The 144,179-nt window shown below is 35.6% G+C and overlaps 2 protein-coding genes across 3 annotated transcripts; both read left to right on the top strand.

The window, feature by feature from the left end:
* Positions 1–275: 275 nt before the first annotated feature.
* Positions 276–89,818, top strand: LOC149800845 (dual specificity mitogen-activated protein kinase kinase 1-like). Of its 2 annotated transcripts, none has more exons than XM_089954859.1 (11): positions 276–549; positions 17,646–17,865; positions 23,771–23,917; positions 34,544–34,621; positions 37,052–37,103; positions 41,261–41,385; positions 41,853–42,042; positions 47,615–47,700; positions 63,674–63,735; positions 68,363–68,408; positions 81,181–89,818. In XM_089954859.1, exons 1-11 carry the CDS (start codon positions 467–469, stop codon positions 81,271–81,273), a joined length of 1,182 nt encoding a protein of 393 aa, XP_089810985.1. In that variant the 5' UTR covers positions 276–466; the 3' UTR covers positions 81,274–89,818. The 2 variants fall into 2 exon arrangements, with proteins under 2 accessions (XP_089810985.1, XP_089810984.1); XM_089954858.1 differs by lacking the exon at positions 47,615–47,700 and adding an exon at positions 54,441–54,538.
* A 26,038-nt stretch (positions 89,819–115,856) lies between these two features.
* Positions 115,857–121,975, top strand: LOC149800846 (zinc transporter ZIP1-like). Its single transcript, XM_089954860.1, has one exon. It carries the CDS (start codon positions 116,225–116,227, stop codon positions 117,326–117,328), a length of 1,104 nt encoding a protein of 367 aa, XP_089810986.1. The 5' UTR covers positions 115,857–116,224; the 3' UTR covers positions 117,329–121,975.
* The last annotated feature ends 22,204 nt before the right edge of the window (positions 121,976–144,179 follow it).

The following is a 144,179-nucleotide window of genomic DNA, read 5'->3' on the forward strand; positions in this document are numbered from 1 at the left end:
TTGAATCAAGTATGATAATCTTTATTTTGAGGATTTGTCACTATCCGCACAGTACCTTTGGTGACATAATACTACTACTACTACTACTAATAATAATAATAATAATAATGATAATAATAATAATAACAATTTCACTAGAATTAGTATTTCTATTATCATGGTCGTTATCTTGTTATGGTTCTTGTTATGTTGGTTCTTTTAATGAACTATTGTCTTCAATTTGCCATATTTATGGTGTCAGTTTATTACAATTTATTGTTGTTTCTTCTCATGAATATGTAAGAGCAGGTGCTCGTTCGTAATTTCCTACTATTATGGGATGTGTGGGGAAAATTGGCATAGAAAGTAAATAGTGTGAATAAAACACCAGGGTGATTCACAATCGTTGACAAATTCTTTGCACGGAACCACTAACTCCTACGCAACACGTTGTCCGCATGTGTAACTATTGAGCAGCGCCTGGTAAATGAACCCAATGAAGAAAAACAAGCTGAATCTGACGCTGCCGAGCGGGGTAGTGCCAGGGGCAGACGGACACGAAGGCTCAGAGTAAGTCCTGTTTATGTTGTTTTGATCGCTGTCATGTCCTTATTTTTTCAGCACACAACAAGTCACGATAAGAGCATGCAAGCTGTCCTACATTTTTCGCATTCCTGAGATGACTTGCATACCTCAGCAGTGTAGACCATCGTGCAGGCGGAAATTCATTTTATAAACGTAATAAATAATATTGTAAAGTAATCGAGTCATGGTTTTTAAAACTTTTTGTTTTCTTTTGATTCTAGTTAGAATGCAGATATAATTAGAAGAGCGAAATCAGATAAGCACATGTATATAGAAAGGAAACAGGATAGGTGGAAACGGATTTTGAAATCATTGGGTTTCAAAATAAAATAATGAGAGATGGACTGTTTGAAATTATTTATACAATGCTGTTGGGCATTTCTGCGCACCTAAGGTTTCCGTCTCCAATACTGAAGCAAAATGCTTACCGAATTCGACTGATTGACGAAAATAAAATACTGCATTACTTACCATTTTAAAAGTGGCAATTGTCACCAGAATATTCTGTTCAGAATAGTATTAATTTTGGACAAACGGGATGCCACCCTCGTGTATTCATGACTCGCGGTATGTTGGCCTTAGGCTGATAAGTCAGCCCTTCACCCATGATGATATTGATTTTCGGGTGAGGGGATGATATCACCTATTCATTAAAAGCTTCAGTATATCTGCAGCCAAAGTTGGCTGCACACGTCGATGTATATTTTATACGCTTACCGGTATTTCTCGAGTCTGTGCAGCTACCATTGGCTGAAGGGTTCTTTTGATGACATGTAGATTATATTTCCTGAGCAAATCATATGTTTGATGACTTGCAAATCCACCTGGAATAACACAACCATCTGTCCTTTGGCCATTTTGAATTTTGTGCTTGATATGGCTGAAACCAATTACTGGTATGTGTCCAAAGTCTATGTTCCAGAATGATTTGCATGCAGCTAAATTGCATAATTTAATGAACAGGTGACATCAGACCCACAACATCGTCCGTCAGTATCAACACAGATTTGTGGGGTTGATTTATCAGACTGTCAGCCTGTTCTGTGCACAGCTTTGAAAAGATGTAATGTTTATCCATCTGACTATAGAATGAAATGCATTACTTTGGACTGTTTCTGTCAGCAGTTCAATCGAGTATTTATGTCAGGTTTATAGCTAGTTTTACAAAATTCAACATAACAGTGCCAATAAATGGCAAGAGATATTAAGCAAACTTGATCGATCTTGTACAAAAATAGTAAAGTTCAACATTTTAAAAAAGAAAAAACTATTATGTGGAAGAGAAACAATGAATAGGATGTAATGTGTTTACAACATCTTGTTTATGGGGAAGAATTACTAAAGAATTTTGGGACCTGAGTGGCCTATTGGTCTAAACCGCTCTCCATTATGGATCACTGACATCTCACCTCTGTCTGCGTGGGTTCGAGTCTTGGATTCAGCCATTGTGGGTATGAGAAAGCTTGCCAGTAGCTTCTCATGGGTCGGTGGTTGTTTCTGGGGTTTTCCCGGGTTCTTCCGCCACCATTAATACTGGCCACCATGTATAGCCTATCGTGTGCTGAAAAATGGCATTAAACCCCACAACAATAACAACAACTAAAGAATTTAGAAACAGACTATGCCGGGGAATTTCTTGAGAATGCCGTTTTAGCAGCAAGTTGACACAATGGGTAGCCGATGATGTTGTACATGTGTGACAACTTGCAAAATTGGAAACTTGGATTAAGATGCAGAATTTTGTAAGGTATACATTTCCATCTTTTATATAGTGTATTTATCTGTATGATTCTAAAAGATACATAGTAAATAGGATTTTCTGGGTTGCAGGTTTAAAAAGGGCATGGAGTGGGTCTTTATGTTGATGTTTAGAATTCATATTTTCATATGCTTTTCGAGTCGAAAAGTGGGATATTTGTGTACATTTTATGAATATAACTTTAATTAAAGTACAGTCATTCTTTCTTGATACAATTTGGATTTTTGACCCAAAAGAGCACATCATTCAATGTTTACAGAATTACATATTGTTGTGCAGAATTACCTGATGCACAGAATTTGCCAACATGGTGGTACTTGCAGCTTAAGGATTTGTGAATACTTCTTTGTCCATTTACTTAATAATTATCATTTAGTCACCAAGAAAATTGGCGACATGCATTAAAATATTAGACAATATGACTTTTCAAAATAATTTGAGAACACCTATTTTTGTTATGTTAAACTGTTTGCAAAGCAGTAAGCATGTATCATCTCCTGTAATTATCATATAATCAACAGATCATAACTTCAGCTTGCTTATGGGTGTAACATATATCATCAGTCATGTTTTGATTGAAATCATTAATTGTTAGAGATGAGTACATTTTATTTTGAAATACACCTGTTAGTGAAATCTCAAAAGTTATATTTTTAACAATTAACACCTTCTTACCATAGTATAGTGACATGTATTAAAAGAACCTTTTTTCATATTTTTGTAGTTGGCAATCTGACAAACTACCAGTCTAAATTAGGATCTGAAAGTTGCCAAGTCCCAGATATGTAAAACTATTATGATTACAGTGTAAATGATAAGTTAAAATGTATACTTATTCTTCATTTATAAAAGTTTCCTTAAATAGCTGATATCAACATTATTACCTCTGCTTCTGAAAAAGCGAGACTGACCTTGACATTGACTACAGGTTGGAGATGACATAAGATAGATGAAAGAAACTGGCCAGTTATGTTATTTATATAATGCTTAATAAAAGTGCTGATTTACAGAGGCAAGATTGCAGCCAACAAAACTTATGGAACATAAAGTTTTAGAACTGAACATTGCGCCTTGTCAGTCAAATAGCACAGAGCCAGCATTTTATCCAGATTACTGATATTAAATAAAAATTGTTGTATCTGATATCCATCTCTCAATTTTTTTAACTTGCCTACTGGCAACTGCGTTGTAAAACTAGAGCTTGCCAAAATTGAGCTGGTCCCTGGAGTTGAGCAAGTGGATTTGTGAATCCCTGACTTGTGTAATAAAGTGGATTTGTGAATCCCTGACTTGTGTAATAAAGTGGATTTGTGAATCTCTGATTTGTGTAATAAAGTGGACTTGTGTAATATTAATTTTGTAGATTTCTATAAAATTAATGATGAAATCGGGAATGTAAATACATTTTTAAAGTACATATCAGATGTTGAAAAACACAGATATAGACAGATTTTATTTGGAGTTGGTTACCATTCACATAAGGCCAAACAAAAAGGTATGAGTGGTTATGGTTATCTGACTGACCCTGTTTTTTTTCTTCAGCCAACCCTACATTTTAGAAAAAAGAAAGAGAAAAATTTAGGGAGAAATAAATGATTCAAAGTATGTAACTATGATAGTTGTTGTTGTTATGGTGTTTGATGCCATTTTATAGCTCACGATAGGCTATACATGATGACCAGTGTGACTGGAGGAGGAAGAACGTAGGGAAAATTGGGGAAGAACCACTGACCCACTAGAAGCTGGCAAGTTTTAAACTTTGAAGTTAAATTCGGGTTGTGACGGATGCTATTTTCTAGTTTAAGCTTAATTTAAATCCATTCAGACCAATAAAGAAAAAAAGTTAAAATTTGTCAAACATTGGATCATTGGTGTTGTTCTACCTTCTGTCCATCTGTCCATCCATCCATGTATCTTGTTTTTATGCTAATAATGCTGCACTCTTAAAAAAGTTTTTAACAAGGGGCCCTGAGTGGCCGAGTGGTCTAAAGCGTTCTCCGTTATGGATCACTGCCATCTCACGTCAGTCTGCGTGGGTTCGAGTCTCGGATTCGGCTAATGTGGGTATGTGAGAAAGCTTGCCAGTAGCTTCTCGAGGGCCAGTGGTTCTTTCCGGGGATTTCCAGGGTTCTTCCTCCACCATTAATACTGGCTGCCATGTATAGTCTATCTTGTGTAGAAAAATGCCGATAAACCCTACAACAACTACAACAACAAGTTTTTAACATATTCTGTTTAAAGATGCAGTGCAGAAAATTATGTGCAACACTGAACAAATACATGTGCAATAAAGATATTACAAGCTACATGGGTCATATCAGCTCATTTACTGGTTTTCTTGACTGCATCATTATTAGGCACTTGAAACGTTGGTTTACTTGACTGCAACAATATGTAGCACTGGGGAGATTAGTTTACTTGACTGCATCAATATTAGGCACTGGGGACTTTGGTTTACTTGACTGCATCAATATTAGGCACTGGGGACTTTGGTTTACTTGACTGCATCAATATTAGGTACTGGGAACATTGGTTTACTTGACTGCATCAGTATTAGGCACTGGGGACTTTGGTTTACTTGACTGCATCAATATTAGGTACTGGGAACATTGGTTTACTTGACTGCATCAATATTTGGCACTGGAGATTAGTTTACTTGACTGCGTCAGTATTAGGCACTGGGGACTTTGGTTTACTTGACTGCATCAATATTAGGTACTGGGAACATTGGTTTACTTGACTGCATCAGTATTAGGCACTTGGGAAGATTGGTTTACTTAACTGCGTCAGTATTAGGCACTGGGAACATTGCTTTGCTGACTGAGTCAATATTAGACACTGGGAACATTGTTTTTCTTGACTGAATCAGTATTAGGCCCTGGTGACTTTGGTTTATTTGACTGCATCAATATTAGGCTTTTGGAACATTGGTTTACTTGACTGAATCAATATTTGGCACCCGGGAGATTGGTTTACTTGACTGCGTCAGTATTAGGCACTGGGAAAATTGCTCTGCTGACTGAGTCAATATTAGGCACTGGGAACATAGCTTTTCTTGACTGAATCAGTATTAGGCCCTGGTGACTTTGGTTTATTTGACTGCATCAATATTAGGCTTTTGGAACATTGGTTGATTTGACTACATAAAATATTAGACATTGGTGAGATTAATGTACTTGACTGCATCAATATTAGGCCCTAGGGTGATTGGTTTACTTGACTACATCAATAATAGGCACTGGGGACTTTTTTTATACTTAACTACATCAATATTAGCCCCTGGGGTGATTGGTTTACTTGATTGCATCAATATTAGGCACTGGGGAGATTTGTTTACTTGACTGCATCAATGTTAGGCGCAAAATATAGAGCGTGATTTCATAGATACAGACCACTGTAGGCAAGTGAGTTTGAGAGAATTCCTGAACTGGCACTTAGAGATATCCTTAAAGATGATAAGAAGTTTCATTATTACTTCCAGTGAAATCACAACATCAATATTGTACTATTTGAACAATACAAGAATTGAGTTTTGACGTAGACGATTGTCTCATGAAATAATTGTTGCATGTTTTTGAAGAAAAGTAATCTTGTTTGGTGGTGTATCAACAGTTAATCTGGTTCCCTGCTCTGTGGACTCCCGATATGGCAGGATAATATTAAACACCACTACGGGAACCAGACTCATCAAGGAAACAAAGAGCAGTGATGTAATACACAGATTTTTTTAACATATACGTGATGGTTGTTGAAACCAATTGGAACGATCTTTCATATGTTGGCCATTTTGAAAATAAATGTTATTTAAACAATGTAATGAACAAATTCATTAGAAAAAGCGCATTATTAAAAATTATTATCAACATGATTGTAAAATGAGGATTCAGTCAATAAACAGCCCATTTATAGTGTGGTCTATGTTTGTGGACCCTGTTGTGTGTGAGTTATCGAGGGAGAGGTGTAGTTACATATACATTAATGTTTTAAAAATCAGTATTTGTTCCTGGAATTCAGTTATTTTGTCAGAAGCAGTCTAGTTTTTTTTTTTTTGTACTCTGGGGTTGACAGCTGTGTAATATTCCAATATATCAACATTTTCAACAAATTTTCTGTATTATGTTTTGTTTATTTGTATAATACTTTTTAAATCTGCCTGTTTGGCCTTGGGACATCAAGTGCACAAAGTTACATTAGCAAAGTTTGAAACCACCATATTTATAGTTCATGCAACATAACATCATCAGTTTCAACATATTCTCCATTGTATGCAAAGAAATACAAATTTTATGCAGGAAAAAGTTTTATCTGAATTTTATGGTTAAGTACAAGAGGGTACACTTGATTCTGTCTCGAGCATTTTACTCTTTGCATTTCTCTCTAATTCAGTCAGTTTATGCCTATCCTTATAGATATAACAGTTGGATATAGGTACAATGCCGATCAGATCTCCATCAAAACATTCCCTGTTGCAAGATAGCATCTTTTGTTTTGTTTACTAGATGATACTTTTGAACAAGCTTTAGAGGGAAGATATAAAGTTCTTAGTCTTAATACCAGAAATTTGAATATAGACCTATCTGATACAATAAGCATATATAAACCTGTCTGTTACAGTAAAGCACATATAAACCTGTCTGTTACAGTAAAGCACATATAAACCTGTCTGATACAGTAAAACATATAAACCTGTCTGATACAGTAAGGCACATACAAACCTGTTTGATACACTGATACATTAAGGCACACATAAACCCATCTGATACAATAAGGCAGATATAAGCCTGTCTGATACAGTAAGGCACATAAACCTGTCACATACACTGAGGCACATATAAACCTGTCTGATACAATAAGGCACATATAAACCTGTCTGTTAAAATATGGCAGAGCCATTATAAACATTGATCTGGTAATAAAACATGCAATGTTAGAAAGCTTAGACCAATAACTGTTGATTTTGTTATTTAGACAGATACACCCAAAGATAGTGGTGAGTCCTTTCAGCAGACTGATATCAACATATCTGTGGCCATTGGCCAGCTGAAGAAACCAAATTATACATTAATTACATTGAATTTCTTGCCAGCTTTCCTACATTGCAATCTTCTACCTCCACCAGATATAAGAACTTCCATGTATCTTGTGCTGAAAAATGGTGTTTAACCCACATTAACCACACCTACCTTCAGTCTCTCTCTTGTTTGGTTCAGGATAAACCTATTGGTACTCTAGCATGGCAATACATGTACATTCTCCTAAATTGGTTATGTCACTCTGTCCAGGGAAATGAATGCTCTTTCTAAATATACTTGGTAGTGGTTACTATCTTGAATAAGATGTATGCATTTCAACTACCTATTTACACGAGTTGATATCTCTTTTACTGGTTTTTACTATCGGAATTTTACAAATAAATGGAGTGCATGTTAAATAGATAAATTTTGTTTCTAAATTTTTAAATTAATAAATTTGCTTCACAGTATAGGGAATATGGATTGTTATTATGATTACACATCAAGCAAAGCATGCTTGTCCTTGATGTGTTGGATATGTGGTTAAATTTTAATTGGCTTTTTCTTGAGATATTGGACATATGGTTAAGTTTTAATTTGATTTTACTTGGGATGGTGGATGTCAGTTTAAGTTTTAATTTGTTTTTACTTGCGATATTGGACCTGTTTTATTTTTGTTTCTTCTACAAAATGTAGAGTGTAACATGCTATCAGTGAAAACAATGACTACTGTAGTAATCTGCAACAGCAAGACCACAAACACTGATTTATATGAATTGACCACAAACACTGATTTATATGAATTGACCACAAACACTGATTTATATGAATTGACCACAAGCACTGATTTATATGAATTGACCACAAACATTGATTTATATGAATTGACCACAAACATTGATTTATATGACTTGACCACAAACACTGATTTATATGAATTGACCACAAACATTGATTTATATGAATTGACCACATACACTGATTTATATGAATTGACCACAAACATTGATTTATATGAATTGACCACACACACTGATTTATATGAATTGACCACAAACATTGATTTATATGAATTGACCACATATACTGATTTATATGAATTGACCACAAACATTGATTTATGTGAATTGACCACAAACACTGATTTATATGAATTGACCACAAACATTGATTTATATGAATTGACCACAAACATTGATTTATATGAATTGACCACAAACATTGATTTGCATGAATTGACCACAAACATTGATTTATATGAATTGACCACAAACTCTGATTTATATGAATTGACCACAAACATTGATTTATATGAATTGACCACAAACACTGATTTATATGAATTGACCACAAACACTGATTTATATGAATTGACCACAAACACTGATTTATATGAATTGACCACAACCATTGATTTATATGAATTGACCACAAACATTGATTTGCATGAATTGACCACAAACATTGATTTATATGAATTGACCACAAACACTGATTTATATGAATTGACCACAAACATTGATTTATATGAATTGACCACAAACATTGATTTATATGAATTGACCACAAACACTGATTTATATGAATTGACTACAAACACTGATTTATATGAATGGACCACACACACTGATTTATATGAATTGACCACACACACTGATTTATATGAATTGACCACAAACATTGATTTATATGAATTGACCACAAACACTGATTTATATGAATTGACCACAAACACTGATTTATATGAATTGACCACACACACTGATTTATATGAATTGACCACAAACATTGATTTATATGAATTGACCACAAACATTGATTTATATGAATTGACCACAAACACTGATTTATATGAATTGACCACATACTGATTTATATGAATTGACCACAAACATTGATTTATATGAATTGACCACACACACTGATTTATATGAATTGACCACAAACACTGATTTATATGAATTGACCACAAACATTGATTTATATGAAGTTCACAAACACTGATTTATATGAATTGACCACAAACATTGATTTATATGAATTGACCACAAACACTGATTTATATGAATTGACCACAAACATTGATTTATATGAATTGACCACATACATTGATTTATATGAATTGACCACAAACATTGATTTATATGAATTGACCACAAACATTGATTTATATGAATTGACCACAAACATTGATTTATATGAATTGACCACAAACACTGATTTATATGAATTGGCCACAAACATTGATTTATATGAATTGACCACAAACATTGATTTATATGAATTGACCACAAACATTGATTTATATGAATTGACCACAAACACTGATTTATATGAATTGACCACAAACATTGATTTATATGAATTGACCACAAACACTGATTTATATGAATTGACCACAAACATTGATTTATATGAATTGACCACAAACACTGATTTATATGAATGGACCACACACACTGATTTATATGAATTGACCACACACACTGATTTATATGAATTGACCACAAACATTGATTTATATGAATTGACCACAAACATTGATTTGCATGAATTGACCACAAACATTGATTTATATGAATTGACCACAAACATTGATTTATATGAATTGACCACAAACATTGATTTATATGAATTGACCACACACACTGATTTATATGAATTGACCACAACCATTGATTTATATGAATTGACCACAAACATTGATTTGCATGAATTGACCACAAACATTGATTTATATGAATTGACCACAAACACTGATTTATATGAATTGACCACATACTGATTTATATGAATTGACCACAAACATTGATTTATATGAATTGACCACAAACACTTATTTATATGAATTGACCACAAACATTGATTTATATGAATTGACCACAAACATTGATTTATATGAATTGACCACAAACATTGATTTATATGAATTGACCACAGACACTGATTTATATGAATGGACCACACACACTGATTTATATGAATTGACCACACACACTGATTTATATGAATTGACCACACACACTGATTTATATGAATTGACCACAAACATTGATTTATATGAATTGACCACAAACATTGATTTGCATGAATTGACCACAAACATTGATTTATATGAATTGACCACAAACACTGATTTATATGAATTGACCACAAGCACTGATTTATATGAATTGACCACAAACATTGATTTATATGAATTGACCACAAACATTGATTTATATGACTTGACCACAAACACTGATTTATATGAATTGACCACAAACATTGATTTATATGAATTGACCACATACACTGATTTATATGAATTGACCACAAACATTGATTTATATGAATTGACCACACACACTGATTTATATGAATTGACCACAAACATTGATTTATATGAATTGACCACATATACTGATTTATATGAATTGACCACAAACATTGATTTATGTGAATTGACCACAAACACTGATTTATATGAATTGACCACAAACATTGATTTATATGAATTGACCACAAACATTGATTTATATGAATTGACCACAAACATTGATTTGCATGAATTGACCACAAACATTGATTTATATGAATTGACCACAAACTCTGATTTATATGAATTGACCACAAACATTGATTTATATGAATTGACCACAAACACTGATTTATATGAATTGACCACAAACACTGATTTATATGAATTGACCACAAACATTGATTTATATGAATTGACCACAAACATTGATTTATATGAAGTTCACAAACACTGATTGATATGAATTGACCACAAACATTGATTTATATGAATTGACCACAAACACTGATTTATATGAATTGACCACAAACATTGATTTATATGAATTGACCACATACATTGATTTATATGAATTGACCACAAACATTGATTGATATGAATTGACCACAAACATTTATATGAATTGACCACAAACATTGATTTATATGAATTGACCACAAACACTGATTTATATGAATTGACCACATACTGATTTATATGAATTGACCACAAACATTGATTTATATGAATTGACCACACACACTGATTTATATGAATTGACCACAAACACTGATTTATATGAATTGACCACAAACATTGATTTATATGAATTGACCACAAAGACTGATTTATATGAATATTCATAATATGCAGATACTGGTGTTTATTTTACAACGTGACTCAAAAGTTGCAGGCAATCGAAGAGGTATTGTTTGAAAATCCATCTTTATTCAGAGGAAAGACTTTGTCTTCAGCACTCTTTTACAGTATCTTCTTAGACACATTTTTACATTATTGCTTTCTTACATAGTTTTACATTATGATTATATCTTGGGGCCCCGAGTGGTCTAAAGCGCTTTCTGTTATGGATCACTGCCATCTCACCTCTCTCTGCTTGGGTTCAAGTCTCGGATTCTGCCAATGTGGGTATGTGAGAAAGCTTGACAGTAGCTTCTCGTGGGTTGGTGGTTCTTTCCAGGGTTTTCCTGGGTTTTTCCTCCACCATTAATACTGGCCACCATGTATAGCCTATCATGTGCTGAAAAATGGCGTTAAACCCTACAACAACAACAACATTATATCTTTATTACACCGACTGTTACATTAGGCCAAAACAATATGGTTCAGGTTATCCTACCAACCATATTGGTTTAGCCTCTGACCCCACCATTTTTTCGTTAAGAAAAAATTTCAGTCATCAACCCCATCTGTGAATATGACAATTTTTACTAAATCAGGCCTTACCAAAGTAGCAATCAGAATATTTGGCTTAATTCACTTGTTTGCTCATGAAACAGATGTGCAGTGGTGAACAATAAACAACATGGTTTGTAGAAAAGCGTACCTTCTATTTCACTCGATTTGAATAACTGCTATCACAGCAATGGTGGCAGTTACTTATTTTCATTGAATCATAATTGGATCTGATTAATTCTTCAGCCCAACACAAGACTGGATGCTCTGTTCGGGTTTGCCACCAGCTGTTAGGATAATGTGACTGAGTGAGATATGATGCTACATGCTATTCTGCATGATGCCCCAGTGCTACACATTACTAAAAACTGCAGACGTTGCAGGCATCACAGTTATTTGATGGCAAAATTGTTAAAGCTACGTTAAAAATCCAAATCACATGCACAGACACACATAGTGCAATAGGAAACATATTTGTTTACTTACTTCCTAGCTTGCTTATTTATTGAACTTATTTACTTACCCACCGACCCACCCCATTGGCTGGTAAAGCAGAAACGAAGCTCTTTCACTTCTGTCTGTCTTTGGCCATTTTCTCACGTGTGTCCTAGCTGTGGTCTTCATCTCAGCCTTAATAGTACAACGCTATGTTGTCATAGACCTTCCACACTTCCGTTGTCCCTCGGGTGTTCAATGTAGAACTGTCCTTAAAATGGCTTCTGCCTCCTTTCTCATCACAGGCCTGATTCATTTCCAGCCTTAATAGTACAATGCTGTGTTGTCATAGGCCTTCCACACTTCCGTTATCCCTCAGGTGTTCAATGTAGAGCTGTCCTTAAAATGGCTTCTGCCTCCTTTCTCATCACAGGCCTGATTCATTTCCAGCCTCTTATCATGATGACAGTTACCATGGTTTCTTGGTGGCATTGCACAAGCAGGTCATGGTTGGAAATGTTTCTTGACCAAAGGATGTAAAGTATCCTGTGGAGGCTTGTGATATGGAAGGACAAGAGCTTGGCAAGATTATACTTGCATACTCAAGCGATCCGAATCATACAGTAGTGTTAATAAGATGCAGATTTGGTAGAACTTAAGTTTGTTGTGGATACCATACTTTATCACATAGTCGGTACACTTTGCCCAAAGTGTTTGCAGTTTCATATTTTTGATATTATACATGTAAACATAATCACTTTATGTGATTCTGATTGGTCCAGATAAGCCCATGAAATTATTTTGCAGTATTCTCTTTACTGTTTGGCTGCAATCATGAGAAAACTTTTTTAATCCCACCTTCTGGAATTTATTGTTTTGATTGAACATTTTTTGCAGCCAGTTTTTGAATCGACTCACAAAAGGGAATTGGAAAAATAATGGTAAAAACCCCAAGACAAGAACAATAACAACAAGTAGAACTACAGGTATTGCTTAGATGATAGCGAGGATGGGGTGGGGATTGATGGGCAGTATGTCTGTAGCATGGAATCCCCCCCATATACAAGCTTGGTTTAAACCTGAACTTACTGAAGTAGATAAAACTCACCTTTGTTCACAGAAGAATGTAGATATAAACTGGTCTCCCCAACTGACAGAACTTTATCCAACCACAGGATATTTACATGGTAAATATGTGATGATAATTGCATGATAACAAGTCTGTGACATACTGTACATTGTGTTGTCCATGCTAGAATTTTCCAGTTTTCCAGACCACCCTGGACATAGCCTGGAATATTAGTCCAAATACTCCAGCATTTTCCATGCTAGAATTTTCCAGCATTTTCCATGCTAGAATTGTTCAGTGTTTTCCAGCCTACCCTGGACAGAGGCTGGAATATTAGTCCAAATACTCCAGCATTTTCCATGCTAGAAATTTTCCATCGTTTTCCATCATTTTTCATGGAATATGATGGAAAATCTACAGTCCCACTCAGAGATTCGTTTATGTCTTCTGTACAATCTAAATCAAATACTGTAAATATGTGGTCACAAATACATTACAGTAAATATGTGTATTTCTGCATCCAGTAATCTTCTTTTAACAAAAGTATCACAGCAATGTAAGGTTTAGTTGTGGAATTTCAACGTAAACACTGTCACTGTGTTGTGCTGGCCAACTCATACCAGTACTGAGCACCATGTCAAACAATGTGACATAACACATTTTGGACATTTTGTGTTTTGTCTTTTGTAAAATGTTCTGTTTATTTGGATGGACACTTATTTTTTTATTTATAGTTATCAAAAATGTATAATATACTTTTACTATTTCAACTTTGTTTGTGACTGTTTTTTTTTATGCACAATAAATGAAAGGTACAGCGTCTGTCAGAATGAATGAAATTATTCATTCTTTTTTCTATATAAATAATTCCTGCTGAAATAAAACTATGTGATTAAAAGGATCTCATTTGGGTATTGATTTAGTATTATATTTATGAAACTTGTTAAATAATGTCAAGCTTTTGTGAGCCTTAACAATCAAAAGCTGGTATTATTTAACGAGTTTCATAAATTCAGTATTAAATTGTTTCCCATTTGAGATCTTCTATGTGTTAATCTCTATACAAGTTCATATTTTGGTATACATCTCTGGCCTTGCTTAACCTGCTCAGGAGGGGCCCCTAGTGGCCTAGTGGTCTAAAGCACTCACCACTATGGATTACTGCCATCTCACCTGTCTGCATGGGTTTGAATCTTGGACTTGGCCAATGTGGGTATGTGAGAAAGCTTGCCAGTAGGTTCTTGTGGGTTGGTGGTTCTTTCCAGGGTTTTCCTGGGTTCTGCCTCCAATATTTATACTGGCTGCCATGTATAGCCCATCCTGTACTGAAAAATGGCGTTAAACTCTATAACAACAACAACAACCTGCTCATGATGTCATTCTTGGTGTCCAGATATGTAAAGCTGTCTATACAGGGTAAACCTTCATTATCTATCCAGATTGGTTTTTGGTGAGTCTATTTTGTGATACATAAACTTTGTTTTCTATTGGCTTACTCTCAGTCCTACATGGAGCGCAGAGGTGCAGAGGTATAGCCTTTTCTTGCATTTGCTTTTGGTTATGTGAAAGCAGTGTGGGATCATCTGCAAAATTCAGTTCTTCCAGTTGGAAAACTGTCCATCTGATTCCCCTTTATGCATTTTCTGTTGTTCGCATGACCCAGTTGATTTATAAGTTGAAGAGTTGTGTTGACATGACACATCCCTGTCTGACCCCATTTGTAACTTTGAAGTACAAGCCACAGACTTATGCTGCAAGTGAAGTTGGTGTAAAAACTCTTGATGAGCTGGACCATTTGTAGGGGGATTCTGTAAGTTCTCAGAATATTCTAAAAGCTTTCTCTGTGGATGCTGTCAAAAGCCTTTTCGAATCAACAAAGTTAATGTACATCTGTGTCTGCCACTTTACACTGTTCTGTGATGTTTCTCAGGGTAAAAGTTTGATCTGTACAGCCCACTCCAGCCAGTTCTTTCCTCAGAAATTTGTCAGCAGCATCTGATATCCACTTTATGATAACCATGGCAATGATCTTACTGGGTATGGATAGTAGAGTGATGAAACACCAATGGCACAGTTGCTGAGTGCTCCTTTCTTTGGAATCTTGATGATAACTCCTTTAGTTCAGTCCTTTCCAAAGTGCTGTTGTAAACAGTGGATGGAGAATGGAGGCTGTAAGTTCTGGGTCTGTTTTGAATATTTCTGTGTTGGTTATTATATCCTGGAGCTTTGCCGTTTCTGAGAGATCTAATAGTTGCAATGATTTGTTCTTTCTCCTCAGAATAATCTACTTTGAAAGTTTGTCTGTTCTTACTAGCTTCATCACTCTCCAGTCTGCCTCTCTGTATTGCTGTTTGCATCTCTCTTGAAGTCTGGCTGATTTGGCATTTGCCAGTCTTTCTTTTTTGTTGTCAGGTCTCTCGTCAATGATTTTCCATGTGTCATGCCCGCAGCCCTCCCCCACCCCCACTCTTTATACTTCCTTCTCTTAAGCTTATTGCTTTTATTAGTAATTTTAGTAATTGGTAATTTTAGTTTGTATATTATTTTAATAATATCGATTTTGTTCATTTTCGTATTATTCTCTCACCTGGCAATTTCTTTACCACTATGATTATTTTGTTAACACTTAAAAAAAGTTTTTTTTAAATCAGAGAATAGATATGCATTTTATTAAAAAGAATAGGAACATATCATATTGATTAGCCCTACTTGTTATAGACCAAAATACATTACACAGCAATCCCAGGGTTTATTTGGTCCAAAATGAAAATGCTGCTGATCTGACATCCAACAAGATCACGATGCAAGGCAGTATGAAAATCTTCGAAATGGATGGACATTTGAACATGTTTTTTTTTAAAAACTAAAACATTTAATGATGTCTGGTTGATTCTAAATGAAAATGGTGCAGATCTCATGTTAAGTATGGCTTTCATGGGCACCATCTTGAAACTCTTCTTATTGTTTTTTCTGAATGGAAAGTCAGATGGGTGTGGGTTTTTCACCAGAACACTTATGATGTCTGGTTGGTCCTAAATGAAAATTGTACCACCCAGACATACCATATTGTCACCCAGCAGCCATTTTGAAAATATCCACTTAAATGGATGGTCATATCAAAAGTGGGGTTTTCACTAAAAGACTTTCAATGATGTCTTTGTTGGTCTGAAATGAAACTGATATTAATCTGAAATCAAATATGGCAACCACACCAGCCATCTTCACAATATTATTATTGCTACTCCTTGTGAATTAAAAGTCATATCAGCATGGACTTTTCACTGGAAGACTTGTGGCATCTAGCTTGTGATAAATAAAAATTGTGATGATTTGATATCCAATATGGCCATCAGAATTGCCATCTTGAAAATCTTACCGCTACTTCTTCTAGATGGAAAGTCATGTCAGCATTAGGTTTTCACCAGAAGATTGGCTATGATATCTAGTTGGTACTTAATGAAACTGGTGGCAGTCTATTCCCTATGACCACCATAGCAGCCATCTTGAAAATTTTGTTATTGCTACTATGGATAGACTGTAAGACTAGTTATGATATACAGTTGGTCCTGTTTCATTGTAAGACTAATTATCATATACAGTTGGTCCTGTTAAAAATGTTACTGATCTGACCACAGATATTTCTGCCACAATGATCATATTGAAAATCTTGTCACTAATTTTCCAGAATGGATGGTCGGTATGGGATTTGTATCCACTATCTTCCAATGATGTCATTTGTCCTAAATGAAAGTGCTGCCAATCTTATATCCAATATGGCTACCAGTGGCTAATTTGAATATCTTGTCACACAAGAATATCAGATATGGCTTAAACCTGGTCGAAATAAATGGTCTTATTTTAAATTCCTGGCATTTTTGTTTTTACAGTATAACATCAGTCCCATCGGAGACATTATTTTCTACATGTACTATTCAGACTTCTTCAATTCCCAAGGGCTCATTGATCCATTTTGTACTACATCAGTGCACAAAGAATAGAGTGACAACTCTCTGCTGATGAAGATGCTTTATAGAGAGATTATTGATATATAAGGTTGATCTCATTGCAGAAAGCCAAACCCTAATATAGAGAGATTATTGATATATATTGCAGAAAGCCAAACCCTAATATAGAGTCACTGACCAAGAAACTGAAGGAACTTGACATTGATGACCAACAGAGAGAGAGGCTGGAGCAGTTCCTAACACAGAAACAGAAAGTTGGCGAGCTCACCGCTGATGACTGTGAGAAAATGGGGGAGCTGGGAGCAGGGAATGGGGGTGTGGTTCTCAAAGTCTTACACAAACCATCAAGCCTTGTGATGGCAAGAAAGGTGGGTTATAGTCAATTTTTATGATGATCTTTTTTCAGATATTAAATGTGCTAGTTGGAAATTGTGAAGATGCCAAGAATTTAAAGAAGTAAAAATATAATAATTCTGCTTTTTTTTGTCATCTTTGTTATTTACTTTGTCTTGTGAGTTTGTGTGACAACCCAGCAACAGTGTTTGTGGATAATTCTGTTTTAATAAGGGCAATAAATATTTTTTATAAATTCTCTAGTCATGGATGGTCTTTCCAAAGAGGCTGAAAGTTTTCATGAATGTATTAAAATTTATATAACCCGTAACATTTGGAATCTGAGGGGGGTCCTGGACAATAAAATAAATGTATTAATATTCATATAACCTGTAACATTGGGATTCTTAGGGTGATTGTGGACAACAAAATAAATATATTAATTGTTATATAACTTGTAACATTGGGATTTTGAGGGGATTCTGGACAACACAATAAATGTATTCATATTTATTTAACCTGCAACATTGGGAATATGAGAGGGGGTCCTGGACAACAAAATAAATCTATTAATATTTATATAATCTGTAACATTGGGATTCTGAGGGTGGGTGGGTTTCTGGACAACAACAAAAATGCAGCCCTGCTATTTCTTTCCACATGTTTATTCAACCTGATAATGTCAAAAGAGTAAATTCTGTATTACATGTTTATTCAACCTGATAATGTCAAAAGAGTAAATTCTGTATTACTTGTGTCAAGGAGTAGTAATGACAGATTTGATTGCTTTTCTACAAGAAGTGTTTACATTAAGGAGTACAGATTCTTTGTCTGTCATACCCTATGTCATATTTTACATGCCACAATATGAGAGCCCTACAGAGTCCAGCATTCTTTTCAGGACTGCTCAGGAATGTCATCTTTGTTAGTGCAAATGGCAAAGTGCCCATTTTGAGTGGACTCAGCCACTGTCCAGAGTGAGTGCACAAGACAGTACAATGGTGACTGCATCAGTATTAATCACTGGGGATATTGGTTTACTTAACTGCATAAATATTAGGCAGTGGTGACATTGGTTCACTTGACTGCATCAGTATTAGCACTGGGGACTTTGGTTTGCTTGATTGCATCAATATTAGGCACTTAGGAGACTGGTTTACTTGACTGCATCAATATTAGGCACTGGGAACATTGGGTTACTTGGCTGCATCAGTTTTAGGCACTGGGAACCTTGGTTTAATTGACTTCATCAATATTAGGCACTGGGAACATTGGTTTACTTGACTGCATCAATATTAGTCTTTTCGAACATTGGTTTACTGGACTAAAATATTAGAACTGGGGACATTGGTTTACTTGACCTGATTAATCGTAGGCACTGTGGAGATTGGTTCACTGGACTGCATCAATATTAGACACTGGGGAGATTGGTTTACATGACTGCATCAATATTAGGCACTGGGGAGATTGGTTTACATGACTGCATCAATATTAGGCATTGGAGATTGGTTTTCTTGACTGCATCAGTATTAGGCCCTGGGGTGATTGGTTTACATGACTGCATCAATATTTGGCACTGCAGAGATTGGTTTACTTAATTGCATCAATGTTAGGCGCTGTGGAGATTGGTTCACTTGACTGCATCATTATTAGGTTTTTGAAATATTGGTTCACTTGACTACATCAGTATTAGGCACTGGGAACATTGGTTTGCTGACTGCATTAATATTAGGCACTGGGGAGATTAGTTTACTGGACTGTATCAGTATTAGGCATTCGGGACTTTGGTTTACTTGACTGCATCAGTACACCACTCCCTCGATAACACGCACCCTGATAACTCGCGAACCTGCTTATAAATACAAATGAAATAAATTTTTTATCAATTGAAATTTGTGTTCTGGTTCTATCTTTTAGTTCCTTTTAAGTGTAATCATCATAAATGCAATGTGTCCTCTTGTAATTAAATGTAAAATGTGTCAGCCTACAGTAACAGCTATGTCTACGAGCGTTTCTCGGAGAACCCAATTAAGTGCCGACCATGTTTTGATAACTGACTTCTGGAAGTATTTGTTGTATTGTTGCACTGAATTAAAGCTTACCTCCTTTTTATTATCACGTTATTTATGTCTTTTGAATCGAATAAAGGAGGTGGAATAAAAGAAATGTTAACAGGCACGAAATTCCTACAAACTTAAAATCTAGCAGCCCCGTCGTATGTCAGGTGAACTCACTTCATTTAATCAATTGAACACTTATAAATGTTATTGTGTATGTAACATAAACTACCTTAAATTAACCAACTCTTTCATAACTGATCAAAGAAAACATGGCAGCCAAGCGAAATGAATACTAAATAAAGAACTTGATTTCACGGATACAGACCATTGTGGGCAAGCAAGTTTTAGAAAATTCTTGAACTGGCACTTAGAGATATCCTCAAGGATGATAGGAAGTTTCATTATTAATTCCAATTAATTAATTTACATCAATATTGTACTAATTGAGCAATACAAAAATTGAGTTTCAGCATAGACAATTCTCTCACGAAATAAATGTCGCATGCTCTTTAAGAAAAGGAACCTTGTTTGGTGGTATATCAACAGTTAGTCTAGTTCCCTGCTCTATGGACTCTCGATTAGGCAAGATAATATTAAACACCACTACAGGAACCAGACTCATGAAGAAAACAAAAGCAGTGACATAATACACATATTTTTTCGCATACTCGTGATGGTTGTTGAAACCAGTTGGAATGATCTTTCATACATTGGACATTTTGAAAATAAATGTTATTTAAACAGAATAACCAACAACTTCTTTAAGAAAAAGTGCGTTATTTAAAATTATCATCGTTAAGACTGTAAAATGAGGATTCAGTCTGTAAGCAGTCCATTTCCCTAATGTCACTTCCCCAACTGTTTTCGTGATCTGAAAGCAATTTTCTTTCTTCAGTTTTTGGAGGTCCCTCGGTAACTCACGCCTCACTTATAGTGCGGTCTATGTTTGTGGACCCCGTTGTGTGCGAGTTATCGAGGGAGATGTGTATTAGGCTTTTGGAACATTGACTTACTTGACTACATCAATATTAGGCACTGGAGATTGGTGTACTTCACTGCATCAATTTTAGGCATTGGGGAGATTGTGTTAACACGACTGCATCAATATTAGGTACCTGGGAGATTGGTTTACGTGACTGCATCAATATTAGACCCTGGGGAGATTGGTTTACTTGACACCACCAGTACTAGACACTGGGAACAATGGTTTACTTGACTGCATCAATAGCAGGCACTGGGGAGATTGGTTTACTTGACTGCATCAATATTAGGCACATGGGACTTCGCTATACTTGACTGCATCAATATGAGACCCTTGGAGATTAGTTTACTTGACTGCATTAACACTAGACACTTGGAACTTTGCTTTACTTGACTGAATCAATATTAGGCACTGGGGAGATTGGTTTACTTGACTGCATCAATATTAGGCACTGGGGACATTGCTTTGCTGACTGCATCAATATTAGGCCCTGGGGGAGATTGGATTACTTGACTGCATCAATACTAGGCACTGGGGACTTTGGTTTACTTGACTGCATCAATATCAGGCTGTTGGGAGATTGCTTAACTTGACTGCATTAGTATTAGGCAGTGGGTTACATTGGTTTACAGCACTCATATTCCACAAGACTTGGCTACAGTCAAATGCCTCTGTTTCAGGATGGATGGTAATGCTTTATCCTCAAAAATCAACTGCGGAAAGAACGAGTGTGTGCTTATTATTGTAAGCCAATCAGTCTTTTTTTGATGGCTACAAATCATACAGAAAAGCGTAGGTCAGTTAACTGATCAAAATGTTTGATTCATTGCATCAAATATGTTACATCCAGCTGGTCTCCTATTTCAGCAGAGAAGGTACAAACAGAAAAAATGTATGTCGATATGTTGTTTGCCATATTTGTCAAGAATTAGATCACCCCCATGTCAGGGGTTTTGGGAGTAAAAATCCTGTTTTCAGCATGACACACCATGTTAGGGCATTTCAACATCTTGAAAATAAATTTATGCTTTTCATCAGTGCGATCAAAGGTTTCTCAGGTACATCAGATTTTTTTCTGCAAGTCTGATGGTCTGTCTCTTCAAGTAGAATACCGGAGGGGCCCAATGTGAAATTGAGGCCCTGGGCATTGGGCTATCAGATTTTGTTTAGCACTGATATGTATTTACTCTGGAATTCAGTGTACTGTGTATTAGGCAAACCATGGAATGTATTTACTGTGGTATTCAGTGTACTGTGTACTAGGCAAACCATTGAATGTATTTACTCTGGAATTCAGTAAATTATTTACTAGGTCAACCATTGTATGTATTTACTCTGGTATTGAGTATATTGTGTATTTGGTATACCATTATAGGTATTTACTCTAGTATTCAGTATACTGTGTACTAGGTATACCATTATAGGTATTTACTCCTGTATTCAATATACATATACTGTGTTCTAGGTATACCATTATAGGTATTTACTCCTGTATTCAGTATACAGTGTACATATACTGTGTTCTAGGTATACCATTATAGGTATTTAGTCCTGTATTCAATATACATATACTGTGTTCTAGGTATACCATTACAGGTATTTACTCCTGTATTCAATATACTGTGTACTAGGTATACCATTATAGGTATTTACTCTAGTATTCAGTATACTGTGTACTAGGTATACCATTGTATGTATTTACTCCGATATTCAGTATATTTTATACTATGTATACTATTGCAGGTATTTACTCTGATATTCAGTATATTGTGTACTAAGTTTACCATTGCATATATTTACTTTGGTATTCAGTATACTGTGTACTTGGTGAATCATTTGAGTGCTCTTGTATTCAGTATACTGTGGGGTGGGTGGGCATGTGATGGCTGAGTAGTCTAAAGTGCTAGCCGTTAACAATCTTGGCCAGTGTGGGTATGTGAGAAAGCTTGCCAGTAGCTTTCTTTTGTTTTGTGGTTCTTACTGCAGTATTCCTGGGTTAAATTCACCACCAGTTAAACTGAACACTATGTATAGCCTATCTTGGATGAGAAATTAATTTAAACCCAGAAGAGTAACAAAAGCAGCAGTATACTGTGTACTTGTTGAGTCATTGTGGTTGCTTTATGATTCAATATACTGTGCACAAGGTCAGTCATTGTAGTTGCTCCAGTATTCAGTATTCTGTGTACTTGGTGAACCACTGTCCTTGCTCTATATACAGTACTGTGTATAAGGTGAGCTGTTGTGGTTGCTGTAGTATTCAGTATATTGTTTACTTAGTGAGCCACATTGTTTGCTATAGTATTTCAAATTCTGTGCACTAAGTGATTTGTTGTAATTGCTCTAGTATTCAGTATACATTGTATTTTGTGTCTCTAGTATTCAGTATACATTGTACTTTGTGACTCATGTATTTAGTATACATTGTACTTTGTGACTCTAGTATTCAGTATACATTGTACTTTGTGACTCTGGTATTCAGTATACATTGAACTTTGTGACTAGTATTCAGTATACGTTGTACTTTGTGACTAATATTCAGTATACATTGTACTTTGTGACTGGTATTCATTATACATTGTACTTTGTGACTCTAGTATTAAGTATACATTGTACTCTGTGAGCAATAGTAGTTACTGATGTAGTCAGTATGTTGTGTACTAGATTGAATAAATGGTAATGGAGGCAGTGTCAACCAAAAAAAGAAAAGTAATATACAAATTGTCATTGGCTTTTTATTTATAGCTTTTTACTTTTATAAATACATTATAATAATGAAAGATATCTTGAAAGTTTTTTTGTTATAAAATCTTAAATAAACCAATAGTCTCTCAGATACATTGTAATTACTGAGCAGAAATCCTTTAACTTAAGTAATAGTATTTATTTCTCTTTCAGTTGATTCATTTAGAGATCAAACCAGCTGTACGCAACCAGATCATTCGGGAGCTTAAGGTGCTGCACGAGTGTAACTCTCCATATATTGTTGGTTTCTATGGGGCATTTTACAGTGATGGCGAGATCAGCATATGCATGGAATACATGGTCAGTAGGTGTTAACATGTTTTAGCAAGCTTAAAGCTTAAAACTTTTTTAATAATTTGCCAAGAGTGCAAATAGTGTTGCGTATATAGCATACCTTGGACAAGCTTCTACAGTTAGGCTGAGGAACTGCAGGGCAATATAACTTCATGTGTGGATGCCTCTTAATGAGTGAATATACTCTAAGAAAAGTGGGTCAGTGCGACCTTGATTCCATGCCTTAGTGATTTTAAATTTTGCGTTCAGTCAGCTTAAGGTGTAAGGTCATGCAATTTTGTATGTGGATACCTCTTTCTGAGTACAATATCCCTGTTGTAATAGTAGGTAAGTGACTTGAATTCCATACCGATTTTGACTTCAAGTTTGCATTTAGGTCATTTCTCATTCTAGGCCGGTTTCATGTAAAGTTAGGTCATTTTCTTATGTGTTTAGGTCGGTTTCTTGTGGATTTAGGTCAGTTTCTCGTGGATTTAGGTCAGTTTCTTATGGATTTAGGTCAATTTCTTATGGATTTAGGTCAGTTTCTTGTGGATTTAGGTCAATTTCTTATGGATTTAGGTCAGTTTCTTGTGGATTTAAGTCAGTTTAATGCATTTAGGTCAGTTCTCATTCTAGGTCAGTTTCATTTGAATTTAGATCAGTTTCTTGTGCATTTAGGTCAATTTCATTCATTTGGGTCAGTTTCTCATTCTAGGTCAGTTTCTTGTGGATTTAGGTCCATTTCTTGTGCATTTAGGTCAGTTTCTTGTGTATTTATGTCAGTTTCTTTGCATTTAAGTTAGTTTCTTGTGCATTTAAGTCAGTTTCTTGTGGAATTAGGTCAGTTTCTTGTGGATTTAGGTCAGTTTCTTGTGCATTTAGGTCAGTTTCTTGTGCATTTAGGTCAGTTTCTTGTACATTTAAGTCAGTTTCTTGTGTATTTATGTCAATTTCTTTTGAATTTAGGTCAGTTTCTTGTGTATTTAGGTCAGTTTCTTGTGTATTAGGTCAGTTTCTTGTGCATTTAGGTCAGTTTCTTGTGAATTTAGGTTTCTTGTGCATTTAAGTCAGTTTCTTGTGCATTTAAGTCAGTTTCTTGTGTATTTAAGTTAGTTTCTTGTGCATTTAGGTCAGTTTCTTGTGTATTTAGGTCAGTTTCTTGTGCATTTAAGTCAGTTTCTTGTGTATTTAAGTTAGTTTCTTGTGCATTTAGGTCAGTTTCTTGTGTATTTAGGTCAGTTTCTTGTGCATTTAAGTCAGTTTCTTGTACATTTAAGTCAGTTTCTCGTGTATTTATGTCAGTTTCTTTTGAATTTAGGTCAGTTTCTTGTGCATTTAAGTCAGTTTATTGTGCATTAAGTCAGTTTCTTTGCATTTAAGTCAGTTTATTGTGTATTTAGGTCAGTTTCTTGTGTATATAGGTCAGTTTCTTGTGTATTTAAGTTTCTTGTGTATTTAGGTCAGTTTCTTGTGTAATTGAGTCAGTTTCTTGTGTATTTAGGTCAGTTGTACATTTAAGTCAGTTTCTTGTTAATTTAGGTCAGTTTCTTGTGTATTTAGCTCAGTTTCTTATGCATTTAAGTCACGTTTCTTGTGTATTTATGACAGTTCCTTTTGAATTTAGGTCAGTTTCTTGTGCATTTAAGTCAGTTTCTTGTACATTTAAGTCTGTTTCTTGTGTATTTAGGTCAGTTTCTTGTGTAATTTAGTTTCTTGTGAATTTAGGTCATTTGTGTATCTAAGTCAGTTTCTAGTGCATTTAAGTCAGTTTCTTTGCATTTAAGTCAGTTTCTTGTGTATTTAGGTCAGTTATGTAATTAAGTCAGTTTCTTGTGTCTTTAGGTCAGTTTCTTGTGCATTTATGTCAGTTTCTTGTGTAATTAAGTTAGTTTCTTGTGAATTTAGGTCATTTGTGCATTTAAGTCAGTTTCTTGTGTATTTAAGTCAGTTTCTTGTGTATTTAAGTCAGCTTTTTGTGTATTTAGGTCAGTTTCTTGTGCATTTAGGTCAGTTTCTTGTGTATTTAAGTCAGTTTCTTGTGTATTTAGTTCAGTTTCTTGTGCATTTAAGTCAGTTTCTTGTGTATTTAGGTCAGTTTCTTGTGCATTTAAGTCTGTTTCTTGTGTAATTAAGTCAGTTTCTTAAGTATTTAGGTCAGTTTCTTGTGTATTTAGGTCAGTTTCTTATGCATTTAAGTCTGTTTCTTGTGTAATTAAGTCAGTTTCTTATGCATTTAGGCCAGTTTCTTGTGTATTTAGGTCAGTTTCTTGTGCATTTAGATCAGTTTCTTGTGTATTTAAGTCAGTTTCTTGTGTATTTAAGTCAGTTTCTTGTGCATTTAAGTCAGTTTCTTGTGAATTTAGGTCAGTTTCTTGTTCATTTAAGTCAGTTTCTTGTGCATTTAAGTCAGTTTCTTGTGCATTAAGTCAGTTTCTTTGCATTTAAGTCAGTTTCTTATGTCTTTATGTCAGTTTCTTGTGCATTTAGGTCAGTTTTTTGTGTAATTAAGTCAGTTTCTTGTGAATTTAGGTAATTTGTGCATTTAAGTCAGTTTATTATGCATTTAAGTCAGTTTCTTGTGCATTTAGGTCAGTTTCTTGTGTATTTAAGTCAGTTTCTTGTGCATTTAAGTCAGTTTCTTGTGTATTTAGGTCAGTTTCTTGTGCATTTAAGTCTGTTTCTTGTGTAATTGAGTCAGTTTCTTGTGCATTTAGGTCAGTTTCTTGTGTATTTAAGTCAGTTTCTTATGCATTTAAGTCAGTTACTTGTGTATTTAGGTCAGTTTCTTGTGTATATAAGTCAGTTTCTTGTGTATTTAGGTCAGTTTCTTGTGTATTTAGGTCAGTTTCTTGTGCAATTCAGTTTATTATGCATTTAGGTCAGTTTCTTGTGTATTTAGGTCAATTTCTTGTGAATTTGGGTCAGTTTCATTCATATGGGTCAGTTTGTTTTGCATTTGTGTATGCAGGATCATGCAATAGATGTGATTACCTCTTGATTAGTGAGATAACATTTCACAAAAGTTACTGTCACCTGTATTTCATACTTTGGTGACTTTGCTTATGTTTTATAAAGGCAGCTGTGTTCTGTAAATAAATTTCTAATGTCTTTTATGCCTCAAACCAGTAGACATCTGTCATGTTAATTCATCTCTTGTCTGTGATGAATTTGGCTTTTGCACAATACAGACATGATTTTTCTCCATTTTAAAGCGGAATTCCTCTTTTCTCCTGACGAATCAGATTTTTCTAGATATAGTCCGTTTTTGTATCATCTCTGATCCAGGTTTTAAAAACAGTCTTTCCAGCCCCATTCTGCAACAACCCTTGTAAATTATTTGTTCCATATATTAGTTAGCACACGATTCTCATAAAGAGTATTCTGATTGGTCAAAGGTTTAAATTCATCCAGTAAATCTTCTTGTAATGATAACTGATGGCAGTGGAAAGAAGCATGCTTGCAAAACATGGCATCCCGAGTTGTTGAGAGGGACCATGACATGAAAAGTTTACAGAAAGGTTTTAAAAATGTATGGAAATGGGAATGGCTGGAGCGAAAAGTTGATGGAAATTTAGTTGGTCAGTTTGTTAGAAAACTGAATGCTAGAGGACTGGCATTTTGTGAAAGATCTGAATTACTGTAGTCATGGTTGGAAGAGTTTGGAACAGCACTTACAAAAGAATCTGTATATGGAAAAATTGAAGCTCAGAAGGCATTTGGAAAAAGTTTTACTTCTTACTTAACTGACAGAGTCAAAAGGTATCTCTAAATAGTCACCATTTGAACATACCAGTAGACACATTAATTGTGGAATTTCACAGGCTTGTGTTATGCACAATATATACACAGACCTGCCAGCGCTTACAGTTTTGCCATGTCTTACAAAAATTACCTTAATTCTACACTAAGAATTTTATCATGAGAGGTCACATTAAAGTTAAGGTTATCAAATAGAACTTGAGTTTGTCACTATCTAGCCTTGCTCTTTATTGTTTTGTTGTAACTAATAGGGCTTTTTTCTGTATTTATAATTTTTCTGTTTTCCTTGCACTTCATGTCTTTTAAGAGTATTTAAAGTTCAGTTGAATTTTTCATTGTAGCAAAAACATCATTAATAAATAGAAAGAATAAAAGAAGTCAGGGCATAGAGCCTGTGAAATTCCACAATTAATATGTCTACTGGTATGTTCAAATGGTGACTATTTAGAGATACCTTTTGACTCTGTCAGTTAAGTAAGAAGTAAAACCAGTCTGTGTAGTTTTCATTACATTCAATATTTTTAGTTTTTCAAGCAAACTTTCCTGGTCTGCATGATCAAAACTTGATGTAAATCAACCGTAATAGTGCTAACCATTTCTCCTTTGCCTCATGCATTTAGCCATTAGTCAATCTTAGATATATTTGCAGTTTCAACTGAGTGATTCTATCCAATGCCAGAATTATCATGAATACAATCAAAAGTGTTCAAATATTAAATAAAAGAACCATGTACGTGCTTTTCTAGTAATTTGGAAAGACAAGGAAGGATTGGTTTTTAGTTATTTTGTCATCTTTTGTTCAGGCATTATACATTAAAGTTACATTGGCAGTCTGCTGTGGAAATTTATTAGATCTTATACTTCTCAGAACAAAACTTTGAGTTCCAGATGATCCTGGGAAATGTTAGGTTCTTGAAGTGCAATCAAAGAGTCATTACAAATGTTTAAGATGTCACTTGGATTATCAGTATAAATGCCCTCATGATTAAGGGATGAAATTTCAGTTTTACTCTTAAAGTTCCCTGCAACCAAACTTAATTAAAACTCTTTAGATACTTTTATGGTTATTTCTGTTTTCATCCACCAATTAGAAACCTAATTCAAAAATTAGGTATGAGGTTTTAATGTTCACCCACTTCTCCCTCGATAGCTTGCACACAGCAGGTATAAAACATAGTCTGCAGCGTAAGGTAGGGTATGAGTTATTTAAGGGACCTATGAAGAATTTAGAAAGGAATGATTGATAGAGAGAAGGGGAGGGTTGTTAAAAGCAGAATAATCATTTTACATGTATAATCATGTGGAATTGTGCCAATGCAGGGTTTTTAAGTTCACTATAAAGTTTGAAAGTTGCTTATATGAACTGTATCTTTCAATCTAAGCTTTTCATGCACAGAGTATGCCTTTTGCTTGGTTCCTTTAATGAACCACTGATTAATGTTTGGTACTTTAATTATGTTATATGATAATATTTCAAACATTGTTTGATCGGTTAGTTTAAATGAGCTGCCACATCACCATGACCGCTAGTTCTTATACAGATTGGATTTGTATGTTGAATACAAGAAGGCATATTGCATTTATAATGACTAAATTGAAACCCTATTTAAAGATACAACTGAAACACGAATTTACTTTGACAAGACTTATTTAATTGATATTTATTTCTTATGGCGGTGTCACCAGCAGGCATGACAAAAATTTCAGTTGATCGATATTTCATCATATATTGTTATTTTACCTTGTAAAGAGAATTAAATTTTGCAAGAAAATGACAGATTATGGGTCTTCATATTAAGCGTTGCAAATTTCAAAATTTTGGTTCACGTTTCTGGGCAGCAACCACCAACATTTTCAACAAGCAAGATATCAATGTGTGCTAAAATTAGGTAGCATTGTACCAGGATTTAAATCCTTACGGTCAAACAGCATGTTGTCTTAAGTTCAGTTTTATGATTAATTTTTTTTGTCTGCTAGCACATGCCTACATGTATGTTTGACACTGGAGTTGAATTCTAGTCATCATGCCAAATTTTTAGTCATCATATCAAATTCTAATCATCATACCAAATTTTAGACATCATACCGAATTCTAGTTTTTACACAGATTCTAGTCATCATACCGAATTTTAGTCCTCAATACCAATTTCTAGTCATCAATCTGAATTTTAGTAATTACAATGCAACATCAGTATAAATAATGCAGTGGAGCATTAAAGAATTTTTCAGTAAAATCGGCAGAACAAAGGTTGCAATCAGCAGAGTCAGATGTAACTGATGATTGGAGTAAAGCAGCAACAACAATTAGTGAGAACAGGTATTGATGAAAAGAATGAATGTCACTGAAAATGGTAGTGATACAGAGATTGACTTTGTTACTGATACTGGTAGCAATACAGAGAATGACTAAGCTTGTCATAGAATAGGGTTGTGATACGGAGAATGGCTTTATCACTGAAGTTGGTAATGATGGAGATAAGACTGTCACTGAATATGGTAATAATGGAGATAAGACTCACTGAAGATGGTAAAAATGGAGAAAATGACTGTCACTGAAGAGGGTAAAAATGGAGAAAATGACTCACTGAAGAGGGTAAAAATAGAGAAAATGACTGTCACTGAAGAGGGTAATGATACAAAGAATTGCTGTCACTGAAGAGGGTAAAAATGGAGAAAATGACTGTCACTGAAGAGGGTAAAAATAGAGAAAATGACTGTCACTGAAGAGGGTAATGATACAAAGAATTGCTGTCACTGAAGAGGGTAAAAATGGAGAAAATGACTGTCACTGAAGAGGGTAAAAATAGAGAAAATGACTGTCACTGAAGATTTTAATAATGGAGAAAATGACTGTCACTAAAGAGGGTAAAAATGGAGAAAATGACTGTCACTGAAGATGGTAATAATACAAAGAATGAATGTTTGCCATCAGAGCCTGTCTGAAAGGGATGAAGCCATGAGTGGGCCAAGAAAAGGAAAAATAGTGAGGAGATAGATCCAGTGATAGTGATTTTGACTTGGTATCAGACATAGCAATGGTTGATTCAGATGACACAGAAATAAGTCACTTTCTGATAGACTGTGAATGTGAATTCTGAAGTAAAAGGTTGTTGGTGTGAAAGAAGAAACAACACAATAAGAAACTAGTTTAATCTTCTATTTTAATTAACACTTTAACAGCATAATTGCTTTGCAAGTGCTTTTGGAGTTTGTCAACTAGTTTCCAAGATATTTATTCAAGTTCTTTCAAAAATAAAAATCAAACCCTGTCAGAGGGGAAAACTGCAGAGTTATTTTCTTGTCTTGAAAGCCAGGCAATTTTAAATTAGAAGAGAAGTGGTCGTAAAATCCAGTGGATTACATTTCTCCTTCAGACATGTTCCCTGATCATATTAATGTTAGGGATGTATGCTTACTACCTCCCGAATGCAGTCCAATTGAACAGGTGAAAAATTTGTTCTTTTTCTTCAATCTCATAGAGGGCAATAACTCTTACCCAATACCTTACCTAGCCACCACCAGGTGTCACTATTTCTTTTAGCTTCACTTCCATACTGTCAACTTCATCAATGATACCTCCCAACATTGCACGCCATTGTCATTGTCAAAAGTAACCTACCAGGAATTTGGATTTATTGTGTGAAATAAACATTCTAGTACAGGTTGCATAAATCGACTAAGTTTTGTTTCCAGTTTAGGTGAATTTTTCACATTCTCAGACTTTGTCTATTTCAACCACTTGTAGAACAGACTATAGTTCAACACAAATTGTCATTCATGGTTTAGTTGTTGTTGTTGTTGTTGTTGTTGTGGGGTTTAACGCCATTTTTCAGCACACGATAGGCCATATATGGCGGCCAGTATTAATGGTGGAGGAAGAAACCGGGAAAACCCCGGAAAGAACCACCGACCCACGAGAAGCTACTGGCATGCTTTCTCACATATCCACATTGGCTGATCATGGTTTAGTACAGTACTGCCTATTTTCACTTATTCTGTTGGTATCTAATTTTGTATTGGCAACTTCTTAACACAGTAAATTGTTCATTTATGCTGGGGTTTTTTTCGTGGGTTGTTTCAGTAAAACATGATGACCAAGTGCTATAAATGCAAGAAATATTATGGCAAGGGAAGAGACATATTAGTCTTGTTTAGTTTGTGCCAAATATACTTAATCTCTTCCCTGCAGTGTGTGCACTGTGTGGTCAGACGATGTCTGGACTGTAGCTTTGCAGAAAGCTGAAGGAAAAGGCAAAAGAAACAAGTCCTGCACACATACTATCCTTAGCATTCATCCCAAGTCAGCATCTGGGGCGGGGGATGTTGCTCTGTCCCCCCCCCCCCCCCAGCAAAGTACATTTATATGCTTCAGCTACAGATACTTCATTGAAGTTGAGATGGAAGAATAAAATGAAGACATCTTGCAATCTGCTGCTTTTGAACAGATGCATCATCTTGTTCAGGAGTCAACAATGCAATTTTTATTAAATTAAGGCCAGATTTTACCCATGCTTCTGAATCTTGCTTCAGCAGGTTTTCTGACTCATTGGGGGAGTATTTCTTCAGTGGGTTTAAATACCCACACATATCCAGGCATGGCCTTAAGGCAAGTAAGCTTGGGCAGATGGGTTTTTTGCCACTTCCATTTGATTCATCTTTCAGTATGAGTTTGCCATCCAGAGCCATACTAGTCATCCTAGCTTTGAGACTTTATTGATAGATCTGTCTATCCGGTCAGCCATGATTAGGGCTCCATACGACAGGGGGAATCTTAGTGACAGATCCATCTGTCTCTCCATGCCTTTGGTGACATAACCATATTATGAAGAGGATTTTAGTGAAAACTCTGTCTGTCCAGCCATGCCCTTGGTGTGGCCAGTTCCAGTGATGGCCACACCACCTTCTGCATTACCAACAACCTTGCTGATCATACTACCGGCAAACCAGTCATCTGTTCCAGCTTACACCTTGTTCACAGGAGAAGGTTCTTTACTAATAAAGAGAAGACAGCATTGCATTATGGGTATGGTTTCTCCAGATATGCAAACCGAACCAGAACAGGATGATACACACAGTGAGTGTGACAAGACTCCTACCAGAGAGCCTTACATCCAACCATGGAGCTGACTGAGTTCATTTTGAAGGTCACTCTTGAAATATGCAGGGTTTTATCTGCTTCAGAATGCCCTTCACCAATTACCATCATGCATGACTAGAAAGTTAATCATTCATAGATCTTGAGAAGGAGGAAGAGACTCTGTCTTTCATCTGCTTGCCCATTCAGCCAGAGTTAGGGAAATTAATGTCCATCTGTGATCAGGTAAATGCAATGGCTCTTTTCTGAAAGTCAAGCACCATCAACGCTCTCATCTTACTGGTATAAGCCAGCTCTGATGCCTTCCATTGTGACCTTCCAGCTCTGGATAAAAACCTATCAGTGGATCATATCTTTCCCACTATTTTATAAAGTGGACAAGAATGTATTCCTTGCTGCTGGTTTGAAACATTGCCAAGTCTTCGATGCTAGATTTTGGTTCTTGGTGATTTTCCAACTCTATGGAAAATCTGGCAATGGACACACCTGGGAGGCAAGATTTCAGTAATCATCCTCTTAACCAGATATAGCAGTCATGGATCACATGACTGTAGGCTGTGTTGCTTATCAGAATTGGAGAATGGGTTATTGTTCGCAGGGCGAATCCAGCCATTATTCCCCAAGAGGAGGCTTGAGGTATAGGTCATTTGCTCAGCATTCCCTAAAATATATCTATATCTATATATATATATATATATATATATATATATATATATATATATATATATATGACCTTAATAGAAATTTACAAATCACCATGGCAAAAATATCTTGGCAAAATTATTTCATTCTTAGCTGAATTTTATGAAAGGTAATGTTTCTGTTTGAAGTTGACATTAAAGGTTGCTCTGTGCAGACAGCAGGTTAAAGGTTTTTGTTTTTAGATTTTGCATATGGCGTGTAGGACATACCTATTAAATTTCACTTGTGCAGGTTTTTTTCTTCTCAAGGCTGTGCCCTTGCATCTTTTTTCACAGTTCTGGGAGTGATAGTTTGCATGATCAAGCAAGTATATCATGTCACAGGATGTCCAGCAAAGCAGGCTTATTGATTTGGGTCAGGAGGTTAAATAGCTGTCAGGAATGTTAGAACAGAGGGATATTTTTGAATTTTAAAACATGATTAATCAGAACAAAAGACAAATCAGGAGTCCTTCAATACATTTCTCAAGTATAGGACATCACCATGCTTGTTGCCAGACGTGTGGTATTAACATTACTATCGTTTTGCAATGGAAATATAGTCATGTAGACTAAGTTTCTGTTGTATATAGACTGTGTCTGTTGTATATAGACTACTTTTGTTTAAAGACTGTTGCATAAAGAATGGCTGTTGTATTCAGATTGTGTTTGTTGTACAGTATATTAAAGACTGTGCCTGTTGTGTCATACTATATGTGATGTATATATACTGTGTCAGTACATTTTGTTTGAATTCTTGTACTAATCCACATGGGTTATGCCCAATTTGTGACACAAATCAGTTGCAGATCCAGGCTATTACAAAACTAAAATGCACATTTTTCACATAGCTAATTGTAATTATGTCATTAAATTTGTAGATTACACTTTATATGCTCAGTCCACTTAGATAACACTTGTACCTCTCTAGTAACTTGCAGTTATGTACGAAGACAGGATTCGTTTCAAGTTCCAGATATGATCTTTAGTGACAAAGGATTTGTTTCCATAAGATATGTGTCCAGTCTCAATAAGTAGTTCCTGAATATAGTATAAGTGTCAGTTGATTGTAGTGATGTGCCATTGTTCTAAAATATGGCTTTTTTTTTGTTACAGGATGGTGGGTCATTAGATCTAATCCTGAAAAAGGCAGGCCGGATACCTGAACCTATTCTAGGCAAAATTACAGTAGCTGTAAGTTGAGAGCTTGATAATAGACACACTTAATCATAACACTGTTCTAGGCAAAATTACCGTAGCTGTAAGTGACAGCTTGATAATACGTACCTTTTTAATCATAACACTATTCTAGGCAAAATTACCGTAACTGTAAGTAACAGCTTGATAATAGACACACTTAATCATAACAATCATGCATACATACATGCAGTCTTTTACCCTCTTTTGTCGCCACTTTTATAATTAAACATGGTGTCTGTTTGGTATCCCCTACACATGTATGTATGCATTAGTGCTGGTGTGTATATTGTTCAGCTCTCTTATTCCACCTAAGATAAAGAAGTTAAACGGTGGATTATTTTTTGTTCGTCTGAACAGTTGTCCTAAAATTTGGAGTTGCCTCTATGGGAAGATGGAGTCATTGGGGAGTTAAGTGAAAGGGTAGGTGGATCATATTTGGGGAATCATTAACTGACAATGATAATGCAACTTTATGTTATGTCCTGGTTATTCCTGTGGTTTGGAGGGAGATAAAGTAATATGTTCTTTGTACCTTTCCATCCATCTGATTGACTCTTTTCAATCACTGTGTGGAAATTCACCAAAATTTGTAAAGAGGTTGCCCACATAATCTCCATGTGTGAGATTGTACAGTTTTGGGGTTTGACCCCTTGGGTACCAAGAGGTCAGAGAGGGTACAGTTTTGGGGTTTGACCCCTTGGGTAACAAGAGGTCAGACAGGGTACAGTTTTGAGGTTTGTCTCCTTGGGTACCTGTAAGGGGTCCGAGAGGTTATATTTTTCAGGCTCAACCCCTTGTGCACCTAAAAAGGGTTATAGCCCAAATATAAAAAAAATCAGTTATAGTGAGTGTTAAAGTTTATACAAATGATGCTGATCCATGATCAGATATGGCAGCTGTTACTAAAAATAGAAAAGGCACTGTTCATAAAAATTGAAAAACCATTAATGATGACTTTTTTCCAAAATTATGAAACAGAATTAGAACAAACTTGGCAGAAAGCATACTGGAATAAAGACCTTTCAGATTTGTTACAAAAGATTCCACTCTGCCATCAAATATAGTCACCCTTACTGTAATCGGATCAACCTTTACACGACATCTAAAAACAATTGACAGCATAGAGGGTTTTCAGATTTTGACATCTAGTGCTGATCTGCTGTCAGATATGTCTCCCATTGCTAAAAATAGAAAAAATTTTAAACAGCTTCTCTAAAACAGCTGAACAGAATTTGATTATATTTGACAGTAAACATACTGGCATGAAAACATTCAAATCAGTGCAGATGATGCTGATTATATTTGACATAATACATCCTGGCATGAAAACATTCAAATCAGTGCAAATGATGCTGAATAGAAAAAATCTTTAATTGACTTGCTCTCAAAACTCTCTCAGCAGAATGTGACCATAATGGGAAGAAAGCAGTTTTGTACAACTAATTTTGATTTGCCATTTCAGAAGGTAGAACCCTTTTAAATGATGACTTCTCCAAAACATCTGAAAAGAATTTGATGATATATTTGAAAGGAAGCCCCTGGTAAGAAGACCATATTGTGCAAATATTGCGAGTTGTCAGATGTGACCACCTTTAGTAAAAACAGAGAAGCAGGCAGAGAAAGCTTTCAAGTTCATACAGTTCATGCTGATCTAGCATTAAATAGGCCACTATCACAATAATAGAAAAACCTATAAGCAACAATTTCTCCAAAACTGCAAAGCAGAATTTTATCATATTTGCCAGAAACCATTCTGGCAAGAAGACTTTTCAAAATTTGTTGAAATGATGCCAATCCATCTAGAAAAGAAAGAAATAATTACACAGCTTTATCTGTTAAAAAAAACTGCTGAACAGAATCTGACCAATGTTGACATAAATTATACTAGAATAGGGGTCTTTCAGTATTGGATAAATAATGCTAATATGCTGTCAGATTTGGATGAAGATAGAAAACTTAGGGAAGCCTTGAAACATTTGTATAATGAAATGTAAAGACAATGCATCCTACTGACCCAAATTTCTAGGCCAACTGCTCCTGCATTTGACTGTTAAGCAGATGTCAGTCAAATGAGCAGTCTAATTTAAATCTGAATGAAGGGCTTTATGGAGAGATAGCTGTTGCAAGAGGGCCAGCATTATCCTGAGGGGTCTTATAGAGAGGAGCAACTCGTACAAGAAGGTCAGTGTTATCCTGAGGGGTTTTATAGAGAGGAATAATTATAAATGAGGAAAAAAAAGCAAACATGAGTATTTACAGTTTATTTATACACTTTATGTTATGAGACAAGATCACTGTAATAGTGACGTGTCTACAAGGTTTCTACAGCTTCATAGCAGTATAGTAATTAACATACTCAGGCTTTATAAATCATGCCTCAAATCATAAATGTTATCATTCTTTACACAATGTTTCTTTTTTCAGGTATTAAAAGGTTTAATCTATTTAAGAGAAAAACATTCAATTATGCACCGAGGTGAGTAAGGAAATCTTTTTTATTATTTCTTTATTTTCACACAAATGGATCAGTTTCTCTATCTTGCCCTTGGTTTTAGTTGTGCATGTCTTCAGATTTAAAAATGGAATTAGTGAAAACAGTATGTCATGATTGAGACCTAATTAGTCAATAAAAATGATCATGATTGAGACCTTATTAGTCAAAACAATTCGTCATGATTCAGACCTAATTAGTCACATCAATACATCACATCATGATTGAGACCTAATTGGTCAAAACAGTACATCATGATTGTGACCTAATTAGTCAAAACAATACGTCATGATTGAGACCTAATCAGTCAAAACAATACACCATGATTGAGACCTAATTAGTCAAAATAATATGTCATGATTTAGACCTAATTAGTCAAAACAGTACATCATGACTGAGACCTAATTAGTCAAAACAATACATCATGATTGAGACTTGATTTTTCAAAACAATTCATCATGGTTTAGACCTTTACAAATGACATTTCCAAGCATAGAATGAGATAATACAGCTAACTTTGCTTATAAAAATATGTTTATTCTTGTCTTCATTCTAGCCTCATCATTTATGTATTTTGTCATAGTTTGTATGTACACACACAGGTCTACACAACCATGTTAAAATAGATGATTTCAGAATTACTCCCTTTGGACAGCTCTCTGGTGACCTCAAAGTCTTTTCTTGGGCAGTAATGAAAAATTTATTGTGCCACTGGTATTACATAGAAAAATCACACATGGCACTTTTCTGTTAGCTCTGTTAAATCTGAGGTTTTGATCATGGAGGGTCATTGTCATTAAATGTCAATTAGCACTGTTGAGTAGTGGTTAGGGATGGTCATTGTCTGTGAATGTCAGTTAGCACTGTTGAATAGTGTTTAGGGATGGTCATTGTCAATGAGTGTTAATTAGCACTGTTGAGCAGTGGTTAGGGATGGTCATTGTCAATGAATATCAATTTGTACTGTTGAATAGTGGTTAGGGAGGGTCATTGTCAATGAATGTCAATTAGCACTGTTGAGTAGTGGTTAGGAAGGGTCATTGTCAATGAATGTCAATTAGCACTGTTGAATAGTGGTTAGGGAGGGTCATTGTCATTGAATGTCAGTTAGCACTGTTGAATAGTGGTTAGGGAGGGTCATTGTCAATGAATGTCAGTTAGCACTGTTGAATAGTGGTTAAGGAGGGTCATTGTCATTGAATGTCAGTTAGCACTGTTGAATAGTGGTTAGGGAGGGTCATTGTCAATGAATGTCAGTTAGCACTGTTGAATAGTGGTTAAGGAGGGTCATTGTCATTGAATGTCAGTTAGCACTGTTGAATAGTGGTTAGGGAGGGTCATTGTCAATGAATGTCAATTAGCACTGTTGAATAGTGGTTAGGGAGGGTCATTGTCAATGAATGTCAATTAGCACTGTTGAATAGTGGTTAGGGAGGGTCATTGTCAATGAATGTCAGTTATCACTGTTGAGTAGTGGTTAGGAAGGGTCAATGTCAATGAATGTCAATTAGCACTGTTGAATAGTGGTTAAGGAGGGTCATTGTCATTGAATGTCAGTTAGCACTGTTGAGTAGTGGTTAGGAAGGGTCAATGTCAATGAATGTCAATTAGCACTGTTGAATAGTGTCTGTGAATGTCAATTAGCACTGTTGAATAGTGGTTAGGGATGGTCATTGTCAGTGAATGTCAATTAGCACCATTGAATAGTGGTTAGGGATGGTAATTGTCTGTGAATGTTTGTCATCACTTTATATTTTCAGACGAATTAATTCTATCTGCATTGTTTTCAAAAGTTATGAGTAATATTGTCATTGAGAAATCCTCGATAAACAGTAGTATGGGTTACCTGCCCTTGTCATCCTTACACAATGTTATGGGTTACCTGCCTGTAAGATCAGAAAGCAGCTGGAAGTGTAGGAGACTTAGGGGCATTCTGTCCTTGTCATCCTTACACAATGTTATGGGTTACCTGCCTGTAAGATCAGAAAGCAGCTGGAAGTGTAGGAGACTTAGGGGCATTCTGTCCTTGTCATCCTTACACAATGTTATGGGTTACCTCCCATTAAGGGGAAAAACAGAAGTGGTGGAGAGAGCTTTGAATCATTCAACCCTTCTGTAGTAAACAAAAAGCATAACAAAACTTGACTTCCTAAAATAAATGTCATTGTAATGTTAGATCATTTCTTAATTATCTAGTGTCAGTTCTTAAATGCTTGGTTGTGGGATTGGTGCTAAGTTTTAAATAGTTTCCAGACTTTGTGTGTGGCTTGCACTTTTGGCGTGGAAGAAGCCTATTGATTTTGAAGTCAAAAGGTTAACAGGTTAAAGTCACTATAACTGAAAGAAGAAAATTGGCTGCTGCACAGTATCCACAATCTACAACAATCTTATGGATTGATTGCACTTTGGGTAAGGGAGAAGCCTACCAATTTTGGGTTCAAAAGGTCAAAATCATTTTCAGACAGTTGTTGTTGTTGTTGTAGGGTTTAAAGCCATTTTTCAGCACAAGATAGGCTATATATGGCAGCCAGTATAATTGGTAGAGGAAGAACCCTGGAAGACCCCGGGAAGAACCACGAGAAGCTACTGGCAGGCTTTCTCATGTATCAACGTTAGCCGAGCCTGAAACTCGAACTCACGCAGTCAAAAGTCAAAAGGTTAACAGGTTAAAGTCACTATAACTGAAAGAAGAAAATTGGCTGCTGCACAGTATCCACAATCTACAACAATCTTATGGATTGCTAGCACTTTGGGTTAGGGAAAAGCCTACCAATTTTGAACCGTTCAAAAGGTCAAAATCATTTTCAGACAGTTGTTGTAGGGTTTAACACCATTTTTCAGCACAAGATAGGCTATACATGGCGGCCAGTATAATTGGTGGAGGAAGAACCCTGGAAAACCCTGAGAAGAACCACGAGAAGCTACTTTCAGGCTTTCTCACGTATCAATATTAGCTGAGCCTGAGATTCGAACTCACGCAGACAGAGGTGAGATGGCAGTGATCCATAACGGTGAGCGCTTTAGACCACTCGGCCACTCAGGGCCCCTTTTCAGACAGTAACGTGAATTCTCCAACATTTTAATTTTCCAAATTTTGTGAATTTCTTGCACTTAAGATAAGAATGGATCCTATCAGTTTTGGGGTTAAAAGGTCAAACATGAAGGTTACAGAAAGAAGAAAATGGTTTCCACACTATATCATAAGTCAAACATCATCAGACCTGGACAAAACTTTGCGGATGGCTTGCATTCAGGGTAAGCAAGAAACATATTAATTTGGTTGTTATAACGCCAGTGTCACTGTGACTGGAAAGAGAATAATGGTTTCCTGCACAGTAAAATTAGTTCTGCAGGACAGTTCTTGACAACACTTTGCAGATGGCTTGCACTTGGGGTCTAACAGTTCAAGGTCAAGGATTTTTCCCCCCAAATAAATATGATTTTGGTGAATAACTTTTGTTTAGAGTAAGTTCCGCTGACCAGACTTTGCCAATGGCTTGTACTTTAGGTAATAAAGAAACATTTAGAATCTGCAGTGTAAAAGTTAGAGATCATGGTCATGACAGGTCTGATAAGAAAATAATTGTTTCTAAACATCAAGTTTAGTGTGTTGAGTGCTACACAGGAATTAAAAACATGTACCAAGTGTATAATTTGGCATTCTTGATGCTTGTGTTTATGAATGGGGATGTGTTCACAACTTCCCCTTCTAAATTTTCAGTTTCAGAGAAAGCTTCATTATCGTAGGAGATAGGTGAAAATGCATGTATACTCAGTTGGCTCTCAGATCAGACAAAAAAAACTACAAACATCACTGAACATAACTTACTTGATTAATTGGGTGTTCATATGGATGTCACTTGAAGAGTGGTCCATACAAAGTTCAGGTTAGCTATCTGTAACCAATGAAACAGAATGGTCAGGTAGATGAGGAACTCTTTCCATTTTGGGAATTGTTATATAGAATGCCATTTTGGGAATTGTTATATAGAATGGCCTCATTTTCCTATGCTTTTTGAAAATATGTTTGCCCATGTTCATTCCAATTCACAATGTCAATAAGTTTTATGTATTCTGTATACTATCTTTATCTACTTAATGGATAAATAGAGGAAATGATGAATTGCTATTCTTTTTTTCAGATGTCAAACCATCTAATATTTTAGTAAATTCACGGGGAGAAATCAAAATCTGTGATTTTGGTGTGAGTGGACAGTTGATAGATTCCATGGCTAATTCTTTTGTTGGTACAAGATCATACATGTCGGTAAGTGTTCACATATGTTGGTAATTGTTCCATCTATTCATTTTAAATGTCAGCAATTTACATGGATTTTCATATAACCTTTCTGTTGTAAGAGGACTCGGAATACAACTTTGGATTCTGGTAAAATGGAAATGAAAGCATTCCAGTTAGATTAATTATTTGGGAAGTCTTTACCAATGCATTGATTCTGGTAAAATGGAAATGAAAGCATTCCAGTTAGATTAATTATTTGGGAAGTCTTTACCAATGCATTGATTCTGGTAAAATGGAAATGAAAGCATTCCAGTTACATTAATTATTTGGGAAGTCTTTACCAATGCATTGATTCTGTAGTTCTGATTAGGATCTCCATAATGTAATTTTAGCATGTAACTTAATTTTTTTGAAACTAAAACTCGTGATGTCATAGAACGACTCTCCACTACAATAAACCAGATATGACATCTTTCTTAACTATTATTTTGCAGCCTGAGCGGTTACAGGGCACACACTACTCAGTCCAGTCTGACATCTGGAGTATGGGGCTTTCATTAGTAGAGATGGCTATTGGCCGGTACCCCATCCCACCCCCAGACCCTAAAGATCTAGCCAGTATTTTTGGAGAGTCTGTGATTGAGGAACACTTAGAGGCTTCAAAGACAGGAAAAACTCTTAAAGGTCATAATTTTTGTCTTCCCTATAAAGGGTTGTCCCCCTTATAAATAGATATAGGTTTATCATTTTTTTTTGCTGGTATCTTCAGCATTTGTTCTATGTTAAAGTTTTTGAAAGTCGCATCTTTTACATCAGTTGTTTTATTCAGCTACAGGTTCCATATACTGTTACTATATACCCAAAGTTTTACCCTTATATGCCAGGATTGCCAGATGTCTTTCCTGTGTTGTCATAATGCTCGTTCTAGGTGAGGTGCAGCATTCTGCTCAGTATATGTTATAAGTCTTAATGTTTTAAGGCTTTTAGAAAATATGGTGATCAGAGTTGGATGTTGTCTTAAGATAATTCTTATCCATATATAGTGAAATTACTTGTCCCTTTTGGCATCTATGTGATGAAATTCATTTGTCATAAAATAGTTCGCACTTGAAAAAAGAATAAACGCTAATAGCATTTTCTTTTATATGCAACTGGATGTGATTATAAATTGATAAATTTCTATCATTTCTAATAGTAGTCATTAAAATATAAAATACTGAAGACATATATATATATATATATATATATATATATATATATATATATATATATATATATATATATGATATAAAATACTGCTGAAATATATATATATATATATATAGTTGAGTCATTCAAGTCACTTGCCTGATTGCACAATTGAGATCTAAATTTTACTTGTCCTATTTCAAGTTTAACTTGTCCTGGGAAGTCTAACAACATGTAATGTCCAACTTTGATCTCACTTACAAGTATGAGATGCAGAAATTTCAACAGTTTATCTCACATGCATTAATCATCAGATTGCTATTTACATTTTTGAAAGATTTGCTTAAGAATTACTATGGCAGTGGTTGTATAATGAAACCAGCTGTTTAGGAAGTTTCAAAATGAAGAGACATATGAAGCTGATAATGGATGCAGTAGTTCTATCAGATATGTTATATAACTTATAATTCTGGCTGTCTGACATTTTCTTAGAAAACCTTTTTCTTCAGCAAGGCTTTTTTATTAGTCTGTCAAACACTTTTCAGTCTCAACAATATTAGGTAATGCTATAAAAAATGTCAGTACTTTCAATAATTTGATGAATGTTGTTGAGAAATAAAGATTTTAGATACTTGTTCTCAACATAGTGTTAGCAAAATGTGGTGTATTAAAAAACTTTAGATCTACATTGTATTTCATACAAATTCAGTTCTTGTTGAAAGAAAGGATGTATAACCAGTCTGCAGTTATGAAGGTTATATTCTAGGAAAGAAAGTCCTTTCCAAAACGTACTAAGTTTAGGTTTACATTGTGTTCCATACAAATTCCATTCTTGTGACAAGGAAGGATGTATAACCAGTCTGTAGTTATCAGCATTGAAAGCAGCCATTGTAAAAAGGAAGGATGTTGAACCAGTGTGTAGTTAAAAGTATGGTAAGCCGTTCTTGTATATTTTAGGAAGACAAGTCCATTCCAAAACATACTAGGCACTGGGATTCCATTACCTCCAAATTGCTTCATTATCTAGAATGTTTTAAATTTGCAAAACGTTTGTCTTGAAAACTATTTGAGAAGTCTTTTTACATGACAGATACATTGTAAGACACAAGATAATAAATTAAATGACGATTGCATTGTAACAACAATAGGTAATGAATGGCATGATGATTACATTGTAAGAACAGTAGGTAATGAATGACATGATTACATTGTAAAAACAATAGGTAATGAATTACATGATGATTACTTTGTAATAACAATAGGGGCCCCGAGTGGCCGAGTGGTCTAAAGCGCTCTTCGTTACGGATCACTGCCATCTCACCTCTGTCTGCGGCGGTTCGAGTCTAAGATTCAGCCAATGTGGGCATGTGAGAAAGCTTGCCAGTAGCTTCTCGTGGGTCGGTGGTTCTTTCTGGGGTTTTCCGGGTTCTTCCTCCACCATTAATACTGGCCGCCATGTATAGCCCATCATGCTGAAAAATGGCGTTAAACCCCACAACAACAACAATTGTAATAACAATAGGTAATGAATGACATGATTACATTGTAAAAACAATAGGTAATGAATTACATGATGATTACATTGTAAGAACAGTAGGTAATGAATGGCATGATGATTACATTGTAAGAACAGTAGGTAATGAATGACATGATGATTACTTTGTAATAACAATAGGTAATGAATGACATGATTACATTGTAAAAACAATAGGTAATGAATTACATGATGATTACTTTGTAATAACAATAGGTAATGAATGACATGATGATTACATTGTAAAAACAATAGGTAATGAATGGCATGATGATTACATTGTAAGAACAGTAGGTAATGAATGACATGATTACATTGTAAAAACAATAGGTAATGAATTACATGATGATTACTTTGTAATAACAATAGGTAATGAATGACATGATTACATTGTAAAAACAACAGGTAATGAATTACATGATGACTACATTTTAATAGCAGTAGGTAATGAATGACATGATTACATTGTAAAAACAATAGGTAATGAATGACATGATTACATTATAAAAACAGTAGGTAATGAATGACATGATTACATTGTAATAGGTAATGAATGACATGATTACATTGTAATAGGTAATGAATGACATGATTACATTGTAAAAACAGTCGGTAATGAATGACATGATTACATTGTAATAGGTAATGAATGACATGATTACATTGTAATAGGTAATGAATGACATGAGTACATTGTAAAAACAGTAGGTAATGAGTGACATGATTACATTGTAATAGGTAATGAATGACATGATTACATTGTAATAGGTAATGAATGACATGATTACATTGTAAAAACAGTAGGTAATGAATGACATGATTACATTGTAATAGGTAATGAATGACATGATTACATTGTAATAGGTAATGAATGACATGATTACATTGTAAAAACAGTAGGTAATGAATGACATGATTACATTGTAATAGGTAATGAATGACATGATTACATTGTAATAGGTAATGAATGACATGATTACATTGTAAAAACAGTAGGTAATGAGTGACATGATTACATTGTAATAGGTAATGAATGACATGATTACGTTGTAATAGGTAATGAATGACATGATTACATTGTAATAGGTAATGAATGACATGATTACATTGTAATAGGTAATGAATGACATGATTACATTGTAATAGGTAATGAATAACATGATGATTACATTGTAATAGGTAATGAATGACATGATTACATTGTAATAGGTAATGAATGACATGATTACATTGTAAGAGCAATAGGTAGTGAATGACATGATGATTGAATTTTAAAACACTTGATAATGAATTACATGATTACATTTTAAGACACTTGATAATGAATTACATGATTACATTTTAAGACACTTGATAATGAATTACATGATGATTGCATTTTAAGACACTTGATATTGAATTACATGATTGCATTTTAAGACAGTAAATCATGAATTACATGGTGATCACATTGTAAAACACTAGATAATGAATTACATAATTGCATTTTAAGACACTTGATAATGAATTTCATAATTGTGTTTTAAGTCACTAGATAATGAATTACATGATTACATTTCAAGTCACTAGATAATGAATTACATGATTACATTTTAAGACACTTGATAATGAATTACATGATTACATTTTAAGTCACTAGATAATGAATTACATGATTGCATTTTAAGACACTTGATAATGAATTATATAATTGCATTTTAAGTCACTAGATAATGAATTACATGGTGATCACATTGTGAAACACTAGATAATGAATTACATGGTGATCACATTGTAAAACACTAGATAATGAATTACATGGTTGTCACATTGTAAAACACTAGATAATGAATTACATGGTGATCACATTGTAAAACACTAGATAAAGAATTACAATGTGATTACATTGTAAAACACTAGATAATAATTTCCATGGTTATTGCATTACACAAGGTCATGATTTACATGATGATTGCATTGTAAGACATTAGGTCACGAATTACATGATAATTGCATTGTAAGACATTAGGTCATGATTTACATGATAATTGCATTGTAAGACATTAGGTCATGATTTACATGATAATTGCATTGTAAGACATTAGGTCATGATTTACATGATGATTGCATTGTAAGACATTAGGTCACGAATTACATGATAATTGCATTGTAAGGCATTAGGTCATGATTTACATGATGATTGCATTGTAAGACATTAGGTCATGATTTACATGATGATTGCATTGTAAGACATTAGGTCATGATTTACATGATAATTGCATTGTAAGACATTAGGTCATGATTTACATGATGATTGCATTGTAAGACATTAGGTCACGAATTACATGATAATTGCATTGTAAGGCATTAGGTCATGATTTACATGATGATTGCATTGTAAGACATTAGCTCATGAATTGCATGATAATTGCATTGTAAGACATTAGCTCACGAATTACATGATAATTGCATTGTAAGACATTAGGTCACGAATTACATGATAATTGCATTGTAAGACATTAGGTCATGATTTACATGATGATTGCATTGTAAGACATTAGCTCATGAATTGCATGATAATTGCATTGTAAGACATTAGGTCACAAATTACATGATAATTGCATTATAAAACACTTGATAATGAATTACATGACATTTGCATTGTAAGACATTAGGTCATGAAGTACATTGTAATTGCATTATAAGACATTAGGTCATGAATTACATTGTAATTGCATTATAAGACACTAGAGAATGAATTGCATGATGATTATACTAAGACGTTATATTGTGAAATACATGACAATTGCACTATAAGAGATTAGTAAATGAGTTAATCTCAGTTATGGTTTTATTATTTTAAGGTATTTATATTCATTTGTTTAAAAACATTGAATATCTAGTGGTGCATGTTGTCAACATCGTTGCAACTTACAATATATGGCTTTGTATGAAAACGTTGAGCCACATGAGATGGATTAATAATGCCTAGAATAGCTGGCGTTTTTATCTAACAAAGTACTGAATTTAATCCAAAGATTAGATAATCTGGGTCATTCTTCCTTTGTTGAAGAGAGTTTTTACAAACCAATTTTGCTAATTTTTCTGGGATATGTTTTAATAGTTTCCATTTACTCTGTTTTAGAATCATTTGGAACTTATTTGAAGCTACTATTACTAATTGTCATTTGCTTTATAAGTCATAGAATATTGTTTAATTCTCAAAATTTAAAGTAACAGTTATGACTTACAGTTGAACTGAGATTATTGTACGTCATGTTTTTTCATTGCACATGTGTTTTACAAATAAGAAATTTGTTTAAAAAGGAAAAGATTGCTAGTTACCTGAAGGAAATGAATTAGTTACAGTATCAGTTAATTTGGCATTCATTTTTTTGGTACTGAATATCCCACAATCTGACAATGAAGATGTGTGTGTGTGTGTGTGTGTGTGCATGCATGTGTGTGTATGGATGTTTACATATATTAACACTAATAGTCATGCTCCCTTGCATTACCCAAAGATTATACTATGGCAAGTTTTCATATTTCCAGGATGCTCAGGCGATTTTCAAGTGATTACAGGGGATGGGCCATTACCTATGGCTATTTTTGAACTACTAGAATACATTGTAAATGAGGTAACATGCAGTTTCAGGTTCAACTCCATATAAATATTTTTTCATCTTTATTGAGTTATCTCCCCGAGTCATGGGCCACCACAATACTATTAGAAATGTACAAATTGTTTTTTCTTTTTCTTCTACATCTAAAAATGTAATTATATTAGAATACTTTAAAACAAATACATGCTACATCTAAAACTATTGTGATTATGATTAATTTCAAAGAGACCATCTTTAGATATTCCTAGTAACCTTGAATTTACAAAATGGTAGCAAGCGGAAAATAGATTTATGAAGAAAACTTTTTAATCGTGACTTATTTTTAAGCATATGATGCACGATAGTTTTTACAGTATACAAATAGGTCTGTACTGATTGCTTCATAATTGTTACCTTTAGCTATATGCATTATACAAGTAGAAGGTCTGTACTCATTGCTGTACACTACATGCATTATACAGGTAGAAGACCTGTACTCATTGCTGTACACTACATGCATTATACAAATAGAAGGGCTGTACTCATTGCTGTACACTACATGCATTATACAAATAGAAGGTCTGTACTCATTGCTGTACACTACATGCATTATACAGGTAGAAGACCTGTACTCATTGCTGTACACTACATGCATTATACAAGTAGAAGGTCTGTACTCGTTGCTGTACACTACATGCATTATACAAATAGAAGGTCTGTACTCGTTGCTGTACACTACATGCATTATACAAGGAGAAGGTCTGTACTCGTTGCTGTACACTACATGCATTATACAAGGAGAAGGTCTGTACTCGTTGCTGTACACTACATGCATTATACAAGTAGAAGGTCTGTACTCATTGCTGTACAGTACATGCATTATACAAATAGAAGGTCTGTACTCATTGCTGTACACTACATGCATTATACAGGTAGAAGACCTGTACTCATTGCTGTACACTACATGCATTATACAAATAGAAGGCCTGTACTCATTGCTGTACACTACATGCATTATACAAATAGAAGGTCTGTACTCATTGCTGTACACTACATGCATTATACAAATAGAAGGTCTGTACTCATTGCTGTACACTACATGCATTATACAAGTAGAAGGTCTGTACTCATTGCTGTACACTACATGCATTATACAGGTAGAAGACCTGTACTCATTGCTGTACACTACATGCATTATACAAATAGAAGGCCTGTACTCATTGCTGTACACTACATGCATTATACAAATAGAAGGTCTGTACTCATTGCTGTACACTACATGCATTATACAAATAGAAGGTCTGTACTCATTGCTGTACACTACATGCATTATACAGGCAGAAGACCTGTACTCATTGCTGTACACTACATGTATTATACAAATAGAAGGTCTGTACTCATTGCTGTACACTACATGCATTATACAAATAGAAGGTCTGTACTCATTGCTGTACACTACATGCATTATACAAATAGAAGGTCTGTACTCATTGCTGTACACTGCATGCATTATACAAATAGAAGGTCTGTACTCATTGCTGTACACTACATGCATTATACAAATAGAAGGTCTGTACTCATTGCTGTACACTACATGCATTATACAGGTAGAAGACCTGTACTCATTGCTGTACACTACATGCATTATACAAATAGAAGGTCTGTACTCATTGCTGTACACTACATGCATTATACAAATAGAAGGTCTGTACTCATTACTGTACACTACATGCATTATACAAATAGAAGGTCTATACTCATTGCTGTACACTACATGCATTATACAGGTAGAAGACCTGTACTCATGGCTGTACACTACATGCATTATACAAATAGAAGGTCTGTACTTATTGCTGTACACTACATGCATTATACAAATAGAAGGCCTGTACTCATTGCTGTACACTACATGCGTTATACAAATAGAAGGCCTGTACTCATTGCTGTAAACTACATGCGTTATACAAATAGAAGTTCTGTACTCATTGCTGCATGATTGTTACCTTTAGTGGTCAGCACTCACTGTTGCATGGCTTTTACCTTTGACTATATGTAGTTTACTGATAGGTCTGTACTCATTGCTGCACACTATATGCAGTGTAGAAATAGAGTGTCGGTACTTATTGTTGCATTATTATTACTTTTGAGTATAGGCAGTGTACAAATAGAAGGTCTGTACTCATTGTGTATGGTTGTTACTTTGGCCATATGCAGTATACAGATAGAAAGTCTGAACTCATTGCTACATGATTGTTTCTTTTGATTACATGCAGTATACAAATTGAAGGTCTGTACTAATTGCTGCATGATTGTTTCTTTTGATTACAAGCAGTATACAAGTTGAAGGTCTGTACTAATTGCTGCATGATTATATGCAGTATACAAATTGAAGGAAGGTCTGTACTGATTGCTGCACACTGTGCAGTGTACAGATAGAATGTCTATAATCATTGCTGTATAATTGTTACTTTTCACTATATGCATTGTATAGATAGAAGGTCTGTACTCATTGTTGCATGATTGTTACTTTTCACTAGATGTAGTGTACAGATAGGTCTGTACTCATTGTTGCATGATTGTTACTTTTCACTATATGCAGTGTACATATAGAAGGTCTGTATTTATTGTTGCTTTATGGTTGCTTTTGACTACATGCAGTATTATTGCAGTGGCAGAATTTACCTAAGCTTTAGTGGTATTGTTTCCTCAGCTGGTTAAAAAAGCATAGTCGGGAATAAGTAGTACGCTGGTGGCAACCTGCTTGGAGCTGTAGCTTGTGCAGATCCTTTCTATGTTGCTAGTAGGTAATTTTTTAAAAATAACCTGAATTTAACAGGATGTACCTCAGTGCTGATGGGTTTTCTGTTTGTAATGTTCACAGTGGATGGTGTAGCATGTAATGTAGGGTATGACAGTAATGAGAACATATATGGTAATTAGGCCATTGTTTGACTTTACTGGATATATTTATTTTTGAGAAGATAATCATTCAAATTTTTCAAATTTATTTTCTTGCCAAACAACAAGTATTTAAATTAAACTTGATATGCTGTTACAGATGTAAACTGCTATCATGACAATATGGTGTTGGCATTAAGTATTATTTAAAGGTAGATTGACACTATGGTGTTGGCATTAAGAATTATTAAAGGTAGATTACAAAGCAGGCCCTATAAAACTCTTGCCTTTGTCTCAATAAAGCCTTCAGGGTACAATCAGGCCTTCCTCTATTTAAGCCTTTAGTGTACAATCAGCTAATTATGTAAATTTTGAAGGCCTTTAATCAGTTCAGTAGATCAAGTGGCAATATTGAAGGGGAGGTAACTCTTTTTTGATCATTTTATAATTCCAGAAATAGTTATTTCTTTCTGTTCTCTTAAAAGTACAGTGTCTGATGGATTAACAAGAACACTGAAGCATACATTTTGACTTTGTACTGTTGATAATTAGTCTGAAATTATTAACCTTCAGGATCTATAAGTTATAGCATTCACCAAAATCAGTACCTTAGCTATTTTACATCAGACATACAGGTAACCTGTACCTTAGCTTTGTTACATCAGACATACAGGTAACCTGTACCTTAGCTATGTTACATCAGACATACAGGTAACCTGTACCTTAGCTATGTTACATCAGACATACAGGTAACCTGTTCTTTTGTGATTTGATGCACTCACTTGAATTGTTTTAGCAATGTTTACCTTGATGAAAATTGTTTTTAGAAGACTTCAGACAATAAAGACATGTGATAATTTGATTCACGTTCTGAACCCATAGCAAAATTATTTAAGATTGATGGATATTGGTAAAAGAGCTAATTACAATAAAGCTGTTTTTCTATAAAAAGCTCTGATTGGAACTGCGCCACAGCATTTGTAAGACATTTTTAGACAGATATAATCTAGTTCTGTACAACACTGTAGAAGCTGTCAATTTCTTGGTACAAAAACTTAAAATAAAGCAATATAAGAGAGCTTTACATTCTCAATGCTTCTTGCCTAGAAGAGCTTGTCTTTTAGTGTTAAAATGAGTACTTTTAAAAACAAATGCTTCAGCTACATATTGAATAAGAAATAAATTTCAGATTGTGTTAAATAAGAAATAAAATTTAATTTCAGGTTGTGTTAAATAAGAAATAAAATTCCATTTCAGATTGTCTTAAATAATAAATAAAATTCCATTTTAAATTGTGTTAAATATAAAATAAAATTCCATTTCAGGTTTGGTTAAATAAGAAATAAAATTCCATTTTAAATTGTGTTAAATATGAAATCATTCCATTTCAGATTGTGTTAAATAAGAAATAAAATTCTGTTTCAGATTGTGTTAAATATGAAATAAAATTCCATTTCAAATTGTGTTAAATAAGAAATAAAATTCCATTTAAAATTGTTAAAAAAAGAAATAAACATTCCATTTCAGATTGTGTTAAATAAGAAATAAAATTCTGTTTCAGATTGTGTTAAATATGAAATAAAATTCCATTTCAAATTGTGTTAAATAAGAAATAAAATTCCATTTAAAATTGTGTTAAAAATAAATAAAATTCCATTTTAAATTGTGGTAAATAAGAAATAAACATTCCATTTCAGATGTATTAAATAAGAAAAAAAAACTCCATTTTAAATTGTGTTAAATACGAAATAAAATTCCATTTTAAATTGTGGGAAATAAGAAATTCACATTCCATTTTAAATTGTTAAATAAGAAATAAAATTCCATTTTAAATTGTTAAAAAAAGAAATAAACATTCCATTTCAGATTGTGTTAAATAAGAAATAAAATTCTGTTTCAGATTGTGTTAAATATGAAATAAAATTCCATTTCAAATTGTGTTAAATAAGAAATAAAATTCCATTTAAAATTGTTAAAAAAAGAAATAAACATTCCATTTCAGATTGTGTTAAATAAGAAATAAAATTCTGTTTCAGATTGTGTTAAATATGAAATAAAATTCCATTTCAAATTGTGTTAAATAAGAAATAAAATTCCATTTAAAATTGTGTTAAAAATAAATAAAATTCCATTTTAAATTGTGGTAAATAAGAAATAAACATTCCATTTCAGATGTATTAAATAAGAAAAAAAAACTCCATTTTAAATTGTGTTAAATACGAAATAAAATTCCATTTTAAATTGTGGGAAATAAGAAATTCACATTCCATTTTAAATTGCTAAATAAGAAATAAAATTCCATTTTAAATTGTTAAAAAAAGAAATAAACATTCCATTTCAGATTGTGTTAAATAAGAAATAAAATTCTGTTTCAGATTGTGTTGAATATGAAATCATTCCATTTCAGATTGTGTTAAATAAGAAATAAAATTCTGTTTCAGATTGTGTTAAATATGAAATAAAATTCCATTTCAAATTGTGTTAAATAAGAAATAAAATTCCATTTAAAATTGTTAAAAAAAGAAATAAACATTCCATTTCAGATTGTGTTAAATAAGAAATAAAATTCTGTTTCAGATTGTGTTAAATATGAAATAAAATTCCATTTCAAATTGTGTTAAATAAGAAATAAAATTCCATTTAAAATTGTGTTAAAAATAAATAAAATTCCATTTTAAATTGTGGTAAATAAGAAATAAACATTCCATTTCAGATGTATTAAATAAGAAAAAAAAACTCCATTTTAAATTGTGTTAAATACGAAATAAAATTCCATTTTAAATTGTGGGAAATAAGAAATTCACATTCCATTTTAAATTGTTAAATAAGAAATAAAATTCCATTTTAAATTGTTAAAAAAAGAAATAAACATTCCATTTCAGATTGTGTTAAATAAGAAATAAAATTCTGTTTCAGATTGTGTTGAATATGAAATCATTCCATTTCATATTGTGTTAAATAAGAAATTCTGTTTCAGATTGTGTTAAATATGAATTAAAATTCCATTTTAAATTGTGGGAAATAAGAAATATACATTCCATTTTAGATTGTGTTAAATAAGAAAAAAAACTCCATTTTAAATTGTGTTAAATATGAAATAAAATTCCATTTTAAATTGTGGGAAATAAGAAATACATATTCCATTTTAAATTGTTAAATAAGAAATAAAATTCCATTTTAAATTGTTAAAAAAAGAAATGAAATTCCATTTCAGATTGTGTTAAATATGAAATTCCGTTTCAAATTGTGTTAAATAAGAAATAAAATTCCATTTGAAATTGTGTTAAATAAGAAACAACAATCCATTTCACATTATGTTAAATAAGAAATAAAATTATGTTCAGATTGTGTTAAATAAGAAATAAAATTCCATTTCAGATTATGTTAAATAAGGTATGTATTGTACTTAAGAAAATTTTAGAGAAATCCTTGAGGGAAAATAGTTTTATACCAGTTGAATTACGTTGTATAGAAAGCATTGTTAATATTGTTTTTATTAATGGAGCTGGAATGGAAAAAAAGTTAACAAAGTCAGAATGTGTGCATTGTTTGTGTAAATTCTTTTAGTGTTGTTTTTTTTTTCCATGAATATATATGAGACTGGTTTCTGGAATTATACATACTTGACATATTGCATCTTCTTATAAATTTGACCTTGCTGTAAGAAGCCCAGTGAAGCAAGTGATACCAATTGTCATAACAACAGGCTTTGTGCTTGTAATCAACAGAGGCTGTACCGCTCACCCAGGATGTCAATGGCTTTTCTCCCAGCAAACTAGAATTGCATCATCTGAATTGGTGCATTATGTCATCAGTTTTTGTCTGCAGGGCTAATATTGTCTATACTTCTGTTGCATACTTTTATTTTGCTTTTGTAGGAACAAACAGGAATAGCTTTAATTTTCCCTCTCCGCCAGGGAGCGATGGACCACGCCCCATGGCCATATTTGAGCTTTTAGATTACATAGTCAACGAGGTATGTTATGTAAAAAGACAATACTAACTTCTCTACTCCCTACCAGTAACACACTAACTCATTTAAACTTCTCTGTGGCATAGCCCCTTTTATAATTTCTGATTTTTATTACTGGGATGGGATATTTTTTCAAGTAACCTCTTAGATGCTTTTATCATTTTATGTTTAGAGAGAAATATAAGGGGCCAAAAATATTGCCACCTGACAGTGACATGCTCTGAGCATGGACATTGCTGTATTACTCAGCTTTGCTCTACAGGTTGTTAGACATATTTTTTGCCTCATAGAAATCCACTTTTTATGTTGCTGGCATAAGGTAGAGCATATTCTGAAATTATCTGGCCATCCATCTGTTCGTCATTCTGTCTGTCACGAGTTGAATTTCCACACAGTTTCTTGAGTTGCCCACCATCTACATTTACCAGACTTTGTGGATGGCTTGCACTTGGAGTAAAGAAGAGTCAAAAGTTCAAAAGGTCATGGTTACTGGGTAAAGAAAAACCTAATAACCATATTTCCCATGATCTACATCTCCAAAACTTTTTGATAGTTTGCTCTTGGGTTACAGAGGAAGTTTGTTGTTAGTGGTTTAAAAATGTCAGGTGTCCTTTGTTTTAGGTATCAGAATGTCAGGCATCATTTATTTTGGGTGTAAAAATGTTAGGTGTAATTTTTATTCGAAGAAGAAAATGGTTTCTGCACAAAAGCTTGAGTTCTTCATCATCAGTTATTAAACATTGTGGTTTGTTTGAACTTGTGGTAAGGTAAAATCCAGTTGGCTTTGAGGCCAAAGGTAAAAGGTCATTGTGACTAAAAGAATGAAATTGGTTTCGATACAGTAACATTGTTTCTACTAAACATCCATGGACCAAATTTTATGGATGATTTGCATTACGGTTTTAAGGAAGGTTATTGATTTTTTAGGTCAAAAGGTCATGTTCACTGTGAATGTAAGTAGAAATTAGCTTTATCACATTAAAATTAGTCTAAAAAACCTGCATCAGACATTATGGATGGCTTGCACCTGCAGTAAGGAAGTCAGTTGTGAGGTTGGTAGGTCAAGGTCAAGTTCAGTGTGACTGAAAGAAGAAAGAAAAATTCTGCACAAAAATTGGCTGTTAAACATGGAGTATGTGTACAGTGTACCTACCATTCATGATACTTATGTTCCATTGGGTCAGCCAATCTGCGCTACCCAATTTTCTGTAAAATCGAGGTAAAAATTGTACCTCTATTTGTACAGACTTATCTCAGAACAACTATTGATAGTAGCCTCTCAAAGGAGCACCACTATTTTTAAACTTTTACAAATAGGGATTAGTAAATTGATATCTCATCCAGAGTTTTAAGTAAAGCAATGCTGGGCCAACTGCTGCTTTGTCTCACATGTTTTATTAATACCTTCTTTAGTGCTATGTAGGTTTGAAACAAATGGGATAACACATTGTTTGGGTTGGGTTAGGTTTGAAACAAATGGGATAACACTTTGTTTGGGTTGGGTTAGGTTTGAAACAAATGGGATAACACATTGTTTGGGTTGGGTTAGGTTTGAAACAAATGGGATAACACATTGTTTCGTAGAAATTAAAACTCCTAAAATCACCATAGTAGACATACATGAAGAAAAAAATCACAGAAAAAAGTCATAAATAGTTATAAAAAACTTTATGAGATTAGATGCTAGAATAAACATAGGTCTTGTAAAAGTTCTTGTCATGTGAGTAATTATCAATTATTATTTAAGTGTTAGGATTATATGTATTATGAATTGATGTATTTTTGTGGGTATCAATTGTTTTGGTCTTGCAAAATTAAACTATTGTTAATTCAGGGACTACATAAAGGTTATTATTGTTTTCATACATGGATTTTATATTTTTACAACATTGCCTTTGAAAACTCAAAAAAAATTCCCTAAAATTTTGTTGAACAGAAAGTTAAAATCATGAAATTATAAATTCAGATTTGAATTCTAATCAAAGGAAATAGAGACCTCTATTTTATACACAGTTTCTTATGATACACAGCATCTAACAGATGACCTTTGCTTTGTGAATAATTATCAATGATACACAGCATCTAACAGATGACCTTTTCTTTGTGAATAATTATCAGTGATACACAGCATCTAACAGATGACCTTTGCTTTGTGAATAATTATCAATGATACACAGCATCTAACAGATGACCTTTACTTTGTGAATAATTATCAGTGATACACAGCATCTAACAGATGACCTTTGCTTTGTGAATAATTATCAATGATACACAACATCTAACAGATGACCTTTACTTTGTGAATCATTGTCAGTGATACACAGCATCTAACAGATGACCTTTACTTTGTGAATCGTTGTCAGTGATACACAGCATATAACAGATGACCTTGCCCCTTTTACTTTGGGGTCATAGTTCCAGTCAGAGAAAGTTTGCATTCGGATTCTGGTTCAAGGTTTTTATCAGTGAAAATTTCCTAAACCAGCTGATAGATTGTCATCATACCTGACATCAACCACTACAAAGCTACATTAATTAATTCTGTGATATAATCACTTTTCCCTGTCACCCTGGGCTTTTTTATATACTCTCTTTACACTATCACCCTGGGTTGGTCAAGATCACAGTCGTACAAAATTTGTGTTAAGGTTTTGGTAAAATATTTTTATTTGCTTATATTTCCTCAACTGACTGATGGATTTTCTTGTTATTTGGGATGATTTATTTTGAAGCTAAGAGAGTTAATTTGGTGACGTATGCTTGACCCTTTGACCTACGATTCAAAGTCAGAGTCATAGAAATGGATTTTCTTTGTACATGGGATGAATCATTGTGAATCTAAGACAAAATTTCTTCATTGACATGCATGATTGCCCCATTTGCCTTGTGGTGAAGATCAGTCATAGAAAATGTGCATTATAGCTTTGGTTAAAATGAGTTTATTTAAGACAGTATATCTTTTGTGTGTAGTGTGTTCATCCATCCCCAAAAACTTAATTGTTACTACTTGGGAGTCCATATTTCTGATGTAGAGACTGCATTCTCACCTGATTGTGACCAGATTTGGGTTTTTATGTTTAAGATCATAGATATTAGATGAAGATCATAGATATATTATTAGATGAAGATCATAGATATATTATTAGATGAAGATCATAGATATATTAGATGAAGATCATAGATATATTAGATGAAGATCATAGATCTGTTAGATGAAGATCATATATATATATATATATATATATATATATATATATATATATATATATATATATTAGATGAAGATCATAGATATATTAGATGAAGAGGAAAATCCATTCATTAAAGAGCTAATCTTGCATCAGACTGACTGATCTTGTTACGATTCACTAGGTAGATTTCTGATCCTATGTTGATTCAACTTGAAATGTATGCTTCTATTGTCAAAATCTCATGAGTTCAGTAATGAGTGAGAATCATTCATGTTCGTGAGGAGATATTGTATCTGATTCGTAATGTTTGTTACTGCTTGGTCAACTATGTCTGATTCACTTTTCGTCTGAGAGATATCCTTGTATCAAGATCTTGGGAAATTTTGATATTGAGTATGTTTCATGTATATTAATGAGGTTATGTTCCATCAGATTTGTTTATTTCTGATCCAGCTTTGAACAAACTTGAAATGTGGGCTTGTATCATGAGGACATTGGGTGGAGTGACACATTGTAATGAATGATCTTGCATCTGATTTCTAAAGTTGTTGCTTCACTGGAAGGCATACATTTGATTAAAAGTTGATCAGAATTCAAATATAGGCTTAAGTTCAATAATATGTACGATCCATACATATTGAAGAGGTGATCTTGCATGTGAATGATCTTTGTACTGCAAAAGACATTATTTCTGTTCCAGTTTTGATCAAACTTTGTAAGTAGACTTTCTCATTATGATCTTGAATGAGTGCAGTTATGAGCAAGATCGATGCATATCATTTTCTTATGATTCCTAAGCCCTTTGCTAAATTGTGTTCATGCATTGGATGAATGATTATGAACACTAGATGATTCATTCTGTGACAGGCTCACTCAAACTTTTGACTTTGTGGTCTGCTGTCATCATGGGAATGACATGCAGGCCCTGGACCCGTATTAATTAACTGCTGTCACTTAGAGGGTTGCCACTGCAAGCCATGGGTGAAAATCTAGTGTACATATTTTTTAACAATAGATGTTTTTCCATCATGGTTGGATATTATGTAGTTACCATCAATTCATATGTTTACAATCATGGTAGCATCAAAGTGCCTATTCCAAGGATATACCAAAGCAGCCACACTGGTTGGGTATTGAACCCATGACCCTTTGATTACATATCTGGTGCTTTACCAACTTCGCTTGCTGGGCACGTCTTCATAAGTCATCTATGTACTATACTATATCACCCTAATCATCTGTCCCTTTACATCTTTGCCACTTTTGTTGGTTTCCTTTCACATTGCTTACTCTGCTGTTTTTATCTCGGTTTTCTTAGTATCTTAGTTGTTGTTGTTATTCTCTATTAGGTCTTGAAATAGAGGTCTCTGTAACCTATAATTTGGATTATTATTACCTTTAGAATAGTCCGTCATACATCCACAGCCACATTTAGTTTGCTTGTTCCATTTGACCACTGTCTTCACTGCATACCTTAATTTGAAATCACCTTACTCTAGCCCTAGTTAACACCTAACAGATAAACCATACATTCGTTTTATAATAGTAAAATGCCAATTATTATGGAATAGAAATTCTTTATAACTTCATGTGATTCATTAAACCTGCCTCAGAGGTAATCATTATTAAGTAATCACTTGTCTTCAGCAGTCACATATATTTAGGTCCTTTAAAACTAGTGTATATTGTATTATTGGTTATTAAGAAGGCCATTTTACACAAGTCCATGATAGGTAAGCATACATAATCATTTATAAAGCTATTTTACACAAGTCCATGATAGGTAAGCATACATAATCATTTATAAAGCTATTTTACACAAGTCTCAGGTACATTAAACATAGTTGTTAACAAGGCTATTGTACATAGGTCCTAGATAAAGTAAGCATAGTCATTAAAAAGGCTATTGTACATAGGTCCTAGATAAAGTAAGCAGTTATTAACAAGGCTATTGTACATAGGTCCTAGATAAAGTAAGCATAGTCATTAACAAGGCTATTGTACATAGGTCCTAGATAAAGTAGGCACAGTCATTAACAAGGCTGTTGTACATAGGTCCTGGATAAAGTAAGCAGTCATTAACAAGGTTGTTGTACATGGGTCCTAGATAAAGTAAGCAGACATTAACATGGTTGTTGTACATAGGTCCTAGATAACGTAAGCAGACATTAACAAGGTTGTTGTACATAAGTCCTAGATAAAGTAAGCAGACATTAACAAGGTTGTTGTATGTAGGTCCTAGATAAAGTAAGCAGTCATTAACAAGGCCTAGGTCCTAGATAAAATAAGAATAGTCATTAACAAGGCTGTTGTACATAGGTCCTAAATAAAGTAAGCAGACATTAACAAGGTTGTTGTACATAGGTCCTAGATAAAGTAAGCAAACATTAACAAAGCTGTTGTACATAGGTCCTAGATAAAGTCAGCAGTCATTAGCAAGGCTGTTGTACATAGGTCCTAGATAAAGTAAACACAGTCACTTACCCCTAATTAACCTCAGTGTTCTATTACAAGTCCAAAAGTTTTGAATCTTCCAAATAAATTCAAGGTCTTGAATATGCTGTTGTACCAATGGTCTTTACTGTGCTGATATGCCAATTGTCTTGCAGTATCATAATGCTATAATCCGTAATGTCTTTGAATGAATTAACATTAATGCCAAGAGTCCAAAAGTCAGCGAGCACTTGGTAACTCCAATAAATAATTTAAATATATAATTTCTCTCAAATTATAACTGAATACAACTAAAATTGATCCTGCAAAGATTGATGTTAAAATTGCAATAAATAACAAACAACTTCTATAAAGAACTAGTGTTTCAGTAAATAGATCAAAAGAAAACTAGTGTTGTTATCAGCAAATGGATGAAAAAGAAAATGTGTTATCAATAAATAGATCAAAGGAAAACTAGTGTTTAGCAAATAAATCAAAAGAAAACTAGTGTTTTTATCAGTGAATGAATGAAAAGAAAACTAATGTTGCTCTCAGTAGATAGATCAAAAGAAAACTAGTGTTTCAGTAAATAGATCAAAAGAAAACTAGTGTTTCAGTAAATAGATCAAAAGAAAGCTAGTATTGTTTTCAATAAATAGATAAAAGAGAAAACTAATGTTGTTACCAATAAATAGATAAAAAGAAAAAGTGTATCAGTAAATAGATCAAAAGAAAACTAACATTGTTTTCAGTAAATAGATCAGTGCCATCTCACCTCTGCCCGTGTCAGTTAAAGTCTCGGTTTGGCCAATGTTGATATGTGAGAAAGCTGCTTGTAGCTTCCCATGGGCCAGTGTTCTTATCAGGCTTTCCCAGGTTTTTCCTCCATCAGTTATATTGGCCTCCATATATAGCCTATCTTGTACTGAGAAACGGCATTTAACCCCAAAACAACATCAGCAAAACTAATGTTGTTTTCAGTACAAAACAAAACTATCTAAGAATGATGATACTGAAGAGGAAGCAATGGCATCTCCAGAATAAAACTGACAAATAACTGGCAGCTATGTTCATTCATTGCGTAAGATATTCAAGATCCGTGTAGAATTTATCAATCTGTTATAAATATTGACACACATCTATTAAAAAAACAGGATTTGCGCTATGCAAAAAAATAACTTTTTTTAATATAATTTTTATTGTAAAGGCAGTATGTACTATTGGGGTTTTGAAAGAAAAAATTAGAAGTCATATTAGGGGCACTTGGTCTAAAGAAGTTTTCTGTTTGCTAGCAATGGATCAGTGAAACTATTCAAAGAAATGGAGGGGGATGTTTGTGTAGTTAACAGCTAATTGCCAACTTTGAGCCTTTTTATGGCAGTTTGCTTTTCAAACTTTGACACCTTTTTAAATAATATAACGTGGCTTAAATTTCCCACAAACAGTTAAGTTTGGCACTTTCTCTTTTTCTTCCTTTTAAAGTAAGTTTGATTAATTAAGCGGATTTTACTTGCATATAAGGACTTTCTGAATGTCGAATTGTGAATGAATGAAGGAATGGGGCTTGGATCCAGTCCATATGTAAATATTGTGGTTTTTTATCAGCTTAACATTTCAATAGGAATTTCTGAACATTGCATTTAAAAAGCATGTTTTATAACAAAGCTGCATTTTTTAAAAAAGGATTGGTGTCCCTTATGCCATGGCTTATCTGTTAACCATGTTAGTTTTTAGCAGTAGTTAAATGTAGTAGTTGTAGTGGTGGTGGTAGTACAGTGGTACAGTGGTGCCTCACTATAACGATGGTCACGGAGACAAAAACTGTACCACCTGTAATAAGGTGTCTTGTAATTTGGGACTGTGATGTACTGAGGTGTCATACTTTGGGACCATTCTGTACTGAGGTGTCATACTTTGGGACCATTCTGTACTGAGGTGTCTTATAACTTTGGGATCATTCTCTACAAGGTGTCATAATTTGAAACCTTTCTGTACCAAGGTATCATAATTTGGGACCACTTTATGATGAGGTATCTTATCATTTGGGATCATGATAGACTGGGGTGTCTTATAATTTGGGACCATGCTAGACTGGGGTATATTTTAATTTGGGACCATGCTAGAATGGGGTATATTATAATTTGGGACCATGCTAGACTGGGTATATTATAATTTGGGACCATGCTAGACTGGGGTATATTATAATTTGGGACCATGCTAGACTGGGGTTTATTATAATTTGGGACCATACTATACTGAGTTTTCTTCTAATTTGGGACTATGCTATACTGAGGTCATTTATAGAGGTCATTTATAGTGAGATACCACCCTAGATTTTTAGCTGCATTTGGTTGCATGTGCATGCTGCATTGTGTCAGTTTATACTGTTCAAAGCACATTAGTTTTTAATTAAGATATTCATTCAGTTCTTTAATTTGAAGTGTTTTTCAGAAAAGTCATTTTTGTTTCAAACAGTTTCATGAATTTATGTCTTATTATCTTCATAAAATATCTTGCTCAAATTCAAAATTTCACAGCTGGACCAATACAGTAAAAATTGTTACAGTATTTTAAAGGTAGGTAGCTGTAAGTTACAATTTGTCAAAGTTGAAGGTTTGTAAGAAGCTGCTGGCAGCTAAAGAAAACACCAACACTGTTAAAAAAAAGTCTCTGAGTAATGTTATCATCCAATGCATAATTGTGCCAAAGTATAGTGGTTTTCTCACAAGGACATTTTTGTTAATATTTCTTTCATTTATTTTGGCTCAAGTTTAATAAGCTGTTTATACATGTTTGTTAATGTATTATTTGTAGTATTTTAATTTATATGCTATTTGTGTTTTCTGCCACTACTGGTGGCTTAGTGATTTTATGCCAGACTTGCAACTGAAAGTGTGTGGATTCAGAACCTTGCATTGAATAAGACTGGGTTGGCTACTGAGGTATGACCTTGGGCAAGGTATTATGATGACCTTGGTACTAAATATCCTACTTGAGTTGCTGTACCATAAAGTAAAGTCAAACCATATTATACTTGTTTCCTTACAGATATGGATTTTGTCAGTTTCATTACAAAACCGTCCATTCTGATCCCTTCTCATTACGTTTTGCATTTTAAATGAATCTTTCATCCCTTATTGGCTGTAGGGCATACATATCCATGAATACCTATTGGTAAATGTATGACTGGTCACTGTGGCTTATAATAAATATCTCCATAACATCAATGAAGTTTTTTATGCGGGTCAGTTTCTTGGGCAGTCACATGTCTTAGTGTGCGGAAGAGTGTTTATGAGTACAACAACATCTTATGAAAAAGTAGGTCACTGTTATAGGGCATTCATGTTCCATTGACACAGTTAGGTTTCTTTATAACGCTGAATATTTACAAATAACATCTGTTCGTAAGTGGTAAGTGTGGGAACACAGGTTCATAATGGAATATAGAAATGTAAAATATCTTTGAGAATTTGATGTCACAGATGCAATTGTTTCCACGTTTGTATTGTTGCAGCCACCACCAACATTACCAAAAGGAAAGTTTTCAACAGAATTCATTGATTTTGTTGACAAATGGTAAGTAGTAAAACTATTTTTTCTGTAATTAGATTTACTAAGAACATCCATTAGTTACATTGCACACTAAATAAAGACAGAAGAACACTTGTTTGAAAGTTTTATATTGTTAAAAAAAGACAGTTTTTATTTTATTATTATTTTACATGTGCATTGTGAACAGTTTATTGTGATTCTGCAAAATAACCCCATTCATGGAAGCCCTAAAAATAGACATAATATTGAGGTTACTTTGACTGAGATACATTAAACATACTGTATTATATGTCTCTTATACTGGGGTACAGTATACATACTGTATTATATGTCTCTTATACTGAGGTACAGTATACATACTGTATTATCTTTTATACTGAGGTACAGTAAACATACTGTATTATATGTCTCTTATACTGGGGTACAGTATACATACTGTATTATATGTCTCTTATACTGAGGTACAGTATACATACTGTATTATATGTCTCATATACTGAGATATAGTATACATACTGTATTATATATCTCTTATACTGAGGTACAGTATACACAGTGTATTATATGTCTTTTATACTGAGGTACAGTAAACATACTGTATTATATGTCTCTTATACTGAGGTACAGTATACATACTGTATTGTCTTTTATACAGAGGTACAGTAAACATACTGTATTATATGTCTCTTATACTGGGGTACAGTAAACATACTGTATTATATGTCTCTTATACTGGGGTACAGTATACATACTGCATTATATGTCTCTTATACTGAGGTACAGTATACATACTGTATTACATGTCTCTTATACTGGGGTACAGTATACATATACAAACAGTATTGTATGCAAGGTAGCCTATACTGGGGCACACTATACCAACAGTATTTTATGCAAGGTTGCCTATACTGGGGTACATTATACAAACAGTAATTTCTGCAAGTTTGCCTTTACTGGGTTACATTATATTTACATTGTTCTATGTAGGATTGTCTTTACTGGGTTACATTATATTTACATTGTTCTGTGTAGGGTTGTCTTGACTGGGGTACATTATACAGATCATATTCTATGCCCGGTTGCCTTGACCGGTATACATTATACATCAGTATTAATAGTGTCAAAATAAGTGCTTGAAGCCACCTAGACCTTCCAAGGGGTAAGAAAAGAATAAAAAATAAAGGAAAAAAACACAACCAAGCATATTTAAATATTTCACTTAGGGGTTATTAGGCTGTCTGCTGAGTAGCTGAAAATAGTAAACAGCTATTTATTTTTGTGATTAATTCACCTCACCCACCACCACCACCAGACATGCAAGTATTTAAAAGAATTTGGTAAAACAATGTTTCCACACCAGGACAGACAGATCATATAGAAAGACAGTTGAAAACTTAACATCGATGAATATAGTTTTCTTAGTACTTGGAAACTAAACCAGGGCTTGCAATCTACAGTTAGTTCAGGTCCCCCCACCCACAAATCTTTATCTTTTTTTTATTGGGTGAGTGCAGAGTACATATAATGAGAACCTTGTAACACAATCAAATAAACAAAGACCAATAGAGCTGTGTGTACAAAAAAAGCAGCTCAGGTCAGTCCGAAAGGCCCTGTCAAGGTGCTGTATGATTTGCATATATAGCTCAACAATGTTTACATTGCTAACTTTTGTCCATGATTTTAAACTCTAAACAATATTTACATAGCTAGCTTTTGTCCGTTGTAAGTAGTAAGCAGAATGTTTAATGCTTGGGTTCAGGGTCAGTCTTACTTACAGTTAGACTTGGTTTTTCCATTACATTTTAGGTCAAGTGAAATTGTGTATAAAAAGGGATTTGATAAGCAAACAGTTCATTCCTGTTTAGTTCTGTCTGTACGAGTCCATTTTGATCAGTTTACAATTGTTGAAATCAGTTACAGTTCAAGAAGAATTATTTAAACAACTTGCTGAAATTACTCAACTGCTCTTAGACATTGAATTAGTACATTCCCTTGGAGTTCTGTGAACTCATTCGGAGATATTCTGGATTGCATCATTTAAGACTATTGGAATTTATTCCAAACATTCTGTAGTATTGGACTTGTGATTGGACATTTAGAATTGTTTGGAATTTTGTATTATAGAAAAATAAATTGCTTGTTGATTTTAGTTTAAATTTTTGGCTTCACTTTCTTTCTGTTACAAATTTTATGAAGTAGAGTTGTAACTCTATGCAATGTAAATGTCATGGTGGATTCACTGTGTTACAGGCATTTAAACACAAAGTATTAATAGGGTGCATGCAGGTAGTAACACTTGGTCTGTCCCAGATGCATTAAAATATTTGACAGGCCATGCCTCCTTGCAAGGCATCTGGCTAGAATAACTCACTGTGACCCAGTCATACTAGCAGATTATTTGCCAAAAGCCGAACAAAACAAACTCGCATACCCATGATTGCTGCGGGCTGCACTTTATGGGCTTTAAAGATAGTGCATTGCTACATACACCAGCAGTACTGCCCATCGCATTGCATTACAATGTCAGCATATGCACTACAGCTTTGTGGCAATGTCTGCTGCTCATTGCAGGATTCATTGCCATGGAATTAGTGGTGTTGCTAGTGGAGTTGGCAAAATTCATGCCCTGGTGTGCTGGCAGCAAGTACAAGATGCAGATACAGCAAGCAAAACATCTGGCAAAGTTGCTGGTCCTTACAACAGAATACAGAGGTGTCTATGTCATAAGTACAAGATGCAGATACAGCAAGCAAAACATGTGGCAAAGTTGCTGGTCCTGACAACAGAATACAGAGGTGTCTATGTCATAAGTACAAGATGCAGATACAGAAAGCAAAACATGTGGCAAAGTTGCTGGTCCTTACAACAGAATACAGAGGTGTCTATGTCATAAGTACAAGATGCAGATACAGCAAGCAAAACATGTGGCAAAGTTACTGGTCCTTATAACAGAATATAGAGGTGTCTATATCATGTGTACCCATCAGCAGTCTTCTAGCTTATGCCAACATCAGAGGATTATGCAAGAATTTTATGGCTGGGAGACCTCCAAAGTGATGTGAGTGAATATTGGGACAGCTATAGTACATGTGCAAAGAGGACAGCACCATCTCATGGTGCTTGGAAGTTACATAATGCATAAAAATTGCAATTAGAGCTGATAATATGGAATATTTTTGGACAAGACATTATACATGCAAGGACATAAATTTAATAGATTTGAGGTTTTGACACAGCCTCGAGCTGAGAACGTGGAGACGTAATTAAAAAGGTATACCATGGGGTTATGACATGGGTTTTGAGTTGAATAAGGGGCTGGAGAAATGGAGTAAATATGGAGTGGATTGGGGTTATGACAGTCTAGAGTTGGCAGGGGCTGGAGAAATGGAGTGGATTGGGGTTATGACAGTCTAGAGTTGGCAGGGGCTGGAGAAATGGAGTAAATATGGAGTGGATTGGGGTTATGACAGTCTAGAGTTGGCAGGATGGCACAGGATAAAGTTGTTTGCCCAACAACTAGAACAATGTAAAGACAGTTAACATACATGTCTTTTATCTACGTGGATTGACATTAATTTTGGTAACTATCAGGACAACCATGTACTGGCTGAAACAAACAGTAGATGAAAACAACTGTGTGAAGAAATGTATTTGAGATAGAACAAAGAACACTAACAGTGCCACTCTTGAAAATGAAGAAAAACGTTCACAGTGTAGGCATTATTGTTTTTTAAATGTGCACTCATGAAATTTTTAAATATAAAAAAAACATAGATAAGGCATTGTGATCACTCTTGTGATAGAATTGTTGATGAACATGTCATGGTTACTATTTTTCCTTTAGTTTTTTTTCTTCTGAAATGCCTACACATACATATGGTCTATCATCACAGCTGTTTTTTCTGACATACATACATGTAGAAATATACACTGTAAATCTGTCAACAAATATGGCTGTCCGCTGAAACAAATAATAGTAAAACCTTCAGTAAATTCCTCTGAAAAACTGCTTAACAGAATTTGAAGAAGTTTGACATAATGTTTCAAATCTTAATGGTATTTTGAATTTGTAAAAACTGCCAATTTGCCGTCAAATATGATTGCCATTACTAAAACTTAAAGAATTATTCCACAACTTTATTTAAAAAGAACTGCTTGACAGAACTAGAATATCTGACAGAAAACATTCTGTCAGTAGTAGTCTTTCAATACAGACATCTGATGCTGATATGCAAAGATTGCTGAAGATAGAAAAAAAATAATCTTCATACAGTTCTTTTCATTACATTTCAATCAAATGGGTTGCAGGACATTTTTGCAGAAAACACCCTGTTGATCCAGATTATTTGGAAGACATCTTTTGCATTAGTTATTACATGCATCAGCTGAGCAGGGAAGACAGCTTTTGCATTTAGTTATTACATGCAACAGCTTAGCAGGGAAGACAGCTTTTACATTTAGTTACTACATGCAAAGCTGAGCAGGGAAGACAGCATTCCAGAGAATTCTTGTTTTTATCTTGCAGAGCATGTATGGAGATTAAATATATAATATATAGGAAAATTATATAAAGCAAAGAATTTATATTGATGTGTTGTTCTGAAAACCAATATATTTGTAGGTGAATTTATTTAAACATTTTTTTTTTCAGTTTGAAGAAGAACCCGCAAGAAAGAGCAGATCTTCATTCATTGATGGTAGGTTTTTTTTGTGTCCTTCCAAATGCCATTCATTGACAGTAGGTTTTCTCAGTGTCCATCTAAATGCCATTCATTGATGGTTGGTTTTTTCAATGTCCTTCCAAATGCCATTGACAGTAGGTTTTCTCAGTGTCCATCCAAAATACCATTTATTGATGGTTGGTTTTTTCAGTGTCCTTCCAAATGCCATTGACAGTAGGTTTTCTCAGTGTCCATCCAAAATCCCATTTATTGATGGTTGGTTTTTTCAGTGTCCTTCCAAATGCCATTGACAGTAGGTTTTCTCAGTGTCCATCCAAAATCCCATTTATTGATGGTTGGTTTTTTCAGTGTCCTTCCAAATGCCATTGACAGTAGGTTTTCTCAGTGTCCATCTAAATGCCATTCATTGATGGTTGGTTTTTTCAGTGTCCTTCCAAATGCCATTGACAATAGGTTTTCTCAGTGTCCATCCAAATGCCATTGACAATAGGTTTTCTCAGTGTCCATCCAAATGCCATTGACAGTAGGTTTTCTCAGTGTCCTTCTAAATGCCATTTATTGATGGTTGGTTTTTTCAATGTCCTTCCAAATGCCATTGACAATAGGTTTTCTCAGTGTCCATCCAAAATACCATTCATTGATGGTTGGTTTTTTCAGTGTCCTTCCAAATGCCATTGACAGTAGGTTTTCTCAGTGTCCTTCCAAATGCCATTCATTGACAGTTGGTTTTTTCAGTGTCCTTCCAAATGCCATCGACAGTAGGTTTTCTCAATGTCCTTCCAAATGGCATTCATTGATGGTAGATTTTCTCAGTGACCATCCAAATGCTATTCATTGATTTTAGGTTTTTTAAGTGACCATCCAAATGCTATTCATTGATGGTAGGTTTTTTCAGTGTGTCCAAATGCCATTCATTGATGGTTGGTTTCTCAGTGTCTCTGTCCAAATGCCATTCATTAATGGTAGGTTTTCTCAGTGACCATCGAAATGCCAGACACTGGGAGTGATGCAGGAGATGGTCCACACAACTCAAACTGAGTCTGTAATTGACAAATTGACATTTTCCACCCCTTACCAGATATTACACAATTATTGCATACTGTATTTCTTTGTCATTTTTTTGTATCCATATTTTTTTTACACAGTTCATCCATTAAAGTCATACTGATAAATTCAATTTTGTTTTAGAAGTTAATCTTAAAATTTCAGTTTTTAGTTGTTTTTTTTACAAATGAAGTTTAAAATCTGAAGATCGATGTTTTCTGAGAATCAATGCATATATGCAAATATTGTGCAAAAAAAATGATAGAAACAATGTAGATTTTACTGAAATCTGTTTTAGTCACCATTATTACAAGTCATCAGTGACTTTTATGACAAAACTTGATCATTCTTTTCACATTAGCCTTGTGTCATTAAATCCCCTGGCATGTGAAAACAATGAGGGAAACAACAAGAACCTAATGAACTTTAAATTAGAGTAGTAAAACCAATGAGGGACACAAACAGGATGTCATGACTTTCAATTTGATTGATGATAAATAGGTAAAGCTTACATTGACAACAGCATGACTTTCAATTTGAGTAATGATATAGGTAAAGCTTACATTGACAACAGTTCACATGTACAGTCTCAAGGTTCATTTTGAAAATATCATGTCCAAATCACTGAGCCTACATTATATTCAACCTTTTTTCCAAGGTCAGGCTCCTAAGGAAATTAACACTGCTTACTAGTTAAAATATTTATTTTGAATTGGTTAAGTTCAACTGGACATAGACCAAAAGAGCTTATGGCAGTGTTCCCAAATTTATAACTTTTGTGTACCCCTTTTGAGGCATTGTTCTTATTGGTGTTCCCCTTTTGAGGCATTGTTCTTATTGGTGTACCCCTTTTGAGGCATTGTTCTTATTGGTGTACCCCTTTTGAGGCATTGTTCTTATTGGTGTACCCCTTTTGAGGCATTGTTCTTATTGGTGTTCCCCTTTTGAGGCATTGTTCTTATTGGTGTTCCCCTTTTGAGACCTTGTTCTTATTGGTGTTCCCCTTTTGAGGCATTGTTCTTATTGGTGTTCCCCTTTTGAGACCTTGTTCTTATTGGTGTACCCCTTTTGAGACCTTGTTCTTATTGGTGTTCCCCTTTTGAGACCTTGTTCTTATTGGTGTACCCCTTTTGAGGCATTGTTCTTATTGGTGTTCCCCTTTTGAGACCTTGTTCTTATTGGTGTACCCCTTTTGAGGCATTGTTCTTATTGGTGTTCCCCTTTTGAGACCTTGTTCTTATTGGTGTACCCCTTTTGAGGCATTGTTCTTATTGGTGTTCCCCTTTTGAGACCTTGTTCTTATTGGTGTACCCCTTTTGAGGCATTGTTCTTATTGGTGTTCCCCTTTTGAGACCTTGTTCTTATTGGTGTACCCCTTTTGAGACCTTGTTCTTATTGGTGTACCCCTTTTGAGACCTTGTTCTTATTGGTGTACCCCTTTTGAGACCTTGTTCTTATTGGTGTACCCCTTCTCCCAGTGCTATAGTGTTTTCTTAGAGTAAACTTTAGGTGTCAATCTGACATCGAATATGTCTGCCAGCTTCAAAATGTTGTTATTTTTCCAGATGAAAGGAATGTCAGATTTAAATGGGGTTTTCATCAGAAGACTTCTTTCAATGTCCAGTTGGCCCCAAATGAAAATGGTGACAATCTAACGTACATACGGCCAACATATCAGCCATTTTGAAAATCTTGTTAGCATGACTGCTCCTGAATGAATGGACATATCAAAATGGGTTTTCACTAAAAGAATGCATATGATATCTAATTAATCTTAAATAAAAATGGTAACAATCTGATGTCCAATATGGCCATCATAGCAGCCATCTTGAAAAAAAATGTATAGCTACTTCTGACCAAAAAGGTAGACAGACATGGGGTTTTCATCTGAAGACTTACAATATCTTGTTAGATTTAGATGACAGTTTTGTTATCACTGATCCTGAATGATTGATTCAATGAAAGGTGGAAGTTCCAAATGTTGATGCAATAGGCACCATCACCAGTAGTGGCTGAAAGTGTTGGCTTGTTGGCGGTAAAGCTGACTTTGGTGCCATCATCGTTGTAATCTGCTGCCAGACGTTGATGGTGTCTATATTGTGCAGGTTTGGTCTTCTAGCTGATGCCAATATCAGAGGAGTATGCAAAAATGTTGATTGCCATGAGGCCTTCAAAGGGCAGCGAGGTCTTCAAAGAGCAGTGAGGCCTTCAAAGGGCAGTGAGCGAATATTTTGAGGTTGACTTAAAACTTGAATTGTTTAGTTCATGGCCACCATCTACATAGTCTGTGGGTGGGTATTTCCTTGCATGTCTCGAAGACAAAAAGTTTGGCTTTAATCTGATTTATTATTTCACTAACACTTCCATTATGGTGTGACAGAGAGCTCACTGAACAGCTATTTCACACTAGCACTTCCATTATGGTGTGACACAGAGTTCACCAAACAGCTATGCCACACAAACACTTCCATTATGGTGTGACAGAGAGCTCACCAAACAGCTATGCCACATAAACACTTCCATTATGGTGTGACATAGAGCTCATCAAACAGCTATGCCACACAAACACTTCCGTTATGGTGTGACATAGAGCTCATCAAACAGCTATGCCACACTAACACTTCCATTATGGTGTGACACAGAGCTCACCAAACAGCTATGCCACACTAACACTTCCATTATGGTGTGACAGAGAGCTCATCAAACAGCTATGCCACACTAACACTTCCATTATGGTGTGACAGAGAGCTCACCAAACAGCTATGCCACACAAACACTTCCGTTATGGTGTGACAGAGAGCTCATCAAACAGCTATGCCACACTAACACTTCCATTATGGTGTGACAGAGAGCTCATCAAACAGCTATGCCACACTAACACTTCCATTATGGTGTGACATAGAGCTCACCAAACAGCTATGCCACACTAACACTTCCGTTATGGTGTGACATAGAGCTCATCAAACAGCTATGCCACACAAACACTTCCATTATGGTGTGACAGAGAGCTCACTGAACAGCTATTTCACACTAACACTTCCATTATGGTGTGATAGAGAGCTCACTGAACAGCTATGCCACACTAACACTTCCATTATGGTGTGACATAGAGCTCATCAAACAGCTATGCCACACTAACACTTCCATTATGGTGTGACATAGAGCTCATCAAACAGCTATGCCACACTAACACTTCCATTATGGTGTGACAGAGAGCTCATCAAACAGCTATGCCACACTAACACTTCCATTATGGTGTGACAGAGAGCTCATCAAACAGCTATGCCACACTAACACTTCCATTATGGTGTGACAGAGAGCTCATCAAACAGCTATGCCACACTAACACTTCCATTATGGTGTGACAGAGCTCACCAAACAGCTATGCCACACTAACACTTCCATTATGGTGTGACAGAGAGCTCATCAAACAGCTATGCCACACTAACACTTCCATTATGGTGTGACACAGAGCTCATCAAACAGCTATGCCACACTAACACTTCCATTATGGTCTGACAGAGAGCTCACCAAACAGCTATGCCACACTAACACTTCCATTATGGTGTGACATAGAGCTCATCAAACAGCTATGCCACACAAACACTTCCATTATGGTGTGACAGAGAGCTCACTGAACAGCTATTTCACACTAACACTTCCATTATGGTGTGATAGAGAGCTCACTGAACAGCTATGCCACACTAACACTTCCATTATGGTGTGACATAGAGCTCATCAAACAGTTATGCCACACTAACACTTCCATTATGGTGTGACATAGAGCTCATCAAACAGCTATGCCACACTAACACTTCCATTATGGTGTGACAGAGAGCTCATCAAACAGCTATGCCACACTAACACTTCCATTATGGTGTGACAGAGAGCTCATCAAACAGCTATGCCACACTAACACTTCCATTATGGTGTGACAGAGAGCTCATCAAACAGCTATGCCACACTAACACTTCCATTATGGTGTGACACAGAGCTCATCAAACAGCTATTTCACACTAACACTTCCATTATGGTGTGACAGAGAGCTCACCAAACAGCTATGCCACACTAACACTTCCATTATGGTGTGACACAGAGCTCATCAAACAGCTATGCCACACTAACGCTTCCATTATGGTGTGACAGAGAGCTCATCAAACAGCTATGCCACACTAACGCTTCCATTATGGTGTGACACAGAGCTCACCAAACAGCTATGCCACACTAACACTTCCATTATGGTGTGACACAGAGCTCAGCAAACAGCTATGCCACACTAACACTTCCATTATGGTGTGACAGAGAGCTCACTGAACAGCTATTTCACACTAACACTTCCATTATGGTGTGACAGAGAGCTCACTGAACAGCTATGCCACACTAACACTTCCATTATGGTGTGACATAGAGCTCATCAAACAGCTATGCCACACTAACACTTCCATTATGGTGTGACAGAGAGCTCACTCAACAGCTATTTCACACTAGCACTTCCATTATGGTGTGACAGAGAGCTCACTGAACAGCTATGCCACACTAACACTTCCATTATGGTGTGACATAGAGCTCATCAAACAGCTATGCCACACTAACACTTCCATTATGGTGTGACAGAGAGCTCATCAAACAGCTATGCCACACTAACACTTCCATTATGGTGTGACAGAGAGCTCATCAAACAGCTATGCCACACTAACACTTCCATTAATTGTGACAGAGAGCTCATCAAACAGCTATGCCACACTAACACTTCCATTATGGTGTGACACAGAGCTCACCAAACAGCTATGCCACACTAACACTTCCATTATGGTGTGACACAGAGCTCACCAAACAGCTATGCCACACTAACACTTCCATTATGGTGTGACACGAGCTCATCAAACAGCTATGCCACACTGACGCTTCCATTATGGTGTGACACAGAGCTCATCAAACAGCTATGCCACACTAACACTTCCATTATGGTGTGACAGAGAGCTCACCAAACAGCTATGCCACACTAACACTTCCATTATGGTGTGACACAGAGCTCATCAAACAGCTATGCCACACTAACACTTCCATTATGGTGTGACACAGAGCTCACTGAACAGCTATTTCACACTAACACTTCCATTATGGTGTGACATAGAGCTCATCAAACAGCTATGCCACACTAACACTTCCATTATGGTGTGACAGAGAGCTCACTGAACAGCTATTTCACACTAGCACTTCCATTGTGGTGTGACAGAGAGCTCACTGAACAGCTATGCCACACTAACACTTCCATTATGGTGTGACATAGAGCTCATCAAACAGCTATGCCACACTAACACTTCCATTATGGTGTGACAGAGAGCTCATCAAACAGCTATGCCACACTAACACTTCCATTATGGTGTGACATAGAGCTCATCAAACAGCTATGCCACACTAACACTTCCATTATGGTGTGACAGAGAGCTCATCAAACAGCTATGCCACACTAACACTTCCATTATGGTGTGACACAGAGCTCACCAAACAGCTATGCCACACTAACACTTCCATTATGGTGTGACACAGAGCTCACCAAACAGCTATGCCACACTAACACTTCCATTATGGTGTGACACAGAGCTCACCAAACAGCTATGCCACACTAACACTTTCATTATGGTGTGACAGAGAGCTCACTGAACAGCTATTTCACACTAACACTTCCATTATGGTGTGACATAGAGCTCACTGAACAGCTATGCCACACTAACACTTCCATTATGGTGTGACATAGAGCTCATCAAACAGCTATGCCACACTAACACTTCCATTATGGTGTGACACAGAGCTCATCAAACAGCTATGCCACACTAACACTTCCATTATGGTGTGACACAGAGCTCATCAAACAGCTATGCCACACTAACACTTCCATTATGGTGTGACACAGAGCTCATCAGACAGCTATGCCACACTAACAGTTCCATTATGGTGTGACACAGAGCTCATCAAACAGCTATGCCACACTAACACTTCCATTATGGTGTGACACAGAGCTCACCAAACAGCTATGCCACACTAACACTTCCATTATGGTGTGACACAGAGCTCACCAAACAGCTATGCCACACTAACACTTCCATTATGGTGTGACACAGAGCTCACCAAACAGCTATGCCACACTAACACTTCCATTATGGTGTGACACAGAGCTCACCAAACAGCTATTTCACACTAACACTTCCCTTATGGTGTGACAGAGAGCTCATCAAACAGCTATGCCACACTAAGACTTTCATTATGGTGTGACATAGAGCTCGTCAAACAGCTATGCCACTCTAACACTTCCATTATGGTGTGACATTTATTTCATCAAACAGCTATGCCACACTAACACTTCCATTATGGTGTGACATAGAGCTCACTGAACAGCTATGCCACTCTAACACTTCCATTATGGTGTGACAGAGAGCTCACTGAAGAGCTATGCCACACTAACACTTCCATTATGGTGTGACACAGAGCTCACCAAACAGTTATGCCACACTGACACTTCCTTTATGGTGTGACAGAGAGCTCATCAGACAGCTATGCCACACTGACACTTCCATTATGGTGTGACGGAGAGCTCACCAAACAGCTATGCCACACTAACACTTCCATTATGGTGTGACATAGAGCTCATCAAACATCTATGCCACACTAACACTTCCATTATGGTGTGACAGAGAGCTCATCAAACAGCTATGCCACACTAACACTTCCATTATGGTGTGACAGACAGCTCATCAAACAGCTATGCCACTCTAACACTTCCATTATGGTGTGACATTTATTTCATCAAACAGCTATGCCACACTAACACTTCCATTATGGTGTGACATAGAGCTCACTGAACAGCTATGCCACTCTAACACTTCCATTATGGTGTGACACAGAGCTCACCGAACAGCTATGCCACACTAACACTTCCATTATGGTGTGACATTTAGCACATTGAACAGCTATGCCACACTAACACTTCCATTATGGTGTGACAGAGAGCTCACTGAACAGCTATGCCACACTAACACTTCCATTATGGTGTGACAGAGAGCTCACCAAACAGTTATGCCACACTGACACTTCCATTATGGTGTGACGGAGAGCTCATCAGACAGCTATGCCACACTGACACTTCCATTATGGTGTGACGGAGAGCTCACCAGACAGCTATGCCACACTAACACTTCCGTTATGGTGTGACATAGAGCTCATCAAACAGCTATCCCACACTACCACTTCCATTATGGTGTGACAGAGAGCTCATCAAACAGCTATGCCACACTAACACTTCCATTATGGTGTGACACAAAGCTCATCAAACAGCTATGCCACACTAACACTTCCATTATGGTGTGACACAGAGCTCATCAAACAGCTATGCCACACTAACACTTCCCTTATGGTGTGACAGAGAGCTCATCAAACAGCTATGCCACACTAACACTTCCGTTATGGTGTGACACAGAGCTCATCAAACAGCTATGCCAACTACATTATAAAGCATCTTTTACATGAACTTTCCGTAGCTGTTGGCAGATGTTGCTATCCTCATTGACAGTGGCCAGATGTTTTTGTGTTTTTTCATACAGAAGATAAATAATGGGTATAAAGAGATTGGTGTCACTTAATCACTGCCTTTAAACTAGTGAAAAGTGAAGCATGGTATACCCATTTTCAACAATTTGAATTTAATATGACAGTATCATAACAGAAAATAAGTCCATCCCCACTTTTTGAAAGTTATATTAGGTTGGTCCATGGACTTGCTTAATGAATGTGATTTATGATAATCCCCACTTTATAAACCCAGTCTTATGGGATCTATAGTAATCCCCACTTTATAAACCCAGTGTTATGGGATCTATGGTAATCCCCACTTTATAAACCCAGTGTTATGGGATCTATGGTAATCCCCACTTTATAAACCCATTGTTATGGGATCTATGGTAATCCCCACTTTATAAACCCATTGTTATGGGATTATGGGATCTATGGTAATCACCACTTTATAAACCCAGTGTTACACTAGGAGACTTATAGTGCAGGAATATCACAGTTAAGAGGATGGCTGAATTATCTAAGTTTAGGCTTTGGATTAAACTTGTTAGAAAGTTCAGGGTAAATTAGATTTCTGAAAATTGCATATGCTGTAAAATCTTTAGTGAAATTATTTCAACAATTAGTTAGGCACAGATTTGAGCAACCTGGCCAAATCCAACCTCAGACAATTTGTATAATAGGCCATAAATGAAAATGGTAGCAGTATGGCTTCCAATGGTCATCTTGAAATGTTGTTGTCACTTCATTTATTAGATGGTTGTTCACATCAGCATTGTTTTTTTTTCACCAAAAGACTTATGATCTCTAGCTGGTCCTAAATGCAGTAGTGCCAGTCTGATATCAAACATGGCAACCATGGCAGTCATCTTGAAACATTTATCATTATTCCTACAAAATGGTAAGTCATATCACAGTGGGGTTTCCACCAGAACACTTAAAGATGTTTTGTCTACTTGGTTCATTAATGAAAATGGTGCCAATCTGAAATCCATTATATCCACTAAAGCAGCTAATTTGAAAATGTTGTCACTGAAGAATATCAGAAATGATTCAACATTTAAATGGAATAAATGATCTTATCTTAAATTCCTGGAAATTCTTTTTTGGCCATTGGAGCTACAGTGCCTTCATGTGGCTTTTGTTAACATGTGTTCTTATCAGTTTATATTTTCAATCTATGTTTCATTTAACACTGTTTATGTCTTTGCATATGGTACATTGTTATGGGAGATAATGCCATGTGAGTTTCATAACCAGAGACACCAATGAACTTGCTAACAGACATGTCATATCTTGAGTCAGTCTGACAAGTATGCTTGACGTGAGCAAAGATCAATCCAGATCATGTCATATCTTGAGTCAGTCTGACAAGTATGCTTGACGTGAGCAAAGATCAATCCAGATCATGTCATATTTCGAGTCAGTCTGTATGCTTGACATGAGCAAAGATCAATCCAGATCATGTCATATCTTGAGTCAGTCTGACAAGTATGCTTGACTTGAGCAAAGATCAGTCCAGATCCTGCTTAACTACTGCACTTGCTGATAAAGGGTAATGATCTTTGGCAGAAATGTTGACATCATTTTCCTTGCAGATAAAACAACACATCATTCCAAACAGTCACTTTTCAGATAAAAACTAAATGGGGTTGGATACTGTTTTCTCTCTGACAAAAGCTTCGCCTAAATAACAGTAGGGGACAATGAGCAAACTAAGAATGTTTGTCTCATTTTGAGTCAGCATAATTACATAGCATGCTATTGGTGTAACTGTTGGATTGTAGAAACATCCATAGCATGTCTTTATGTTTCTTCTTCATTATTTACTGGGATGTCAAGCATGCCTTGTGAATGATTGTAGTGCAAGAATACATTCTTGCTACCCAGCTTCAGGATTACAATTTGGCCTGTGCAAGATTTTGGGTGAAATCAATCCAGTCATGGTTCACTTTCTTCATTATTGTAATGTCAGAGATCATCTTCACATTATAATGAATGTCAGAGATCATCTTCACATTATGATGAATGTCAGAGATCATCTTCACATTATAATGAATGTCAGAGATCATCTTCACATTATAATGAATGTCAGAGATCATCTTCACATTATGATGAATGTCAGAGATCATCTTCACATTATAATGAATGTCAGAGATCATCTTCACATTATAATGAATGTCAGAGATCATCTTCACATTATAATGAATTTCAGAGATCATCTTCACATTATAATGAATGTCAGAGATCATCTTCACATTATGATGAATGTCAGAGATCATCTTCACATTATAATGAATGTCAGAGGTCATCTTCACATTATAATGAATGTCAGAGGTCATCTTCACATTATAATGAATGTCAGAGATCATCTTCACATTATAATGAATGTCAGAGGTCATCTTCACAGTATAATGAATGTCAGAGATTATCTTCACATTATAATGAAAATGTCTTCATTTGCTGAGTTTGTGGGATTTTCACATGAGGCATGGAGGGTTTGGCATGACCACAAGGGGGTAATGATAGAATAATCAGATATGCTATGCCTTTGTTTAATTCACAGATTCAATTTCTCCATTTTCTGACACATTTTAACAGCATGACCACAAGGGGGTAATGATAGAATAATCAGATATGCTATGCCTTTGTTTAATTCACAGATTCAATTTCTCCATTTTCTGACACATTTTAACAGCATGACCACAAGGGGGTATTGATAGAATAATCAGATATGCTATGCCTTTGTTTAATTCACAGATTCAATTTCTCCATTTTCTGACACATTTTAACAGCATGACCACAAGGGGGTAATGATAGAATAATCAGATATGCTATGCCTTTGTTTAATTCACAGATTCAATTTCTCCATTTTCTGACACATTTTAACAGCATGACCACAAGGGGGTGATGATAGAATAATCAGATATGCTATGCCTTTGTTTAACTCAGATTCAATTTCTCCATTTTCTGACACATTTTAACATATATCCATGCAAATAGTTATAGGGTATTTTATATTTAGTAGCATATGACTTGACAGTATGGGGGTCATTCCTCGATCAGCATGGCCTAAAACTGTTCAATGCTTCCGTAGATCCCCCAGTCAATTTGTAGCATTGTAGGTTTGAGTTGTCATAACTTCTATTTTCATTCATATTTTGTGAGATGTTTATTATAAGTCAAATATCTCTGCTTTAGTATGTTTTATTATTTTAGAAAGAAAACCTTAAAGGAAAAAATTGTCTTGTCTCTGGAAGATTGACTTCCCAATTTTTAGATTCTCATGTCAGTAGCTACAAGCATGCCCAGATTTTGTAAAGGGAGTGGAGATATAGATGTATCATAAACTTGTCATGGTGAAAACTATAGTAAATCAAGTTGATGGAGCTGTTACACTGAATCTGTTTATTAACTCTGATGTTCATAGATTGGAAGAGTTTATAGGATGGTCTGTTGTTCATCGTACATTGACTCTGTCCATTACAACATGTTTGTTATATCAGTGCCTACTAATTAAAAGTACTTGGAGGATTCTCAACACAAATATTCATACCATGATTTAGTTGATCCTAAATATAAGAAAAGGTGCTGTTTTGGACATCCATTATGGCCACAACAGCAGCCATCTTGTTATTGTTACTCCTCTTGAATGAAAAGTCATAGGTTGAAAATATCATTCTTTCTACTCCTCTCCAAATGGAGGGCTATATCAACATATGTTTTTCACTAATAGACTCTGTATGATACCTAGTTGGTCCTAAATAAAAATGGAACCAGTTGTACATCCAGTATGGCTGAAACGATAACTGTCTTAAAAGTCTTGTTGTCACTGCTCTGCCTGAAGGGGTAATCATTATAACAAGGGGTTGTTACTAAAAGACTTCTAATGGTGTCCAGGTGACTCCAGTTGATGTACCACAGCAGCTAATTTGAAAATCTTGTTTATTACTGTAGAATATCATAGTTGGTTAGAATATTTTACAATTTAATCAATCAACAGTGTTATCTTGAATTCCTGGGAATTCTTTTTGATCAGTAGAGCAGCAGTTCCTTTGAGGGACTCTTGTTGTAAGTGCATGCTGTATTTAAGAAGAGGGCTAGAATATTCTGTGATATTTTGGAAGCTTAGTAATGGTATTTTATTACTAGAGTTTTGTTTTTCTTATTTTTTCAGAGCCACGTATTTGTGAAAAAGTCTGAAAATGAAGATGTTGACATAGGAAACTGGGTGCGCAAAGTGATGAATATAAAAGATGACAAATATTGAAGATTTTTATTAGGGCATTCCATTTCTTCTCTGTGCGTTTATGATAATCCTTGTTGAGCGAAAGAACTTTTTTCTTCAAATTTGCTTCTCAAGTTGTATGTGGTAAGAGTGATTGATGTTGTTACTAAGGTGTGTGGCAAGGGGATATTTTTGTCCCTAATTTATTCATACCAATTTCCATTTCATTGTGAGTTGCTATTATTTATTTGAAAGGAGATGAGAGGAGACTGCGTATGAAATATTGTTTTGATTGAATCTTATAAGAGGCAAACATGCAGTATTTTTAGGACTTTAATCATTTTGTGTATTGTTTATGTTTAATTAATTATTGTAAAATCTTATCACTGTTATAATCTAGAATAACCTTTAATATAGCAAACCAGCATATTTAGAGAGGGAACAGGACTATACAGAATTTATGCACTCATGACTTGCAATCATGCTGTGCTGTATTGCCGTTTATTTTTTAGGACAGGGGCCCAGATTATTTAATATGTTAAGAACATCATATAAATTATTTTGAATCAGTTCTTTTTTAAGGGTGTTAAGTTTTGGAGTTAACTGCCGTGGCAATTTAATTTCATGAATTAAGGGTGTTAGGTTTTGGAGTTAACTGATGTGGCAGTTTAATTTCATGAATTAAGGGTATTATGTTTTTGGGTTAACTGATGTGGAAATTTAATTTCATGAATTAAGGGCATTATGTTTTGGGGTTACCTAATGTGGAAATTTAATTTCATTAATTAAGGGTGTGAAGTTTTGGAGTTAACTGATGTGGAAATTTAATTTCATAAATCTGTCTAAATGTGCTGATGTAAATTCATTAAAATTGTATTTTGCTGCTATTTCATTGTGTAGATACATACTTTCTGAAATATTAAAACAAATAAGCAGTAAAGAAAACTGCTTTATATTTTCATATGAAGCATCAGATTTGGGCTAAAAAGTTACATTATTTCTGTATGAACTCACAAATTTGGGGGAAAATAAAAAATGAAAATAACTGCCTGAATAGAAATGTTGTGGCCATATAAAATCAACAGAAGGCACTGTGTGGTTTAATTTCAAAATGAATAGACATTTAAATTGTTCACAGACAGAACTTTTTAAAATTCTCTACATGTCATGAAATACTTTTTGTTTCAGTTGGCAGTAATTTTAGTCTGTCTAGAATTCGTTAAATCATCATTCAGGTTATTTACAACATTATTTGGTCCTGGTTCAGGTTATAAATAGCCTCATTAGTCCCTTTTTCATGTTATTTATCGAATTTGCTCATGTATAGCATGTACCTAAATGAAATAAGGATAGACCTGGATTTGATAATAGATCTGGGTCTGCAAAACATTGACCATGATCTGGTTTTAACAGATTTGGGTCTATACTTTGAACCTAAAATTTTGAAGAGAATGAACAAGTTAGAGCCTTGTGTGTGTCAACAGAAATAGGTTTGCATTCATACTTTGATTTGTGTCATGCATCTGTAAATATGGTGCATTAAATCACAGTCAGATAATTGCATAGTAGGGTGATACGTACAAAATAGAGAAAACTGTTGATACTTATACATATTTTTATATACAAATTATAAATGTATCGCTATAGTATTATAAATTGTTACAATGTTGTAGTGTGATGATTGATATTGTATTGTGCTTTTTGTTTGTTGTAGACAAATATTCCTACAGCAGACTCATGATTGAAATAGACCTGTTAGTTTCCTCATTTTCTGATACAGCATCAAAGTATTCTTTGTTGCATGATTTTTTGGCCTTGCATTAGTCGAAGCTCTACCAGCGGTCAAAAATGGGCATCAGTACATCCACCCATCCACATGTCCTATGCTTTCGTAAATCCTTCTACACCCTGGATTAACTCCTTAAGTCCTTCTGTACTTCCATACATCCACACCCAACTTTGGATTAATCTCTTTGTGTCCGTCTGTAACTGCATTCATTAACCTTATTGTTATTTCCCTAAGTAAAAAATTGGGCTTGATAAAAATTGAATCTCATGTAGTATCCATGTGTTAAACATTTCTGGAGAAATTAGAACTGTGCTATTTTGCTTTGCTTTATTCATAAGGGCAGCCCTGACACGAATATTACCTAGTGCCCTGTTGTTTATAGTGGCAGCCCTGACATGAATATTGCCTAGTGCCCTGTTGTTTAAAGTGGCAGCCCTGACATGAATATTACCTAGTGCCCTGTGATTTATAGTGGCAGCCCAGACATGAATATTACCTAGTGCCCTGTTGTTTTTAGTGGCAGCCCAGACATGAATATTGCCTAGTGCCCTGTTGTTTATAGTGACAGTCCTGACATGAATATTACCTAGTGCCCTGTTGTTTATAGTGGCAGCCCAGACATGAATATTACCTAGTGCCCTGTTGTTTTTAGTGGCAGCCCAGACATGAATATTGCCTAGTGCCCAGTTTATAGTGGCAGCCCAGACATGAATATTACCTAGTACCCTGTGGTTTATATTGGCAGCCCAGACATGAATATTACCTAGTGCCCAGTTGTTTATAGTGGCAGCCCTGACATGAATATTGTCTAGTGCCCTGTTGTTTATAGTGGCAGCCATGATATGAATATTGCCTAGTGCCCTGTTTGGTTTTAAGTGCAGCCCTGACATGTATTTTGCCTAGTGCCTTGTTTTTGTTTAAGGGCAGCACTGACATAAATATTGCCTAGTGCCCTGTTGTTTATAGTGGCAGCCTTGACATATTGCAAGCTAGATCATGTATATAATGATAAACATGTATTTAACCCTCAGCATGTATCTTTTAAAGAGTCTACACAAAAAAATCCAGGAAAGAAACATTCAAAAGAAACTGAAACAAGTTGTCTTTCTAAAAGCATAATTTATCTCAACACTAAACAAATCAGCAAATATGTCCAAGGAATCGTCACTTTTGTAAATGACAATAATTGTGTTTTTCATAAATTGTACCTGTAATAGACCTCGCATTGACCCACATTATAAAGAGGTCAGCTGTTTCTAAATTAGACATGTTGTACATAAAAGTATATGAATTGGATATTTAATCAAGTGAAAAATATAGGTGAAGTAAAGTTATATAATGCTTTATATCAGTCAGTGTAGAATTAAATATAGGGAAATATAAATATCTATAATGACTTTTATCTATCAATCAGGAAATAATGTTCTGTAATGATATCAGTCAAGTGTCCTGATTAAAGAAAATGGATATGCCTATATGAAGGGGAAACTCTGGCTATTGGCTTTTGAATGACTATCAAGGGGAAGGTATTGAATATGAGTATATGCCTATTTAAGTGAATAATTAATACAATAATCAAGTTGTCTTTTGTCCCTCTTTTGAACACTTGTACGGTAGTCACCTGTTGTCTGGTTAAACACTTCCAGATATTAGTTTTTGCTCCACTGATCATAGACTGGAAGAACTTACGGGATGATCTGTTGTCCATCATCCATCTGTCATCTGTCATCCATAGTCAGATGTCCATTTGTAGCACAAGTTTGCTACTCCCAAACTACATGTAGGATTGCCTTGAACCTCAAGAGATGCATTCAGCCATGGTCTAGTTGGTCGTACATGAAACTGATGCTACTCGGACATACATATGGCCACCAGTGGCCATCTTAAATCTCGTAATTGCCACCTCTCCTGTCTGGATGGTCATATCAACATGGAGTGTTTACTGAGGGACTTCTTATGATGCTTCTAAATGAAAATTGTGCTGATCTTTATTCTGTTACATATGGTAATGATTTGTATTTCCTTGATTATATATCCTGCATTTACTGGTACATAACGACATAAACTTAGATCTTTAATTACATCATGCAGAAAAAAAGATCAGGATCTGTGAAGTTCTTTTTATGTGTGAGTTCCAGCAAACAGAATTATCTGTCCAGATATACAGGCACTGTGGCAGATCTAACTATACATATAATTGAACAGGGTTGGCTGTTACCTAGTGGGAGGCTCCAGGAGACAGAGTGGTTTAAAGTGCTCACCTTTACCAATAATTGCCATTTCGCCACTATCTGCATGGGTTTGAGTCTGTGGCTTGGTTGACTTGGGTATGTAAGATTGCTTACCAGTAGTTTCCTGGGTCAGTGGTTTTTCTCTGGTGTTTTTACTGGTTCTTCCTCCAGATAACTAGCTAATGTGTCATGTGCTGAAATATGGCATTAGCACCACAACCTCAACAACAAAACTAGTGTAATTAGATAATTTTAAAATTCAAGTGACATCGGAAAGAAATTGAGCAGAAAAATTATTTGAGACTTTTTGAAGCAGGCTTTAGGAGACACGGGTGCATTAAAATAATAACTCGGCAGATTTTGCTCATTGATTATGTTGCCCTGTTGTAGCTGAATTTGGTATAAAAGAGGGAATGATTCTTTCACAACCTAGAATGTAACATGTTTTCTTATTGGTCAAACATAAGAATTTTAAATGGTAAAATCAGTGATGCATCGTGAGAAATATTGATGGCATCATAACTTCATGACTCTCCCTGTGGCTAAAGTATGATTGAACGAGAATAACAGGCTTGTGTTTTTTGAGAATCTGATGATTTTACTGTATTGAATATAGCTTTACCAGCTCCATGGACATGTTGATGATATTTCTTTTGCCAGTTCTGCTGTTGTGTTCTGATATCCATTTTGGCAGCTATACTGATGTGTTGCTGATATCAGTCTTATCAGCTGTGCTGAAGTGTTCTGATATCCATTTTACCAGCTGTGTTGATGTGTTATGGATGCCCATTTTACCAGCTATAATGATGTGTTGCTGATACCCATTTAACCAGCTATGCAGATGTGTTGCTGATATCCATTTTACCAGCTTTGCTGTGTTACTGATATCCATTTTACCAGCTGTGCTGATGTATTGCTGATACCCATTTTACCAGCTATGCTGATGTGTTGCTGATACCCATTTTACCAGTTATGCAGATGTGTTGTTGATACTCATTTTACAAGCTTTGGTGTGTTACTGATATCCATTTTATCAGCTATGTTAATGCATTGCTGATACCCATTTTTATCAGATATGCTGATGTGTGGGTGATCAAACTCAATATGGAACAGTAAAACTACCATTAACATTTTAAACTCTCAAAGCAAGTTTTATTTCTTTTTTTTGTGTCTTTGTTGATATTTAGTGACACCTTTAATTCATTATTGGCAATATCAAGCTCAGGAAATGAGAGCTTGAAAGAACCCACCAAGGCTGCTGGCTATCCAGTGCTCTAACCAAGGCTGCTGGTGCTCTACCAGCTTTTCCCCTAATTAAAGTTCAAAGACTGACACAGTTACAACTGTTTTTAAAAGTGACACTCAAATATAACTAGTATGTAGTTCATTTCCCTAATAAAGTATTATTTTCATAGACATGATGTTAGGATCCTTATGTGAATTTATTCTTTCATAATAAGTGAAAAAGGCATTAATGTTAATTTAATGTACCTATAGAACTCACTATAACCACTGTTTATGAGAGCCTTATAAATGGACCACATTAGTAGAGAGGTGACATCAAAACAAAGCATTTAATACATAAATAATAATGAAATGGGATTCATAATCATACCTGTCATAAAAAAGGCAATGCCTAAAACTAAGGCAACATATAGTGAGGGATTACTGTACTTCATCCACCTGTAATGTATTCTACTGTTATCAAGTACTGTCTCTAGCACTACTGTCCAAATCCATAGTGTATTGTCAATTTTACAACCATCCATTCACGTGTTTTTTGTTGCTACTTCTAAAAAACTACTTGGAGCATTGCAATAAAACTTGATGCACATGTTAAAAAATTGGTCTATTTGGTCCTATATGAAAATGGTGCTATTTCTGGTACACAATATGGCACTGCAGTGGCCATCTTAAAAATCATAATCACTGCTCCACCTGAATGGAAAGTCATACTGACATGGGATTTTAACAGAAGACTTCCTTTAATGTATACTTTGTCCTGAAAGAAAATGGTGCTGATCTGATGGACAACAAGTGGTCATCTTTAAAATCTTCTATTCTTCCTCAGTGTATGGTCATAGCAACATGAGGTTTTAACTGAAAGACTTTTTGTATTAACTAGTTGGGCCTGTATGAAAATGGTGTTCATCTGATGACCAATATATTATTAATCGCTACTTTTCTTAAACAGAAAGTCATATTGACATGGTTTTTTTTTTTTTTTACCAGAAGTCTTCATAAGATCTATTTGATCCTCAATAAAAATGGTTCAATCAGACATCCAATATTGAAGATAATTTTATCACTTCTCCTAAATGGAAAGTCATATTGACATGTTGTTTTCAACAAACAAATTCTTATGATGTCTAGTTAGTCCTAAATGAAAATGGTGCCAATCTGATCTGATGTCTGATATGGCTACCTCAGTGGTCAGCTTAGTAAGTGGGTCATTACATCTTAATGAGTTATCATATTAGCATGGAGTTTTCACTAAAAGACTTGCGATGTTTTGTTGAGTCTAGATTTAAATGATGCTGATAAGACATCCACTATGTAGCCATCTTGAGAAATTTCTTTTCTCTTGTCTAAATTGAAAGTCATTTGACATATGGTTTTCATTGGAAGAGTTCTTAGAGTGTCTCTTTGGTCCTTGATAAAAATGACTAACTCTCATTATGGTCACCATTGTTGCTATCTTGAAAAATATTGGAATCTTTATTCCTCCCAAAATGGGTGGCTATATCAGAGATGGTTTCAGCAGTTAACATTTAAAAGGAATCTTTTCCTGAATTTCCAGTTGAGTTTCAGTCGCTTTAATTTGTTTTAAAAGAAAACATTCAAAAAAGAGAGTGATTATGACAGGAAATGTTGGTTGATAATGGGTGATGAAGTTGAATAGGACCAAGATCCAAAATGAAATATTACAATAGCCTTTTTATGAGGTATAATATTTAAATGTCAACATTTTTAAGTATGACTAATTGGGGAATTCTAGCATCAACCTAGAAATACTGTATATGTGTTTGTGTCATTCTTTACTCAATTTTGTTTACTCTGACCTGAACCTAGAGTACTGTATTGGCATTTGTGTCATCCTTTACTCAATTTTAATAAGCCTAACACTAACCCTAACCCAACCAAGAATATTGTATGGGTATATGTGTCAATTATATTAACTCTTTAACAAAAGCTGCTGTGGAAATAAATTTGTTAATCATACCTTGATAATTAAATAATAGTAAGTTTGCTTTAATTTTTACCATGGTTCAATTTGTCTAGTAATTCCCTTCACCCTCAGCCCCATCACACTATATACAAACCATAGTAGGAACATGTTCTATTTGTACATTACATGCCAGCCACTGGGTTTTAGGCAAGCAGAGATTGAGGAAAATGCTTGCTGTGGAACTGTCGTTTCATTATATCATGGTTAATTTTCCATAAAATTAAAATCACAGGTATTATTAATAATAACACCCCACCCACCCCCACCTTTACAAAATTATGACTTCATTTTAATGAAACATATTGTTTCAAAGATCAGTCCATGTATAAAACTGCTTCCCCCCCCCCCCCCGGACTTTCACTGGAGAGATATTGTAACTTTAATACCCAACATAATAGACTGTTCCTCTGGAAATGTAATTGGATATATATTTTTTTAAAAAAAAACATTATTGTATGAATGTCCCCCGGTTTTTGTCATTGGAGAAACACTTTGATAACAGACATAAGATTTGGTACCTAACATGGGAGAAAAATTGCAATCTTCCTCACAAAAGATCGTAAGAATGTTCCCCTAGATTTGATCCATTAGACAAATATTGTAACTTTCATAACAAAAATATACCCCCCTCCACCCCCCCAAGTTTCAATTGGAGAAATGTAACTTTCATAACAAGCATATTCCCTCTACTCCTGGATTTATAATTGGAGAAATGTTGTAACTTTCATAACAAGCATATCCCCTCTACCCCTGGATTTATAATTGGAGAAATGTTGTAACTTTCATAGCAAGTATATTCCCCAGTAGTATCATTTATTAAATTTTGGACATGATGTGTTGACAAATTAATTTAATGGAGCTGTGATGTGTTTCATGTAAAGCCTTAGGTTTTTTTTTTTCCAAACATCTACAAAATCTGATGCAGAATGAAATTTTCCTTGATTGCATGAAATGTATAGCTTTTGGTTGTCATGATCAAATGTCAAGGTCATTTTCAACATTTCCTTTCCATTAAAAGAACTGCCACATCTTTCATTGTTTATTGCCACTTTTGTATGTTTATTAGAGTTAGAATATAAGTCTGTTTGGACCTACATGTACCATTTTAGGATACATAGAATTAAAGAGTACATTCAACAACATAATTATGCATATGTTTTATGTCTTCATATATACAAATAGCTATATTAAGAATTAATATACATGCGTCTAGATTCAGATTGACCATCACGTTTTATGTTAATTAAAATGAAAAAATTGTCGTTAAGTTGACTTAATGCAGTTGACTATTTGAAGAAATGTTTAACATGAATAAATGACATACTGATAGATAGTATAGCTACATTTGTCTGCATTTTTATTTTGTTTCTCTCTCTAAAAAGGGCATCTAATCATTTGAACATTGATCATACATTAATTGAGATGCATTTTTATACATATCTCAAAAGGTTATGTAAGAATATAAACAGTAGAATATTCACCAAGAGCCTCACCTCTACCCCGTTTAACACAAGGTGCTTTCAACCATGAATGCAAAATAATCTTCAGTCTACATTAGTAGTCTTGCCCTTGATAATCCATTGGTCACAAAGCACTCTCTCTCTCTCTCTTACACACACACGCACATATACACACAGAAAGAGCTTACAATTTTATACTGATTAGATGTTTTAATATATTGAAAGGTTCTAGGATGCTGGAAATTTTTTATTTCTTGTTCATGGGGGGGGGGGTGTACTTTGTCATTTTATGTGCAAGTTCATAGGAAAACAACATCTTGGCTTATAGTGTGCAATAATTTATACTAGCAGTTTTATTTCTTTAGTTGCAGATTTAATGGCCAAGTGGTCTAAAGTGCTCACTGTTATGGATCACTGCCATCTTGCCTCTACATGGGTTTGAGTCCCTTGTTCATCCAATGTGGGTATGTGAGAAAGCTTGCCAGTAGCTTCTCATGGGTTGGTGGTTATTTCCAGGGTTTTCCCCAGGTTCTTCCTCCACCATTAATACTGGCCACCATGCATAGCCTATCTTGTACTGAAAAATGACGTTAAACCCTACAACAACAACCAGTATGCTTCAGATGTGTTAGCTCAGGTATTTTTGACACTCGTGGCCTTTGATATTTGAGGTAGCTTGTACATAAAGTTCATACAACCTGAAGAATGTTCTCAAGATATTTTGGGCTGGACGAATTTAAACAACACATAAAACAACCAACCTAAAGTGGATGGTCTTTTATCCTTGCATATCCTGGAACCTGAAATTAACCAGGGATTGCAAATTTGCAAAGCTGGCACATTGTGTTGATTCTGTTCAATCCATGTACTGTAGTGATGACTTGTTCCCATTGCAGCATAATGGATGGGCAATGAACCCCTGATTGCTTGGGTGCAAAACTAACACGTTACACTTCTCTGTTCAATCCTCAATCTGGATTGACAACTTTTAATGGCATACCTAAAAGTCACCTAAAGCCAACAAGTTACATTCATTATGTTAATGGCATTCAGCTGGATTTGCGAGCTTCTAACACATAACAGAATCAAGGATAAACCCAGGACTGTAGTACTGTGAAGCTATGGTGAGGAGTAAATATATACAAAAACTAGACCAATTATTACTAGAAGCTGAAGCATGTTTGTTTATTTATTTATTTATTTATTTAGATATATATTCTGGGGCATTTTCAAATCCCAGTCACAAAACCAGCACTAAATCTTTATTTTTCTGTTAATTTTATAAATTTTTTCAAATTAAAAATAATTTAAAATAGCCCATTTTATACCGAATTTAACCGAGTTGCTCAGTAATTATCCGAATAACCTCCTGAGTTACTTTATACTCCAGCCAATCAAACGCTGGTGGGCACATGTACATAACAAAATGGCGTCCCTTGTTGTTTAGAAATATTTCAGAAATAAAATTAATTAAATGATTGAAATTTATATGTAAATTATCTGCAAACTTTCAAAAACAAATCTGATAAGCTCATATGAAACGCATTTTATTATAGTGACGTTTCGGATGCACAGAAATAGTTTCATCAACTTGCTCTTTGCCTGTCAGGATTAAATTTGTTTACTTCGACACCATTTCCTTACTTGCATGTACATGTCCAGATGTAAACAGCTCAAAGCTATTCTCTCGTATGGGTTTGAAATCCGCCCTGGTTTCCAGAAAATAAGATAGGATGGTTCCAATATTAAATGTCGTCAATATCTGCGACAGCATCGCTGTTGAATATGCATTTTTCAACTCGATAAACGATGTTGAAGTAGTTACAGAAGTTGATGCTGATGCTGAAGCATCCGCCATATTTTGCCCACCACCTATCGAGTGCCTATTACGGTCAGCTGACGTGATCAAAATTCTGAGCTAATTACGAAGTTCACCGAAGTCTGCATGAAATGGGCTATTACTGGACCACTCAGACATGTGCACAAGTATATACAATGCCACTTACAAGGATTTGGTTTTGGCTCGTCCCCATAGTATAATTAATGTGTCACTTATGAAAGAGAAAAACTGATTTGGCTTGCAACAGCATATAGTGAAATTGCTTTGGTTCTAATGTAGTCACGTTTACGTTGCATTGTAATTATCTGTTTCTTTCATTTAAAATGATACTACTGCTCAGAGAAACAATAAACTAAACTGGGACAACAGATTTGATATCTGGCTAAAATAAATCTTACAACTATTAATTGATTTAAAAGAATGTGCACAGGAGACTATTATTATGAAATGTAAGTGACATTTAATTTAAATTACTATTGTTTAATTTAAATGACCATACTGAACTACCATGTAGATTGTTATTATAATGGTAACTTTAACAATGTTGATAAGTATGAGCTATGCTGCAAAATATATATTTCTTTATCATAAATATATATTGAGAAAAACCTCAATGTCTATAGATGGCCACTGCATGAGACAACAAAACGGATCAAATATGCTTTGAATGAAACACACTCCACGATTAGGAAATAGTTTTAAACACGGCATAAAAACAAAAACTGATAAATTTGCATTATATGGCTGACTCATAAGGGTCTTTTAATGATATGTATACATGATAAGGTATATTATGGTATGTATACATGATAAGCTGTATTACAGTGTGTATACATAATAAGGTGTATTATGGTATGTATACAGGATAAACTGCATTACAGTATGTATAAATGATAAGGTGTATTATGGTACGTATACAGGATAAGCTGCATTACAGTATTCATACATGATAAGGTGTATTATGGTATGTATACATGATAAGGTGTATTATGGTATGTATACATGATAAGGTGTATTATGGGATGTATACATGATAAGGTGTATTATGGGATGTATACATGATAAGGTGTATTATGGGATGTATACATGATAAGGTGTATTATGGGATGTATACATGATAAGGTGTATTATGGTATGTATACATGATAAGGTGTATTATGGTATGTATACATGATAAGGTGTATTATGGTATGTATACATAATAAGGTGTATTATGGTATGTATACATGATAAGGTGTATTATGGTATGTATACAGGATAAGCTGCATTACAGTATTCATACATGATAAGTGTATTATGGTATGTATACATGATAAGGTGTATTATGGTATGTATACATAATAAGGTGTATTATGGTATGTATACATGATAAGCTGCATTACAGTATTCATACATGATAAGGTGTATTATGGTATGTATACATGATAAGGTGTATTATGGTATGTATACATAATAAGGTGTATTATGGTATGTATACATGATAAGGTGTATTATGGTATGTATACATGATAAGGTGTATTATGGTATGTATACATGATAAGGTGTATTATGGTATGTATACATAATAAGCTGCATTACAGTATTCATACATGATAAGGTGTATTATGGTACGTATACAGGATAAGCTGCATTACAGTATTCATACATGATAAGGTGTATTATGGTATGTATACATGATAAGGTGTATTATGGGATGTATACATGATAAGCTGCATTACAGTATTCATACATGATAAGGTGTATTATGGTATGTATACATGATAAGGTGTATTATGGGATGTATACATGATAAGGTGTATTATGGGATGTATACATTATAAGGTGTATTATGGTATGTATACATGATAAGGTGTATTATGGTATGTATACATGATAAGGTGTATTATGGTATGTATACATAATAAGCTGCATTACAGTATTCATACATGATAAGGTGTATTATGGTACGTATACAGGATAAGCTGCATTACAGTATTCATACATGATAAGGTGTATTATGGTATGTATACATGATAAGGTGTATTATGGGATGTATACATGATAAGCTGCATTACAGTATTCATACATGATAAGGTGTATTATGGTACGTATACAGGATAAGCTGCATTACAGTATTCATACATGATAAGGTGTATTATGGTATGTATACATGATAAGGTGTATTATGGTATGTATACATAATAAGGTGTATTATGGTATGTATACATGATAAGCTGCATTACAGTATTCATACATGATAAGGTGTATTATGGTACGTATACAGGATAAGCTGCATTACAGTATTCATACATGATAAGGTGTATTATGGTATGTATACAGGATAAGCTGCATTACAGTATTCATACATGATAAGGTGTATTATGGTATGTATACATGATAAGGTGTATTATGGTATGTATACATAATAAGGTGTATTATGGTATGTATACATGATAAGGTGTATTATGGTATGTATACATGATAAGGTGTATTATGGTATGTATACATGATAAGCTGCATTACAGTATTCATACATAATAAGGTGTATTATGGTATGTATACATAATAAGCTGCATTACAGTATTCATACATGATAAGGTGTATTATGGTATGTATACAGGATAAGCTGCATTACAGTATTCATACATGATAAGTGTATTATGGTATGTATACATGATAAGGTGTATTATGGTATGTATACATAATAAGCTGCATTACAGTATTCATACATGATAAGGTGTATTATGGTATGTATACATGATAAGCTGCATTACAGTATTCATACATGATAAGCTGCATTACAGTATTCATACATGATAAGGTGTATTATGGTATGTATACATGATAAGGTGTATTATGGTATGTATACATGATAAGGTGTATTATGGTATGTATACATAATAAGCTGCATTACAGTATTCATACATGATAAGGTGTATTATGGTATGTATACATGATAAGGTGTATTATGGTATGTATACATGATAAGGTGTGTTATGGTATGTATATATAATAAGCTGCATTACAGTATTCATACATAATAAGGTGTATTATGGTATGTATACATAATAAGCTGCATTACAGTATTCATACATGATAAGGTGTATTATGGTATGTATACATGATAAGGTGTATTATGGTATGTATACATAATAAGCTGCATTACAGTATTCATACATGATAAGGTGTATTATGGTATGTATACATGATAAGGTGTATTATGGTATGTATATATGATAAGGTGTGTTATGGTATGTATACATAATAAGCTGCATTACAGTATTCATACATAATAAGGTGTATTATGGTATGTATACATAATAAGCTGCATTACAGTATTCATACATGATAAGGTGTATTATGGTATGTATACATAATAAGGTGTATTATGGTACGTATACAGGATAAGCTGCATTACAGTATTCATACATGATAAGGTGTATTATGGTATGTATACATGATAAGGTGTATTATGGTATGTATACATGATAAGGTGTATTATGGTATGTATACAGGATAAGCTGCATTACAGTATTCATACATGATAAGGTGTATTATGGTATGTATACATGATAAGGTGTATTATGGTATGTATACATGATAAGGTGTGTTATGGTATGTATACATAATAAGCTGCATTACAGTATTCATACATGATAAGGTGTATTATGGTATGTATACATAATAAGCTGCATTACAGTATTCATACATGATAAGGTGTATTATGGTATGTATACATGATAAGCTGCATTACAGCATTCATACATGATAAGCTGCATTACAGTATTCATACATGATAAGGTGTATTATGGTATGTATACATAATAAGCTGCATTACAGTATTCATACATAATAAGGTGTATTATGGTATGTATACAGGATAAGCTGCATTACAGTATTCATACATGATAAGGTGTATTATGGTATGTATACATGATAAGGTGTATTATGGTATGTATACATAATAAGGTGTATTATGGTACGTATACAGGATAAGCTGCATTACAGTATTCATACATGATAAGGTGTATTATGGTATGTATACATGATAAGGTGTATTATGGTATGTATACATGATAAGGTGTATTATGGTATGTATACATAATAAGCTGCATTACAGTATTCATACATGATAAGGTGTATTATGGTATGTATACATGATAAGGTGTATTATGGTATGTATACATGATAAGGTGTGTTATGGTATGTATACATAATAAGCTGCATTACAGTATTCATACATAATAAGGTGTATTATGGTATGTATACATAATAAGCTGCATTACAGTATTCATACATGATAAGGTGTATTATGGTATGTATACATGATAAGCTGCATTACAGTATTCATACATGATAAGCTGCATTACAGTATTCATACATGATAAGGTGTATTATGGTATGTATACATAATAAGCTGCATTACAGTATTCATACATAATAAGGTGTATTATGGTATGTATACAGGATAAGCTGCATTACAGTATTCATACATGATAAGGTGTATTATGATATGTATACATAATAAGGTGTATTATGGTATGTATACATGATAAGGTGTATTATGGTATGTATACAGGATAAGCTGCATTACAGTATTCATACATGATAAGGTGTATTATGGTACGTATACATGATAAGCTGCACTACAGTCTTCTGTCACTTGTTTAGGCTCTAATAAACAGTAACACAAGAAGGAGTGAAAACAAGAAGCTTTAAAAAATATACAATAATTTATTTCCCTGGAAAAATGATATGCACTTACGGTTTTATAGAATCAAATCCAAAAATAATCCAAGAATAAAATTTTAGTAGTCCTAATAACAAAATGTTCATCTGCTTTCACGTTCGAATCCCGACGAAGAATCCAAGATGGAAGACGATGACATATGCTGCAATCCGTAGTGTTGAAGTCTACAGTTCCTTGTAGGAACAAGAATTGTCACTCCAGTTTCTGATAGCTGAATAAATTTTTATATAAAAAAACTGTCCTTGTTCCACAATATTACATGAACACACATATTTTTCCAGAAAAATAACAGAATTAATCCTTTTGAATCCAAGTAATTTGAAATAACTCCAAACCAAGTAACTTGAAATAACTCCAAACAGCGCAATGTACAACTAACAGTTTAACAGCCCAGCTTCTACTGAGATTAATTCTCCAAAACATGGGTTAAATTGTATTCTAAACGTAAACAAGGGGTCACATGATCATCTTCTGGAAGCTTATAGAAAGCAAGTACCTGTTATAGGTCACGTACACCCAGTGTGACCCTGACGAAAACCAATAATTTTAAAATAAAATAGAACTTGTTTATGATTGTTGCTACAAATTTTGAAGCAAGGTCAGGATTTAGATCAACACCTGGTGTTTATAAACTAACAGTCAAGGTCAAACTATTTTCTGAAAAAGTATCATCTCTAGTGAATAAATGTACATTTCAATATCATGAAATGAAAAATAAAAAATATTTTTTTTAAAAACTGACAATTAAATTGAAATATATATTAAATCAGATATAATTAAATCAAATGTACATAGTAACAGTATCTATATGTATACATGATAAGCTGCAAAACAGTATGTATACATGATAAGCTGCATAATAGTATGTATACATGATGAGTTGCATAACAGTATGTATACATGATGAGCTGCATAATAGTATGTATACATGATGAGCTGTGTAACAGTATGTATACATGATGAGCTGCATAATAGTATGTATACATGATGAGCTGCATAATAGTATGTATACATGATGAGCTGTGTAACAGTATGTATACATGATGAGCTGTGTAACAGTATGTATACATGATGAGCTGTGTAACAGTATGTATACATGATGAGCTGCATAATAGTATGTATACATGATGAGCTGCATAATAGTATGTATATATGATGAGCTGTGTAACAGTATGTATACATGATGAGCTGTGTAACAGTATGTATACATGATGAGCTGCATAATAGTATGTATACATGATGAGTTGCATAACTGTGTATACATGATGAGCTGCATAGCAGTATGTATCCATGATGAGCTGCATAACAGTATGTATACATGATGAGCTGTGTAACAGTATGTATACATGATGAGCTGCATAATAGTATGTATACATGATGAGCTGCATAATAGTATGTATACATGATGAGCTGCATAATAGTATGTATGCATGATGAGCTGTGTAACAGTATGTATACATGATGAGCTGTGTAACAGTATGTATACATGATGAGCTGCATAACAGTATGTATACATGATAAGCTGCATAATAGTATGTATACATGATGAGTTGCATAACTGTGTATACATGATGAGCTGCATAACTGTATACATGATGAGCTGCATAACAGTATGTATACATGATGAGCTGCATAGCAGTATGTATCCATGATGAGCTGCATAACAGTATGTATACATGATGAGCTGCATAATAGTATGTATACATGATGAGCTGCATAATAGTATGTATACATGATGAGCTGTGTAACAGTATGTATACATGATGAGCTGTGTAACAGTATGTATACATGATGAGCTGTGTAACAGTATGTATACATGATGAGCTGCATAATAGTATGTATACATGATGAGCTGCATAATAGTATGTATACATGATGAGCTGCATAATAGTATGTATATATGATGAGCTGTGTAACAGTATGTATACATGATGAGCTGCATAATAGTATGTATACATGATGAGCTGTGTAACAGTATGTATACATGATGAGCTGCATAATAGTATGTATACATGATGAGCTGTGTAACAGTATGTATACATGATGAGCTGTGTAACAGTATGTATACATGATGAGCTGTGTAACAGTATGTATACATGATGAGCTGCATAATAGTATGTATACATGATGAGCTGCATAATAGTATGTATACATGATGAGCTGTGTAACAGTATGTATACATGATGAGCTGCATAATAGTATGTATACATGATGAGCTGTGTAACAGTATGTATACATGATGAGCTGCATAATAGTATGTATACATGATGAGCTGTGTAACAGTATGTATACATGATGAGCTGTGTAACAGTATGTATACATGATGAGCTGTGTAACAGTATGTATACATGATGAGCTGTGTAACAGTATGTATACATGATGAGCTGCATAATAGTATGTATACATGATGAGCTGCATAATAGTATGTATACATGATGAGCTGCATAATAGTATGTATACATGATGAGCTGTGTAACAGTATGTATACATGATGAGCTGCATAATAGTATGTATACATGATGAGTTGCATAATAGTATGTATACATGATGAGCTGCATAATAGTATGTATACATGATGAGCTGTGTAACAGTATGTATACATGATGAGCTGCATAATAGTATGTATACATGATGAGCTGTGTAACAGTATGTATACATGATGAGCTGCATAATAGTATGTATACATGATGAGCTGTGTAACAGTATGTATACATGATGAGCTGCATAATAGTATGTATACATGATGAGCTGTGTAACAGTATGTATACATGATGAGCTGCATAATAGTATGTATACATGATGAGCTGTGTAACAGTATGTATACATGATGAGCTGCATAATAGTATGTATACATGATGAGATCACTAGGAAGACACATTTAAATATAAAAAGGTGATAACAAAAATTTAATTGTATAGCTAATGCACAAAGGCATGTGAATCAGTCTATATTTTTGATGCCGTAATTGGAACATAAAGTATGACCATGGAGCAAAGATAAATATCTGTAACTGAAAACGGGACCTTCCCCAGATGGTAAAATGCGGTGTTTCTCTGTTATGAACACCTCCAGCCAAAGAATGACATAGAAAGAGATGTATGCATTTTCCTAAAATGTTATATATTTAAATACTCGTACAAAATGGTGAAATTATATGATGAAATAATTCTATAAAGGCTTGCAATGATATAAGTAATATAATTTACTCACAATAGTAAAATACATTGAAATATATGTATTTAATATTCTTTTTATGAAAACGTGTGCAATTGATGAACCAGTACCAGCTTGTTCAAACTAGAAAAGGACTGAGGCATTGGAAAAAAGGACTTTGAGCAGACTTAATACTAAATATTTAGAGATTCCTTTTAAACCAAAGATTTTATGGCAGTAACATCAAAATCTATACGAATTTATCATTGACGTTTTAACCATTTAAAAAAAAAGACAATCATTAAATAATTTACAAGCTTTAAAAGTAGATCTGGACTTGTGAAAGGACCTACTGAAGGAGCAGAAGTGGAATGTAAATATTTTTACGTGACAATGTATTTGACCGAGTGAAGTTGATAAATATCAATACCGGTAAACAATTTTTTAAAATACATTTCACATATCAAATTTGGATAGAAAATGTTATGGTATAATTTGATTTTTTGTGGGATTTAATGTGTAGCATTGCACATAGATATACATCAGCCTTCCTAGGGTAGCTCATGGATAGATTTGCCTTGAAGGGTTAAAAGCACAAAAGATGGTATAAACTTAAAGAATAAGGATGGTATGTGGTTCTTGTATGATGTCAAATCGGTGTTCAGTACACTACATTATCATGTAGATCATCTCACTATCTACTTATATTTGGTTACTGGTAGAAATATCAAAATAAAACATATCTGGCCATTGGTGGATATATCATTAAATAAAACTTAGATCTGGTAATCGGTGGATATATCATCAAATACAAGTTAGGTCTGGTAATTGGTTTATCATCAAATACAAATCGGGTCAGGACGTTGGTGGATATATCATCAAATACAAGTTAGGTCTGGTAATTTATTTATCATCAAATACAAATCGGGTCAGGACGTTGGTGGATATATCATCAAATACAAGTTAGGTCTGGTAATTGATTTATCATCAAATACAAATCGGGTCAGGACGTTGGTGGATATATCATCAAATACAAGTTAGGTCTGGTAATTGATTTATCATCAAATACTAATCGGGTCAGGACGTTGGTGGATTTATCATCAAATACAAGTTAGGTCTGGTAATTGATTTATCATCAAATACAAATCGGGTCAGGACGTTGGTGGATATATCATCAAATACAAGTTAGGTCTGGTAATTGATTTATCATCAAATACAAATCGGGTCAGGACGTTGGTGGATATATCATCAAATACAAGTTAGGTCTGGTAATTGATTTATCATCAAATACAAATCGGGTCAGGACGTTGGTGGATATATCATCAAATACAAGTTAGGTCTGGTAATTGATTTATCATCAAATACAAATCGGGTCAGGACGTTGGTGGATTTATCATCAAATACAAGTTAGGTCTGGTAATTGATTTATCATCAAATACAAATCGGGTCAGGACGTTGGTGGATATATCATCAAATACAAGTTAGGTCTGGTAATTGATTTATCATCAAATACAAATCGGGTCAGGACGTTGGTGGATTTATCATCAAATACAAGTTAGGTCTGGTAATTGATTTATCATCAAATACAAATCGGGTCAGGACGTTGGTGGATATATCATTAAATACAAGTTAGGTCTGGTAATTGATTTATCATCAAATACAAATCGGGTCAGGACGTTGGTGGATTTATCATCAAATACAAGTTAGGTCTGGTAATTGATTTATCATCAAATACAAATCGGGTCAGGACGTTGGTGGATATATCATCAAACACAAGTTAGGTCTGGTAATTGATTTATCATCAAATACAAATCGGGTCAGGACGTTGGTGGATATATCATCAAATACAAGTTAGGTCTGGTAATTGATTTATCATCAAATACAAATCGGGTCAGGACGTTGGTGGATATATCATCAAATACAAGTTAGGTCTGGTAATTGATTTATCATCAAATACAAATCGGGTCAGGACGTTGGTGGATTTATCATCAAATACAAGTTAGGTCTGGTAATTGATTTATCATCAAATACAAATCGGGTCAGGACGTTGGTGGATTTATCATCAAATACAAGTTAGGTCTGGTAATTGGTCAAGTAATTTTCAACAAAGCTTGAGGATATTCAAAAAATGTGATGCATCACTTTAATGTGCTTGGAATATTGGAAAGGTGAGAAGGCGGTAATGAGAGAAGCTACATAGATTAGATGAGAATAAATGAAACAGTGATATACATGTTGACATGTTATATTTCAATATGGCTATAGGGAAATACATGTTGACGTTATATTTCAACATGGCTATAGGGATATACATTTTGACATGTTATATTTCAATATGGCTATAGGGAAATACATTTTGACATGTTATATTTCAATATGGCCATAGATAAATACATGTTGACATGTTATATTTCAATATGGCCATAGGGAAATACATTTTGACATGTTGTATTTCAATATGGCTATAGGGAAATACATTTTGGCATGTTATATTTCAACATGGCCATAGGGAAATACATGTTGACATGTTATATTTCAACATGGCCATAGGGAAATACAGTTTGACATGTTATATTTCAATATGGCTATAGGGAAATACATTTTGACATGTTATATTTCAATATGGCTATAGGGAAATACATTTTGACATGTTATATTTCAACATGGCCATAGATGAATACATGTTGACATGTTATATTTCAACATGGCTATAGGGAAATACATTTTGACATGTTATATTTCAATATGGCCATAGAGAAATACATTTTGACATGTTATATTTCAACATGGCCATAAATACATTTTGACATGTTATATTTCAATATGGCTATAGGGAAATACATTTTGACATGTTATATTTCAACATGGCCATAGAGAAATACATGTTGACATGTTATATTTCAATATGGCCATAGAGAAATACATTTTGACATGTTATATTTCAATATGGCTATAGGGAAATACATGTTGACATGTTATATTTCAATATTGTGTCCATAACAAACACAAAGATAAAATGTATTATTACAGTGCAGAAAAAAGACTTTTTTGAGATTGGTGTCACTGTAGATAAACATATATTAAGAGTAATAAAATGTTTTAATTTCTTCGATACACCAGAAAAAATTATCAGAACACAAAAGTTTCTAATTTGATGTAGATAACAGATATACAATACCAAAATAAATCTCAAATGTAAAATTAAAAAAACTATCAACACAAAAGCTCCATATCACATTCATTGCTATTTTCAAAGATTAATCATGTCCGAGTCAGCTTATATAAGCAACACAAAGACTAAAGGGTCACAGCTGTGCTGAAGGGACAATGCTGATCATACCAAAGGCCAAGTTTACCTTTGGTATAATACCAATGAAATGCATGGTCCAAGTCGAAGTAGAACTGTCATGTTGACCCATATAGATTATTTATACAGGAAGTACAATCCATGACCAAACAACACTTACAAAACAAAGTAGTTCAGGGTTCTGTTTGCATGTTAGATCCATACACAGGAAACAAAGTAGTTCAGGGTTCTGTTTGCATGTTAGATCCATACACAGGAAACAAAGTAGCTCAGGGTTCTGTTTGAATGTTAGATCCATACACAGGAAACAAAGTAGTTCAGGGTTCTGTTTGCATGTTAGATCCATACACAGGAAACAAAGTAGTTAAGGGTTCTGTTTGCATGTTAAATCCATACACAGGAAACAAAGTAGTTCAGGGTTCTGTTTGCATGCTAGATCCATACACAGGAGATACATCATACAGTTTACAGATGTACAGACTGAAGTGTTTTACGATGAGTAGATTAAAATAAAAAATCTCATATACACAGAATTGGCTGAAAAATGCAAAACCTGTAGTTGTCATGAAGAAAGATGAAACACATTTTAATTCTACATATATATTGCAGGTGTGAGAGAAAATCATGTCATAGTTTGCGTGTATCAGTGGTGAACCTTCAGGACACAGACATGAACTGCTAGATAGAATAAATAAAAATAAAGCAAGAAACAGAAAAGCACATGCACCAAGGTCGGCACAAAGAAACTGATGCTCATAAAATTTGCTTAGCAGACAAGAGTAGATGTTCAGCAGATAACGAATGCAAAATGCATACCACCAATCATACATAACATCTAAGGAATGTCAAAATACTTACCACCGATCATTCATAACATCTTTCCTCATGAATGCCAAAATACTTACCACCAATTATTCATACCATCTTTCCTCATGAATGCCAAAATACTTACCACCGATCGTTTATAACATCTTTCCTCATGAAAATACATTTATCCGCTTATCAAGACGTTGCACACAAATGATCTAGGTGAACAGGTAAAAGCATACTTCATAACCAACAGGTAAAATCATGCTAAATAACGAACAGGTAAAATCATACTAACTAACGAACAGGTAAAATCATACTAACTAACCAAGAGGTAAAATCATACTAACTAGCCAAGAGGTAAAATCATACTAACTAACCAACAGGTAAAATCATACTAACTAACCAACAGGTAAAATCATTAAATAGCCAACAGATAAAATCACACTAAATAACCAATAGGTAAAATCATACTAAATAACCAATAGGTAAAATCATACTAAATAACCAACAAAATTTTATTTAATTCAATAAAGATGTCAGTTCATATGTTTCTGAAACAATAGAAAGAAGTGACAGCTAAATCTGTAATTATATCTGTAGATATCTTTAGATTCATGCTCATTCAGAGACCAGGTGACTAAATATTTATGTGATGAAACATTTACTGAGACACTTAAACAATCTAAAGATCTGCAGTCTAAATATTTGAAGAAGTAAAATTACAGAATATGAATACAAGGATAGGATTGCATACATTCATAAAATATAACCGAAAATGGACTGTTCAAGATGTTTACCAAGGCGTCACATTAAAGACCACTGCTTTCTATAATTTGGTCCTGATTTCATTAATTTTTTTGTTGCGGTTCTCTATCGTTTGAGTCATCTTTGTTAAATCATTCTTCTTCTGCAGCTTTGACAGGACTACTTTCTGCAGTAATGTTTTTGTTCAAGTCGTATATTATCATGGGCATTTGATGTATTTAATAACTCAGATCTCCTTGTAACTGTTCTAGTTGTGCTTGGACAGTGTTATATCTTTTAGAGACTTTTTCCTAGTTAATATTCAAAGTGTCTATCTCACTAGCGGACATTGATCCTTGTATATTTTTTCTTGCTCTTTGCTATCTTTATATGGCCAAGAGAAGGATCTGAATATCTGTGTAAACAAATATGATCCAAAACTATTTGTTTTAAATTTTGTTTTTGTTTGTTATTGTTGTTTTTAGTTTTAGCTGTTACTTGTTTCAGTATCACTGTTCTATGTATCGTTACGAGTCTATGCTTTTAAAATAAGTGACTGAAAAGAGTGAAAGGCAACAAGCTTTGTAAAATTCAACAAATATTTTATTTCCCTAGAATCCAAAATGAAAATGAGAAAAAAAAAGAGCTTACGGAGTTGCGAATTCAATCCCAAAACATTCCAAGAATTACAGACGCAAGTCCTAAATTAAAAAAAAAAAAAACAAACTAACAAACAATGTAAATTAAATATAAATAACAGTATCCTTAACTCGTTTTATTTAGTATCATTTATATTTTTGTCTTCGAACGTCTTCTCTTTTGGCATTAACTCATTTTTGCGCAAAATAGTATTAGCTGCATCACGTATTTATACCATATAGGAAGGAAAGGAATTCTTTTTATTGCTGATATTTAAATCACTGCTCATTGTTTAACAAATTTTGTATCTCTCTGTTATGTGCTGGTCTCAAACAATAACTAAAATTGTGTCGCCTCTCGAAAAGAGAATCAATTGGACCTCTCAGGAAAAGAACATGTTACAGGCATACCATGAAAAGTCATTTTCCCCTTCATCTTTAACGATAATATTTTATCTGTTTATTGTACCCCTTTTCAGTTTGCTGTTACCACTGTGTGACATCAAGTAACAGTGAAAAAAGAGGCAAAGGCTCTAATAAGGACGAATAAAATCCACCAGATTAATTGTTGGTGCTATTGATATTGTTGAGATCAATGTATGCTTTTTCCTTTTAAAACAAAACAAAAAATATTCATCATGCTCAATATATGTCCACCTACTGAATTTTAACCATGCCATTTTTATATGTACCCTGTTTTACTCGGAATAAACTTGAAACAATTTAGCTGTGTTGAAAACATTAAGCATCTATATTTTCTTCTTGATGATAATTTTATATCGTTCTCTCTTTGACTTTATTCTTATACAGCTCAAGGTTGTAAAAAACTAACCAGGGGGTAAAATAGTCCTTATTTAATTTTTGCCGTTAATGTAATAAAAGTGTGTGTGTGTGTGTGTGTGTGTGTGTGTGTGTGTGTGTGTGTGTTGTTTTACTTCATCATAATATTGTAATTGCTAACAAAGAAATCAAATGTTTGCAGGAATATAAGTAATTTACCATTTGTTATAAAACTTTTCATTTGTATAGGAACAACGTAAACATCCTATGATTAAGATTCTTTCTCTTTAATTTTTATCTGTTCTGTAATCGTATTGTCATATCCTGAAAGTTTTTTTTCTAGCATATCCTCATTTTCAATTTCTTCGCTTCCTCTCGAAAGGTCGTCTTTGAGCTTTGGTGTCTTGGCTTCTGTATTGTTTTCTTTTGTTCTTTCTGCCTACATTTTCCTTGTTAATTTATCTCTTTGCATCTGTTGTACTGTTTTCTAATTTATCTTTTTGTACCCGTTGTAATCTTTTCTAATTTATATCTTTTTCATCATATTTGAAAACTTTACTGTATAGCTGAGTGATTTTTCAGCAAAACAATGTTGTGCCAAAATCGCTAAAAATCAAAGGAAAACTGGACCTGTAGCTAGCTATTCCCACAACATCTATTCAGCCTATTGTTATTTCCATATCGCATGAAGCTGTATCATTTCTTCTGGCACATCGATAATGTCTTATCTTGTTCATTAATTGCAATCGGAAGCTACGAATGTCGTCCCTTTGAAGTGTATGACATACCGATAATGCATTTTGTGTCTGTTCACTCATATATTCATATATATATATATATATATATATATATATATATATATATATATATATATATATATATATATATATATATATATATATATATGAGTTTTGAAAACAACATATTACATGGATACATTTTGTCCATGATTATTGACAAAACGTTAAAATAAAATTAAACATTGGTTTTCCCCTTGCAAATTCTATGGAATCCCTAATTCTATGGAATCTCTAATTTCAGGAAAGTTGATTCGCTAGAAATTGAAGTAAATAGAACTCACTTTGATTACACTTTGGGGTAATGTTCTATTACTATAATGGCGTTTTATCCCCAGAAATGTTTATTACGACATAGACCAAGTGGGAATATATAACAGGTTGTTTACATCAAAATTATTCATTCCATTCCTAACATCAATTTCTACTGACTCAATTTTAGTTGCGTTCAGTTAAAATTTGACATGATATATATATTTAAATTGTTAATGGGAATTACAAAGTGTTCAATAATTTTTGGACATAGACACTATTTTATAAATATCGTGAATTCATTCAAGGACATTCTGGATTAAGGTTTTGCGAAATATCAATATTTTTAGCATATCAGCTCATTCAAGGCTACTGGCACATAAGCACATTAAATACTATAACGCTCTATATTTTTGGACTTGTGATAGAACTTTTATGGTTATTTGGGATTTAATTCTGTGAAAGAACTTTTGGGATTTTTGGGGGGATTTAGTTAACAATACTTTGAATTCCTTTCATGTTACTTAGTTCAAAACCACAGAGTTGTACAACAAAACTGGGGTTCGTCCTTGAGATACGAATTTCTTTAGACTATTTCAGAGCAGTTAAAAATGTTTTTGAAATATAAATTCACTTTGTTTTGGAATTCTCTTAGTCATGGCATTTTAATCTCACACATTTGAGAAATCTTTAGTGAAACCAACAAGTTTGTACAGTGTCATCTAAAGTGGACAACTTTTCTTCAAAATCCTACCCAGGAAAAGCTAGAGTCCATGATAAAAGACTTGCTACTTAAGCTTGCCAGACAATATGAAAAGTGTGCCTCTTTAATGAAGCAAGAAATAAGAAATATTTTGGGCCAGTATTGGTGGAAAAGCATATTTAGGCTGTTATATTTATCGGTCAGGCTTTTAAATGGTCACTTTTTCTGCTCGCATTGAGCAAGCAAGAGGTATTAATCATAGTGGTCCTCTTTTGTTAAAACTCGTTCTCTTTAATTATAAACAGAGTAACAAAAAAAAACATTCACTCGCAGTCAAACAGGAAAAAGATCATGAGATCAGTTTGTTTTATGTGGCTATTAGCGAAACTGAAGCCATACAAGTACAGATCCGATTGCGATGAAGGCATGCATTTACTATTGTTTGCTGTTAGGAATCAGTTCAAGAATCTTTACGATTCAGTCCCTTTCAACTAGGTTTTGGAAATACTATACGTGGACCATTGAAGTTGTTAAAACAGAAACTTCTTTCTAATGAAGATACAAAAACTAATCTTATCGATTATGTGTCCGACTTTAAGGAAAAGTTGTCAAAGCTTGTGAAATAGCAAAAACTAATTTTCATTCCACTCGGTCAAAAATGATATTAGGGTATGAAGGAAATACCACAGAAAATAGTTTACAGCCTGTTGTCAGACTTCATGCTCTTTTGCCTCAAAAAATATTCTGGCATAGTATTACAACTATACAATTGAAGCGAAAGAAGAAACTTAAATTATATCATTAACACTCATGGCAGACGGAGACGAACAACTAATATGTCATCATCTACAACGATATCCGGAAGGATTACTTGGAAGCCATTTGGAAATATTTTGATAGACTCGGTGATGCAAATTTGACAATTTATGTAAAAGTGCTTGTGTTGCTTCTGCTTGTGTTACATTCTTATGGCACGTCGTGGAAAATGGTCGTGTTAAACACGTGGAAGTTAAGTTCAAGGCTATCAATGAATATCCAGTGCCTATTAGTAAAAAACAACTGAAGCGACTTCTGTGTATGGCTGGATGCTATCGAAAACTTTGCACCAATTTTTTCATAATTGCTGAATCACTGACCAAATCTTTTGAGTAGGAATACTATGTTTTATTGGCCTGAAACATGCAATGATGCTTTTAATAAGTTAGAGTGCAACAGTTCTTTCAGCTCGAACTTTCAACCAATCATTTAAAATATATGTTGACGCACGTGATTTTAGGGTCGATGTGGTATTGATTCGCGAAGACAGAAATGATGCAGACCACCCAGTATGCTACTTTTCGAAGAAATTAAATAATCACCAGATACATTGTTGCATAATTAGAAGGAATGCTTGGCTTTGATACTGGCTTAGCAGATGTAACAGTGTCATCATTTTGTAGATGATCACGCAGTATATTATGTCGTGATCAGCGTGACACGTAACAATTCACTTTGACTTATGGGCTAGGCGCATAATAAATTGAAAACCTCAGAAATATTTAGGTTGCATCTTACGTTTATTTGAAGGGGGAAAATAGCTCCATATATGTGCTACACAGTGGGAAGGAGGGCAGACTGCAACCAGTTCCAGTTGATGGCCCGAAGAGGAGAGAGAGAGAGAGAGAGAGAGAGAGAGAGCTGTCAACAATAATGATTTTGAATGATCGGAAGCAAGCAGGTTATGTTGAATTGCTGGAAATTTGAGTTCGATCATTCACTCGATTCTATGGTGAAATTAGTTGTATTGATATAACAGAACGGCCAATCGCATTTCACATACATTTTGTAATTCCATTTCAGAGACAAATGTTTCATTCAAATGTCATGTTAATTTTCATTTTGTTATGTAATTGATTAAATTTTTATATTTTACATACAGGGGCTGGTGTTGTTCTATTCTATAGCTTTGCTCAGATCTCTAATATTTCATCCATTAATTTCATTTTATTTTATTGTTTCCTCAATCCGGGCAATAACGATAATCAAGGCACCATAGCAGGTTTGGGATCATATCACTTTCTCACTATGGAATATATATTAGTTTAGTTCTTTCTCCGATTTTTGTAGTAATCACAACCCATTACTTTGATTACCAAAATGAAAATCAAAAATCAGATATTGTTTAGGTTGATGTTGATGTTGCAGAAATACAACATTGACATTAGGCACATCAAGGGAAATATTATCTAATTAGGAATGTACCTTCACGGGTGTAGAAGTATTATTGTTTTACTTAAACTTTGTGTCATTCATAAGACATCCACCTATGCAATTTTTATTAGTATAGCATCTTATATATATATATATATATATATATATATATATATATATATATATATATATATATATATTCAATTAATATGTAAAAGAAAGCTTTATTGTATACATCTTTACTTTTCTTTATGAGGGGATTTATTATGTATATGTTTAACTTTTGTCCATGATTGTAAATTGAAAGGGTCATTTTGTAAACAATATATTACACAGCTAGTTTTTGTCAATGATTGTACACTAAACTTTAAGAAAATATTTGTGATATGATTTACTTGGATCTGATTCCAGACATTGATTTTCTCTTTGTTCATTCTATGCCCATTTGATTTCTTTCAGGTGGGTTCGCTAAAATTTGAGTAAACAAACCCGACTTTGTTTTCACTTTGGGGTAATTTTCCATTAAGTGGGAATGTATACAAAGTTGTTTACGTCAAAATGATTAATTCCTAGCGGGACATCAGTCTTTGTTAAATAAAATTTAGTTGTGTTCAGTTGTAATTTGAGAGGATTTATTTATTTAAATTATTTATTGGCAGTACAAAGTGCTTGTTATCTTTTGGACTAAAAATCTATTTGGGGATTATTGTGAAGTCATTCAAGGAAATCGTGGATTATGTCATTGTGATACCTCACGACCGTTAGCACATCAGCTCAATCAAAGATATTGGCACATTATCAGATTCAACACTGGAATTCAGTCGGTACAATCTTTACTTTTTGGACTTGTTATAAAACTTTTAGGATTATTTGGAATTTAATTTACAATACTCTCAGATCCTTTTAATGTTTCATTATTTTTCAAGGAAAACAAATTATTTGTTGAATTTTACTAAACTTGTTGGTTTCGCTTTTTGCTGTTACTTAGTTAAAGACCACAGAGTCGTAAAACCATGCATAGACAGAGCTAAAGGTCCGCATTTGTCGCTGCACCGCTATTTCAGGTTGGAACTTCATATTTTTTACATTCTCCTTCAGTGATGGGGGTTTGCTTGCGTTTCATAATAGCAATGCAGTCATACGTTGTACCAGACTTTAAAAAAATTAAATAAGTGAATGGTACGCTATTTATGGAGTAATCATCTTTTTCAGGTACTAGTTGATTTGATTTCAGGTAGTAAAATGTTAACTTAATAAAGGAACTGGAGCCATCTTATTCAATATCATTGCTTCATATGAACCAATTGTAAACCATATTAATTTTCTTGCTGTACGCAACAGTAAGAGTTAGAGCCTAATGTTGAACAGTTTGATCGTGTTGACGACGTTTTTGTCGTTTCAGTTCACATTTGTTTGCAAGTGAAAGCTATTCTATTCACACACACACACACACACACTAAACTTGTTAGCAATGCCTCTTGTTCTGCGGGATAATCGTTCAGGACTGAGAACCCGTATTAACTATGCATATTTTATGTAGTCGGTCCAAGACATAGACGAGCATATAAAAGTTGTAAGTTAATGTAACAAAGTCTTTGTTAAAAACTTTGGGTAGCCTGTCAGCCAATGAGACACTTTACCAGATATTTTGGAGAGTCTCCTTTGAACATGGCAATTGTTCGCATAGACCTTTACCGCCATCCAAAGACGAGGATGTCATAAAGATAACGAAAACTGACTCGAAGCTGCGAAAAATGTCACAAAAGCTGCGAAAAATGACACGAAGCTGCGAACGACAACAACAAAGCTTTAGAACAGCAACTATAAAAAAGCTAAAATAAAATGTATGAAGATATGTTAAAATTTTTCTCTTTCTTTCTCCGCACAACACGAACGTGGGAGGGGTTTCAAAAGCTTTTTCATGTACGATTGTCCTTGCGTCCATCTGATAGACATAACTTATCCTTTGTTTTTTCCCCCTTAGAACAGGGAATGACAATATTTAAATTATATTTATTTGCTTCCTTAAATTAGTTCCCTTGCAGTAAAACTCATAGCCATTAGTAGATTTATCACCTAAGATATAAACAACAAAAAAAAAAACAAAAAAAAAAACAAACAAACAACAGCAACAAAAATAAAACCTCGAAATAAGTTCATAGAGTACGTATTTATGCCATACGACAAATCATTTAAGGATGTGAATAATTGTCCTAGTGGTTTAGACATTTAAACTTTCTTAGAAACGCAGATTACACTGACAAGGAATGTCTGCGATGTTTTGAATTATATATGTTTTTTTTTAAACTATAGAACAACGATGCCATGTTTAAATAGATGAAGATATGTGATCAAGTATATTCCTGTACATAAGCTTAACTTGAAGATGAATAAATGCGTGAGTTATGAAGTATTTGGTTCGTCATACAAATCCACATTCAAATGAAACTAACTGTGATTTGCGACAGTCAGATTCTGGAGGGCACTCTTTCATTGTTAGCGGTTTACTATCGTCAGCAAATTGATGTGCGTTTGCACAAGAACGAATGTGTCGATGCTCACATTTTCCCTGAGATCCCTTCTCATATGTGTGTCTACCAACCAAACAACAGTGAATCCCTTATTTTATTGGACCATATTTTATATACGAATCAGGACAGGTCAAGGAATGTTATTGTTGTTGTTGTTTTTTAGGGTTTAACGCCATTTTTCGGCACGCAATAGGCTATACATGGCGGCCAGTATTAATGGTGGAGAAAGAACCCGGGAAAACCCCGAAAAGAACCACCGACCCACGAGAAGCTACTGGCAAGCTTTCTCACATACCCACATTAGCCGAATTCTAGACTCGAACCTAAGCAGACAGAGGTGGGATGGCAGTGATTCGTAACGGAGAGCGCTTTAGACCAGTCAAGGAATGTTGTTGTTGTTGTTGTTGTTCTAGGGTTTAACGCCATTTTTCAGCACAAGATAGGCTATACATGGCGGCCAGTATAACTGGTGGAGGAAGAACCCTGGAAAACCCAGGGAAGAACCACCGACCCACGAGAAGCTACTGGCAGGTTTTCCCACGTACCCACGCTAGCCGAGCCTTGGACTCGAACAGTCAAGTAATGTAACATTTAGTATAATTTGAACAGAACAAAAATGACGACTGCATTAACGTACAGAGTGTATTTCAGTGTGTGTCAGTTATATTTAAAATTAAACCTGCACGGAAATAAGTTTGGGTTTTTGGTGCTTTACGGCACACGAACTCAAGTATGTCATTTAGTGTCTAGTCTATTAAAATAAAGGATACACAGTGACATCCGACTTAGATTGACCATATGACAGGGTTAGAGCGCGAACTCTTTCAGTGGCGAGTCTCACCTCTTACAACATATACGGGAGGGCTAATCGAGTTGTTCTCGGTTCTTTTGTCGAAAAGAAAGAAGATAATCGGGTGACTCATAAGACTCATTTGACTAGAGTACTAAGATCATGGAAAGTTCCAGCTGCAAAGAGCTCTTCGAGATTACTAACGAGCTAATGTAAAGGAATGTACACCACTGCCAACTACCTTCTCTCTAGTCGACCTTCCGGACCTGTTTGCAAACTTCTTCCGTGACAAAGTACAAACCATAGAGATAAGCTTGACAACACAATTTCAATTGACTCGTCGTTACCATACAGTTGGGATACAGAATTTCAGCGGCAACCATTAGCAACATTTGAACCTATCTCTATGGATTTGGTACGTACAATCGTGATGAAGAGTGCGCCAAAGACATGTGAACTTGATCCAATTCCAACATCACTGCTGCTTGAGTGCTTAGATCTAGTATTGCCTTCACTAACTGATGTTATTAATACCTCTCTCTCATCCGGGGAATTCCTATCCTTTTTCAAAACTGCCATTGTAAAGCCTTTGCTGAAGAAACCAACACTCAACCATAACGATTTAAAGAACTACCGCCCATTTTCTAATCTCCCATTCGTATAAAAAATCTTAGAAAAGGTTGTTATATCCCTGCTTGCATCTCATCTGAATTCAAACAGTCTTTTTAGCCATGTACAATCTGCATATCGCCCTTGACACAGTACTGAAACTACTCTTCTAAAAGTAGTTAATGATATTTTCTTTGATTTTGGATAGCGGAAAGATTACAGTCCTCACCCTCTTTGATTTTTCTGCAGCATTTGACACAATAGACAATGATATATTACTTCACCATCACCAGCATGTATTTGGCATTCATAATACAGCCTTACTGTGGTTCAGGTCCTACTTGGTCAACAAGACATAAATTGTGTCTGCAAATGGAATACACTCCAGCCCAGTTGATCTATGTTGTGGTGTTCCAGAGTGGGCTGTTCTTGGACCTATTCTCTTCATTCTATACACTCAGGCGCTCTCAGTGTCATAGATCATCATCCAGTGCCTCACTAATTGCACGCTGACGACACCCAAATATACAAATCTAGCCACCCAACTGAAGTTGATGCTACCATCCAAGGTGTAGAGAGCTGCATTTCTGATGTGAAATCATGGATGACATGTAACAAGCTGCAGATGAATGATGATAAAACAGAGGCCATTTTGATTACAACACAAAGACTTTCTCAGTCACATCCTTTACCTCAAACAATAAAGATCAGTAACACCAACATTAATTTCACACAGTCAGTACGAAACCTAGGTGTTACTCTGGACAGTACTCTCACATTGCACCAACATGTCATGAACATATGCATATCTTGAGCTGAGACGCATCAGCTCAATTCGCAAATATCTTTCAGTTGATGCCACTAAAACACTTGTGTGTTCATTAGTACTTTCAAAACTAGACTATTGTAACTCGATTCTGTCTGGTTCATCTCAATATCTGCTCCAGAAACTTCAAAATACAGCTGCTCGGATCATATTTAGAGTACCACTATCAGAGCACACTTCTCCGCTGATCCGTACCCTACACTGGCTATCGATTCGATCCAGAATCAAACACAAAATTTGTTCTCTGTGGTACGTTTCACTGACGGATTCCATTCCAACATACCTATCCGACCTTACCCACGTGTACACACCAGCAAGATACTTACGCTCCTCTTCTGACAATCGTATGCTCATTATTCCCACTACGAAAACAAGGTCATATGGACAGCGATTTTTATTTTTGTATTTATTTTTTTTTTAAATATTTGTTTTTAATTTTTTTTTTTTTGCATATAAGGGCCAATCAACGTGGAATGAATTTCCCACTGAACTTAGACACAAAGACAGTGATCCCATTCAAGAGTGCTCTTAAAACTCACTTATTTCGACTGCAAGAACAAACTTAAAGACCTAATAATGTTCCCTACCTTAAATATATTAGCTTGCTTTTTATGTTTTCCAATTTCATGGTGGTTTTTTTTTTGGTAATAATATCATTATATATGTATTTTTTATATGTTATACATGTTGTATAATGTTGTAAAGCGCTTAGAGCGTCTAAAGATTAGGCGCTATTATTATTATTATTATTATTATTAACTTTCTTGTATGTGATAATACAATTACCACGACGCTCAAAATTTAGTGGTAAGCAGGCACCTGGAGAAAACCGTGCTTATTGATTAATACTCAAATTGGACTGCAGTTACTTTTCTCTTTGTTTGCCTGTTACGTGAAAATGATACGACGTCAGTGTGTTCACGTTATAGTATTAGTTCATCAAAAATTAAGGCTCAACAATGTATATTTTTAAAGTTAGCTAAATATTTATCGCAAGAATAATAAATGTTCATTCTGCTTATTTTCAAAGCTTGGTTGAATCACCTGACAGAATTTTGTAAATCCGGTAAAAACCAAACGGTGGAATGGCAGATAATGCGCATTTAAAACAATGTTGAGTAACACCACATGCTAAGTCCACATAATGTAATTACAAGGAAACTGTCTGAACGAGGGATGAAGCAAGTTGTAGCTTCTCAAGTGACATTAATTGCAAAACCACATCCTGGTTTGTGGTCCGTATTTATACGCGACAACATATAGGTCTCGGGCTCGCTCATATTATCACAACTCCGAATACAGTCTTAACATTAACTGTACGAGTCATGTGATTTTGTGACAAACAAAATGGTGGACGTGCGTGTAGACAGGTTGCGACAGGGACGGAAGAAAGAATGCTTATAGTGTCTATACTTTGGAAATTTTAAACAAGACACGGAACATGTTGACATTTCTTATGTTTACAAAAGACAGCTCTTTTAGAACTCGTTAGATGTTCTGGAGAATTCAGATATGTGTGTAAAAGAAGAAAGAAAATTCCACAATTAATAACATTGGATCAGGTCATCATATAGTTTATGAAACGATGGAGCTGAAAATTGTTAAAGTGCTTGTGTTGGTTTCATTGTTTATATTGACATTTTCCATCGGATCAGTTCCCTTAGTGGTGTCGCGTATTTTTCAGAACCGAGTTACAACCATTCATCAGAAAACCATTTACAAAAGAACTCTTAGCTTCCTGAGTTGTTTCGCGGCTGGCGTTTTCCTGGCGACATGCTTTCTTGATCTATTACCAGACGTACGTGAAAATCTAATTTTAGTTCTGAATGAAATGAACATATTGACCTCCTTCCCCATTGCGGAGTTTGTTGCAATGTTCGGATTATTCTTGATTCTGATAGTCGAGCAGATTGTACTAACTGTAAAAGAAAGACAGCTAGAATACAATGGTGTTCAAAAACCACTTTTGGCATGTGATTCAGATCGTAATCAGAATAAGAGTCTCGTGAGGTCAGTCTCAGAAGAACACTCAATCAAGGGCATCAGTGATGAGGTCAGCACATCAAACTCCTTGTCGGAGAGCTATCATAGAAATGAGGATACCTCAGGACTCCTACCAGGTCATACCCATAATATGGATGATGATGTTGTCTTTGCACGTGAAGATCATGTACTTCCTGTTCAGGAATCAGAGCACAGTCATTCATTTCTACGATCTGTTATGCTTCTTCTAGCCATATCACTGCATTCTGTTTTTGAGGGACTTGCTGTTGGCTTACAACAAAAAACTGAAGGTGTCATTGATATATTTGTAGCGTTACTCCTTCACAAGTGTATCTTAAGTTTCAGTTTGGGAATGAGCTTGATTCAAAGTAAACTTTCGAAAGCAGGAGTAATACGCTCAATTTTGCTATTTTCTTCTACAGCTCCTGTTGGCATTGCAGTAGGTATGGGGATTGTGACTCTCTCAGGTTCACAGACTTCCATACTTATCCAAGGTCTCCTAACAGGAATTGCCTGTGGAACATTCCTCTATGTGACATTCTTTGAAATGCTTCCAGATGAATTTAATTCCTCTGACCAGAGACTGTTGAAGGTTGTGTGTTTACTTTTTGGTTTTGGAACAGTGACATCAATTTTGTTTTTACATAGTGAACCACATGCTCCATGTTACATTAGACCAAATTAGGTCATTAAGATCAGGCCTTCATGGTAAAGTTCATTATCCCACAGACAGTTCAATTTTAGATTTGTTTGACTTAGTCATAGTTTAGATTCTCCTGCCAAAGCATTCAGAGTAAATTACAGAACTTTTATTGTTAGTATTACCACATTTACTTCATAAAATCACAGTTTTATGACAGTCTAAATGTGCATGGCCATTAGTGGCAAGTTTTCTGATGGTGGGAAATTTACATCTAGATATTATCTTGCCCCTACGAAAACTTACTTATCACAGGAAACAGGTAATAGGACTTTTGAAGGTCCGATGAGCAGATTTATGGTTTAACTTGATGTTTATTTCTGGACAATTTTCATGCATTTTAATTTTTGCCACAAATGATCAATATAGAGACTCCATGAACATCAACCAATGTGTGCAGACCTGAGGCCATCATGATAGTGCATAACTGGTAACTGATGTTTTAAGTAATCACAAGTACATTCAAATTTGTTAACTGGTCACCTAAGGGAATAATAAATTTTAGTCTTAAATCATGTGGTTGAATTTCTTCTAAAATGTTATGAATGGACTTTCACAGTGTGACTGTTTAAGATGGGTAGTTGCTTAAGAAATTGTTTTCTGACAGATTTGACTGTAATTGTAATGAGACTTGTTTTTAGTTTCATTTAATTGCAGTTTAATCAACTATAATATTATAACTTTCTGATTTACAACATTAGTACTATTAAACATAGGCATACAACTTGAACTAATTTTTTGAAATTCTTTCATAACATTTTTATCAAAACTCAGGTATGTTGTTGCATGTTGAGGTTTTGATATATTGTGCAAAACTTGTATTCCTATTATTGTATTGTCTCACTAGGATTTTAATACTAGGAGTCCAGGACTCCAATTTTGGGAAAATTATGAGTTCTCCAAAAAAAAATTGCAGTCCCCTACCAGAAGCATATTGGGTTTACCTGAAGTGGCTAATTTTCCAGATGAATAGAACCAGTGGTTGCCATTGAGTTTAATTTTCTAACTTCTTTACACCATGACATATAACTCTTGTTTGTCCATTAGTGTGAGAGTGAGTAACCTCAGGCCAAGGAAAGGTCTTATTCCATGCACTAAGCTAGGCATCACACAGTGTTCCATGTGAACTATTAGTTCTAGTGCTCTGTTGAATCTCATTACAATCTTCCTCAATTTGCCCCCAAATACTTATCCAGATTTTTAAACAACATTTTGTCTAACTCTAAACATGTCTTGATTTCAAGGTCACATGCACTACTTATTTGGCTACACTTGGAAACAAACAAAAAGTTGTTCATTTGATGTACTCTTATACACAAGTACATCACTGTGTTTTTCTGCCTCTGAATTCAGTTATTGTAAATATCAGTACATTTTCCCACCACTCTGCAGCTAGTCAAGTCTTTGAACTTGCCACCAAGCTATTGGGTCATGTTCTTCAGATGTACTCTTACAATGACAACATGTAAATCTGAGGGTTTTTCAGCCACAGAATTTTCTCATTGTAAATATGAGCACAGCTAAAATGATCATTTGATCAAAACATTTTCCCACTCAGCAGGTGGTTGAAGCAGGACTGGCAAGCCTTTGAATTTGCCTTCTGGCAATTGCATTGAGGACTCCTGTATACGTAATTTTCTGTGTCCCAGATAAAACAATTGATTCCAAATGATTAAGCGTTTCTGAGACCTCTGACTACTATTTAACAGTTATATTTATAGTTTTGCTTCAGCACGTATATAAATGACATTCTTATGGTAATGAAGTTCCTGACCATATCAATGCTTTAAGAAATGGATTTAAATATACCTTTGCTTTTGTGTAATAAAAGATCATATATGATTGGATGGCAGATAAGGCCAAACAAAACTATATGTATTTCTGGTAAGTCGACCATCGCTGTTTCTCATTGCCGATCCAAGCACTTTTTTCTCCTTAAATATATATGGTTTTAAAAAAATACAACCTGTCTACCCTAAATTTAAAACCAGTGCAGTAGGAAACAAACATATACGTTTGGCCTGACACAGTCTCATATATTATCTGGCTAGGGTTCTCCTTGGGATTTTCATAGTTGAAGTCCAGGAGCCCCAATTGCTTCTGCACTAAATATCCTACTTTTGTTGCTGTGTTGTACAGCACCAAATCAACCCAAGGCCTTCTTTAAAAAATTGCAGTTCCAACCTAAACAATAGCAACCCAGTATGTATACTTTTTTCTTTGCAATAATTCAGATCATTATGAGCGTCTTGTTGAATTTGAAAATGTCATCTGATAAAAAATGCTCATTTATTGTCAGATATTTAGTATTATAGAATAAAGACTTTGATAACTGAGACAGTGATAACTGAGATATTACAGGTATAGCAAAGCTCAATTGCTTCATTTTTTTTGTGCATTCAATTATATTGTGTGATTGAGATTTGTCTGTGATTTAGGGTATAGTTATGGCTTACCTAGTTTTTCTTATGTTTTTTTAGTTATAAATAACTTGTTAACTGAATTAGCACATAGTGTAGCGGTAAATTTAAGGTTACTAATCCATAATATCAGGGACCTGTTTTGAATAAATGAACATCCATCTGTTCATGTGCTTCGTATACATTTATCTGTCAGAATTGTTTGGAATGTTTCCAGCGTTTTCATTTTGTGGTTAAGTTTTATAACAAGAAAAAAACCCAGTTACATTGCCTTCCAAAGTGGCTGTCAATTTTATATATATTTATATATATGGTTGATAAACAAATTATTCATTCCTGTTTGATATCATTCTTTAGGAGTCTGTGATCAGTATTGCAGTCAGATATAATTCAAAAGGAATTATTTAAATCTTTCATTGGAATTGCAAAAGTGCTCATTGGCTGGCATAACACGTTATTTTGGGATTATTGAAAAATTGTTGAAAGATATTCAGGACATTGAATTCGTTTGGGACAATCGGTACTTTTGTATTTGTGATACAACATTTAGGATTATTTGGGATCTAATTCACAATATGGTGTTTCGTAAATTTACACATTGTAATTTAGAAAAATAAATAACTTGTTGATTTTACTTATATTGTTGGTTTCACTTTCTTTCTGTTACTTATTTTAAGAGTTGGAGTCATTAAACTTGACAATATCAGAAAAATTGGCATTGGAATACACCTTTAGGGTCACGATAACATTACCACTGGCGATTAAACTGTAGAAAATCTATGATCAGTTTGGAAAATGCAGTGTACAATAACCACCCAGTTTAACTGATATTAAAGGTTGTTGTCAGAGTCAAACATTTAACTCCGATTAGATGGGAAGTACAAATTATAGCCAAGAATTACAGCAAAAACATGAATTCACCTGTATTTCTTTGTTCTTTTATCAGTTGTTGGTGGTCATAGTATTTTCTCCTGTTAAGATTGTATGGGGTATACAATGTTTTTTATCAAATGGTGGTCATATATTCCATAGTGTTTTCTCCATTTAAGAAGGATTTTTATAGGATATGCAACCTTTTTATCAAGTGGTGGTCATATAGGCCATAGTGTTTTCTCCATTTAAGTAGGATTTTTATAGGATATGCAACTTTTTATCAAGTGGTGGTCATATAGGCCATAGTGTTTTCTCTATTTAAGTAGGATTTTTATAGGATATGCAACCTTTTTATCAAGTGGTGGTCATATAGGCCATAGTGTTTTCTCCATTTAAGTAGGATTTTTATAGGATATGCAACCTTTTTATCAAGTGGTAGTCATATAGGCCATAGTGTTTTCTCCATTTAAGTAGGATTTTTATGCGATATGCAACATTTTTATCAAGTGGTGGTCATATAGGCCATAGTGTTTTCTCCATTTAAGTAGGATTTTTATAGGATATGCAACCTTTTTATCAAGTGGTAGTCATATAGGCCATAGTGTTTTCTCCATTTAAGTAGGATTTTTATGCGATATGCAACATTTTTATCAAGTGTTGGTCATATAGGCCATAGTGTTTTCTCCATTTAAGTAGGATTTTTATGGGATATGCAACATTTTTATAAAATGGTGGTCATATAGGCCATAGTGTTTTCTCCATTTAAGAAGGATTTTTATGGGATATGCAACCATTTTATCAAGTGGTGGTCACATAGGCCATAGTGTTTTCTCCATTTAAGTTGGTTTTTATGGGATATGCAACATTTTTATAAAATGGTGGTCATATAGGCCATAGTGTTTTCTCCATTTAAGTAAGATTTTAATGGGATATGCAATGTTTTATCAAATGGTGGTCATAATGTTTTCTCCTGTTGAGTAAGACTATATTGGATATGCAATGTTTTAAAAATACTGATGTTTGTAATCTCATTTGTTCTTTTGCATATACTCTTTTACAGTCTTATAAACATGTAATCCATGTATTCTTTTACAATCTCATGAACATGTGCTTCTATGATTACTTTTGCTGGATATTTTTGTCAAATCAAGAATGCTTTAATTAAAACATTGGATGGCAAGTGCTTTCACATTTTAAAAAATATGTAGTTAGGGTTAGTATTTTGTTACTTACTCTTTATTTTTTATGTTAAAGCCATAGTATATATTTTGACAATCTGTTATCTTGCTGTATACATCATGAATAAACTGAATTCATTTCAGCTTATTAAAGAAAGTGACATTAGTATTACATAGTACAACCTGACCTTAGCAATAACCTTGCAAGCCTAACCGTGTTTGGTTTCCCACTTTTGATAGTTTCATCCTCTTCAAAAATTAATTCCCTAAAATAGCCAGAATTTCCTATATTGTGCAGCAGTTCAGTCATCTTCTGTTACGCAGCTGTTTTATCACACGGTACAAGAGGAGTACATCGTTCACACACAAAATAAATGTCATACAGTTTGAAGAGCAGAAGAAAAAAGATTAATGAGAATTTTTTTCAGACAGTACAAATTAATCTTTTGAAAATTTTGCATTCCAGTTTTGGGAAACAATGTATTATTTAACAATTGTCATGTTATAAAATTATAATAGAACTTTATAATACCTCCAGCAAGAAACATAATAATAATAATAATAATAATAATCCTCATGTAATACTATGTACAACATTTACATTCCTTTTCTGCTATTATTATTATTATTATTATTATTATTGATGGGTAAATCATAGGTGACTTATGTTATATTTCTAACTCTGATCACTAATTAATAATAATAGTAATAATAATAATAATAATATTCAAATCTGTGTTAATGAGCCGCATCTGGGAAGTGACAAAAGTAGACTCTAAAGACAGGTGGTTGCTTAATTAGGTTTATTTTCTACAATAATATGTTTTATGAGAACTTTCAAATGTGGCTGTTTAAAACAGTTGCTTAATACATGTTACTTTTCAGGCAGGTTTGACTGATACTAGTATCTTTGTTGTACCTAATCAAGTCCTTTGTGTTACGAAAATGAATATAGTATTGACATAAGTGTAGCGCATACACTCACGCTATGCAAAGCTTCAATACATCATGGGAAATCATTCAGCATTTTTAAAAACTTTCCGGCATTTTCTAAACTGATTTTAGTATTTTTCTTTTGAACGTACAAAACATAAATAAGGAAAAGACATTTGGAGCTATTTAAACATATATCCATAAAAGAAAATTAGCAATTACTACCACTGAGAGTTAACCACAAGCGCTTGATAATGGGTGAATAAATTATTTATGATACATTGTCTCCAACCTACCAATAAAGCAATGTATACCAGGTATGTGTGCATTGGTCCCTCACCATAAATTTTATAAAGTCCCTCAGTATAAAGTGGCCTCATAAAAATACCAGGTCAGTGGCACATCAATATGAACTTTATTAATAAAGTACACAATGACCTGATAAATATGCCAGACACAGTGGTAGCTCATTATAAACTTTATAAAGTCCCTATGTTTAAAGTGACCTCATGGATATACTAGGCACAGTGCTACCTCAATTATAAACTTTATAAAGTCCCTATGTTTAAAGTGACCTCATGGATATACTTGGCACAGTGCTACCTCAATTTAAACTTTATGAAGTCCCTATGTTTAAAGTGACTTCATGGATATACTAGGCACAGTGCTACCTCAATTTAAACTTTATAAAGTCCCTATGTTTAAAGTGACCTCATGGATATACTAGGCACAGTGCTACCTCAATTTAAACTTTATAAAGTCCCTATGTTTAAAGTGACCTCATGGATATACTAGGCACAGTGCTACCTCAATTTAAACTTTATAAAGTCCCTATGTTTAAAGTGACCTCATGGATATACTAGGCATAGTGCTGCCTCAATTTAAACTTTATGAAATCACGCAGTAGAGTATGGAGTATTCTGATGATATAGAGTATATTCAAAGTATGGAGTATACCTATGGTACAAAAGTTATACTGATGGCATGGAGTATATTGATAGTATGGACTGTACTGATGGTACAGATTATACTGATGGCATGGGGTATATTGATAGTATGGACTATACTGATGGCATGGGGTATATAGATATTATGGACTATACTGATTGATTGAACAGATTATAATGATGGCATGGGGTATATTGATAGTATGGACTATACTGATGGCATGGGGTATATTGATAGTATGGACTATACTGATGGTACAGATTATACTGATGGCATGGGGTATATTGATAGTATGGACTATACTGATGGTACAGATTATACTGATGGCATGGGGTATATTGATAGTATGGACTATACTGATGGCATGGGGTATATTGATAGTATGGACTATACTGATGGTACAGATTATACTGATGGCATGGGGTATATTGATAGTATGGACTATACTGATGGTACAGATTATACTGATGGCATGGGGTATATTGATAGTATGGACTATACTGATGGTTCAGAATATAGTGTGGAGTATAATTTGATAAGTTGTATTTATGGGCTACGATGCACATATCCAGTAGATGAAAGCATTTGGATTACTCGGGGTCTTATTCTTCTTCTTGTCTTACATGAGTTTTATTTTGTCATCATAGAATTTCTCAAAATGAATCTGGGAAAATCTTGGGGAAAACTTTTTAACATGTCATTGGTTATAAATATTTAGTTTTAAAACAAAAATAGCAGCCTACAATGATTTTCTTCTTTATCAAAGACAAAGGTCTAAAAGGATAAAAACAGAACCGTGTCAGTCACCTACTTGAGTGAATCAAATAGCAGTGTTTGGTTGGTTGAATAATATTGATGTCATTGGAAATTATCATTACTGATAGTAAGGAGTATGCTGATGGTGTGAAGATACTGTTAATATGGAGTATATTGATGGTATAGAGTATACTGATAGTATGGAGTTAATGGATAGTACATATTATACTGATAACATGGAGTATACTGATAGTATAGATTATACTAATGGTATGGAGTATACTGATATAGCTTATACTGATATAGAGTATAATTATGGTATGATGAATACTTGTAGTATGGTGTGTACTGATAGTATGGAGTATATTGAATCTTAGGGAGTATACTGATGTTATGAAATATAATGATAGTACATAGAATACTGATAGTAGGGTGTTTATGGATATTATATAGCATGCCCATATTGTTTCTGGAAGAGAACTTGTTTACAGTTTGGTGGTAAATTCCATCAGAAATGTAAGTTTTCCAGAAATTCTATCTTAGGTCAAGTGAAAATTAGTATATAAAGAATGTGGTAAACAATTATTCATTCCCTTTTTAATATCAGTGTTTGGGAATCTATGATCAGACTTAATAGTTTAAAAGAAATATTGTTTTCAAATTATTCATTGGAATTACAAAGTTGTCGTTCACTTTGGGATTATTATGAATATATTCAAAGACTTCTGGATTATATTGTTTTGTATATTTAGTTTGTATTGTTTGTTTGTTTTTAAATTTATTTCATTACATGCTATTGCAATGTAACATTTTATGTTGGACTTGACCTTATCCAGTAGTTGAGTCGTCTGCTTGACCTGGGTTGCAATTACCATTTTCTGAAAATACTCTGTCGGCTAATATAAAAGCTCCATTCTGGAAGTTTCTATGGTCAGAATCAAGACTATCTTTGTCTCAAATCGAAGTAAACCCGTTTCTGTTCATATTGATCTGAATATTTAATCGAAAATGATAAAGAAATATTAGATGTGTGTTATATTTACAAAACAAATGTCACTGGTAATGTACATTATTAACTTGATTTTGGGCAAGGTCAAGTACAATAAACAGATATACAAAACATATATTCATGGAAAAAAGCAAACAAACAATACGGACTAAATATACGTAGCACTATACTAGTAGTCTTGTGATAGAAGATCCGGAATCTGGTAAAGATTCTAATTGCACACGTTTGCGAAATGTTTAGTGAAACCAACAAGCATTCACAACGTCATCTAAAGTGGACAACGTTGTTTTAAATCCTACCCAGGAAGGTTTAGAGTCTATGAAAAATGGCGAGTTGCTTGAGCTTGCCAGACATTGATATTACTGAAACAAACATTTAAAAAGCAAGAGATAACGAATATTTTGGTTCAGTATTTGGTGGGAAAGGAAATTTTGGACGATAGTGCTTTAGGTTTGATTAGTGAGTGAGTCTGTGGTTTTGTTAGGAAATTAAAGGAATTGCAATTACATAATCATATGGAACTGGAAATAACAAAGCAATTATGGAAATGCATATTTAAAAGGAGATATAAATACAAATGCAACTGCGCAAAGAGGTAGATACAGAGAGAGAGAGAGAGAGAGAGAGAGAGAGAGAGAGAGATGCAATATGGATTAAAGGAATTAGAACTTGCAGGCGGAGCACGCTTTCCACTTTCTCACGCAATGTCAGGTTTCGAAGTTATCAGAAATATTAGGTATAACCCCCTTTTCAAGAAAAAGAAGTCGATAATTACTTTCTTCACTTTGAGAAAATTGCTAAAAACTTTAAATGGTCAAAAGAGCATTGGACTGCGTTATTACAAAGTGTAATTTTTGGCAGAGGTCCTGATATCTACATTTCACAGTCAGTGCAACAGAGTGTTGATTATGTGTTAAGTAATATATCTTGAAAGGTCATGAGTTGGTACCTGAGGCATACCGATTAGGAATTTAGGGAAGAGTCTGGACAAACCCATGTCAAATTTACAAGAGAAAAAGAACAATTATTTGATAAGTGTTGCTCAGCCAAGAAGGCATGTCAAAATTACGATAACCTCAGCCAGCTCATATTAGTTGCGGAGTTAAAGAATTGTATCCATAGTGATATCAAGACCTATCACGATGAGCAAATGGTAGGAAATAGAAAATACTGCTCGAACAGCAGTAGTGAAGGGGGGCACTATACGTACAATGGGAATTAGCATTAAAAACACCCTTGGGGCACTATACGTACAATGGAAATTTAACATGGAGAAAAATCGTGGGGCACTTTACGTACAATGGGAATTTAACATGGCAATAAATCGTGGGGCACTTTACGTACAAGGGGAATTTAACATGGGAATAGAGTTTGGGCTTGTTTAGGGACAAGGGGAATTTAACATGGGATTTTTTTTTAAAAAAATTTTTAAAAAAGGGGTAGGCAATTCAAAAGACTATCTCTTTTCGAGAAAATATGGCTGGCCCTGAAAAGGGCCTTTGGGTTTTCTTCTGCTTCTAATTTCTTCTTTTCCTCCACCAACTTCTTATTTTATCTCCAACACTCTTTCTCTTCTTTTTTTTCTCCTTCTCTTCTTTCTTCTCTTCCTCCTCTTCTTCTTTCTTCCTCTTCTCATTTTCCTCTTCTTTTTCAATTTTTTCGTTCCATGTTCTTATTCTTATCTTTTCCTCTTCATCCTCCTTCTCCTCCTTGATCTCTTTCATGACACCACTAATCTTGTCCTTTGCTTTCCTTAAATTGTTAATTTCCATCTTTACACGATGGGGACTATAGGAATAATGGTCTTCAACGAGTCTTATTAGCATCTGTTCCATTATTCCTAAGTTGTCTAAAACGTCTTGCAAGGTTTGTAATTTGTCCATTTGGTTTGACGCCATCTTCTTTTTATTCTTTGCAGAATGGTTTGAACGACGAATACTGTGGGTTCTTATACGAAAAGCGCGTACGTGAAGGAAAACATCCCCCTAAAACATAAAATGGATCTTACCTAGATGATGACCGAACATCGCGCGGACGTGAAGGAAAACATCCCCCTACTTTCTCATTTCATATAATATAACCCTAACTATACTCTCCACATTTGCTAAGAAACCCATAATCTACTATTCACACCAACCTACTTCATCATTTACAAACACAAACTCACAAACACTTATACTTCCACTATTAATAAAGAGTTAGTGTTTATTTTCACACTACTCTACCTACACATTGGCAAATCTATAGTTATTTCTTTTCTAGAGTATTGGGTAGCCCTGAAAAGGGCTGTTTTGTTTGGAACTTCATGGGCACCTGGTTAATGGTGGCACCTTCCAGGCCTGGCGCCACATACACATCTTATCCCCCAGTTACTTTTTACCTTTTGGGGGGAGAGAGCAGAGGCAGGATATGTTGCTTCAGAATCCCAATTTTCACTCTCTGGGATTTTGAAATTTCTTCTCTCCTTTTCCTCCTCCTCTTCTTTATATCTTCTCTCCTCCTCTTCTTTTTTTCTTCTTTCCTCCTCTCTTATCCTTCCCTCCTCGACAATGGCTTCAGCGGCCAGTTCATTTAATATGCGCCTGGCATATTCCAGATGCACATGAAGCTCCAACAGTTTCTCAAGTCTCGTGTTCATTTTTTGGTGTTGATCAATCAACAAGGGTAGCTGGACTGCCGAACCACTTTCAATTTATACTGAAAGCGCGGACGTGAAGGAAAACATCCCCTAATAACATAAAATTCATCTTACCTAGATCATGAACCAAAAAAAAAAAAAAACAACAACGCGCGGACCTAAAAGAAACACTCACTCACTTTTTATGCTACCCATCACTATTGTAAAATTTTTTTATAAATCACTTCAATAGACTATCCACATACTCAAAGCAATCCAATCTAATCCCAAATATACACCTCAAACACTAAGATAAGATATCATTTTAATCTACTATCCACACCAACTTACTTTTAGCTCTTACTAACACTAACACACTAACACAAACACATACCCTCACATTTTTTTAAGAGAGAGTTAGTGTTTATTTTCACACTACTCTACTTACACACATTGGCAAATTAATAGTTATTTCTTTTCTAGAGTATTGGGTAGCCCTGAAAAGGGCTGTTTTTTTGTTTTGCTATGGCATTCTTTTTTAGTTTCTAAGAATGCGATGTCCTCTGAGGATAGACTTTCTGGCGATAGGTCTGCTTCTTCGGAAAGAGAAGAAGAACTCTTTGGTGTCGATACGGCAATCGACAAAGCCTCTGTCAGCTTCAGGTTGCTGCTGCTCTTGTTGTTGTTGCTGTTGTTGCTGCTGTTGTTGCTGTCTCTGAAGTCTGTACTTCTCTGTCCATTCTTCTTTTTCCCTGTTCACTTCTTCTCTGAAGAGCTCTTCTATTAGGTCTTCAGTGATTTTTAACATTCTCACGTTCTCTATTTCTTCTGGCTTCGGTATCAGACTGTGTCTGACCCTATGCAAATTCACGTAGGCTTCGTTGAGCTTAGCTAGTTTGGAGCACATCTTCGTAGGAGGATGAGTCGACAATGGATGGTTAGACTGGGAACAAACCGGTTCTTAAAGTTAAAGCGCGGACGTGAAGGAAAACATCCCCACACGGTTTTCGAGCCGCAACGTTCATGAGAGGGATAGTAAGAAATGAAAGAGCATCAATCCAACATTCTTATAGCTAAACAAAAGACAAAGGCATTTTTTTTCAAAACACAACATTTTTTATTTAAAAATCACTTAACACTAAACAACAACATTTTTAACAATAATCCAACACTATAACATCCAACAATTTTCTTCAAATCACAAACATTTTTTCTTCAAATACTAACTACTTTGAACAAGGCTGACAACGTTGTGAATGAAATTGTGATTTCCACTGTTGGAAATCATTAGGCCATTGATGGACACTACGTTTCCTAGCTTGAGACAAAAGATAAGCATACTGGTCACAAAACCATTGGTCTACTTTCACATCGTTTCTAGCAGAAGAACGAGGATCGAAATGAGTCACTAAATGTTCTAAGGAATAGCCCAGGCTGCGATGATGCAGAAAATACACACAATATTGTCCACACACCAAGGAATCTGTGCCTTGTAATTTCACATTATTGAATCGGGTGGTTTGAGCATTTCTTCTCATAAAGTCAATGATATCGTCTTCCAAAGGGGGCAATCCGTACGAATCGAAATATTCCACACATCCTTCTTGAGGAAAGTAGATGGTTACCCAGTGGGTTCCTGGGAGATGACTGTCGTCCGTGTTGATCACGTAAGCTTGATGGTCTTTAGGTTTGCGATGAGGGAGTTCATCTTTAGCACAGACGACAGGATTCCAAGAAGCCGTATACGAACTGTGGTTCAAAAGGTAATAAAGTTCCCAGGTATCCATTGATTTGTGTGTGCTTTTTTCTTCTTCACAGGTAATAATAAGTTGTCAATTCGATCCTGACTTTTTGCTTGAAAATGTCTGACGAATAAACGGTTATTCGTTCTGTTTCCTCACTCTGATTCAGGAGAGCTTCGATACGATGGATCTCTTGGGTGGTTAATGGTGGACAAGAATGTTCACGCAAGTCTTTATACCACTGGTGCAACACGTCTTTGTTTGAGATGAGACTCCAAGCTTCGTCCAGATACTCGTCCAATTTTTCTTCTTGACTTAACATCAGGCATTTATCGTGTTGAATTTGACTGGGATGATCGTTTTGACATCCATAGCAATCTTTCTTGATCAATTCCGTCATTTTGTCGACCAAGTGTTTGGCAAAACAGGAGACTAAATGGGCTTCTTGTTCTGGCCATCTCGATTTCATTATGATATCTTCTTCGTCTTTGTCTTGAGATTCTTCTCCTTCCACGGTCTCCTCACATTCCATCTCCAAAGTTTCTCCACTAGGTAAAGAGGGATAACAGTCTTCCATGGTTTCTAGTAATCTAGGATGACTTCTCTCAAACTGTTGATTTCTATGGTATTATCGAATTCTGCATACAGGATGACGTTCACCGTGTCTGGTAGAGCAGTCGAAAACTGAAGTTCCACACGAATCTGGCCCGATTTTATAGGGTGGAAATGTCCCTCGTCGCTGCCTTGGTCAGGAGTGAAATCGAAAGCCCACAAAGCATAGCCTCCTGTATAATCGTCGTACTTAATACCGTGACTGGTGTTGGTTCCTAACTGTCCGGTAGCTTCGTACAGGGACAAGTACGATCTCAAGTAATTGTTCTGGGTAAAGTTAGGCTCGAAAGGCCGGGTACACAAGGTCTTGCCATCACGACTGACTTCGATCTTGGACACATTGTAATGATGAAAGTTGAAAGGATTTTCATGGTAGGCTCCGTTGAAGGCTGAATTCTTGACGATACCAACAATCAAACGTTTGGGTAACTGTCCTTGGAACAGATGATCTTGGATCATGGATCGCTGTCCAGTAGGAATGGTGAACGTTTTCACTTCCACACGTCGGATCGGATACTTGGCGGTTGTTCTGCTCAATGTCTGACTGATGTCGTTTCCCACTTTAGGTAACACTTCCACACGACGCACGTAGAGTCTGGCTTCTTGGATGACGGTTTTGTAAGTGGCATCACGATCAGCCATCAAATTGAAAGTGACATTGCTACGATTTAGTCTCAGGCGGACATCCACCCCGTTCAGCAAATACTTTTCTTGCAACCACATGTCCAAATGCAAGCGATCCATCAGTTCTAAACTACGACTTAGTGCAATTTTCGCTCGTCGGTCTACAAATCCCTTTGAATGTGAAGCATCCGCAGCAAGTACAATAGCGTTGAACTTAGTCGCTGGGTCAGGTCTCCATACCACGCAAGCATCCAGATGACTGTCCTTGGCATTTATTCCGTACGTCAAGAGATTTTCCAGGTAGGCACGGTAAGGGTATGTATCCATGCTGCTGCTGACTAGTTTGTTATTCAAGTACAAGTCCACCTCGCTAAACAAGGAATGCATGAAATTGTTGACGGGAGCTACTGCATCATCATTGCCTATGGGTTCGTTGTTCGCTTCAGTTACTTTGACTTTCAAGTATAGGTAACTGCTATTCAGATCGATGTAATCTTCGGGCTGTCCTTTGATTTCAAACTCGATGGGAGCAGAATCGGTCAATGAGGAGACGGGATGAAATTCCACCCACTGGGATTCTTGCATGGTCATCATGGTGGGGGGCATGGCAAACAGATCCAGTTCCGTCTTGGAACAAGCGCAAGACTCTCGGTGCATCATTTTTTGTTGCTGTGTCTCAATAATCGAAAACGTCTAAGTCTCGAACGGTTCTTCTTTTCTTAGCCTTTCTCGCTTGAAGTCTGGTGAAAGGGTGTTTTCTTCGTCGTCTCTTTCTGCCTTGTCCTTGCTGAATGCCTGATTCGGTAGCGTGCAGGGCATTTATAGGTGTCTCTCGTCGGCCTAAAATGTCTTTACCCGTTTGCAGCAAGACATTTTTGCCTGCCCTCATGAAGGCTTCTTTAGGGTTTTGTTTGTCGATGATGACATTTTGGAGAAATTCTTTGCCTTGTGTCAGTGCCGCATCTTTCAAGGCGTGCAATCCGCGTGTCACCATCGGTTTCAACACCGGGGCCACCGAACGAAAGGCCGATTTTAACATGTCTCCTAAACCGTGTCCTCGCTGTCGAGCAACCCCTCGGTACACTGGATACATGACTTACTTACGAGTCGTGAGAGAACCGTTTTCGAAAATGGAGTTTCACCGTGACTTTTCCTTTGGTGAATGGAATATTTTGTCCCAAATCTCCTTTTATAGTAATGTTGACCGTGTCCAAATACGACTTGCTGACCGGTAAATAGTGAGGATGGACAAATTCGCGGTGAACGTGGTAAGTGTTTCCACCTTCCTCGTCAGCGTTTGCGGCAGAATCCACTTTGAAAGGAATGACACGCAGTAACGGTACGGAGGTGTGTCCCACCACGTTGTATTCCACCACATCGGAGTACACGAACATCAAATTCAGTCCTTGGTTCAGTTCTACTGGGGTATGAAAATACTGGCCAAAAGACTCGTTGTTGTAAATGACTGATAATTCCTTTTTTTCTTGTTCTATTTTCTTCCTCATCTTCATGTTACCGCCCAACATGTCAAACAATTCATCACAGAAATAGAAACCCATGATTTTATCCCCCTCAGGAAATTTCATCAGGAAGCGACGAGCTGTTTTGTGGTATTCTAGGGTGACACTTTTGTTCTTGACAATGTCAAAAGCTTTCCCAAACACACCATTAAACCTGGTGGCTATGGTGTTGACCAAATGTTGGCCACTAAAATAATAACCTGGGGGAATGAACAAGTGATAGTCGGTCCACTTTGGATTTTTTGTGTTAGGGATTTTATGCTTATATTTGCTATTGGTATCCATCCATTGTTGCAATGGCTCGTCATAAACTTCCACCGTAAAAGTATTTTGATTGGGAAGGACATTGAGGACTTGGGTCGGGTGAATCATTTCTACTAAAGCCACTTCCCAATGGGCTTCGTGATCTAAGGGGATGGCTTGAGGTAATTTGGCCGTGTAACAGCACAACGTGTTGTTGGGAAACACCTCCATGGAACTGTCACTGGGTAAGGTTAAGTAAAATTGGTTTTGGTGACTCATAATTCCAGAGTTCTGTGGCTGTCTGAGGGAATATTAGTGGATGTCAGAGGTGTGTCTCCGCCCAAAATGGGGTTCTGGTTGTGGTTGTTGTTGGAGTGGTGACTGGCACTGGCACTGGACACAACGTTCCCGTTCGAGGAGAATTTCAGGGAGGGATTGGGAAGCAGGTAACCGATGCAACTGCTCAATAAAATGGTCCACAATTGTTTGTCTCCTTGTTGCAAACTCAAATTGGCGATGGCTGCCCCTATGACACAATACACCACGAAAATTTGGCAGAAAAAGACGATTTGCGTTTTAGGCACACGTTCTCCACACCACACCCACAAGGGTTGTTTTTGTAAATCTTGCACAGAAGAACTAGGGGAAGAAGGACTGGTCGACGTAGCTGCGTCTGATGTGTGAAAGGGCATGATGGTCACTTCTTCTTTTTATAGTCGATGACTTGCGAAGCGTCGATCCAAGAATCGAAACTGGGTGGATATCCTTTCCAACGTACTTTGACTTCTTTGACACGTCGTTTGCCCACTTTACGGGTTCTGCGTTCGAGAATGCTTTCGATGTCGTACACGTCGTCTTCTTTTTTGGTGACACGTTGTAACTCGGGCAAATAAAACGTTCCTTTGAGTACTTCTCCGTTCATGTCTTCCAATTTATAGACGGCAGGATGACGGCCATGCACTCGTCCAGTGACGCGAAACAATTCGGTCGTCCAGTTAGGTAAGTAACCTTTGTCGAAAGTGCGTTTGGTTTTGCCAATGCGCACCCAATCTCCTACGGTCAACTCTCCACTTTTCTTGGGGACAGCCCTCGTCGGGGACGTACCAAACAGGCGCTCAAACACCAGCACTTCGTTGTCGGGTGTCACGTCTTGCGGGGCACGTCCGATGCTTCGATGGTAAGATTGGTTGTACGCTTGCACCAGGTGCGGTAAGATGTCGATGTACTTCAGAGTGTGGTGATGCGTAAAATATTTCCACATGCGTTCTTTCAAAGTGCGTTGAAAACGTTCCACGATGCTGGCTTTGGTTTCGGGATTCTCGGTGGTAAAAAAATGAATGTCACGTTTCTTTAATTCTTTTTGGAAAGCTTGGTTCAGAAATTCGGTGCCTTTGTCCGTTTGCCATCGAAGAGGGCGACGACCGCTTTGTTTCAACACCCGTTGCAGGGCTCGCACTAACTCGCTGCTGGATTTGGAAGTCAAGGGCACGACCCAGGCAAATTTGGAAAAGACGTCGATGACACAAAACAAATATTTGTAGCCGCGATTGTAGCTGGCCAAATGAGAGACATCGGCTAAATCGGCTTGCCATTGATGATCGATGCCTTCCACTCGGGTGCGACTTCTGGCAAACTTGCGTCGAATGGGTTTGTGTAAAGTGTAGGTAGCTTGTTCTTGTAACCATCGTTGTACTTGAGGTAAACGGAGACTTTTCAGTCGCGTTTTGGCAGCACGATACAATTTTTGAACTCCTGCGTAACCTGCAGGATGGGAGGGATCGTAGTAAATGCTGGCTAAGACTTTTTCCATTTTTTATTTTTTGTGTTGGTGTGTTAATAAGTCACCCACTCTTCGGTGATGCTACTTTGGGTGGGTCGAAAGGGTGGTTTGGAAACGGATTTACGTGTCCGATGGGCTACGGGAGTAGAAGTCAAAGGTAGTGGTGGTGGTGGAGGTGGCAATGGAATGGCTTTGGTTTTTTTTTCTTTTTTCGCTTCTGGTTTCTCTTCTTTCTTTTTCACTTCTGTCGAAGGAGGAGTGGACATCATCTTTTTAACCCAAGCTTTCATTTCTTCTCGTTGGGGTGTGGGGGACGGGGTCAATAAGGATGCTGCAATCTTACTCGAAATGGGAGCTGCTGACGGTGTTTGAAACACTTCGCGCGTCTCTTCTTCCTCAGGTCTTCGTGGGGTAGCATCTCTTGTGACGGTTGGGGATGACAGTGGTGGTGGTAATGATGATGATGGTGCTGGACTTTTCATCAAGGTCTTAAAATCTTTCAGAGTGGGTAAAGCTGTTTCGTCTAAAGCTTTCTGGTGAAAGAGTTGCAGTCGTTGCAAGAGTTGACCGTACTTTTGCGATTTTTCTGTTTCGGACAAATCTTGGCGATCCATCAAGGATTGCAATTCGTGTTGTAACTGGGACATCTCGCTCAAATTGGGATTGGGAGGTAAATGCGGGGTGCGTTGTTCTTGCCACCGATGGTATTCCATCCATCGTTTGTAAGGCACTAAAGCTAGTTTTCGTCCTTCCATGGGGTTGTCAGGGGTAAATTCTGAGATCTTGGGACTTCCGAAGGCCTTTTTATCTTGCTCCCACCAGTCCTCCCAACATGGTTCCCAAGACTCCTTTCAGTATGGGGCCTAACAAGAGAGGTAAAATGCCTCCACGTTGGACCAACATCTTCTTTTTTTGACGAATGGGAATTTTCTTTTGAACCATTTTCCGAAGAACGTGACGATGTTTGCCTAAGCATTGTTTCTGGTGTTTGGACAAAGGGATCGTGCCTTTCAAGACGTTCAAACAACATTCGCACACGGTATCGATGACCTCTTTGGAGGCCGTTTGAATGAGTTTTTTTCGTAGGGGTGGAGAAGCTTTGGACAGGACAGATAACATGTCCCCATGTTTGGCTAAACGTGGTGGCAGTCCTTTCCTTTTTTTTCCTTGGGGTTTTCTGGAGGGTGACATCTTTGAGTCTTTAGGAGCACCTAAAAACACTGATACTCTACTCGGTCACAGGCCTTTTTTATACTGGAACGCGTCGCCACTGATTGTCTTTACGGCGTATCAGTTTGAGGACAGGCATGACACGTCGTGCAGGGGTACGTAACGGACTAAATCGAGCCAGTTCTTGCTTGGACAAATCCAGTAAACTTTGTAACATGCCCGATCTTTCATGGACTTTGATTTTGGGAGAAGGTACTTTGTGAGCAGCAGCCACTGCCGCTAAATTGGAAGGTCCTGCCACTGGGGAAGTTCTTTTGGGGGTCATCAACGGAGAAGTTCTTGGTGTAATCAACGTCTCCAAGTACTCTTCAGTTCCTGGTGACATCAACGGAGAAGTGGACAAACGTGAGGCTACCGGAGACGTTGTGGCAGGTCGTGGCTTGCGAGTGTAAGGTTGCGTCCTGGCCGAAGTGCCTCTCTTGCGACTAGTTTTCTTCTGTGGACTTTTCTTTTTCTGAGGACTTTTTCTCTGTTTCTTTTTCTGGGGGCTTCTTTTCTTTTTCCGGGGTGATGGTGGTGGTGTCTGGTCAGAGGAGGGTCCTGCCACTGGAGAAGTTATTCTTCTTGGGGACTTGGTCTTTTTCTTTTTCTTCTTGGGGCTTCGTTGAACTTTTGTCTTGGGGATAACTTTGGGGGCATTAGGATCCCATCTTAAGAGTGAGCGAATGATGACCCCTCCTAGAGTACCACTCCCTCCAGGTTTCAAAATGATTTGTTTTTTGGTTTGAGTGTCGATGCGGGGATCGGCCAGTTGGACCAAAGCGACTTTGTTTCGATCGAAAAAGCGTTGGGTTTGATGAGGAATCTGAATGATTCCTTGGAGTAATTGACGTGCCGTCACCGTGAACCATCGTAAGACTTCTTTGAGACTAGCTTCTAAGACACGAGCTCGTGTTTGTGGATCTTTTTCTCGACTGATGCCATACAAGGCACGAATCAATTTGACGGGAAGATGCGACTGAAGGGACGTCATGTTCACACTGTGTGAGACAGACGAAAAAGGGTCTGAGGTTTTTATAGATTTTTTTCATGGGGAGTGAAATGAAGTCGAGGACGGAGACGTGTACAGGACAGGCCCTCCGTCTTGGCACCAGTGGTGAAACAAGTGGGTACGAAATCGCAAATCCTCGGGGGTCGTAGGTTTCAAATCGACGAGTAAATAGGCGTGTGGAGTTTGAGTGGCATCGTCGTACGCCTGAGTCAGCCAAGGCGTTCCTAACTGTTTGGCTAAGACTTGCACTTGCGATTTATCTCGAGGACTTTTAAACAAGACCACGTAATGCGCATTGAGACTGATGGTGCGATGGGCTTTACTTTGTTGAAACAAATTTTGGGTGATGTAAACGACACTGGCATTATGGTGATGCCCTTTGCGCGTGAACCACAATTTAATTTCTTCTTCGTCTTCTCCTAACATGTCGTCGAAAATGACCAAATGGGTTAGACGGGAGTCAGAGACGATGCCGTCGTCTTCTTTAGGAATGCCTTCCACAAACACGATGGAATCGCCTTGACTTTCTCGCAAAAGGCTGTACGCCGATTGCCACTCTTTGTAACACCACACGATCCGTTGAGGGGGCCGATCGATCAAATGATGTTTATCTTCGATCAAACGTTTGACGAATTAGGTTTTGCCAGAACCGCTAGGTCCAGCAATGAGCATGTTAAAGGGATGGCGAAGATACAAAGCCTCCCAACTGGCACGATCTAAGTGTTCGTCGATGACTTTGACAGTAGAGGAAGAGGGAGCAGAGACAGCAGAGGTAGCCATGGTGTGAGAAATGTCACTTGTGACACGAAAAACAAACAAGACAAGAGTTTATATACTTTTTTCAGAACACGTTTATTGAATGTTTCAAATATGAACACGAAAGACAAAAATACATACAACCCAAATAGTGATGTACAGGAATATAAAACACAGCAAAGCGATCAAAGTGGAATATAAACAAGTGTCTGTACAACATGTTTTGGGTAACGAAGATGTCCTAGGGACAGTGTGTAATGTTCTTACAGTCTCTACATGAGGTATTGTCACACAAGTGTCCTCCCGGAATGACCTTTCAGGCCTGTCCATGACAGTTCTGTCCTGAAGCGAGTGGTTGTTCTCGGTGACGGGTTCTTCTGGCACCGTCACTAACACAGGTTGAAAAGTAACTTTTTTCCTTGAACAACTCTTGTGCATACTGGGCCACTTCTTGGGTCCAAACCTCAAAACCCCCCTTTTTCCAGTCACGAACATCTGTCCAATGAGGGTGTAAGTCACAAGCTACACACACATCGTCATACACGTCTTGGGTAGCTAAAAGTTGACGAATCTTTTTTTCCTGTTGAGGTCGAGAAGTATCCAGATGAAACCGCAAGGCTTTGAGCAAAAGGAGTTTTTCGTGACCATTTAAGGCCATGGAGGTGGTAAGTACTGATCGTAAAGAGTCCACAAAGAATCGGCTGGTAAACGAAATCCCAGAAAACAAGTCACTAAGACACACACCACTTGTCGTCCAAAATTGAATGGATACAGTTCTTGTAATAATTGGATGGTAATGATCCACGGTTTGAATATGGTCATTGAGTTCCTTCCACGGAATCTGTTGGATGACATGTGACATAAACCGTGGCATGGCAGCCTGTTTTTATATTCTCTTTTTTTCGGATGCAATAGACGTACTTTCTAGCCAGAGATCTTCGTTCTCCAGTAGGGAATCTAAATCTTGCATACTGTAACCGAAACGTCAGAGTTCGTTTAGGTGTTTCCTCTTCCTCTAAGTAGATTCCACGTAAAATATGTTGGTAATCCTTTAACTTGTCTTCCTCAATGCATTGCACTAGGTGAATCTCGAAGTAACCATAATCATGAACATGTCGATCATTAGCGACCTCAAAGTGTTGAACAAGGTCTGACCATTGAAAGAATTTCTGACGAATCAGTTCTCTTATACCATTCAGGTACCAGTGGTTAAAGATCTGGTGACGTATCGGATGCAATTGTTCTTTACGTTTCACTTGTATTTTCACCAGCTCTCGGTAAATGCGTTCTCTCAACTCCACAGGCAAAGCACGAATGTTCTCTTGTAAAGTATCCATGAATAGGTCATACTAAATCCTCTTTGGTCTGACACAAGAAATGTACTCTTTGCACAAACATGGTTTCACTTCAGTGTCGAATTTAAATCGTTGAGTCACTAATCTACACATTACAATTCGTTCAGAAGTTTCCTCTTTCACCAAGTTGACATTGTGTTCAAGATGTTGGTAATTCGTTAACTCTTCCTCTGGAATTCGATGCAGTACGTTTACAATGTAGTAGATAAAATCGTCAATACCAAACCATTCCTTTTTATAACCAGGAGGTCGTTGATCAATGTCTGTCCAATGGAACACTTTCAATTGAATCAGTCCTTGTATAGCCTTCAGGTACCAGTGGTTCAAACACCGGTGACGTAACGGATGCAATTGTTCTTTACGTTTCACTTGTATTTTGACCAGTTCTCGATAAATGCGTTCTCTCAACTCCACAGGCAAAGCACGAATGTTCTCTTGTAAAGTATCCATGAACAGATTATTATGGTAAGAAGTTACTTCAATGTCTCGGTCCCACTAAGGGTAAGTAATGACAATTCGGTGACCATCGAGCATGTTCAACGTAGGCTGAATCTTGCGGTTCCCAGTGGTGAAGTGACACACCGCAACTGAAGCACTTGACTTTATCTCCTTCGCCCAAGTAGAAAAATCCGGCTCTGGCTAATTCTTCGGGGGTCGGTCCTCCCAGATACTTTGGCCATTTTCCTTTGAACGATTGAAGACGATTTTCAAAGTCGCAGTATTCCGACAAACGCACAGGGAACGAATATTCGTCTTTCACAGGTTCGTTTCGATGAGGGTTGAGTGACATGGGTAGGAGTTTGCTCAGGGCTGAATGACATCCGTAGGGGGGTAGACGTGAAGGTGAACATTCCCGTTTAAAACGAAACCCAGTAAAATGTCCAAGAGGACGAGCGGCATCACTTTCGCATCCACAGGTTTGACACGCACAGCATCACTTTCCATGATAGGGGTAGGGGCACTAAAGTTCCCATGATGCTTTACGGCATCGCTCAGGTCACAAGGTACAGCATCGTACCCATCGCAAGGCTCACAATCGCATTCCACTTCCGAAGCCTCACACTTGAATTGTGCCCTTCTAAACAACTTGTTCTGTGTTTCTCTGAAAGTATTCATCTTGTTCGCTCGGTCTTGGTAGTCACAATGAACTATCGATTTTGCCTAGGGTTCCTTTTTATATACAGACCAATACCGACGTGACCGTACGGTAAGGTGAAATGATTGGGAAGTCGAACTCGCTTCTGGTATACAATTTGATAGATTTTTTCCAAGGGTCGACTGACGATGTGGTGAGTGGGTAAACGTACAATCTTGTTCGGTTGATAGGTGGTCACTTTAAAGTTTCCATCCTCTCCCGATTGCAAGGCTTCTTTCAATACCCCAAAGTTGACCACTCGACTGGTACGATAATTCAGAGTCAGTCCTTTCACTTTGCACGTCGTGTGCACTTCTCCTTGTTTGTCCCGGTATTCGTAGCCGTAATTTTTGGGACCGCCACTGACGAAACTTAAAATCTTGTCGTCGGGATGCTCGTCTGTCCAGGCTCCTAAACGGTCTCCTTCGATGTCAGGGTGATGTTGAATCGGGTGATGGATGTAAATGCAGCTGTCCGTGTCAAAGTACAGGACGCGTTCCCCTAACAGTTCTAAAGCCTCGTACAATTTTAAGCGAGCATGGGCTGTCACGTAAGCCGCAATGATGACATTTCCAAAAGGGTCGTCTTGTACAAAGTCCAGATCTTCTTCGTAATTGACCAGGATCAAATTCTCTCGAACGACGTCCACGTGTTTCATGTATTTGGTTTTGTCGTGAATCATCTGGAAGTAGCGGGAAGGTTCTGTCAAATATTCCGTCTTGGGTAAACACGGGCGTTGTGCCATTTTACCCCACAAGCAATTTAATATCACTTTGGCAAACGATCGCCTGCCTTCGTTTTTCTCGATGTGGTCTAAAGTGATGCCTTCTTGTTCGTAGTATTTCTCTTTGAATTGTATTTGGTCTTCGGGAGTGTGACACCAGGACGGATAGCCGCTGGCTTCTTGTTTCAGTTTCAAAAAGGCATCCACGTAGTCGGCGAAAATGCCTTTCTGACTGGGGTCACCCTTGCAGTATTGTTGTGTCTTGGGAAAGTGGCAAATTTCGTACACTTCTAACAGTTGGTATCCCATGTCCAAAGCTTTGAACAATTCCACGCTGACCCAGGTTCCCGTCAAGGCCCGTTCTTCCTGGGTGTGCTGACAAGCTTGGTCTTGGTTGCACGTTTCGGCACAAGTACGGCACAAGGGAAACATCAGTTTGCCTTGACAATGGTGAGGTAAGACGGGATGGTAGAGGTTCGTGGGAGGCAAAACTTTACACTTGATCAAGCCTTCGTATTGTCGAATATTTTTCAGGTCAATGTGTTCCGTCAGCAATTGTGGGTGCCCTACGGGAAAACGACAATATTTGCACACGTAGGGATACAGCGAACACACGTCCAAGTATTTGATTTCTTCTCCTTTCTCTTCGTCGGCTTGGTACAGCAAACAGGTGGCATTGGTCCTTCCTCCGTACAAACTATCCCTCGGGTTCAGCGGGTCCACGAACTGGTAACTTTCCACGAGGCGTTTAAACTCGGGATCGGTTTTCATACGGTGATCGTACTCGTGTTCCCACATTTCCACCACTTGGTATCCTTGCTGTTCCAACTTTAGGCGCCGCTGACAAGTGTCCTGGTACAAGTCTTCCATGGTTCGTTGCAAAAACTGATTTTTAGTGCCACGGTCAGGGTAACAGACGGGACATCCGTGAAATAAGCAACCGTTAAACTCGTACACGATCTTGGGGTTTTCTAAGTCCCAGCCATCGACCGAATACGTTCCGATGGTCTTTTCGCCCCCTCCGTTGCGGGCATGCTGAATCCACTTGTCTTCCTTGTCGCACAAGTAATGTAACCAACGTAGGGCTTTGACCGAGTATTGACGTTTGACAAAGTGGGTCGTTTGAGGACTGATGACAGCCACGGTCTTTTCAGGCATGAATCGTTGTCGATACACTAAGGAACACGCTTTGGCAATGGTGCAAGCTTCTTTCAAAGGATCGACCCCTCCGTGTTCCATGAACAGTTCTCGAAATTTTCCACAGCAACGCCGTAAAATGTCCACGTCGGAACGACAATACTTTAGCATTTCTTCCTGAAAGTCGAAAGGGTCCGAGGCGTGAGCCTGGTACCAAGCGTAGAAAGCTTTTCGTTGTTCGGTACGCATGTTGTCGGGTTCGTAATAGTGAGCCTCAGGTAAATGGGGTAGAACGGCGTGTTGATTGGCTTTCGTATTGAAAAAGTGTGGAAAGTACCCTTTAGCCATTTCTGTCATTCCAAACGTTTTAGGCATTCGACTCAAAGGCATGGCCAAATAGCTCATCGAATCTTTAAACTGCACTTGTCCCACTTGCATGAAAATGATTTTGGCTCCGTTCAAAGTCACTTTAGGACGTTCGGTGCCTTGTTCCGTATAGTACCTCAAAAGAAACTGTCCATCGTATCCGGAGAAATTGTGAGCCATCACCGTGGCATGACGATGACAATCTCCGTAACGTTCGATGTCCTCTTGGCTCCACGTCTTGTCGACGGGGTCTAAGACCCATTGGGCAAAATCGGCTAACGTGTTTGGTCCCCGAAAGATTTTTTCACGCCCTCCGGGTATCTTGCTGCAGTGAGGGCAATGACTGAAGATAGGTTCTTGAATGCACTTCTCGCACGCTCGATGAGCCACGCAGAAATTAGGAATGTGAATGCCGGTCTCTTTCATGCATTCGAAATCGAAAAAGATGAAATTGCCTTTCTTCTTGTGACCGTCCTCTTTCTCTGGTGGGGGTTGGTATTTTTGCACGTAACATTGGTGTTCCAAGTCCACGATGTGGTGACAAATGTGACATTTTTTCTTTCCTGAACATACGTGTGCCTTGGTATTATTGGTACGTATGACTTGTTCACACGTAGAGCACAATCTTAGCAGTTGACAAGCGCATTTCTTCTGTGAACCTTGCGTTTTCAGATGTTGTTGGTAACAGGTAGGGCTGACAAACGTGCGCAGACAAGTTGAACAAGGCACTGGTTCTTCGCTCAGACAGGGTGAAGAGGCCAAACATCCTGTGCATTTCGATCCACAATGCTTGTGTTGCTCTCGATTGTTATAACCATGGTCACATTTCTCACAGTAATAACTGTATTTCAGGAATCCGGTGATACTTGTAATGGTATCGAAATGTTCATCGTGATGATAAAGGTGAATGTATTTTCCGTCCTTAAAGTCTTGACCTCGAAACAACAGAGGTCCGCGCACTTCTTGAGGGTGCACTTTCAAGGTGTATCGTGGAGCTAGGGCATCTTGCAATTTTTGCATCTCAGGAATACCACAGGGTGTGTCTTTGGACAGGCGGGCTTGTCGTAACAGGAGTTCTGCTTCGCTTCGTTGTTTGGCTCGATAGGAACGTTGAATAGTGTTCCAGGTTCTTTTCCATTCTACCGTGTCGTTCTTGTTGGCATAGGTTCGTCCCACCACGATGGCACGGGCTAAACACATCTGGTCATGAGGATTGTGAATTTGGACAAGGCTACGCTTAATGCTGCGAAGCTCGTTCACCAATAACATCTTTTTGCGTCCAGTCCCTTGAGGAGGAGAGACGTGGGTCATGTCCAATGTGGCTTTTCCATCGGTGATGTCAAACTGGTCATTAGATTGTTGCACGTGTTGAATCTTGTCCATGACTTTGGAAGCGGTCAATTCTGCAGGGGTGCTAAACTCGATCCAAACAGGGGATTTCAAACCGTCGTGTTGTATGGAAAGTCTCAAGCGAAAGTCTTCTTTGGGTTGACATTGTTGCTTGAGTGCAGTGAGCAAAGAATCCCACACCTCAGTGATGAACACTTCTGCTTTCTCTAACGGCACTTCAGCCTTGAAATCTTTAAACTTCACCGTGTATTTGTAAGCCGTGGTTCTAAATTTTCTAGAGGAGCGCTTTTCCGTCTCTCGAATGGAATAGTATTTTTCAGGGTTGACTAAGGGTGGTGAACTTGTTTTAGAGGGTTCTGATTCTGGTTCACTCATGTCCTCTTCAAAATCACTGGCATGAATTTGTGCCAAGATTTCAGCTCTGGTACGAGGCGATAGATCACGTTTCTGCCTCTTACTTTCTTCTTCTTCTTCCTTCTCAAATGAATTAGATCGTTTCATCTTGAAAGCAAAAAGTCAAATGACTCAAGTTCAAAC

This window comes from Sinohyriopsis cumingii, chromosome 4 (genome assembly GCF_028554795.1).
Source record: "Sinohyriopsis cumingii isolate HCF-2022 chromosome 4, ASM2855479v2, whole genome shotgun sequence".
Classification (NCBI taxonomy): domain Eukaryota; kingdom Metazoa; phylum Mollusca; class Bivalvia; order Unionida; family Unionidae; genus Sinohyriopsis; species Sinohyriopsis cumingii.

Coding starts and splice junctions, on each gene's coding strand:
- LOC149800846 (XM_089954860.1), top strand. CDS start 116,225: ATGGAGCTGAAAATTGTTAAAGTGCTTGTGTTGGTTTCATTGTTTATA.
- LOC149800845 (XM_089954858.1), top strand. CDS start 467: ATGAACCCAATGAAGAAAAACAAGCTGAATCTGACGCTGCCGAGCGGG. Junction 23,918..34,543: donor GCATATGCATGGAATACATG/GTCAGTAGGTGT, acceptor TTTTTGTTACAG/GATGGTGGGTCATTAGATCT. Junction 42,043..54,440: donor GACAGGAAAAACTCTTAAAG/GTCATAATTTTT, acceptor TTGCTTTTGTAG/GAACAAACAGGAATAGCTTT.